This window comes from Podarcis vaucheri (genome assembly GCF_965113315.1).
Source record: "Podarcis vaucheri genome assembly, chromosome: 12".
Classification (NCBI taxonomy): Eukaryota; Metazoa; Chordata; class Lepidosauria; order Squamata; family Lacertidae; genus Podarcis; species Podarcis vaucheri.
In genome coordinates, this window is record NC_138750.1 from 31,646,375 (window position 1) to 31,789,122 (window position 142,748).

The window sequence follows — 142,748 nt, forward strand, 5'->3', positions numbered from 1 at the left end:
CCAACAGCAATGTGAATGATTGCCAGTTGTATTTGTGTGACTGGTGTCCGTTCCTGACTGCAGAAGAACAAGCAAACTGCCTGGTCTGCTTATTTTCATTTTTGGTCACGTGGGGATGCCTTATTTGTTTATGAACTTCAGTTAATGTTAGCCATAGCTTACAGGTATGAACCTGGACCTTCTCTATTACCATCACCATTCAAAAGCCATGAGTGAAGAGCAGCTCTTCCAGGCTTTAATGCAGGGAGAGGGGGACACACATAATAAACCGAGCTTTGTCTGCCATACGCCTCAGCTGGTGATTATGAATTCATGCGGGTTTCTGTCTCTTAATACTAGTCAGTGGTGGTGGTGCCCTCTGGTGGACAGGTGAGGGTGCTGCCATCTCTATGCTGCGGGTGGAGAAAGAGAAATCATGGGAAGCAAACAGCAGAAAACTTTGAAGGTCAATATTTGATTTGGTGTGTTAGTGAGGATCCTATAGTGATTTGGTGTGTTAGTGAGGATCCTATAGTTAGTGAGGGTGTGTCAGTTACATCCTTATAGGTCTCAGCATAGCTGGTGCAAAAAAGGGGGGGGCACAAAGGTTTGGCTCAGTTTTGAAACAATACCAGGCTCTGGAGATCACAGTTAGCATCCCTCAACTCTAATGGAGAGTGGCTCCCCAGCTGTGTTTTCTAGGCCCACACCTCTCTTGCCACGTAGAACTCTATACACAGGAACACAGGTAGTTGCCTTTTACTAAGTCAGCTCACTGGTTCACTTTGCTCAGTTATCATCTATGCCAAGGTTTAAGACAGGGGTCTTTCCTGCCCCTACCTGGATTCAAAATTCAAAATTATTGTTGAAACATCCAAAGGGAAGCTGACTAAATGTTGGATTTGCAGTGAGCCAAACTTATCTCCCCTCCTCAGCAAGGGTTAGAGATACAGAGAACCTGTTAATTGATTCCATTTGGAAATGAATAAATGTGCAAAATCTTTCCTAGCATTAATTCAGTGGAAAATTATACAGCTTTTGCAATACCTGAGAAATGAATTATATTTAAGGAAACCTGATGGAGAAACTTTCAATGGCATCTCACTATTTTCTGTCATTTGTGAAATTTCTCTCCCTGTGTGTTTTCCTTTTCTAACGCTTTATCAAGCCAATATTTGGGTTTTTTGTTTTGTTTTTTTAAAAAAGAGTCAACAAGACCATTGCCCACCACATAAAAATGCTGGCCTCAAGATGCAAATATTGAAAACGGATATTCCTTTTCCCCAAAACTCTGATGATTTGCTAAAGGGTTTTTGCAGTGAGTCAAGGGCTCAGATGAGAGACACAAAAACAGCCCACACCCCATTCTTCAGTGATTCCTTCCGGCACATTAAAGTAGGACCAGGGAACCTACAGACCTCTGCATGTTGTTGGACTACAACTCCCATCACTCCTGACTATTGGCCATGCCGGCTGGGGCTGATGGGAACTAGTGTCCAACTGCATTTGGAGAATCACAATTTCCCCATCCCTGCACTAAAGTAAATATGGGTCCTTGAATAACAGAGGCCTATCAATTGAAGGCAACTGCGGTTGTCTATTGGACCAATAAAGACCAAGAGCCCATGGTTTCATTCTGGCTCAAGCCATTCCTGCCAAGTATGTTCCCATTCCATCAGGAACATATAAACTACTCCTGCTGAATGGAGGAAAACCAGTCAAATAACTAAGTGAGTTGAAAGAGGGCTTCTCACAAGTCAATGTGCCAGAAAAGTCTCCATTACCTCACAGGCAGTCTTAATTTACATAAAACTGTTGAATAGTTAATGTTTGATTAGCTGGCTCGTTATGTCACACATTCTACATCGGAGCGTGTAAATAAATAACTTGTAACCAAAGTCTGGTCACCTAATAAATACCAGCATTTCAATATTCATGCTGTACATAGCCTGACCAGGATCACAAAAGGCAGACAGAGCAACCAAACATCGCCATCCATCCCACAGCTGAATCTTCATACTCTGCTTGCTCCTGCCCATTCCAAAACACACACAAATGCCTGAATCTTACTTCAACACACCAGCAAAGGGACAGCATCCTTCACTGTACCTCAGCCTAACAGGCTAGCATTATCATCAGCGCTTTCTTTCAGCCGGACCTTGCCAGAACTGAATTCCGGCAACTCTCAGGTGGGCACCACTGCCATTCTAAGAGAATGAGGGGGGTGTTCAAGGTGAGTTCTGGCACCTCTTTTTCTGGAAAAAGAACACATCATCATTATTAAAATGTTTGTACCACCCTTCACCTGAGGAGCACTGGGCAGTTTACAGCATAAAAGCACACAAATACATAACATAGAAAAAACAAAAAAATACACCTCCCCCCTCATACACAAAGTTGTTTAATTAACCAAAGGCCTGGGCAAAGATGAATGACTTTGCCTGGTGACTACAAATATGTAACGAAGGTGCCAGGCGAGCCTCCCTGGGGAGAGCATTCCACAAATGGGAGCCACTGCAGAAAATGTATTAATAATAATAATTTCTTATTTCTACCCCACCCATCTGGCTGGGTTTCCCCAGCCACTCTGGGCGGCTTTCAACAGAACATTAAAAACAGAATAAAACTTCAAACATTAAAAACTTCCCTAAACAGGGCTGTTTTCAGATGTCTTCTAAAAGTCAGATAGTTGTTTATTTCCCTGACATCTGATGGGAGGGCCTTCCACAGGGCGGGCGCCACTACCAAGAAGGCCCTCTGCCTGGTTCCCTGTAACCTCATTTCTCGCAGTGAGGGAACTGCCAGATGGCCCTTGGCTGCTGAACGATGGGGGTGGAGACACTCCTTCAGGTAGGCTGGGTCCAAAGATGTTTTTTTTTAAGCAGCAGTTTAATGACCGCCTCTTTCAGCGAGGCTGGGAAGACTCCCTCACAGAGTGAAGCATTCACCACCCTGCAGAGCCCATCGCCCAGCCCTTCCCGGCTCGCTTTTATCAGCCAGGATGAGCAAGGATTAAGGAGACATATGGTTGGTTTCACTTGTCCAAGCAGCCTGTTCACATCCTCGGAGGAAACCGATTGGAATTGATCCCATGTAACTTGACTAGACAAGACTTTAGCACTCTCCCGCCCCAGCCCTGCTCCCACGGTGGAGTCCACCTCTTTCCGAATCTGAGCGACTTTGCAAAATCATTGCAGGAGATCTTGGGGGCCTTGTCAGGCTCTGATGGCGCAGGTGGTTCCGTTAAATTATGAACCACCTGAAAGTGTCTCCTGCTTACATGTTGCCACCCTCTTTGTGTAGGGGGCACAGGAAGAAGGGTGTCAGATGGTGATGGCAGGATCCAGAGCCGGTCCTTGAGGCACTGTAGTCCTGAGCCCGCGTAAGGCTTTAAAGGTCAAAAGCAGCACTTTGAATTGGGGCTGGAAACTAATGGGCAGCCACTGTGGTAGGGCCAGGACTGGCGTAATATGCTCAACCTTTCCTGCCCCAAGTGAGCAACCTGACCACTGAATTCTGCACCCGCTGAAGTTTCTGGACCATCTTCAGAGGCAGCCCCACGTATAATACGCTGCAGTAATCTAACCTAGAGGTTACCAGTACGTAGACAACTGATGTTAGGCTATTCCTGTCCAGATGGTCCACCAGCTGAAGCCGATGGAAGGCACTCTGCACCACCAAGGCCATCTGAGCCTCAAGCATCAGCAATGGGTCCAGAAGAAGCCCCCAAGCTGCATGCCCACTCCTTCAGAGGATTTGTCTAAGCTACTTTGAAAGCTGTTCACATTGGCGGCCATCATGGCATCTTCTGCTAGCTTGTGCCAGAGTTTTAAGTGCATGCTTCCATTAAGGCTTTCCACAGTCTGTTCCTTGCAATAAGTTTACCCAGCTGGTCCAGCTTTGCAATTTGTTATTTTCTTGCATCTCGTTTTTGTTCTGGGATTTTGTAAAGCTCCCTACCCCTGAAATAATTCACCCAGATCTTTTACTATTAAAAAAAAGCACAATGCCTAACTTCAATGTGTTTTGTGTGTGTGTGTGTGTGTGTGTGTGTGTGTGTTTTTAAGCGATCCACGCACGTCATTTTAGAATGACAGCTTTGACTAGGAAGCACAGTGCTTTCCAGCCCAGCCCTTCATTGGGAGCTCTCAACTACAGTGCATGACACTTGACTCTACCTGTTTGTTTGTTTGTTTTTAACATACTTCCAAAAAAAGTTTTATTTTTTTTATCCATGTGCTACAAAGATACATATTTGTAATGTTCTAATTCACATTTACGATCAAATATTTTAAATACCGAGTGCGGTAAAAGTATTTTAAATAGCAATGACTGAGCATAATTATTTAAAGACCAACAGCAGTATCACAATTAACTTACTACACCGATTAAATTTATATGAGAACTCTAGGCATCAAGACTAGTTTTTCTTAGTGTGACAAGCTAACTAAACATTATTCTCTCTTTTAGCCACTTTAAACTACACACAGGTCATTCAAATGCAAGTTATTGGGTAATACAATGAAGTTTCATTTCTCCGTTTATCATCACTTGTTGCATGTTGAAGATAAGCTTTATATCAAGGGTAAACAAGCTGCTGCCCTCCTGATGTTGTCAGATTCCACCTTCTACCAGCCCAAGGGCCAATGGCCAGGGTTGAGAGATGTAATCCAGTACATCTGAAGCGCACTACATTGGCTACCCTTGTGCCACACTCTAAAGTCAATGGAGAATCTATTATGAATTTTAACCATTCTGAATGGCAAGGAGCCATTGCAATCCAGTGTGTTCATGTGTGTGTATACAGAGTTGCAGTGAATTAAGAAGCTCACATACAATCCATTAATGCAGTGAAATGACAAAACAGGGCTCTGGAATGGAATCACTACGTTTCCATGGCAATTCTGAAATAGACGGAAAACACTAACTAATGTACACAGGTTTTCACATTGCCTATGAAAACAAGGAGAGAAGCAGAACACAGGGTGGGAAATGATTTTCTACATCCCGTGACGTCTACGTTATTGGGTGGTGGTTGTGGGGTTTTTTTTAACACCCCATAATACCAAAGTTGGAAACAACAGCATCATAATTTACATCAGGTTTCATAACACAGCTTTGGGCATTCAAAACTGATCTTTCAGAAGGAATTTCTGGCAGACGAAACAGATCAGAAATCTCTTTTCTCCTCTTTGCCCACCGAAGGCAATAGCAAGCAATTGTCAAAGACCAGAATGCAGGGTTGGGCAGTGTAACATTAGACGAGCTCCTACAGAACTCCCCCCCACATTCCTAAAGTATCCAGATTCTGATTAGGGGCACAGGTGACATTCCAAGCCAGTTAATCCAAGGGCAATACAAGAAAAACCAAGATGAGAAGCAGCTGTAGGCAGGCCATCTTATCTCAAGTGCACAAGGCCGAGGCTGATGTCGAAAGCAGCCAATTGGTAGAGAATTCATGGTTAAAAACACAGGAAAAGAAATTTTCAGTCCCCCGAGAAAGTTTCCAGGTCAAAGAAATGCACTAGGGTTTGCCCGAGGATCCTTCTGGTTCCTGTATCTGTAGGTGAGCCACACACCCAAGATCTGAAGAAAAGGAGGGGCGGGAGAGAAGAGAAGAGAGGAAATAAATCATTTGTTGGGGATCGTAAACTTCTCAAGTTCCATATCCTACCACCACCACATTTTACCTAAGTAGCCAAAACATAGTAAACATAGCTGTCCTGGGGGGCCAGGTAGGGGCCAGACCGCCATCTGGTTGTGTTGAAACAGTGAGCAAGGGAGGCAAATCCCTGAGGTGGGCCTGCCTGCGTACTTGGCTGCTGTGTGAAGGGAGCTCCATCTGACTGGGCTACACTCCTCTTGCATGAAAGAGCTCTATGCACATCTACGGTATAAGTATTCACATAGAGCAGATAATGGTAGACATCAAGCTTGATGGACCTACTTTGTTTTGTTGTGGTGGTTTGTATTTTGTTTCCACATAATGGTTTGGGAGTCAAATTGCAGATGGAAGCAACGAATGAACAATGCCTCAGAAACAGTTCAGATTTTTTAAAAAATGCATACCCTTATTATTTCCCAAGTGGTAACTTACTTGAGAAACCAATAATCAGTTGAATGATCAACTACCGTATTTTTTGCTCTATACGATGCACTTTTTCCCCTCCAAAAATTGAGGGGAAATGTGTGTGCGTCCTATGGAGCGAATGCAAGCTCCTTGGCTTCAGCGATACCAACGCTAAGCCTCCCAAAAGCTCCAAAGGCTTCGCGATGCTTTCGCTGAAGCCTGGAGAGCGAGAGGCGTCGGTGCACACCGACCCCTCTCACTCTTCAGGCTTCAGGGATAGCCCCGCGCAGCTCCTCCGGCAGGGAGAGGCTGCACGTGGCTATGGCTTCTTTAGCCCCGCGCAGCCTCTCCCAGCAGGGAGAGGTTGCGTGGGGCTATAGAGGAAGCCGAAACAGCCAGTGGGATCCAACCCGCTGTCTGCCTTGGCTTGTGACACAGCCGCGCGCAACCCCTCCAGCAGGGAGAAGCTGCACGGGGCTATGGCTGCTTTAGCCTATACGCTGCTCTTTGGGGCTGAGGGGAAATAAGATTTTTTTTCTTGATTTCCCCGCCCCCTAAAAACTAGGTGCGCCCTCTGGTCCAGTGCACCCTATGGAGCAAAAAATACGGGAAATGACAATTTTGCCACCACAGAAACCCGCAGCAATGATTTGAGTGCTTGCAATTATTTTACGTCAGACATTTAGCACTGAAGGCTTCTCCCCAAAAACCTTGTTGCTTTTTACAAAGCAAAAGCCGTGTTTTTCTTACCTCCGTGAAACTAAAGAAGAGTCCAATGCCTCCTACGAATCTCAACACCATCCCAGAGTATTCTTTGATTATTGGTGCACATGGGTGACATGACTGTAGCTTAACACAGCTCTGTAATGAAGCAAAGATTAAATACACTTAAGATGTCATATATCCTTACGCATCAAGATCATTTTCCTTATACAAGGGATACTTCTAATTTATGTCCTTCCCCTCAAAAAAAAAAAAAAAACCCTCGTGGTGCTGCTAATTTAATGGCCAAAATTCGCAACTAGTGTCTCAAGGTTATGAAAGTTATAAAAACCCTCTAGGTGTGATTAAACTCCAATAAAATGCAGGTACCTCACATGCAAGGTAAGCAAATTATTTCTTTCAAAGACAGGCAACTGTGGATACTTGATAAGAGTTAGCTGCCCAGTACTTCTAAAAACAGGCTTTGGAGTGGAAAATGGAACAGAGTTGTTTACTCACAGCCAAGCATGTGTCCGCTTCACTGACATTATTGAATCCGCAACAGTTTAGATTCCTCTCGATATCCTGCTTGGCATTGTTTGTGTTGTTCCACCCAACTTCTAGAAGCTTGCTCTAGAATACATAAAGAAGTTATTTAGAAGGGGGGGGGGTACCCTTTCTTTGTCAACCATTTGACATGACAGTTCTTATTCCCCAGCATGGTTGTATAGTGAGATGTGTTGGCACTATCACCATTGTTCCAGATTGGACATTTTATCTGAACTAACCACACAGAAGAAATTCATGTTTCCCTGTAGCTTTATGAAGCGCACAGCCATTCACTCCTATCTTCACTCCTATCTTTATATGCCTTTGACCACCTGGGACTTAGGGTTGTATCCACCGTAGTGATAAGTTAAAGTCCCTTTGTGGTATACACGTTGCACTGGTGGAACACTGTCGTGCAAAGCAAATTGCAAGCACACTACCAAAGGTTGTCACACAACAGATTGCACAAAAGAGCTGTTGTGCAACAAGCTTCCACTAGTGCAACTGTTGCACTGGGATTCCTCTGTTACACAACCTTTAAACTTCTGCCATGTGCTAGTAAATGGGCTGTTTTCGATTATCTGGCAGTTCTTTGCATTACTACTTTCCTGGCTACAGCACACTCATGTTGGTCTTTTCAATGAGCTTTCTATGACAATTGCAAAATCACTTTCCTGAGTCGTTGTGGCAAAAACCAGTAGAATAAACAGCGCTACGTGCAGAAGCCACTTCCAACTCTCTATGCAAAAATCCTTAAAGATATTAGGTTAACAGAGCAGATATTTAGATCTCTCAAGTTGTACACATCCCAATCTCTGTTTGGGGCAGTTAATCTGCAAGTAGAGGAACCCATAATTTAGATGTGAAGGAAGACAAAATCAGATCCTTCTTCTTGAAGGAGGGTCAGATTGACATGGAAGCGTCAGACTGGTTAACTTGATGGCTGGTATGATGGGTGTGAGGCTTGGGCCATACCTAAGTGTGTGGCAGCTATTGAAAATTCCTGGACCCTCTGTAGCTTCCAAGTGGCACACAGAGCATTCAGCCATCAGTGGTAATGGGTGGAGGAATAAGTGTCAGCTGTGACAGTTCATATATGTGTGTGAGAGAGGGCGATATATGACAGTGGCTGTGGAGCTCCATGTATCTGCCTGCTGGGAAAGGGGACCATTCTTTTCTTCAGGGACAGATGCAGATGGCCCGTCTCAGGAAGATGGAGGAGGGTTAATGGGCAAGCTTTAAAGCTGGCCTCATGATGTCCACAACACAAGCACAGGAGGAAGGAAAGACATACAGAGCAAGAGAGCAAAGTAGTTAGCTGACCAACCATCATCCCATAACAGCTGTAAGAAACCCAACTACTAGCTCCTGTCTTGGCCCTTGCATGGGGCTGGTAACTGGTTATACTGTTGGTTAATCTGTACTATACTATACTAGAGGGGCACGGGTGGCGCTGTGGTCTAAGCCACTGAGCCTTGGGCTTGCTGATCAGTAGGTCGGCGGTTCGAATCCCCGCAACGGGATGAGCTCCTGTTGCTCAGTCCCAGCTCCTGCCAACCTCAAAGTTTGAAAGCACACCAAAGTGCAAGTAGATAAATAGGTACCACTGTGGCAGGAAGGTAAATGGCATTTCTGTGCGCTGCTCTGGTTTTGCTAGAAGCAGTTTAGTTGTGCTGGCCACATGACCCAGAAAAACTGTCTATAGACAAACGCCGGGTCCCTCGGCCAGTAAAACGAGATAAGCGCCACAACCCCAGAGTTGTTTATGACTGGACTTAACCATCAGTGGTCATTTACCTTTTTATGCTATACTAAACTATAGTATAAAGGGCATTGGTAAAGGACCCCTGGACGGTTAAGTTAAGTCAAAGGTAACTATGGGGTTGCGGCACTCATCTCGCTTGCAGGCTGAGGAACCTGGCTTTTGTCCACAGACAGCTTTCCGGGTCATGTGGCCAGCATGACTAAACCACTTCTGGTGCAATGGAACACCGTGATGGAAGCCAGAGCACATGGAAACGCCATTTACCTTCCCATCACAGTGGGACCTATTTATCTACTTGCACTGATGTGCTTTCGAACTGCTAGGTTGGCAGGAGCTGGGACAGAGCAACGGGAGCACACCCCGTCACAGGGATTCGAACCGCCGACCTTCTAATCGGCAAGCCCAAGAGGCTCAGTGGTTTAGACCACAGCGAGCGCCACCCACTGCCCAGTATCTCAGGCTTATATAACTGAAGCTTGATCTTATCAGTGGACAATAAGTTTTAATGACTGCACTTGCCTACTCTGTAACAAATTTTAAATGCTACTAGAGAAAAACTGTTTTGATTGCTCTGTTTGTTTTGAATTGAATAGTTACAAGATTATTTCTAGCAATGACACATATTCCTGTTCTTGCCCTGTTGCAAGAAACTCTAGGCGCTTCTATATGGAAAAGCAGCACACAGATTTAGCCACGGCTATGAGCAGTTTTAGGCAAAGAAGTCACAAGCCATCTCTTACCTGCTGTTCCTTGTTCAATGTCAAACAAGCACAGGAGACCGAAAACTGTATAATAAACACTAGCAAGAGAATAATCATATACTGAAGTTATGTAGTTAAGGTCAACAAGATCATGTGTATCGTTCATGAAAATGCAATGTTAACTGTATGCACAAAATGGGGTTCTTTAGCCAAGAAACTAGGCTCTCTTGGCTTGGAAGAGATGGAGTCCAATCAAGAAGTAAAGTAAGGTAATCATCACAGACAAGAGGATTTTTTTCTGGTGCCATTAAGGGTGAGAATCAGAAACAAACTACTCTAGACTATTCTCTGTTTTGGTTGATTGACCAGCCTGCCAGTCTGCCTGCCTTGGATCAAGTTGCTCTTTAATCAATCTTGGTTCAATCATTTCTTCATATTACCTCTACTGACAAGTGGCATTCCTAAGCCTCATTACTGGAAGTGCCTTTGCTAAGCCCCCACATGACACAAATGCAATGGAGGGCGGGGTTTATTACCCATCAATCATTTTAAAGCAGAAAAAAGGTCTTTTGTTTCTCATCAAAGAAAGGGTGGGATGGTGTATGGGGGAAACTCTCCACTGACATTCTCTCCAAAAGGCTGGCAGCAGTCAGATGAGCCATTCTGTGCATGTCTACTCAGAAGTAAGCCCCACTGAGTGCAAGTTCAATGGGACTTACCCCCAAGTAAGTGAATCTGGGATTGTAACCTGAAGGATTTTAGTGAGTAACCACTTTTCTTCCCAACTACAGAATCATCTGCAGGAGGATCACTGGCTGTTACCCAGATTGGTGGAAGCTCATTTCCCGATGACAAAGAAAGAGAGTTCTTCATGTCTCAGACCTGATACAGTGGTACCTTGGGTTAAGTACTTAATTCGTTCCGGAGGTCTGATCTTAACCTGAAACTCTTCTTAACCTGAAGCACTTTAGCTAATGGGGCCTCCTGCTGATGCCATGCCACCGGAGCACGATTTCTGTTCTCATCCTGAAGCAAAGTTCTTAACCCGAGGTAATATTTCTGGGTTAGCAGAGTCTGTAACCTGAAGTGTATGTAACCCGAGGTACCACTGTATTGGGGAATACTGTGCTAACAGAGATTCATCAGGTGCCTTCTGTTTCAACTTTTAAACATTTGCTGAAAACTCTTATTAATAAAAATATATAATTAATATTAACATTTATCATCATATTTCTCATGTGATTTTTAAAAAAACCCCAGACATCGCAACTTACAAAAGTATAAAACATCCAAAATTTAGAGCAAGGCAATAAAAACAAAAACAATTAATTCGTATTATGCAGACACAAACTACAAACACACCTTGCCCCATGAAGGTTGGCACAATCAATATCAGCACAATACATAATTAATAACCAAAGTCCATTAGAAGCTGGTAGTTAATAATGAACAGCCCATCACATCTAAGCAGAGGAATGTCTTAATTTGGTGCTGAAAAGATAGGAATGTTGGCACCAGGTGGGTTTCACTGGAAAAATTATTCCCCAAGTAGAAGGTCACAACCAAAAAGTCCCTGTCCCTTGTCACTAACTCCGAAACTATCTCAGAGGCGGCTTTAAATGTTAATTTTAGGCATACACTGGACACTTGCAAGTCTAAATGCACTTTCTGTAGGGAGGAAATGCATGGATGAAAAGTCTAACAGTGGACAGATCATGCCATAGCCAGTATATGTACATGATAAATCTATTCCAGCTGGGAAGCAGCTAGGTAAGTAATTCAAGCAGGGCTTTTAGGCAGCTGGGAAAGGGCAAGCAGGTCTCCCATGTTCAAGAATTCTTCTCTCGCTGGGCTTCTAAGTATGCACCCTACAATCTTGTGCATGACATAAGCAGCGCTGCCTTCTAGAAGAAAACAGGATTGCTGCAGGAAGCATAAGGTATAAAATTGCTTCAGAAAGCCCAGAAAACAAGCTGGCATTCCTTATCGGTGATCTGTAACTATTTCAAGGAAACCAGTTGTACCACCACCGTCTTGTGACCCATTTATAGATGGAGAACTGTTTGCTTTACGAAACAGCTTTTTTTTTGGGGGGGGGAATAAAAATGTCAAAACTGGGTCAAGGGCCAACCATGTGATCAATGTTCCTTGTGCTTTAGGCGACTCTGCGCATTTAGACTGAGCTGCAATGCAAGGAGTCGCCGAGGCAGATAAAGGGGGGAAATAGGGTTACAAATAGCTCCGTGGAAAATGGGTCGTGTGTTAGAAAAACTGCCCAGGTCGAAGGATACGAAGAAGAGCAACACCTGGTGGTGTTTGATGGCGCCGATCAACCCCACCAGAGCAATCAGGAAGAGAAATATCCCCACAGCAATGACTACTCCAACCACCCGAAAGCTGGAGATGAGGCCAAAACCAATGCCCCATGCTGCAATTCCAATCAGCAGCAGGCTCACCAACTGGAAGGAAAGCGAGAGAGAGAGAAAAAGGATTACTAGGATTTCCTAAAAAGCAAAAAAGAGAGAAAGATATAAAGATATAAAGATGAAATCCATGCATATTGCAATTAGTCCCATGGAGCTCGCTGAAACTTACTACTGAGTTCAAAGTCTTACCTTTAATATAATTTGGGACCTTAATATTTTGGGATCAGTTTCCCTGCAAGATCACATCACCCCATATATACCCACTCGACTGCTCCACACTGCAGAACAGTGGCATGTAATACTCACTCCGCATCTGTACAAAATTGACCTCTGGAACTCCCTGCCTATTGACAGCAGGCAGGCGCCTTCACAGCACTTCTTTGTAGTGCCTGCAAAAAACTTCTCTTTTTTTGCAAGCCTATCCAGATACGTAGAATGATAACAGGTGCTTTAATCTGGATTTTAGCTTACTGTGGAGTTTGCTTGTTTTTAAAGTGTTTTAAATAGCTGTTTTTAACTGGGCTTGTGTTTTTTTACTGATAATGTCATTGTTTTGTCCTGCTCTGAGGTTTTTTGTTTTTTAAAACAATCAACTGGTATATAAATTTTATGAAATAAAGAAAGAAATAGAATAAAATTATCAAGCCAAGGATTGGCTTGCTTAGCTCATGTTGAAAACTTTAAGTGAAAGTTTTGGTGTGTGTGTTTTTAAAGAGAGGAAGAATGGGGGGGCACATGGAGGAGCGGTGGATGGAAGGAAAATAGCTTTCATGTCCATTTTCCTTTTATACAAGTTTTACTTCCATGGAGCTTCCATTATGAATTTCCTTCTACTAGTCCCAAACAACCAGGAAAAGATTGTTACTCCAAGCAAAACAGACTTTTTGCCAGCTGGGATGAGTTCTTTCAAGTCACCAGCGCCTACAAATAGGGAGTTTTTTTCTCATGGGCAGGTATCAGTCCTATAACATTCTTGGAAATATTCTACTAGGAGGTCAGACCAGGCCGTTGTGTAATGACCCAGAAGGATGAATAATATGTTGTTGATTTGTTAGGTGCATTGTTTCAACACCCATGAGCAAGTGAAGAGAAGTGCTTTAAATTCACAACAATTAAGTCGCACAGGAAATTAATTGCGATCCTCGGCTGTTCAAACGGCTTGAGAAATCTCACACCACAGAAGCGTAACTGCAGACTGAGCTGCCAACGTGTTATCTTCAGCATTCTCTATATTGCTGACACAGGAGGCTGTGAGATGAAGACTTGACCCAAGAGACGTCATTTGCTGGGAAGAGTGCATCCAATATTGTTAATAGGAAGACAGCTTTTTACTCTCACCAAGCCCTTCTTGTCTGAATTTGATCAAAGCAAGTTTGAAAACCTTGGGGATACAGCTGTTTTTCCTGTTCTGGATGACATTTTGAAGTGGAAGATTAGGGTCAGCTAGGTCAGCTTGCAAGGTCATGTTTTATATGCAGGAAGCTCCTGCCTTTCCTGTGTTTCCGTAAACCACAGTAAGTTTGAGCCACCTAAGTCTCTGCTATAATGTGGGAGAAGTGAAGGCAACATTAGATAGCAGTGAACTGAGAAGGCCAAGAATTTATCTTGCAGAAGTATCTGAAGTTTGAAGGTTTACCTAGCAAATGAAAGAGACTGGACTGCAACATAAGTTGCAAGGTTTCGATTTTCAAAGAAGGTTCTTCCCAAACCAGTCATGATTTCCTCCAGTACTCTAAACAAGAAAGTCTGCTAATGCAATTCACAAAAACAGGAACCATCAACTTTCGAAAGAAGCCAGAATCCAATAGTTCCCATTGTATTTTTCCATTGATCATCAGGGCCATCTTGTGAAGCAGGCTTGAGTCATCCATGCACCTTCTAAGTTATAGGAGTTATTGCAAGGGCCTTTGGTGTAGCTCACATATCTTCTACGAGATATGCCAAGCAGGTTGAGATGTTGGTTGATTGCACAAATATTGCTAACTACTTATTGTCTGGCATATCAAAACATCCCATGAAGTCAAAAATCATTTATGAAGGGAGGGGCCTACATTTATCATGGTGTTACCAAAGAAAGGAACGAGGGCTTCTTGCTGTATACTCCATTAGGAGCGTAAATATACAAACGTGAACAGCAGTCACATTTTTTGCATTCACCTATCACATCGCCTTTGAAAGCTCCCAGTGATTTCTGTGCAAGAATTAATTCTTTTAAAGCAAAATTGGTAAAACGGTCCCCAAGCTTCCAAAATAAAAGCCAAGAAGAACCATTCAGTCTCTTGAGTAACATGCTCACCACTTGATAACAAAATTGGAGATTTGGTGATTCTTACAGGGCAATCCTATGCATACTGATGCTGCAGGAAACCCTACTGAATTCAAGGGTGGCTTACTCTCAAGTAAATGGGTACTGTCTTCAACAACACACTCCCAAGCATAGGACCACAGCCTAAATAAGCAACAAACACTTATTGGAAACATCTTTCTTGCAACATAAGCTAGCAAAATATGAAATCTGCAACCGTCTGAAGCAGTGGCAGGGAACGGCAAGAGCTGGAGGCTGAATGGGACCCTCAGAAGTCTCCTCAGGCCACAAATCCCCCCTGCTCTGCTTCACACCCTGTGTTTTCCCCTCTGACTGAAATGTGTACCAAAACACTAATGATTTCTTGCTTTCCTGGACAGAGAGGGATGTGAGAATGTGCATAGAAACTAGTCTACCGTATAAAGGTAATATTTACATTGGTTTCTCGGCACATTTTTGCCTCTGGCACTCACTGACATGTGGTCCTTGAAAGGTTGCCAAGAAGGAAATGTGGCCTTCTGGCTGAAAACCATTCTCCGTCCCCGCTCTAAAAATTTGCCTAAACCACTTATCCAGTTGTGCAAGGCAGTCACGAATGTGCCCCTACCCGCTTTGCCTAAAGGAAGGAATGGTTTAGTTCAGTGGTGTCCAATTTTTTTTCAAAGAGGGCCAGATTTGATGAAGTAAAGGGGCGTGGAAGCAGGATTAGGGCCCCGAAACAGACTTTAGACATGCCTGGTTTAGCTCAATCCATTATTGATACCAAATGTTCCACCTGTCCGTGGGCAGAGTGGCTATTATGTTACATCACAACAGAAGCTTCCTCAAGGAAACTAGCAGGTCTATGCCATGTTCCAATCAAATTGAGGCTGCGGGTGCAGCAACTACATCAGAAAGGCTTGACCCTGACCCTTATGGAAAAACTTACTTGCCAGCTGAGGGGAAGAATGCAAGCAGAGGAAAAAATGTTTGTGTGTGTTCATGTACAATGGTTAGTTTAATTTATTGTTTTGGAGAAAGAGCATGATTAGGACTTCCTTCATCAACTCGTGTGGGGCTTATGCAGTGATATTATAGGAGGACTGAGTTAATTTTCTTCTTTTTACGTTTGGCTGGTAGAGTACTTCTATGATAGTTCCCCAATTGTTTCACTTAGTGTCTGTTTTTGTGTGTGTTGCGGCCTGTACATTTGTGAAACATTTTCTGTCAGCTACATGTTTTTCTCTTACATTTGCAGTAACCAAATAGGTGTATATAAGCTCTGAGTTTTGTTTCTTCATTTGTTTTTCTTTGATATGTAAAGTCATAATAAATGGTTCTTTTTTAAAGGGCTTGACTCTCAGCAGTAAAGCCAACAAAAGTCGGGTGTTAAGTAACCAGAACTAGAAATTAGGTACAAGCACCCAAAGCAGCTGTGCAGAGCATCCATGTTCCAAAGGGCACCAATGAAGCAGGGACCTCTCCATGAGGTGCATTCTGGGGTGCCTTGAAAAGGATACAACTCATACTCAGCCAATTCAGATACAAAGCTCACAATATTACCACAGAAATTAGAGAGGTCCCTATTTCAGGTCAGGCTCTTTATCCATGTAGCCCTGTATTACAGACTCCAAGACTCTGGAGAACATCTGCTAGTGCAGGCACCCCCAAACTCGGCCCTCCAGATGTTTTGGGACTACAACTCCCATCATCCCTAGCCAGTGTGGTGTAGTGGTTAAGAGCAGTAGTCTCGTAATCTGGGGAACCAGGTTCGCGTCTCCGCTCCTCCACATGCAGCTGCTTGGTGACCTTGGGCTAGTCACACTTCTCTGAAGTCTCTCAGCCCCACTCACCTCACAGAGTGTTTGTTGTGGGGGAGGAAGGGAAAGGAGAATGTTAGCCACTTTGAGACTCCTTTGGGTAGTGATAAAGAGGGATATCAAATCCAAACTCCTCTTCTAACAGGACCAGTGGTCAGGGATGATGGGAACTGTAGTCCCAAAACATCTGGAAGGCCAAGTTTGGGGGTGCCTGTGCTAGTGATTCCTTCCCATCACCTATTACCTGATTCCCCCATCCCACTCCAGCCATTTTCAGCATGCAAAGCATGGTCCTCTACCCACTGAATGATGGCTCCTCACATACAGTCCGTATATATGAGCCTAACCTAGTGTTGTGAAGGTAAAACACTACTTATATATGATTATTCTGCCATACAAGCCTGTTTACTCTGTAAGAGCTGTTGAGCAGACTAGTGTTTTTGTTGTTGTTTTTTTGAAGCACAACTGCAGGGAGGGGACTGACATTTTTAGGTCAGAGGGTCACAATCCCCCATGAAAACCTTCTGGGGGAGTTGGAGCGGGGGGTGGGGGACCTGCCAGTGTGGCAGGCAGGGCCAGAAGCAAAAGTAGGCTGGGTGAAAAGTAAACAGGGGCAGAGCAAAGGATGTGACTCACCCTTGGACGGAAAGCTACATTCCGCCCATGCAAAAGTCAGGAGCTTCTAGATACACTTCGCAGTTCAAGGACACATTCCAGCCAGGCAAAAGCACTTGAGGGTTTATGAGGAGCGTGGCCTGGGAGGACGCAAGGCCTAGAGAGTCCCATGGGCCAGTTCCAAAGGCCTGGAGGGGTCCTTCAGTCAAAGATTCCCCACCCTTGCACAACTGGACACAGCAGAGGGCTTTCTCTGTGCCCCCGCCAAGATAGTGGGACTCCCTCAGGAGTGTATTCCTGCAGACATTTAACACACCCTGTTAAGATCTTTTCAAGGGATCGATACCACCCACCCACCCACCCCATCCTGTTTTTAGGCAGACAGGTACAGCAGATAACAAAGTTATTGCTCTTCCGTTGTTTAATTGTAGTGTTGTTTTATTTTCCTCCCAGCATTTCATCATAGAATCCTAGAGTTGGAAGGGACCCTGTGGATCATCTAGTAGTCCAACCCCCTGCAATGCAGGAATATGCAGCTGTCCCACACGGGGATCGAACCTGCAACCTTGGCGTTACCAGCACCATGCTCTAACCAACAGAGCTGCTCCAGCACAACCTGATATTATCATTTACATTATTGCAGGCCACCCTGAGTGCTATAAAGAATGCCGCGATTCTTCTAGTTAATTAATTTCAAAAACTACTCAAGCGTCCGGATTTTTAACCAGTATCAAATTTTAACCTCAAATGGCTGCAGTAATCCCTTGGAAATCCTTAAATAGCTCTCCGGAGTCCAGCATTATTCAAACACCTTGTTTACCAGTCTCCTTGATCTTGTTCCCCTGCCTACTCCAGTTCCCTGCTCCAAGTGGTACATAAAGGCAGATAATCAAACTGAGCTGACAGGTGAAACTTATACGTCCCGTAATTAAATGCGCAGCAGATGACGAACGGCCAGACCCAGAGATGTTCCACACATTACATGGCAAGTTATGCACCTTTGCCATGGTTACATCCTTGCCCACAGTGTCCAAATCACACACATGTATCCGTGATGTTCTCACATGTTTGTGTCAGGATGTAGTATACGGTGTAGCTTTTGACATATTACGAAGAATGTCCTTGGAAGGGATACACCCCTGGCTGACATAGCATAATCAGCTTTTTCTTTTTCTAATAGCACAGGTGAGATCCTGCTCCATTGTATCCACCCCAGGCTTTCCTCTACTCCTCCAGTCAGTCAGCATCTCATACCACTTAACACTCTAAGGCAGCCTTTCTCAACCTTGGGTCCCCAGATATTGTTTGCCTTCATCCCTGACCACTGGGTCCTGCTAGCTAGGGGACACCTGGGGACTCAAGGTTGAGAAAGACTGCTCTAAAGTCTCACTGGCATATTTTTAGGTGACTGTCTCCTCTGTTCTATTTTGGCTTCCCCCCACCCTGAGGGGGAAGAAGTCTACCAGTTACATCAAAATCTTGGATATGTCCATCAATGTCTATGGTGAACTCTGCTCTGTCCCTGGGGACATTTTTCAGTGTGGACCAAGGAAAGACCTATGCAAACAATGTGATGATTCTTTCTACATATCTTTTTTGCCTCCTTTCTTTCCCGCCACTTCATTCTATTCCCCCTCCAACTCAGTTGTCAGTATGCTTCCTCTCAGACTCTCAGGATTATGCACTGCCTTAACTTTTCCATTTCCTTTCAGCTTTCCCTTTTTAGTTTGGTTCCTTTTGGATTTTCCTTTTAGTTCTTTTCCTTTAAAGTTTTTCTTTTTTTTCTTTTTAAAGCTACAAACATTGGCATTGCTCCAGGTCTAGGGGTACCTCTCTCTTGACCATGACTGATGCTGGTAAGTGTAAACATGGGAAGACTTGAAGCAGTATTATTCTCTAGGGTAACAATGCTTGAGCTTGTTTTTTTAGGATGCAATTCAGAAAGTGATGTTACTGCATTGCAGGACTAATATCGTTTCCCAAAGGTAACCATCATATTTTACAGGGCCGTCTTTACTTAGGGGTGCAAAGGGTGCAGGGCACCCAGGTGTCGAATTCTGGGGGGCGCCGAATGTATACCTACTGTATACCGGTCCCTCTTGATTGGCAGCAGTGAAAAGCAATGAAACAAAAGTCCCGTCCCCCCCGTTACTCCATAGCATCAAATATTCCCGACGAATCAGGAAACAAAAACATTTTTTTCAGCGCCATTTTAAAGTCATTTAAGCTACATATGACCCAGTGTCACATTTTGCAACAGCAATTTCTGTAGGTTAACTGTTTAAACATGTTTCACTTCCAGGTGGATATCATGTTGTACAGTATTTTATCCTGTTCTATTTTGATATGGTCTGTGCCCTAATTCCAGTGCTTTTGGGTGGGAGTGGGGGGGGCATACTCAGAGGTAAGTAGTACCAGCACCTTTTCCTTCAAATGTTAAAAGTATGGCACTTGCTGTAAGTACCAGCACCATTTTTTCCTAGAAAATAATAATGACTGATTAATTCTGTTCAGTCCTAAATTACTGTTGTGCTATAGCAGTCCTCAGTCTTTTGGGGGCTGGATACATATTTAGAAGCTTAAGGAACTTCCACTGGCAGCTCAAAATACCCATTTTACAGAAGAAACAGTGTCTGAGGTGGCTGTTGTGCCCATGGGCACCATCTTGGAGACCCCGGCACTATATGAAGTAACAGCAAAGACTGTAAAGCATTTTGTAAAGTAAAGTAATTCTGGCCCACTTAAGTGCCATAGGTTCCTACTTCTGGCTCAGTTAGCCAGATGTAGCTTCCACTGATTTCAGTGGAGCTCACTTTCAAATAATTGTGCTTGGGGATACATACCAGCAGTTTTGGTTTTTTTTTAAACGAACAAAAGTTTTGTCCAACCTACAATCCTAGTCAAAACACAGAGATACAGGGCATCTTAAACAGATTAAAGAGTTCATTGCTGCCACATCAGGGAAACAAAGAATAAAAGCTGTGATCACATGGCTTATAGGCAAGCTTCCTAAACAAAAGCACAACACCTAAACTGAGGAGGAAATTACTTCTCTTTATGTGTTTTAAAGTGAAAGGGATTGAATACGAAAAATAGGTTCAAGAGATTAATAAAGCCTGTGGCATTCAAAAAAATATATCAACGTAATCAGAAATGTAAGAGACCATTTTCCGTAGTATTGATACGTTACTATTTTGCAACAACAAAACAAAAGGGGAAAAGCAAGGCAGGCAGCACAATGTCTACTCAGTTCCATCCAGTTCAGTGAAATTTACTCCCAGGTAAGTGCTAGAAAGGATTGCAGCTAACATCCTGCAGCACCTTGGAAACTAGGGAGTTTATAAGCTTCACGGGCAGAATTGACTTCCTCACCTGGCAGGTGTAGTAAACATGGCATGTAAAGGGTAAGATCTAAGGGGGAAAGGTAGATTTAGAGTTTACCTGCTGCCTGGCCCAGTTCTTTTTTTTAATATAAGGCTACGTCATGGAAGATTTTCCAGCTCAATATGACCCACCGCACCCCTTTTGCCATTTTCTCCTGGCAGGTGTCTGCTTGTTCCTGGAAACCGATGACTAGCAGGCAGAAGCTCAACAAGTGAAGCTTCCCCCACTCTTGGGAGGGGGAGAGACCACGCTGAATTATTACTGCCTGCTCTGCAGTCGTGTTAACTGCATAGGGGCAAGGTGGGCAACCTCGATGGGGGAAATGTCAGCGCCACCCAAAAAAAACCAAGCGAGGAGTTCGCTTCCGGAAAAGGGAACCCCACCCCACCCCCCAAAAAACAGGCTTGTGGCCACGCAGCCCTTTACACCGGCGTCAAGACGGAGAAAGGGAGGCGCTTCCCGGAGCGGATTGCAAGCTGCCCCCTTCCTCCGCCTCACCCCAACAGGTGCAGCCGGCGCGCCTAAGGGGCCGGGCGGCTTTTCAGGGGCCGTTGGCTACCGGGTTTCCCAGGCCAACTCGGAAGGCTCCGCTTGGCGACCGCCCAGGCCTCAAAGGTGGCCCTTGCCCGACCCACCGGAGAAAGGGAGAGGTGGGGCCGATTGCCTCCGGGCGGCGAGGGAAAAGAGGCGCGCCAGGCTCCCCGCGTGGGCCAGGGAGGCGCGCCCCGCCCGGCTCCCCCCGACGTGCGCCTCCACTCACCGTATAGAGCAGGTTGAGGGCGCACAGGCAGTTCTTGGAGCAGGAGAAGCCGCCGCAAACCATCGCGCCTCTGCGCTTGTGGCCGCCGCTACTGCGGCGATCGCCTGCCGATCGAGTAGATTTCAATAGCTGGGGGTGTGGGGTGTGGATCTACTCTACCCCAGCCCCCTCTTTGGCTATCTGAGGAGCGGTCCTCAGCTGCCGGAGGATCGCACGCTCCTGGCAGAAAGGATCAGACGCGGCGAGGGCGGCGGAGAAGCCCCTGTTTCCCAGCGAGCTGGAAGAAGCGGCGGCTGCACCAGCTATGGGAAGCTCGAGGGGGCCGGGCCAGGAGCAGCAGCCGCGCGCGCCCATTGGCTGGCCGGAGGAGACAAAGGTAAAAATATGCAAATAGGCGCCCGGCCCGCTGACCCGGCGGGGGCCGAGATCCGGGAAGGGAGGGGGGGCCTCGATCGTGGCTGCGCGCGAGGAAATGGGAGAGCCAGAGGCGCCCCGTAAGCCAAACAGGCGCACGCCCATTTTTGGTTGTTCCAGGAGAGGAGGGAGCAGCTAAGAGCACCGGCGTCAAAAAGAGCTTTGCGCCATTTTCTGCTGGTTCGTGGGTTTCCAGTGATCCACCACGGTGGAAGGCCAACGTGGTGGGCTCCAGGTGGTGGTGGGCTCCAGGTCCAATAGTCAGTGGGGATGGGATGGAATCCAATAACATCTGGAGGCCACCAGGTTAGCTACTCCAATCAGTTGCCTACCAGCTGTTCTAATCAATCACCTTTGGTTGTGTGCAATCTAATCAATCAGTCAGTCAATCAGCCTTCAGGAAATCGTATGGGTCTCTGTGTTCTTTCATAAGGAATAAGTGCATCCCAATAGCTATCTGGACCATTGTTTGAAGTATGTTGGAGGATGCATCGTTGTACTGTATTTTGAAACTGTTCTTATTTTTTTATATGCCAGATTCATTGCCACCCTGAGACTGAAGGCAGCATCGAAATCATCAAAATAAAATTTTGGTTATGGTGGAATGCTATGGGTTTTTTCGGGTGGGGGTGGTAAACCTCTTCAACTTAGAAGTTTGATTACAATCAGGCAGCTTATAAATGTAGGGGAAATATGTGTGTTTACTCAGAAGTAAGCCCCACTGTGCTCAATGCAGTCTACACTCCAGTAATGGTGTTTAGGATTTCAATCTTTGTAGCAACCTGTCTCGGGCTATCTTAGCTACGACAGCACCCTTAACAAAGTTCAGCTCCCAGAATTCTTTGAGGGAAGCCATAACTGTTTGGTGTCATAGTGCTATAAATGTATATTATGCATATGGCCAAAATGATTACTACTGGACTTTCCGTCTCTATATTAACCAACTCCCAGAGTTCCACTTCTGCCATGTATTTGACAACCTTTATGAACTCTGTACTCCATTATGCAGTTGGTCAATATACCATGAACGGTCATGAGTATCTGCACACTCGAGGCGTTTTATTTCAGTGAATCGCCCAGCTAGCTAGGGTGAAAAGATAAAGGCCTGTGTCAATATTTGGAGTGGCAAGTCCACAGTTTAAAGAGCAAGCTGGCACAGATGCTACGTCATGCACAAGTCACATTTCATGCAGCAAAGTCAAAAGGAGGGAAAATGCAATAGGTAGAAAGATGCAAGTAGGCTGCCCAGCTGCAAAGGATAGAACATATTTGAACTGGTTTGAGAAGCATTATGGATGAAACATGTATGTGGGTGAAAGGACAAAAGCCAGGGATACCTGGCTGACTAATATAGTACAGTGGTACCTCTGGTTACATACTTAATTCGTTCCGGAGGTCTGTTTTTAACTTGAAACTGTTCGTAACCTAAATCACCACTTTAGCTAATGGGGCCTCCCACTGCTGCCACGCTGCCAGGGCACAATTTCTGTTCTCATCCTGAAGCTTAACCCAAGGTACTATTTCTGGGTTAGTGGAGTCTGTAACCTGAAGCGTATGTAACCCAAGGTACCACTGTACATGTGAAAAGGATCTAGGGGTCTTGGTGGACCACAAGCTTCACATGAGTCAACAGTGTGATGCAGCAGCAGCAAAAAAAGGAAGAAAAAGCTCATGCAATTCTAGGCTGCATCAACAAAAGTATAGTGTCCAGATCAAGGGAAGTCATAGTACCACTCTATTCTGCCTTGGTCAGACCACATCTGGAATACTGTTTCCAGTTCTGAGTATGACAATTTAAGAAGGATGTTGACAAGCTGGAGTGTGTGCAGAGCAGGGCAACCAAGATGATCGAGGGTCTGGAAACCAAGCCTGATGAGGAACAGTTGAAGGAGCTGGGTGTGTTTAGTTTGGAAAAGAAGAGACTGAAGGGAGATATGGTAGCTGCAGTGGACCCACCACTTATTACCACCAATTAATAATGTGGCAGATCCACTCCCACTAACTTCCCCCAATTAAATATAGTGCACACACCTTACGGTACACCAACTAAACACATTTCTACAATTTACCACAGATTATCTAGTGGGGGACTTGTGTGAGGGAAAACTTAATGATTTAGACTCTAAAGAAAAGCTTTATTAAACAAAAAGAAGTTTATGAAATGAAGTGAGTCAAGAAATGCATTCTTTCAGGTAGAAGTTAACTTATTTAACCATATTTCTTAACCTGAACCTTTGCCCCTTCTCAAAACTAAACCCCTGTCTAAACTTCTCCCTCAGAAACTGCTCCTTTTATTCTCTCCCCCCCCCCCCAAAGTGACTCTGTAGCCAGTCCGTGAGAGGCTCCAGCACACTGGTGGAGTTTCAGAGGAACTGCATCACCAGACTCTGCTGTCCATCACAAAGCCATCTTCAAATATCTAAAAGGCTGTTACGTGGGAAGATGAAGCAAGCTTGTTTTCTCCTGCTCTGGAGGGTAGGACTCATACCAAGTTACCAGAGAGCAGATTCTGACTAAACATTGGGAAGAACTTTTCTGACAGTGACAGCTGTTGTGACAAGAGCTGGTGGACTCTCCTTCCTTGGAGGTTTCTAAGCAGAGGTTAGATCATATATGACCTAGTGGAGATCATTGCATTGCAGAGGGTTGGACTAGATGATCCACAGCGTCCATTTCAACTCTACAATTATATTATTCTATTAGTCCTCTTGTTGAGAGCCAGAGTAGGTAGAAGTTGTGCACCTGATCCACACTGGGCTCCTGGCGTGCTTCTTTGATGTGACATTCTGCACTGGTTTACGATGTGAGATGCTCTCTTTTTTTTTAACTGGTCCATTATTCTGAGTGCAATAAAACAATGTAGGAATGCATGCAAGGAACTGCCATCCTGTAAGCATGAAGCTGTTCACTGGGATCCGTGCATTTTCTGAAATGGGACTGCAGTGCTAAATCTTTTATCCGTAAGGACGTGCAAATTTGAGTTTTAAGGTAGTTTACAAAAAAAGATCTGCTGTCTAGACATATTGACACAACTTCATAGCCTTTCCTGCAACTCCAATACTTTACACAAGCAGATGATTTGGTGGAGCCAGCAGAAAAGCAGAGATCAAATAACCAGAGTCATGTTCCCTTTGTCATAGCTCTGAATTTTTCAGCATCGCCTTCCACTGTCCTGGTCCCTTTCCATCATGCATTATTAAGAGGGGATCCCCTCCCCCAACTGACTGGCAGTCTTCTTCTCACCTGGGGGTGGCGGGAGCAAGCAAGAATTGGGGAGAATTGGGAGCAAGCAACTGAATATAACGTTTGCAACATCACATTTTCACAGGCACAAATAACTTTTTTGTGTGTGAGGACAGTTTCACTCTGCAGACTGCAAAGTTTAGGAAGCGAAGTAATGACAGCTGGGGGTTAACTTTGTACTATGAGTCCAAATATATTTTACCCACTTTGTTTAATCTGATAGAGAGAAGTCACATTTCCCCCCAAGACACAAACAAGTTGCTGGGGAAATGCTACCCCTTCCTTCGTGAAACCCAGCCTTACACACTTATTTACCTGGAAGTAATTCCCATTGAGCTCAGCAGAGCTTAATTCTGAGCAGAGATAGTTAGGATTGCAGTGCAAAATTAGTGATTGTTATCAGAAACCACATGTGTGTATGTGTGCAAGATTCAGCTTTTGGCACGCAACTTCACATGTTGATGGACAGCAAGCAACAGACAAATGGACAAGATAAACCTGGTTCACCCAACCCCACTGAATATACTTGTAGCTGCACATAATATTTTTGCACACCCACAAAAGTGATGCAAAGCCTATGGTGCAAATACTCTAAGACAGGTGGTGCTATGTGTCAGATGCAGCGCATGTGTCTTCTTCCCAAGGCTGATATTTTATGCATAGCACAGTTCTTTTGCACTCGCGTAATATTGCTGCTGCAAGCAGACTTGCAGTGTCTGTATTCTTCTTGCTTGCTTTGTTTTGAGTCTCCTTTATCCCTGCTCCGTCTCACGCACAGTCCTTGTTTCTTTCAGACCCCTTTGTTGTCTTTCAATGGCATCGCTGGCAAGTGGACAATATATCTAAGCAGCGGGAATCATCGCTTCCATGGGAAAGGGCAGCAACTTTCCCCTGGTGACTCCCATGGCTTCTCTGGCTATCCGTGAGTGAATTGAGCAGACGAGTGAAGCTGTTAGGGTATTGGGGTTCAGGACTCAATAACCCGTGGGTTCTGCCTGGACAGCACAAGAGATCCAGTTGTCAGTCAAACAGGACATTTTTGCATACCCTCCAACATTTTCCCAATAGTAATAGGGACATTCTAAATAATAATAATAATAGTAGTAGTAGTAGTAATAGTAATAATAATAATAATTAATACCCCACCCATCTGACTGGGTTGCCCCAGGGATTCTGGACAACAAACATATATAAAAACATAATAAAACATTTTTAAAAAAACCTCCCAATACAGGGCTGCTTTCAGATGTCTTTTAAAGATTGTATAGTTACTTCTTGGTTTGGGGTTCACATAACTTATTCTTTTCCTCTACGCAGTAACAGCGACCAGAATAATTTATGCCCAAAGGTGGAAGGACGAAAATAGTCCCACAAAAGGAGACTGGCAGAATAAGCTAATAGAATGTGCTGAGCTAGCAATGTTGACTGCAAAGATAAGAAATCAGGATGAGTTGGATATAAAGAAGAGTGGGAATACTTTGGCAAATATTTAAAGAAACATAACAATCAGATAAGCTTCCAAGTGGGGTTAGATATATGAGCAGCAGTTAAAAATAAGCAGAAGAGGGCTGGTAATTGAGGCGATGCAGCTCAACAAGGACTAAATAAGACCCCCACAGAGGGATGTGTGGGGGAGCCAAAGAGTGTAAGATAAACAATGACAATTGTATAATTGATGTACTAAGATATGTTAAATGCATAAATAAAAGTGTGTGTGTAAATAGGGACATACTAAGGAATTTGGGTGGGACGCGGGTGGCGCTGTGGGTAAAACCTCAGCGCCTAGGACTTGCCAATCGCATGGTCGGCGGTTCGAATCCCCGCAGCGGGGTGCGCTCCCGTCGTTCGGTCCCAGCGCCTGCCAACCTAGCAGTTCGAAAGCACCTCCAGGTGCAAGTAGATAAATAGGGACTGCTTACCAGCAGGAAGGTAAACGGCATTCCGTGTGCTGCGCTGGCTCGCCAGATGCAGCTTGTCACGCTGGCCACGTGACCCGGAAGTGTCTGCGGACAGCGCTGGCTCTGCGTTATTTGGCGGGAGAATGGCATCACAACATTCTGAGAAGTGCAAATTTTGAAGCACAATTGCGCTTCAGTCAAGTATCAGTTGCAAACAAAATCAGATTTCAACCCCATCCCTGGCGAGTCTCATTTTCTTATTTTTGTACCTATTATTTTTAACACTAGGCTAAACTCCTGTCAGCTTGTCAATACCAGGGAGCCTATTCAGCTGGAAGCAAACTGTCGCAGCTCGCCTTGCAGGTGACAAATCCCCCAGCACAGCACCAGATAAGGCAGATTGCGACCTGACTTCCCAATCTGAGCCTCTCTGGTTGGTGACAGGCTGACATCACCCAGCAATATGGCAGCAGCTGATGGGGAAGCGGAAAAAACGAGACCCGCTCACTGTTAAATAAAACATCACCAGTTGAAAAGGAAGGTCTGCTTAATGAGCTCGAAGGAGCTGGAGAAGCATTTAGCAGCCCAGAAGGCCTCCTGCTGTTCTGCCATATGGTTTCAAAAGGCACATATCCTCTCATATCTCCGCGCCTGCTCCAAGAAACGTGGCTGTCTAAAAGAACCAGAAGAGTGTGAAATAATCCTATTTTAACCCATCAAGCAGCTTGCCGTGGCCTACAAAGTTCTCCGCTCCTGCTTGCTTTTATCTTCACAACGACCCTGTGAGGTAGCGCAGGCTGAGAGAGAATTAACTGGCCCAAAGCCACCCAGTGGGCTTCGTGGCTAAACAAAAGCTTTGAACTCTGCTCTCTTCACTTCCACCTCCCCCCCCCCATTCTCATCTGTTTCAGCAGTGGTTCCCAGACTTTTTGGGGGGCACAGTAACCCACAAGTCTGAATTTACTTGGGATGGAGACCTGTTAATTTATTGTCACATTAATTTTGGAAGCGCACATAGAATTGTAGCTGGAACCAAGTACCGTTTTGGCTTTACTCCTCTCAGAACGCCCTTACTGTACGTCCTGGTTGTTGTGTACCATCGTTATTGAACAGAATTAAAGGATATTCAGGATTATCGGAGTTGCTTTATATTTCACTCCCCTCTCCCATTTTCTTTTTTGTCTGACGGTGCTTAAAGAGCAACCCTAGGCACAAGTGTAAAGCAAGCAAGTGAAATTAAGCCATGGTAAAGTTATGCCGGGACGCGGGTGGCGCTGTGGGCTAAAGCCTCAACGCCTAGGGCTTGCCGATCGAAAGGTCGGCAGTTCGAATCCCCGCGGCGGGGTGCGCTCCCGCTGCTCGGTCCCAGCGCCTGCCCACCTAGCAGTTCGAAAGCACCCCCGGGGGCAAGTAGATAAATAGGTACCGCTTACCAGCGGGAAGGTAAACGGCGTTCCGTGTGCGGCTCTGGCTCGCCAGAGCAGCGTTGTCACGCTGGCCACGTGACCCGGAAGTGTCCCCGGACAGCGCTGGCCCCCGGCCAATAGATGTGAGATGGGCGCACAAACCCCAGAGTCTGTCAAGACTGGCCCGTTCGGGCAGGGGTACCTTTACCTTTACCTTTACTTTAAAGTTATGCCAGATCAAATCTCCATTTGGCAGCTTGGCTGCAATGGCGTAGCAAGGTCAGGTGGTACCCGGTGTGGAAAATTTCTTTTCACACACCTCCTACCACACACATTGAAATCTAGTTGGACTCCCAAGAGACTGTGATCTACTTAGAGTATAAAAATACTGGCTGTGATCTACCCATTGTCATTACCAGGAGTTGTTGAACTTCTTTTAGGGAAGGATTGACCAAAGTTCTTGAGCTTTTTATAGGGGAGGGCCAAAGTTTGTATCGTATTGTAAAACCTTTATTGTTATCACATACAACATCCAAAAAAAATCAATACAGAATTACCGCTTCCCCAGTGGCACAAAATATTTGCAAAAGAAAGGAGGCAGAACAGTCTATCATCATATCTCTTGGTCTCCAGGGAGATCAGACGTCTGCAGTGTATTTCGATGACAAAAAACCAAATAGAGATATTTAGCCACTAACCTGGTGAGCTCCTGATCATTCCCCAGTAATAGAAAATGTTGGCCAAAGTTGTTGAGCTATTTTTAGGGGGTGACAGGGTTTGGGTCCTGACTTGAGGAAGCTTCTGCTTCTCCCCTGACGGAAGTCCAGCCGTCATTAAATGGTGCTGTATAGCATTTGAAAAAAGGACACCGTGAGACAGCAGTATTTTCTGGATGGAGGGCAGCTCCTTTCGAACTTCTCTCCTCTCCGGTCTCTTTTATTATCCTTTGTTCTCTCCTGTTGCATGGCCGTTTGCCAATGTCTCACGTTATCTACATCCGGTCATGGCTTTAACCCACCCATTCCCATATAAGGTTATTACTGCCCAGAGGGGGGACATAACTCCATATAAGGTTATGCACTTAATACACTGCAAGGCACGGACATGCAGGTCACCGAGGTCAGCGAGGCACCAGGTGACGCTACAAGCCTTTGCCATGACTTCATGGCTCCCACACTCCCCTCCCCTCCACCCTCTGCTTGTTTGCTCGCCAGCCTCCTTCCCTTCATTTCCCTGTCTGCCTGCATGCCCACTGCAGCAGCCCATGAGAGTGGGACTGTCAAGATGAAGGGGGAAGACCACTACCCCTTCCCCTGATGGCTCTGGGTAGGTGGGAGTCATGGGCTGGTGGTGCACTGAATGTCACCCCCCTCCATTATGACACCTGGTATGGTCCGCTCTTACCCTGCTCTGCCCCTGATTGGCTGTTGCTGCTGCTCCGCCTAACCCTGGCGGGGTTGTGGGGAGCCTTTACAGGAGTGTTCTGTTCTGGATTGCTGTGTCATGTATCCAAACTAAATGGGTTTAAGAGCCCACCCTAGGACTGTCCCTTCTGAGGGATTTACACTGGGTGTCCTGTTTGTGGGTTTTCCACAAGCATCTCAAAGGCTTGTTTTCTTTACGTCCTTATTCTAAACTTCTCATCCTAGCAGGTCTTGCCATAGGATTACCCCCGCAGATTGTTAAGAGCAGGGCTTTTTTCTCAGGGGGACTCATTTCTGGCACCTCTCAGGTGGGTGCCATTGCCATTCCAAGAGAAAGAGGGAGGTGTTCATGGTGAGTTCCAGCACCTCTTTTTCCAGAGAAATAGCACTGGTTAAGAGGAAAGTATTTTAATGAAACACCGACCAAATTGAATGCCTTGGATGAAAAGCAGCATATAAATGTGGTAGATAATTAAGAGGAGAATAAATAAATATCTGACTTCATTTTAGCTTGATAGTAAGAGCCCAAACACTGAATGGCAACTGTGATGTGTTTAGGTTCAGATGACTCGAAATATAAATGGAATCTGCATGCAACACCCAGTAAGTCACACTAGAGGGCACAGAGAGTCTACTGTGTGTCTAGAATACTGCCTGACTAGCTTCCAGCAAGGGAAAGACTTTCCCATGCAATAAATAAACGAGTAGGTTTCACAAAGTTGCTGTTTCCAAGTGCAGGGTTTAGATAATATGCAGGATCAGTTGCTTTGCAATTAATGAGACTTCAAACTAAATAGAACCCAAACTTTTTTTTTATTTCACCAAAGGCTTCAGTGCAATTTTTATTCTGGCTGGTTTGTATTAGATTAGGAGCAAAGCAAGTCCAAAGAAACCACAAACTTCATTTATCGGCAGATCAGAATCAAGCTGCAGCTAAAAGATCTGGGCTAAGGCTTATGCTTGTGAAGATGTTCATCCAATGCTCATCTACCCTATTTAAATAAATAGTCCATGCTTCCTCCTCAAGGTAGATAGCTAAGAAACAGCAAAACTCTAGCGGAGATTATTATGTTAAAATGCAATGCAGCTTAACACACCATGGCATCTTAGTAATCATAGGAGTTGTGTGACTGCCTCTTCCATTTTCCTCATCCATTATTTTTGTGTGTTGACTGGGGCTGATGAGTCCAACAACATTTAGAAGACCACAGGTTCCCCGCCCCCACTGTAAGGGAAGCCAGTATTCTTATCCTCATTTTGTAGATAGGGGTCAGAGGCTGAGAAACAGGCTCACCTCAGGCAACTCACTCTGTTCATGGCGAAGACGAATATTTCATACATACAGAGTGTACACTCTGCTACCCCAGGTCTGTGTATAGGAGCTGCATAAGGGCTGATCTTGTGTGGCTCAGTTAAGTTTGCACAGATAGTTTGTGCCCAGTAGGTCAGAACTATTGCCAGTCTCCATGATACCCAAATTCTGCCACCTGAAGCAGCTATCTTATCATGTCTCATGGTAGGGCCAGCTATAAGAGCCCTTTAGATATCTGGTTCAGGCAACCCATGTATCATTCCTAACCATGGTTCAGTGATGGTATCAGCGTAGCTAATTTGTAACCAAACATGATGAATGAAAGCTCCTTTAGTCTATCTTACACTTTATAAAACCCCATGGCTGTCAGTGTTTTGTGGGAGGGATTTTAGCACATACTGGGAAATTTAGGTTAAAGTGCCCTAGCACAACAAATTCACTTTAAAAGGGAAGTGGACTCTTTGCAGTTAGGAAAGTGATGGGGAAATACATTGAAAAGTGTGAAATAAACAAATGATTAATAGGAAGATATATAATCACCCTACAAGTAAATCAGGATGAATGCTCATTGTCATATAACTTCCCTACAAACAACTCAGAACAAACGCTCAATGAAAACCGGATAGAATCTAACCATTTCACAAGCATTTTGTAAACAGATTTTGACAATTATTCAAGGAGCAGGTTGCCTGGTCTGGAGGAGTGGTCTAGTCTCCCATCTTCCAACAAGGAAGCAAATACAGTTCACAAATTGAGACTTTTGTTGAGGAAATGTTAGAAATTTGAGGAAGAAAGCCAACTATTTGAAGTCATGTCGATTTTGCAAAAAACTTGCATCCGCTTCCTTCCGCAACACCAGCATCCTAAGTCAAGATCTGTGTTTAAGTTAGTACTTTTCATCAAATATAGGCATCAGAACCCAGTTCAAATGAGGGGATATGAATAAGAACAAGTTGAAGAACAAAGCACCAGATGCTGACACTTTAGGGATTTCCTCTTGGCCCTTAGTAACTTCTCAGGAAATTGCTACAGAAGCAGACATTTAATAACATCCATCCAGCAAAGCAACCCTTCTGCAGGATAATTTTCTATTCCTTCCTTTTTCTTACAGACTGCGCCATGAGTCAACAAAGGAGGCTTTAACAGCCTTTGAGTGGAGTCGAACATGCAAGTATCCTTTTATGACTATTAGGAAGATCGGTTTCAACCAATTCAAAAAAGAAAGACCCTTTGTTTCCATATAAACATATTTGTTTGAATAACGCTATTGCATGTCTTGGCACCAAGTGTTTGTGCATAAAAGGCTATTTGTCCTTGTCAGGGATGTAAGGATCCTCTGGACCCACTGATTCCTCAAGAGAAACACCAGGCGAGTTCTCTTTTCTACACTCTTCTGATGATGATGCTTCTTCCCTGTTTAAGTGCAGAGCAGCCATTGATATTTCACAGTCTGGGAAACAAACGTGAACACGCAGAGCAGGGTCTTTTGGGGAGGGCTACAATTCAGTGGTAACACCTTGCATGTTTTTACATGCGGCCCACTTCTTGTTGCTCCAATTAAAAGGATTGGCTAGCACTGAGACTATCCCCAGACCTGAGACTCTATACAAGACTGATCTAAATCACAGGTGAGCGACTTACACCCCACAGGGCCATGTTGAGGCCCTTGGTGCCACCGGAGTTCCTCTCTTTCTGCTCATTTCCTCATTGTTTTTCTGTTTATGTAGTTTAAGACTACATAAGGGGCATTTTAACACCCACCCACTCCCGTTTTATGGATTGGAGAAAAGAAGCTGCCTGAGAACAAATTGCAATGTAAAAGGTTGTGTATAAATGTGAGTAGCACACTAAAGTCAGGAAGAAATTACTTTCCCTGACTTTCTAGAACAGTAGCTGCATTGGTCTGTTGTATCTACATTATTTTAAATCTGCTGCATACTTTTTAAAAAGAATAACCCCACCAAACCCAGCAGGGTTTACTTCTGAAGACAGCCATACAGGATTGGATATTCTAATATGTGGTAGACATGACAAAAATGGAAACAGGTAAATCTTTTTTTTCTGGATCAGTTAATCTAGAACACTTGTCTCTGGCTTCACCCATTGCCGTCAGACTACAAAAGGTTGCCCCCTCCTGGTCTAGCTGGACAATTATTCTGACATAGTATAAAGCAGATTCCTATGCACTACTCTGTGTTTCACAATTGATTGTTTATATTTTGACATTTCAACGATGACTTTAAAGGAGTGGGGGAAATGGCTTAAGCAGCAAGGCGGATGTTTTGGTTTTTCAAAAATGGGTTTACAGAAGATGCCAGCAGGTCAGTTCTATCCAAAGCAAAAGCCAAATTATCTAGCCCATAGTTCTTCCCCCACTGCAGATGCCTGATGCTGTTTAGACTGCTCTGGCTAAAGGTAGAAAACAGGTACCGTATTTTTCGCCCCATAAGACGCACTTTCCCCCCTCCAAAAATGAAGGGGAAATCTGGGTGCGTCTTATGGGGCGAATGCAGGCTTTCGCTGAAGCTTGGAGAGCGAGAGGCATCGGTGCGCACCGACCCCTCTCGCTCTCCAGGCTTCAGGAAGCTATCCGCAAGCCTTGCAAGCCCGGTGGGAGTTCCCGCGGGCTCACAAGGCTTGCGGGCAGCAGCCTGCAGCCCCCGCGAGTGTCCGCAAGCCTTGCGCGCCCGGCAGGAGGTCCCACCGGGTGCGCGAGGCTTGGGGCAGCAGCCTGTCGCCCGAAGCACGGGGAGCCCTCCGGAGGGCTTCCCCTGCTTCGGGCAGGTGAGCGCAAGGCTTGGGGTGGCAGCCAGGGCTGGGGGGGGGGAATAATTTTTTAAAATTCATTTTCCCCAAAAAATGAGGTGCGTCCTATGGGCCGGTGCGCCTTATAGGACGAAAAATACGGTACTCTTCAAGGTCCGCTAACATGCTCAAGATGTAATATATTGTGTGTGTGTGTGGATACATGCATACATATAATATATATGAACATACATCATCTAGTATATAAACATTGTGTGTGTGTGTGTGTACACACACACACATACATATTTTATGTATTTTATATATACATATAAATATATATACATATATATTTTATATATACATATAAATATTGTATATGTACTCTCCCCCCCCCCCAACATGCACCCAACACACACACAAACTTCCGGACCGGATTACGTTCAACAACCAAGGTACGGATGTACCTTGAATCAGAAGCAGGGGGCTTTAATGGTTAAAGCCTTCCTCCAACCTGGTGCTTTTAGACTACAACTCCCATCAGCCTCAAGGGATGGTGGGAATTGTAGTCCAAAACATATGGAGGGCACCAGTTTGGGGAAGGCTGATTTCTATCCCACCATCGCACCCCCTTTTCAAGGCATATGCTGGCCTACTATCCACCGGGATCAGCTCAGCCGGCCGGGCCCTGGCTGAGCCAGGATTGAAGCGTTACGCTGAGGTCTCTCTCCAGATGAGGTGAAGATGACAGAGCTAAGCCGGCATAGCCTGGCTGCATTGGGAACCTCCTGGCTCAGCTGGAGATCTGCTGGATCCAGCCCAGCAGATCTCGCTGTAGGATCACTCCCTAACCATAAGTTGTATAACCAATCAATTACATTCGTATTAATTTTCACATGGGTAAATGCAAGTTGGTTTTCAAATAATGCTCCTGTGTTGTAGCAAGCATTGTCTTAACAAAAGGCTTTCCCCCCCCACCCCTTGTGAGAAGCGAATTGCCTCTTGAGATGATGCTCGCTACCAATTTACAAGTCCTTGTATTAAAAAATACAGTCATGCCTCATGTTATGCCTGCTTCATGTTACGTTCTTTCAGGTCACATCCCACGGCAACCAGGAAGTACTGGAAAGGGTTACTTCCGGGTTATGCCGCTCACGCATGCACAGACGCGCCAAAGGACGTCACACGCATGCGCAGAAGTGGTGAATCACAACCTGCGCAGATGCTCCGCTGTGGGTTGCGTTCTTTTCATGTTGCGAATGGGCCACTGGAACGGATCCCGTTCGCAACCAGAGGTACCACTGTATTGTAGTTCTTTTTTAAAAAAATAAATAAATCCTGCCAATTAATCAGTCAGTGTTTTAAAATTTATTTATTTAACATATACAGAAGTCTCTTAAAAGTTGTTTTAATCGATTATTATAACCAATGACAGGTTCAGATGAATAGAAATGGCTTTTAAGCTATATAGAATAGAATGAAGAACAGCAATGGATGACTTGTATGAGACAGGGCAGGGAATTCACAAAGTTGTTATTACTTATTTAAAAACAAAGCAACCCAAACTCAACTCTAATATAGGTGTTTTAGGGTTGGTAAACATGCTATTAATGTTTCCATGTGGAAAGTTGTTTTTCCCTTTGCTGTAACACAGGACTAGGGGAATCTGTGTTCCATCAGCCCCAACCGACATGGCCAGTGGATACAGATTATGAAGGTTGTAGTCCAGAAACATTTGGAAGGCCACAGGGTTCTCATCTCTCCTGGAATAGATAACCGCCACACATTTTTCATGGAAACCCTGCAAGGACCCAAAGAGTTTCGAACCCAGCACCACATGTTCCTAGAGCAGTCTGTCACGGGTGTAAATATGATGATGCAGAGAGAGTCACACCAAGGAAGAAGCTTGCCATATTCACCAGGCAGAGCAGCCTTTGCCTATCCGGTTTCCTACAGATACTTCGGACTACAACTCCCATCATTCTCAGCCAGTTGGTCATGCTTGCTAGGGCTGATGGGAGTTGTAGTCCAAAATACCCAGAGAGCACAAGGTTGGCAAAGCCTGAGGTAAAGTGTAGACTGGACCTTCCAAAACATCTGCCCAGAGTGGCTGGGTGCAAATAGCAAAATTATTATTAAATCCTTCTGCAGAAGGTTAGCAGTAGTTAGTCACATGCCAGCCCACTTCTGAAGCAAAAGAAAAATGCGCAGAAACATGAAAGTAAGATTTTTAAAAGCCATTTAATTTCCCCAAAATGTGATTATGCCAAATCACACACAAGCAAATATTGAGCTACACGCACAGAACATCCCTATGGAGAAACACTGAAGTGTTCATATGTAGTACCTGAAGACTGTTAATAAAAAAGGAGTCCTTAAAGGATATTACTTCAGTTTTCCTATATGTTGTTTCCTTGCTGAATGCCTCTGCCTACAATAGTGTACAGGGCGCCAGAGGAAGAGTCTCAGCATTTAATGTCTCAGGGCTCCAACATTTTATTCTTCTAAACAAAAGGAAAGCCTAGCCTAGAATTTTCGGTATGACACTGGAGTAAGAGTCTTTCTCTTTGAACGGTACAAAATTCCGCAAGAAGCAGCCGGCCACAGCGAATACGTTTTGTGCTTTGTTCAGCCATCTTGGTTTTCTTCCCCTTCAGATTCGGATTCTGAGAGGTGAGAGAGGGAGGGAGGGAGAGAGAGCAGAGGAAAAGTGAAGATTTTTCTCCAACTATTAAAACAATTCATGTGGCAACATTTATACAGTTATTCCTTTAACAAGCCCCAAATGTTATTTTAAGGCTGGATCTACTACACACAGGGGGAAAACAACTATAAGTAAGTCATAAATTAAAGCATTATAACAAAAGAAAAAAACACTCTATTAAAGTCGCGCAAAGTTTTGTGCTCTACAGCGCCATCTGGTGCCGCATGTTTATAATGCAGTTATAGTGTTGTAACATGGCTAATGTAGCTGAGTCCTCAATCAATGAATCAAATGCACTATATTGTACTGCAGCAGAGGTAGGAGATCTGTAGACTTCCAGGTGTTATTGGGCTCCATCTTCCATCAACCAGCAAGTCAGGGATCATGGGAGTTGTAGTCCCGCAGCAATCCTGCACTAAGGAGACGAGACCCCTCCCGTAGCCCTTGGGACGAAAGGCTGTCTCCCCACTCTCATGCCCACTGTCTCTCAGTGGCTCCTCAGCATCCCACATGGAGGCTTGACCCCCAATGGCAGCAGCTTCTCTGGCACAAGAGATGGGACAAGTTGGTCTTACGCCACAAAGGGATAGAGCAGGCATAGGCAAACTCGGCCCTCCAGATGTTTTGGGACTACAACTCCCATCATCCCTAGCTAACAGGACCAGTGGTCAGGGATGATGGGAATTGTAGTCCCAAAACAGCTGGAGGACCGAGTTTGCCTATGCCTGGGATAGAGCCAAGATTCCCAATGCATTGGGGTGGATCAGGATCTGCTAGTAGATCTCTGGGCAATTTGAAGCAAGGATCAACAAGGATCTCCCACTTCCCAGCTGTGTAACAATGGCAACAACCAAATGATTCCTCCCCTAGACTGTATGGCTGCTGAACTGAAGGAAGCTGGGTGTGTGGTAGTTGGGGGTGAGGGAGGGAGAGAGACAGATCAGATCAGTTCTGTTCAGTTCTGGTATTCACGGTAAAACCCTGGGTCAGATTTTTAAAATTCTAAGCATATGTCTTTTGTACCTGGCTTTGGCTGGTGGCTCTCAGGGTAATAATAAATCAACAACAACAACAACCACAACAACCTGCAAGCCTTCTCAGCAATATACTGAATCTGATTCACAGCAACACAAGCACATCTCAAAATGTGTATTAAACCAATCATCTCTTTCTTTCTCTTATATGTATGTATGTATGTGTGCATTTGACACATTCATTCTGATTTTTCAGAGCCTTCTCTTTATTCTGATTTCAGCTACACTTTCTGAATTTGCTAGAGGCAGATTAAAGACAGAATTCTCTGCAGAGGAAAGGGGGGAAAGCAGCGTGCCTGCTGTTTGCCAAAATACAAAAAAAGAAAGAAAGCCCCAAGATATTTTTAACTAAAAATAATGTTTCAGGGCTCTTTGACATTTCGGGACAGATTGTTTTTTTTGCTAACATTTCTATCATTACAAGATCTTGACACAGTTTGTTACTCTCCACATCAATTCTAACAAGTATTGCCGTAAAAAATAAAATAAAAGGAGGGAACCAGCAACCTTTGATTGTTGATAGAAACGGACTAAAAGCAAATAATAAGCTTGGATTTTGCAGGGGAAGCAGGCAAGTCCTAATAATTATAACCTGCCAATCTCATGTGCAGCTAATATGGGATTAGTCTTCAAGGGGAGCTGCTTAAAGACTTTCTGCAGAAAGCAAAAATAACTCTCCATGGGTGGTCATCAGAAGAAAGGTGGGGGAGAAAGCAGCTCTTGGAACCAGAAAAACGACTCTGTATTACACAGTCCAACTCAGCTTCTACAGTTGAGTTGGCGCCTTAAAATTACCTTTTCCCATTAGAGTTTTTCCCTCCCAGTCACTCCCCTCCCTTTCTAACAGGACTCGTATGACAAAGCAAGAGGAGTTTTGCCAATGGGTTTGAATCCATATCTAACCTTCAGTCCAGTGATTCTGGCAAATGTTCACAGATTTGTATTCATGACACCTGTGTGTAGGTGTGTTGCACAAACACTCCCTGTGCTCCTCCTGGGGCTGGGGGAAGGTTAGTTTAACCTCTGGTTTGCTAGTAAATGGGACGTGGGTGGCGCTGTGGGTTAAACCACGGAGCCTAGGACTTGCCGATCGGAAGGTCGGCGGTTCGAATCCCCACAACGGGGTGAGCTCCCGTTGCTCAGTCCCTGCTCCTGCCAACCTAGCAGTTTGAAAGCACGTCAGAGTGCAAGTAGATAAATAGGTACCGCGCCGGTGGGAAGGTAAACGGCATTTCCGTGCACTGCTCTGGTTCACCAGAAGCGGCTTAGTCCATGCTGGCTCCCTCGGCCAATAAAGCGAGATGAGCACATCAACCCCAGAGTCGGCCACAACTGGACCTAATGGTCAGGGGTCTCTTTACCTTTACCTTGCTAGTAAAACTGAACTACTGTGTTGCAAAATGATGCATGCCCAAAATGTGTGTCGCCAACATAAAAAGTGTGGAAAGCTCTGGGACAGTTTTTCCTTTAAGTGTTTGCAAAGGCCTGGCCAGTAGGATTCACACTCACACACCTTAGCTAGGCAATTGGGCCACATCCGTTTCACAGGTGATTTGCCATAACGCACAAGGAGGTGCTGATTAAGACAAATCAAGAGTCTGGATCAAATCAAGAGACAAATCGAGAGTGGAACGGCTCATGCTGGTGAAGAACTCTGCACATATTGGAGCCACACTGATCGTTTGGTTCAGGAACAGAGTAAAGTTAATGTTCCCATAGTTATCGCTGAGAAGCATGCTTCGTATCGCAGCTGAAATCATGCCCAATAAATGAGCTCCTGGTCGAAGCCCCTTCACCCCAAATACATATTTGTGGCATGAAACCCACAAATGGTTTTGAATCACATATCATTACTGTATCCTGTTTTATATATAAGCTATGCTATAGTGGGCACACTTGACTGACATCGTGTTTGTCATCTGAACTCCTTTCAGAGGCTGCTGCAAAAGAAGCAACTGCTTATTTATAAACAACCATTCCTTCAGAATTCCTTCCAGACTAGAATGAGGACAAGCTAAAATCCCCAATTGGGGGCGGGGCGGGATTCAAGCCATTTAACCAACATAAAGTGTATTTGGGTGGGTGGGTGTGGCCACATTCACACACATTGGGGAAGGTTCAGTTTTGCACTACTGTGCAAAAATGGCCCAGACACATGAAGAACCCACAAGCTGGAGATAACCAGTGCAATCTGAGGGTTGGGGAAATCAGGCCTGGAGGCCAGATTGTCAGTTTGCATTTCTTTATGCAGAAAGTATTGATCTGATGTGCAGAGATCTCTCCTATTCTAATTAATTCAAGAGGGTTCTGGAAGCTTCTTTGTGTGAAAGAAACAAGCAGAAGGTTCATGATGTTTGGGTTATTCCTTCAGAGAAGTTGAGTACAGCTGGCTTAAACTGGTTCCGTTATCTCTTCTGATAAGGTCATGCTGACTATAATAAGGCAAGAAGGTATGTAGTGTTAAGGTTTAGTCTTACTATAAGTTATTGTAAGTTTAAGTTAAGTCTGTTGCAACTGGATTTCTTATGGAGAGTGCCAATCCTGAATGTATATCGGATTTGTGACCATTATGTTCATTTGCCTTCAGTAGCAGTAAAGCTCTGCTGGATGAAATGTTAATTGCCTCTGGCCTGTTTTTTGGGAATCCTGCAACGTGTTTAAGTTTTTACTCTGCTAACTATACGCTGGAATCTGCTCTGGAGCAATATTGAGTAGAATTCCATGACACAGATGTGGCCCTCCAGACCTCAGGACTCTTCCTAACCCTTCCTCCTCTGGCTGAAGCCCTCACTGGTTCTCCTACACACCCTCTCCAGGTCTTTTGTCTGGCTGGAACATATCCTGAGCTCTCAATAATGCCTCTTGCTTTCCTGGATAGAAAGTTGCAGGCATAAAATATCTCTGATGTGCGTGGCTGGAATACAAAAATAAGAATCGCATCTGTTGCACCTGCCCACCCCTTGCATGTGGCCCCCAGAAAGTTGTCCATGAGGGAATGTGGCCCTTGGACTGAAAAAAAGTTCCTCACCCCTGATGTAAATCTTGGTCCCATTGCGGAACCTTAATATCCCAGATATACCAAGAAAAAAGGAGGAGGAGAACCTTACCTTCTTCAGCATTTTGTAGCCACTCAACAAACTTCTTCATCTGGTCAAGGAAGACACTTTTGCCTTTGGCAACATGTGCCTCTTTGTACCACTTCAGGATGGCTTCTTCACTTAGGACATCAGCTGCAATTTAAAACCAGGGAGTATACAGTTAGGAAGTGTTTCTGGGCTGAGAATTAGCACACACAAACCCCAAAACTGCTGCTAGTTTTTTTGTCTGTTTTTTTAAAAAAGGGCTTTAATGTGACTACACCACTTCAATCATCAGCAAAGCCTGACAGGAGGGGCTGCAGCTGGAAACGGAGAAACAAGGGAGACTTAACTGCCCCGCTAGTATTCAGTGATCAAGCACTTAAAATAATTTCACGTTACATAAAATTGCTTCCTCCATTTCTGTTAATGATCTGCAACACGTCAGCCATGCCGCCAAGAGGAAGGCCAGTTGCCCACCTGTTGTTGCCTATTCATTCTACATCAAGGGCAAAGATGGCCATCTCTGTGGGAGCCATCTGGTGTCTATAATCTAAACATGGATTCTTCGTTTCAGGTTGCCATGGAAAGTAAGCCCCAACAGAGCATCAGAAAAGCCCTGCTGGGTCTGACCAAGGTTATATCTAGCCCAGCATTTCTATTCTCACACAAGCAGAACAGAAGCACAGCAACACTCTCCCATTCAGGAGAATTCAGAGGCAGGCTGCTCCAAAACGAGAGGAAATCATGGAATCGTAGAGTTGGGTGGGACCATGAACATCATCTAACCCAGCCCCCTGCAATGCAGGAATCTTTTGCCAAACGTGGGGCTCAAACTCATGACCTTCAGACGAAGAGTCTCACGCTCTACTGACTGAACTATCTCTCATACTAAATATAATATTCAATGTAGGGAATTGTCTAATACCAAGCCACCCTATTGGCTCCATCTAGATCAGTATCGTCTACAACTACTGGCAGCAGTTCTCCACAGTTTCAGACAGGAAGTCTGCTCTAGCCCTAACTGGAAATGCCAGGGATTGAACCCAGAACCTTTTGCATGCAAGGCTGAAGCTCTACATCTGAGCTACAGGGACTGTTCATCTCCATTGGTTGACCTGGGTCCTAGCATTAGGAGAGAGAGAAAAACTTCTCTCTACCTACTTTGTTTAGACCATGCATAATTTTATATACCTCTATTGTATCACCCCTTAATTTTCTTTCTATTTTAAAAAAATTAAAAATCCTGCAGTGTTGTAACATACCCTCAAAGGGGAGCTGCCCCAGTCTCTTTACTGTTTTGGTTGCCCTTTCCATGCTCTAAGTAGCAAGGATCTATCTTCCATAGATTCCCACAACCATTTTAGAAAGCCGGACACATTTGCACTGACTGTGGCAAGGAACTCTATAGGTCCAGGGCTGCTTTGGTACACTCTGCCAGAATTCTGTCACAGAAGCAGCCTCCACATGAGGGTTTTCATGAATCTCACACGAAAACTTACACATGTGTCGTTTATTGTTTGCAGAGGCCAATCACTGATGCTTGCAGAGAAAATCCAATGACGATCATGTACATCACCAACCTTATATGGGATTTACCAACTTTGACACAGCACAGACTTCTATATAACTGAAGTAACTTGAAGACTGGGCCCACCAGATGCTACTGGACTTCAACTCCCATCATCCTTTGCCATTGGCAGTGCTGGTTGGAATGATGGGAGTTGGAGTCCAACAGCATCAGGAAGGCCACAAGTTCCCCAGCCCTGCTGTAAGCTAACAACCTCTGTTCCCAGAACAAACTAATTGAACAGCTGTTTCTTGATTTTATGTTCCTTTTAAGGCTTGCTGCACTTATTTTGTGAATAGCTTCGTCACATTTGTTTTAAGTTGTGCTGTAATAATCCTATGCATTGGCTTTAAACGGGAATCAACAGTAATCCCAGTTCTTTGCACTGCAGACCCCCACAGCAAAGGCAGCCTCTTCTGCACTCCCAGGTCATATGAGACCCTGTGAGAGTTCCCACTGTCTCCTGAGAGCTCTGGAGTGGGTGGAATAGCAGTGCATTGAAAAGCATTGGCCACCCAGAGAGCTCCCTGAAACAGGAAGTCCCTGAAACAGGGACAGAAACTCTTCAGTGTTGCAGGTGCTGAAGAATGGATTCAGCTTCAGTTAATAAGGACCATTTTATACACATTTTCCTGACTTGGCTAGGAAGCCTCTCAGCTAATCTCACATGCCCACCAGGACATTGTAATTAACTGCAAGACAAATGTCAACAAGTATTCTGTGTTGGGTTCTGTTCAGATCGCTTAGCGCTTATTTTATGTACTGCTTGAAGTCCTACTGACTGCAAAAATTTGCAGGCAGGTGCTAAAACTGACTTGGATCACTCATCTGGTCGCTGCCGGGGACTGGAATCCATTTAGGTAGCTAGAGCTTTCTGAAGGAGACAATAGAACTTGTAAAAGGAAAAAATAGGGATCACATGGAAGTGGGAAAGAACTGTCTTCCTTATGCACAACCTGCTTAAGAGTCAAAAGAGAATGAAGGGGCCTTGAACGGGCCTTGAACAAGCACAGAAAAATAGACTGAACGAGTCACCAGTGCGAATTAAAAGGTCAACTGAATTTTCCTTTAATCTCGAGAAAGACAACTTGTAATTTATTCATGCCTTCAGTAGTTCCCAAAAAATATAATATTCTCTTGTCAGAGAGTTGCTCAATTAAGCAATCATGCAGGACAGGGTGCACTTAATCATATCCCTAGGTTGTTTTCTGAAGTACAAGGAACACCAGAGGGGGGGATTTATAGTTAGCTATTTATGATTAAAAATGATTAAGATGACATTTTAAATGCTGCCGCAATTTTAGCTGAGCAGTTGTGGGAAGTGTAGCTCCCCCGTTGCTGCCCCAAGTGATGTCAGTCTGAGCAAAGCCCATGAAGCAATTTGTGGCGACATTCCCGGTGGCTGGAACCAATTCCAGCCACCCACTCCTTTCGGCCCTAGGGGACTGCTATAGACACGAGGAGCAAAGGCCCGCACACATGCCTTTGGGGGAACCTGCAAGGCAACAGATAGCTCCTGTTTTGCAAATCTGGGATGTAATCAATTTTTTAAAAATGAACTTAAAATTAATTCATATCATATGTCTGGTGGACAAGAGTCAGGGGCACTGGGTTAGTTGGCAAGATATCTCCAGTTGAATCAAACACATGGCGGTTGACCATGTGATGCAAGGACATCTTTGGGATAGTCGTATTTCTGCAGGAGTGGCTTCAAGGATCAGGGTTTGGTGCTGATGATATGCATCAGCCTTTGCCAACTTGGTGACTTCCAGGTGTTTTGGACTACCGCTCCCATCAGTCCCATCCAGCACAGTCACAACAGTAGCATTTGTAGTCCAAAACGTCCAAGGGACATCAAGTTGGCAAAGGCTTGAGGGACATTCATTATATTTACAATATGAGAACAGCCTGCTGGATCGGACCAATGGCCCATCTAGTCTAGCTTCCTACTCTCATAATGGCCAACCAGATGCCTTTGAGAAGACCATAAGCAAGGCCCGAGCACAAGACCACTCCAGCAACTGGTATTCAGAAGAATTTGCAAGCTGCGACCATGTCTGGCCCAGTGTCTGTCCTCACTAGAGTCGTCATTCCCCCTCCATTTTGTCAAGGGCTTGAGTGCTGTCTTTTTAAGCTATATCAGTGAGTGAGAAGGCGGCTCAACACCTTCCAGCTGTCAGACCCAAATGCCTCAGTCTACTGTTTTCATTATGGCACTACAATCTATGCAAACAAGGAGCATTATGAAACTTCCCTGCTGAAGACTTTTCCACCTCCTTCCACTATTTATAGCAACAATGTCATACTATACTCCTAAAACCTTGCAAAAGAAAGACAGGTAGTCTCTATGACAACAAGCCATGGACCCATTCCCTTATATAAAAGGAAAATGGAGGGGTGGGGTGGGGATTTGGCAGCTTAGCTAAAGAACTGAAAGTGCCTTCCTGGATCTTTCTGAACAAAGAGATAGAATAAGAGATGTGCTGTTAATTGAAATTTCCAAGGGAAGCTATTTAGAGTCTGTTAAGGTGTAGGATCTCTGTTTAGCTTTCAAGCACTTTCAGTAGACACCCCATTCAAGAGATGCTCAGCCACCAGTTAAGAGTCAACAGCCCCAAGATACCGATTACAAACCCTCCCAAAAGCCTGCTTCTGGCCTTCTGCAGCCCTCAAGGCAACTCATGGGATGGCTCTCCTGATCTCCAGGAAGCTTATCATGTCAATGGAGCATAGATCATCGAATGGAAATTGCTTCTCACATCCTGCACTGCTCCTTAAACTGAGCAATAAGGGGGGGGGGGAGCTAACAAGGAAATGCAAAAGAAGGGGGCAAATTAGGGCACACAAATCTCCTCTACTGGAAAGTGGGAATACGTGAAGTTGAAGAGGACGCAGCAAGAAACAGCAGGCTCCTTCTGGATGAGGCAAGGCTGTGGGTCAGACGAAGAGCAACCACCTTGCACGCAGAAGGTCCCATGTTTGATTCCTGACATCTCCGGCTAAGGCTGGGTGAGAACACTCTCTGAAACCCTAGAGATGCGCTGCCGGTCCAGCCCAGTATAAGGCAGCTTCTTGTGTTCCTATGTAACAATTCCAGCGGACAAGTTCCAGGTTTAAATGCGCCTGTATTTCATTGCACTGCAAGCTCAAGCAGTATCACCAGACATCTCTTAAATGGGAAGTATTACAGCACAATAACACTGGAGCTGCAGCAATTCACAGGGCAGGAAGATGCAGGCCAGCCTGCAACTTAGCAGCACAATCCTGGCACATTCAGCTTTATAGAACATAAAGAGAAAAACAGGCAGCGGACACACCCTTTCATGTACCTCAAGCTAAACCTATTGGATGAACTATTGTATTCCTGATGTTTTAACTCTGAACCCTCTTTAAACATTTTATGTAAATTGAATAATGGAAAAAGGAAGGGAGGGAGGGAGGAAAGAGGTATGGTCAAATACCTTTATAAAAGAGCACCACAATCTTCTGAAAGGCTTTCATAAAGTGGATGTTATCATAACAGTACTCCTGAACCTTCTGGAGAAGGATCAGCTCTGATTGGCCCTGGGTGCTGAATACAGCCAGTAAAGGTGCATATTGCTAAAACAACCAGAGAAGAAATTAAGTTATTCTTTCATAGGCTAATACAGAAGAGAGTCTTATGTTTCGCTGCAAAACAACCACCACCACCACCCAGGATATTCTTTTAAGGGTGTGGGCATGCAGAGTATTGTCGCCTGCCACATCTGCAAAACACACCACACCAGTGGGATATTCACTCTGGATAACCTGTCCGTTGCATGCCTGCAGTTATCCAGGAAACTGATTTACAATGAGCTGCTCTCAAAGAGCCTTGAGTGAATGAACCTGGGAGCTCTCCATGCTCCTCCTGTATTGAACATGCCTGCAGGCTTTGAGAGGATGAGATCTATCACTGTGACCAGTGCATAATGCTAGCCTTCCTTGCCAATGCAAAACAAGCTTTCTATTGGATGCGTATTTCTTGTCTTTGACAGCCATGCACACACATGTGCTGGGACTGCTGCACAAAAAGGGATCCAACCCTCCGTTCTTACTGTACAAGCCAGCCGTCACTTGCACACCTTCAGATGTTTCAGTGCTTGCTCCGCAACCAGCTCTTCTTTCTTGTTCCATTCAACAGCGTTCATTATGCAGGTCCACAGGAGTCCAATCACAGCCGGTTCTGGCAGGTCATTCCTCTTCATTTCTTCTTTTACATAAAGCACCATCTGCAGTGGAAGATTTTATTTTATTTTTTTTTTAAAAAAAGAAGAATAAACAGAAGCCGTTCTCTTAAGTCACACCTCCTGTCTGCTGCAAAACTCCCTCCCAACGATTTTATTTGCAGGGCTGGATGAGTAGTAAAAGAAAACATGTCTTATATTTAATATGAGTTGCTGATTTGGTTCAAATGCCAATGTTTAGAGAGAACACTCAGGCCAGGGATTCATTCAAGAGTATAAATTTTAAAGAGGGTTCACTGCATTTCACACCACGCCGCATGTGAGCATTTGTACTAGGATACTGTCAACACACCATATGGGGAGTAAACACAATTCTCCTGGCAGCCACTAGAGGACAGCCATCACACTGGAAAAATAACAACAAGAAGCACTTCTCCTGAAAAACTGTTCCATTTGGCAAGGCCGAGGCAGCTGCACTGCTTTCTGCTCAACCAGTGCCAGCCTACAAGGTGGCCTATAATAAAATGTTGCTATTGTTCTTATCATGAAATTCCACTGAATACTGTTCCAGAGCAGAACTCCCGATGTTTAGTTAGCAGAGCAAAGACCTTTTCCCCAAAATAGACCAGAGGCAATTGTATTTCATCCAGCAGAGCTTTACTACTACTGAAGGCAAATGAGCATAATGGTCACAAATCCAGTACATTCAGGATTGGCACTGTCCATAAGAAATCCAGTTGCAGCAGACTTAACTTAAACTTGCAATAACTTAAGACTAAACCAGGCATAGGCAAACTCCGGCCCTCCAGATGTTTGCGATTATAATTCCCATCATCCCTAGTTAACAGGACCAATGGTCAGGGATGATGGGAATTGTAGGCCCAAACATCTGGAGGGCCAGAGTTTGCCTATGCCTGGACTAAACCTTAACACTAAGCATACTATGTACAAAACACCACACCAGAAGGGAAGAGAGACAGAAAGAGAAAGTGTGAAATCCAGGCTCCTTCTGGCCTTACTTTTATAGTCAATATGACCTTGACAGAAAGAGATAAAAGAACCAGTTTAAACCAGCTGTACTCGGCTTCTCTCAAGGAATAACCCAAATGTCATGAACCTTCTGCTTGGTTTTTTTTTCCACACAAAGAAGTTTCCAGTACCCTGTCTACACATCAGATCAATACTTTCTGCACTAAGAAATGTAAACTGTCTCATGCCACAGTAAGCAATGATGCTCTCTTGGCAACAGCTCAGCATCAACAGCTGCTTCTATATGTGACAACACACCTTCCCACAGAGTCAAGCAGCGAAAAGAAGCACCTAAAATGTTTCTAGCCACTTCCAAAATCTGCATTCTGAATTCAGAAAGTGTTTCTCTCTTGCATACACGAAGTATACCACAGTCTTTGCCAAACTAGTGACCTCCAATTTTTTGAATCACAACTCCCATCAGCCCCTATCTGATGCATGCACTTACAGAATATATTTTTAATAGGCACACCAGGTAGCTATCCCTTTCTTAATAACTCTGTGTTGTATCCTCTTTTGCAATCAGCATTCTTTTAATTTCCCCCCTTTGTTTGTTCTAGTTTGAAAAGCTTTCCCCACCTCTTTAATTGGGCATTCCTGAGAAAGGCGCTCCTGAAGCTCTTTCTGTAGTTCTTTCCGAGTCCCCAGCGACTGCTGGACCCGGAGGAAATCTGACAACTCCTTAAGGCCAGCATCAGTGAAATACTTGGCAAAATGTTCCACATTCTGCCGGTTGGCTGGAAACAGTTCCTGGAAGGAGAAGGAAATTCACTTACTTTTTGCAAAACCACATAAAATAGATGTAGACGTAAGGCAAGGATATTTATACAAAAGAGAAACGCAGAACCTCTTCTTAGTAACTTGCAAAAAAGCAGAAGCAGTGCAAGGAGGCCATTTGCTACAGTCACACCTCGGGTTACGAACAGTGTGGGTTGCACATTTTCGGGTTGCGGACCACGCCGAACCTAGAAGTACCAGAACAGGTTACTTCCAGGTTTTGGTGCTCATGCATGCACAGAAGCACAAAATGACATCATGTGCAGACGTGCCAAATCATGTCGCGCGTGCAGATGTGGCGCTTCAGGCTGAGAATGCTGCGGGTTGTGAACATACCCGAGGTATGACTGTACCTAGTCGGCAAATGGATCTGCACATGTAAGTGGCAAAGCATTGCTGGTAGCTCCTTGTGAGGCTCCAGAGATTGCACATTTCCTTAAAATCGCCCAAAGGACTGAGGTTGGTTTAAAAAGAAGAGACTTGGCTAAATACACAGTCGGAGGTGGCAGTGAGCAGTTCTGGCTAGGAGCCCTTTGGACCTGTTGCACTTCCCATCCTCATGATGAAAAGGCATTCAAAATGACACCATGGTTGCACAAAGGCAAGGTGGCATCTCCTGTGGTTCTCTCCATGCCTTCTTGCATCAGAAAGCAGAATCTGCACCAAGCACGGATGCTTCCCATAGTTCTTTTCCTAACCGCGGTCAAAAGGCAATAACTGAATATAGGAAGGTGGGGGTTTTCTTTGTTTTTGTTTTAAAAAGAGTAGTCGTTGCAAAGGCAGTTTACAATTTTGAGATATTCCCTTAGTATTAAGAAGTTGGTTATTTGAGTATTTGCCCTAAGGTCACATGGCCTAGGCAGTTCCAAAGGCCTAGTTGTCATTGCAGTGGCTTGCATTAAAGGCTCTGGAGAATAAAGCTGTTTTCAAGTCGGTCTTCAACCCTCTTGTCTGTTTGTAGCAGGGATGCCAACTTGGGCCCCAAGTTATGGATGCTCAATGGCACCCGTGATGTAACATGATGTTGTGATGTCACGATGTGACGTTACATCAACGTGCTGCAGCAGTGCCTCTGAGGCCTGGCAGGGCCTCGGACGTGATCTCTGAGGCCCTCTGTAGCCTTGGAGATCACGTACGAGGCTTCGCGAGACCTCTGACATGACTTCAGACTTGTACTTGGCCTAGGGGGCCTGACGCGACTTTCGGTAGAAACCAGAAGTTGCATTGCGGAGCCCACATTGTGGGTGCTGAGCACCCCCAAAAAACTTTGCAGGTGTCCAGGACCCCCTATAGCTGGCACCTATGGTTTGTAGGTTCTGAATCATTACAGTATTGAAGTCATCAATTGTATTTCCTAAGGCAGGGTCCAACCTGAATACACAGTTGGAGATCTTACATCCATTTCACAATGCCCCAGGCAAACATTAGGAAAGGAAATACTTACTAGCAACCTCTTGTCTAAGTTAGCTTTCCTTAAAGCGGAGGTGACTGAATTGGCATCCTTCTCGAGCATCCATGCTTTAAACAATTTGACAGCGAAAGAGGCTGCAATACCTGGAAGAGAAGCGGGGGTACTCAAAAGTACATCTTACTAATACAGTCATATTTAGAAGGATCTTGCAAGAATCATTGAATCTGAAGCAATAACATTAATGATGGGACTGACACAGATTGCAGGCAGAAGTTATACCAATGAGAGGCTGCTTCACAGATTCATGGAACTCTATTACAGCTACCTGTTGCGTGTACCTACTAAAACCATAATGTGGGGAATGTAGGCAACACAGGGCTGGAAGGCAAGGCCAGCTGGGCCTCTGCTGTGTTTCCATGGAGATTTTGATGCCTCTCTTGCTGCCTATGTTTAGGAGTGCGGCTAAAACTTTTTAATCAGGTTTCTGAGCCCTCTTAGATATATCTGTCCATATTGTAATTCAAGAGATATGTCTACATCTTACACCGTCTACAGCAGCAGTAGGGAACCTTTCCAGCTCAAAAGCCGCATTTCAAAGTGCTCCTTTACCCTGTGCTTTTGAGGATCTGACAGTCAGCCAATGGCTGGGACTTTTGCCCTGTTCAAAGCAAAGGGAAAGAGAGCACTCTGAGAGGTGTTTCTGAAGGCATCTTGGAGGTTTAAAGAGTGGTGTAAGGAGGGAGAAGTGGTCTCCATATTTTTTTAAAGGAATTCTTGCCAGAGTTGCATTTCAGAGGAGGGAAACTGAGCAATAAAGATAAGAAAAGCTAGAAAGTAGGTGTAAAATGGGCTAATTGGGGCACATAAACCTCTTTTACTGGGAAGCGGGAGTAGACAAAATCTAAAAGAGGATGGGCAAGAAACAGCAGGCTCCTTCCAGATGGGGAAAGAGTGTAGCTCAGGAGAAAGCATCTGGGAGAGACCCATCTGAAAGTCATTGCCAGTCATTGTAGCTAATACTGAGCTAAGTGGAACAAATGTTCTAACTCAGTTGAAAAGCTGGATGATTCAGGACAAATGGGGAGGCCTGCCAGGCCTAATTGGGCCTGCAGCCTAGGGTTCCATATCTCTGTAGTTACACAGGACTACATTACATATGACAAGAATGTAGGCGCACCTTTGTGGGGATGGGGTTCCACAGCTTGGGGGTGTCATGAAGAATGCCCTCTCCCAGGCCGCCACCACTCCAACTTCTGGGAGCGGTGTGGTCTTTCAGGTATTAGGGCTTTAGATACCAAGGCGAGCACCTTGAATTAGGCCAGGAAGTGAACAGGCAAACCAAGCAGGTGTGTTGAACTAGAGGTTATATGAGATCTAAATGCAACCCCAGCCAGCAATCTTGGCTGCTGCAGCTTGGACCAAGGTTAGACTAAGTCAGGCCTTTATTGAACATTTATTTTTATTCTTTGCAGGGAGGTTATACGACGATGAGCATTCACCACAAATTCATCCTGATTTGCTTGTGTGGTGTGTAATGGGAATTGGGGGTTGCTCGTGTGTAAGTTGCCGCCACTCTCGGTGAGGTTGCCTGGATAAACCTTTCCCGGGCTGGACATTCCTGATTCCGCGTCTGTCTCAGTCACTGGCAGAATCCGTCAGTGGGCGTTTCCTGAACTTCTTCCAACATAAAAGTTCCTTGACGGATAGTCTCCGCCTAGCCTCCCTGCGTGGAAGTCTTCTGCGCAGGGTGGGTGTGGGCAGTGGAGGACCAATGCTCTCCCTGCTGGTCTCTGGTGAAGAGTCCTGGAGCCATCCCGCCGAAACCCGCCTCTGCCCACCTTTTTCCCTGGTGTAACACTGATTTCCTTCCCCGGTCACTGAGTCCCCTCTTTCCCTGCTTGGACCTTCTCCGGCATCACTCGGGAGCCCTTCCACCACTCCTGACTGCGATGGCAGTTCCCTGACATGGTGTTTATATATGTTCCTATTAATCATTTATTCATCTCTCACTTTGCATTCCCCACTCACGTTCCTAAGCTCTCTTGGAAAAAGAAAATGCCTGTTTCTTTTTCAAAAGTGTTTCCCCCTTCCTCTAGGGCAACAGAGCGCTTTAATTGCACAAACCTACATTTCTGGTCTTCGCTTGAATCTCTCCCACAGAATACAGACAGTCTGGAGGCATCCCTAAATATTTGGGTGGCCAAATGTCTCTTATTCCAGAACACAACGGGGAAAAGGAAAGAGAACGGCTTGTCTTATTTGGGCAAATGTCGCTACAAGCAGTTGAGTTACCATGGATATCATCTGTTGAGAATGACTAAAATGAACTTCGCTATTATGCCGTACTTTGAATCTTTTCTATATACAAAAGTGGCATGAAGCACAACAAAAAGCTATACTGAGATTGCAATGCTTTATTTTGGTTCTTTAAACTGGAAGTGGCTTTTCATTTAGCTGAATATCTCACACTGCAATCAAGCCTGCACATGGTATTAAGTCTAAGGTCCTATGCGCACATGCAGAAATCAATTTCCAAGTCAACCTGCTTAGAAACAGGGTGCAAGACTAATGATACCAGAAGTTTTTAGTTGTAGCCCCATTCCCTCCCACATCCACAATGAAATGAACGCACTCAACCCCAAACACTGGGGAGCAGGAAGGAGGTATAAACAGCTCACAGCAGTCAGTGGAACATATGCAAACCAGTCTCTTTTGCACATGCCCAAGTGATTTTTAGTCTACCGTCAGCTTTGAAATCATAAACACACCCAGCAGAAACTTGTGTCCAAACAGTCATGCTAGGTTTCTATTTTGTGCACCACGAAGCTTCGATTCAGATCAATCCTGTCTTCAAAGCGAGTGGGGACAAATCAGTATGCCAGCAGGTTATTTGGGTAGCTCAGTTGTGGCTCCAGTGAGAAAAGGACAGGCCAAAGATCAGAGCTTTCTAGCAATATCCAACTGATCCCTGCAGGATCATGGCCCTCTGCAGATAATATCTCATCAGGAGGTCTGAGTCATTAGTGTGGCTGCAACTACCCTTTCAAACTCCCTCCCATTACATATCAGAGGGGCACTTTGGCACATAGGCAGCAGAATTCCACCCTGCATCAATGCTGTTTTTCTGCTCAAAGTCACCCCTTTCAAAGATGCTATTTGCCCCTAAAAGTCTTCAGGGAGAAGCATGAATTCTTATTGGACAATCAACAAGCAGGAAAAGGTTAAACCAGGCAGGTCCAAAGTCCGTTTTGGGGGCCTAATCTGGCCCGCCAGTCAGTTAGTCAGTTTAATCCGGCCCCTGTGGCAGTTTACTTCCTGGGGTAAAATCCTTAAAAAACCTCAACAACTCCTACCCTAAAAAAAGCTCAACAACTGAGCTGGACGGATCAACAATTTGACTCTGCATAAGACAGTTCCCTATATTCCTAAATCCTAAAGCTCCAAGAATCAGAATGGACTGAACATCCATTACTTTTTAGGTGGGGTATGGCAGAAATCTCACCCACGGTTTTCCTTCTTTTTTCTTAAAAAATGTGATAAGCATGCATGTGTTTCTGCATACAAATAACCAGGGAAAGAATGAGCACTACAAAAATGTTCATCATTCTCTTTCTATTTCAGATTTTGAAATATCTTCATAATCCCTTTATTTCATAATTTCAAAGAATGTTTCATTAATCTGGGATTCATTAATTTGGGTTTTGGGTATCATTATTTCTTGCAACTAGTGTCCTTCCTTCTATTCTGCTATTGATGTCTTTGAAATTTTGAATTGAAATAAAATGAAGTTGGCAGGGCAGGGGGGGGGGAGCTCAACAACTTCACAACTTCAATCCTAAAAAAAATGTCAACAACTTTGGTTGGCCCTTCACTTCATCAAATCTGGCCCTCTTTGAAAAACGTTTGGGCACCACTGGGGGGGGGGTTTAAACACTCTCTTCCCCTGTAGCCCTGATCTATGTTGTCCCTGTGTCCCCACCCACCTCTGTTTTTTAATAAGAAAGGTGGTAATGGGCCAGTTCTAAGCATGCTATTAAAATACACAGATACTGTAATATAGTTTGGGCCTTAGGCTAAGGCATTATAAAGGCTGCTCCTTTGAAATATCCATTTCCTTACTTTTCCTCTACGGATGAGACATCTCTTTTTGCAAATACAAAAAGTGCAAAAATGCCATTTGTTTGTTGTGAACAAGGTGAGAGTTTGGATACCGAAAAAAACATCCCATGAAGGCAATATTTACCAATTGCAAAAAATTAGTACAATGAATATCAAAACCATCTTAATTTCTAAATGCATGACAGAATAAGGTGCTCATATCTCAAGGCATTTCGAAAATTAGGCCACGGAGGAAGAGCTTTTCGAGCGAGAGCATTCTATAGCCTCAGGTCCCTGGTGTTGGGAAACGATGAATCCAACCTAATCCAAGAGAAGGTAAGGAAAAAAGAAAATTACCTTCTTTGACAATGTTGTCAGTGAAAAGGCTTGTTAAAATGGTCGCAGGAAGTGTCCCGTTGGCTAGCAAGATTCCAGTGAGCATTGCCAGCTTGGTCTGCTCTGTTTCAGAAAAGGCTTTAAGGAACAACAGGAGCTGTAAAACAAGAAAGAGACGGAGTTTTTGAGGCAATGAAACTATTATGCCACCCCACATCAACACACACCAGCATGGAGTGCCTTTTTCTGCACAGATCTATTGATGTGACTGGCAATCCTATAAATATCATTTATCAAAACTTTGCCTAAGGTTCTGAAATGCTTACCACTGGGTCAGAGCCAGGAGCCTAAAAACAGGCCTGATTTATGATTGATGTCAGTAAAAAGTAAACAACCCTTTTGCTATCTGTATGTGCCTTTCTCTCAAGTACCCACAAGCAGCCTCTGCATAGCTAGGAATTGGGGCTTCCATGAAGGGTTGCATTTTCATTGGAGAAATGTTGGAAGGTATGGGACGTCCCATTCCATAATGATAATTTTACTGTTTATACCCCACACACCTCACCCGGTTGCCTCAGCGACTCTGGGCAGCTTCCAACATATATAAAAGCATAATAAAACATTAAACATTTTTTAAAAAAACTTATCTGTACTGTACAGTGGTACCTCAGGTTACAGACGCTTCGGATTACAGACTCTGCTAACCCAGAAATAGTACCTCGGGTTAAGAACTTTACCTCAGGATGAGAACAGAAATCACATGCCAGCAGCGTGGCAGCAACAAAAGGCCCCATTAGCCAAAGTGGTACCTCAGTTTAAGAACAGTTTCAGGTTAAGAACGGACCTCTGGAACGAATTAAGTTCTTAACCCAAGGTACCACTGTACAGGATTGCCTTTAGGCTGCTCGGGGGTCAGATAACTCCATACCTTCCAACATTTCTCCGATGAAAATAAGGACATCCTAAGGAAAAGCGGGACATTCCGGGATCAAATCAGAAACTGGGATGGCTTCTCTAAATCAGGGATGTCCCTGGAACATAGAGACACCTTGAGGGTCTGCAAGTTTGAATTTGCAAGTTCTGCTCCCTTTAAATGGTGTTAGTTGTAATTTGTGGTGGTATTATTATTATTATTATTATTATTATTATTATTATTATTAATTGAATTTATATCACCCTATACCTGGAGGTCTCAGAACAGTTCACAGCTTTATGCTTTACAGCTGCTGTTTTATGGTTTTGTTCATTGACATTCATGATTCTGTGATTGCACTTTTAGTTTACGTAACCCACTTTGGAACCTGAGGGTGAATAGCTCGTAAGAGATACCAGAAATAAATAAATAAACAAAATCTAACCCTGAATAGCTTGGACTGAAAGGAAAATCACTAACGAGCTGCTTTCCCTCCCCCCCCCTCTTTTTTGCCAATTGCCTGGAAACCTGAATGTTCAGTTTAAAAAGAAAAATTGAAAGCAAACATCTCGAGTGTCAGCATAGTCTTTGAACAAAATAGGTTTGAAAATAAGATGATTGTGGACAAGAAAAAAACAAGCTTCTCTGTGAATAAGGGCTTGAAATACACAGTATTGATGGGCGCCATTTAGCCTAGGAAAGGGAATGTTGTGAGAAGGACAAAGGGAAAAAGAAAAGGGCCTGGAACCCCCCAGCGATGAACCAAATATTAGCATCTTTGAGTGTATGGAAAGCACCCAGAGCGAGAAACCCCTTCTCCATACAGAATGAGATGCAGGTAACTTTTAAAAGGTTCCCACTAAATATGAAGGTGCTTTCCCCCCTCTAGCAGACAACCTTCTTATAGATCAGGAATGGGGAACGTGCAGCCCTCCAGATGTTGTTGAATTTCAACTTCCACCATCACCAGCCAGTGTGGCCAATGATGATGGCCATGGGTCAGTGGATGCAGGCACATCTGGGGACGGGCTGTTTCATCACGAGGGCTCTGCTGCACAGTCTCTTTCTTCCCCCTTCCTCCCATTCTGAAACCTCGTCCTCCAGTGCTTCCCATACTTGGTCAGAATCCAAGTGGCTCAGAGGGAATCAACACAATGAACGAAAATGATTTGGGACGGCATTGCAAAGTGCATGTGGCAGATTTATCAAACTGTTTAGTGTGCCTTTCCATAATTGCTTACGGGTTGCAAAATAAATAAATAAATAAATGCAGAAGCTGGAAAAACACACACGCACTTGACAAAGAGGCGAGGTAGCATGCCATTCTGTTTGCCACAAAGATGAGCGGCACGGCAGAAACAAGGCCTGTTGTTTCTGGCTTCAGACCACCCTGGAGCACATTTGTAATTTCATGGGATATCATTTTCCTTTGTTCAAAAGGTGTTATTTGTCCCTTACTCAACTGTTAAGCATTGCCTGAATTAGCTTATGGGGAAAATTTCCAATTCTAATTAACCCACTTAGAAACCATCAATGTTCAGCTTCAAGTTGTTATTACCGCCAGCAACTTGAGGCACTGATTGCATTCAGAACTCTTCCCTGCCTATCACTATTACACTTTTGGTTTCCGGCGCTGTAGGGGAGGTCAGAGAACACTGGAGAGTTTCAGAATAACACTGACCTGCCACCCACAGGACTCCAATTTGTGAGCCGGTAGAAAATCACTGGTATAACTACGTGTACTACATGAAGGGAGTATGGTTTTAGGGGAAATCAGCATGCCTGATGTGCCCCAGTGCGGCACATAAACTCCTCCTTTTTTGCAGCAGGAGTATTGAGCACCTGATTAATCAAAGCACTCTTTCTATTGCTAGGATCTCACAGGGTATGATCTGAAGGTTAATGAGGCTGCCACCTTGCTAGAGCTAAAGCACGTCTGGGTCTAGCCATCAACAGTGTCTCCGAAAAAAATTATGCATCACTTGGAAAGACAGGCAAACTAATGTCAGTGTACTGGAGGAAGCAAAGATCACCAATGACATTGTCAAAGCAATGATTCTTCAACATCAACTTTGTTGGACCAGTCATGTTGTGCGGATGCCTGATTATCGTCTTCCAACGCAACTACTCTATTCTGAACTTAAGAATGGAAAGCATAATGTTGGTGGTCAACAAAAGAGGCTTAAAGACTCCCTCAAGGCAAATCTAAAAAAAAAAAAAAGTAGTATAAACACCAACAATTGGGAAACACTGGCCTGCAAGCGCTCCAGTTGGAGAACAGCCTTTACCAAAGGTGTTGTGGACTTTGAAGAAGCACAAACTCAGGGGGATAAGGAGAAACAAGCTAAGAGGAAGGCGTGTTTAGCAAACCCTCACCGTGATCAACTCCCTCCCAGAAACCTATGTCTCCACTGTGGAAAGACATGTGGATCCAGAATTGGTCTACACAGTTACTTATGACTTACTGTTAAAACAGTTTTAATAGAAGATAATCTTATTCAGCTATGAGGGATCACCAAAGAAGAAGAAGAAGAAAAGAAGAAGAGTAGTGAGTGCCTAGATGGGATGCAGCCTTGGAACCACATGTACACCACCTTAAGTTCCATGGAAGAAGAATGAACTAGAATGCCTGAGTGGAATCTCATTTGTCTTTTGGAGAAAGGCTGCAGCTGTAGCTTAGGGGTAGGGCATGTGTTTTCCATGTAAAATATCTAAAGTTAAATCCCCAACATCTCCAGGTACAGCTGGGAGTATCTCCTGCTTCAGATCCTGAAGAGCCGGTCACTGTAGACAATACCAGAAAAGATGGACCAACATAACTTCCTATGTTACTGCAATTTCTTTGCCTAGAATAGATTTAATGGGTGCATGGAGGAAAGGGGGAGACAGTTCCTCTGAGTAAGAAGAAATCCTTGCACTGATGGAACAATCAATGAACTCTACACACTGCCTACAGTGACTGGCAGTGGCTCTCCAGGGTTTCAGGAAGAAGATGAAAATGCCAGTGATTAAAACCTTTTGCACACAAAGGATGTGCTCCCCTAGCAAGCTACAGCCCTTTGAAACAAACTGAAAGAAGTCCAACACCCACTAAAGGCGTTACATGTACACCTTCCAGAGCATGGCTTAACTAAGTTATTATGTTGTGAGCTTCCAGAGGCAATAACCTACTTTGTTGAATGTAAATGGAGAGATGTGGAAGTCCAGTATACCTGAAGGAGTGTCTCCACCTCCATCGTTCTACCCGGACACTAAGGTCCGGCACCGAGGGCCTTCTGGCGGTTCCCTCACTGCAAGAAGCCAAGTTACAGGGAACCAGGCAGAGGGCCTTCTCGGTAGTGGCGCCCTCCCTGTGGAACGCCCTCCCACCAGATGTCAAAGAGAACAACAACTACCAGACTTTTAGAAGACATCTGAAGGCAGCCCTGTTTAGGGAAGCTTTTAATGTTTGATGTATCACAGTATTTTAATATTCTTTAGGAAGCCGCCCAGAGTGGCTGGGGAAACCCAGCCAGATGGGCGGAGTATAAATAATAAATTATTATTATTATTATTATTATTATTATTATTATTATTATTATTATTATTATCATACCACAGAGTGAGCTACAGTGAAATAACAGAAGGAGGAGCAAGACATAAATACATGATCAAAAGGACCACTGTGATTTGCTGAATGTCATTTGATTAATGTTGGGATAGCCCATATTTCCCTTCCTTCTGTGGATCATATTATGCCATGATCTTGGTTGCCTAGCGCTGGATCTATACATACTCTTTAAACGTTCTTAGAATGATATTTTTGTTATCGTCTAAAATGTAATGGTACCTGGTTTCTCCTTTGCTTCCTTTTCTACGTGGTCCACCCATTATGTTCCATCAGCCATAAGGGTTTTTAATGCAAAATCTGTCTCCCAACTTCTCTATGCTTCAAATGTCTGGTACAACAGCGTATTTCCTAAGTTGGATGGGTCCCAGGCAAAGTTTCTCCGGTCCTTACTACAGGTCCCAAATTGTGTCCCAAATCCAATCTTATTTCTGGAAACAGGTGTATGCCCACTTTCCACCAAAGCTTGGTGGGCTGCCTTGAAATACTGGCTTAAGATCTCAGTGTTTGGCCTGCGGAAGGGATAACTTGTACACCTAACCAACAAGGAGTTTATCAGTGCATGGCTGAAAACTATGGCCAGAAAAGCCACCTCAACTGGACTGTTACCATCCCTTTTGTATCAACTGAGCTATGATACCGCCCTTGCATCCCTGAGGCAAAGGCTTTGGGACAAATAGCTTTGGGACAAATAGCAACCTGTGATCCAGATCCAATGTAATCTGTGGCCCAATTGCAGATGGAAACCAATATGGGCACGACTTTCAGTTAGCCTCATATCTTAGGAATTTGTCCGTACCCACCTATCGGCATTTATTTACCAAAGCTAGATTAAATGTATTTCCATCGGAAGTGCTAAATGGTAGACTGAGAGGCATCCCCTACCAGAATAGGCTTTGTTTATGTTCTCAGGACGTTGATTGCATGAGCAAGCAAGGGATCATCTGATCAAACCATTACTAGCAAATTTGCTGTGAAAATCTGAAGTCTCCCATATTAAATACCTTCTGGAAGATAGGTCAAATGATATTACACCAACCGTGGCAAGAAACAAAGACCATCGTGCTCTAGGCATAGCAAAATGACTACCTCGGACTCTTTCATCTGTTGTTTGGTGGTTTTAACGGTATCTTATTCTGAAACTGTTTTGTGGGTCTATGGACTGCAATAAAGATATTTGATTTCTACATGGTCCACCCACTTATTTGACGGGGGGAGCTTTGCAGCACCCTCTGGTATCACATTTAAAAGAACATCCTATGGCTATATGATTATCATAACCCCCTTTAAACTCATTTTTAGCACTAAAAACCATGAGTGTAGATGAGTCCTAGGTGTGGTATGCAGTGGGCACCATATCTGCACACCCTTTAATGCAGAACCTTACTTATTACTGCAGTACACAAAGCCTCAAATAAGCTCCCAGCCTGATATGTTAAAATAAACAGAGCACAGATTGTCACAACTGTGCTAAAACACCATTAACAATCAAGAGTCCCCAGAGGATGGAGGTGGAAAGGAAAAATAGCTGCTTGAACGAGCATAAAGTGCTTTCTGTGCCTGAGAGTGTATGAGTCAGTATTACTCATCACAATATTAACAGTAAAGTTAAGGTTAGGAAAGGAGAGCTGCATAACTTAAAAAGAAAATACCTTAAATATACAATTCTCATCCTATCGTGTACTAGTTTAAGGGCCCACACCACCTAATTCTGCATGAGTGCTGCTTAGAGATTTCCTCAACGCATACACAACCCCAAAACACACACAGGCTTTCCATCTTGTCTTACCTAGAAAAAGTGTGTAAATACAAACCCTACCATTAAATATGAAGTCACCACCTCACAACTTAGCATCTAGTGATGCCCAAAAACAGCTACTGACTCTGAACATAATAACGGAAGACTTTAACCACCACCACGCCAAGTTAGCAATATTACCTTTTTAATTTCATCTTCAAATGCCTTTTCCAAATATTTATATCTCCTGATGAGTTTGTTGAAGACCTAAAATACAAAGAAAAGCAGCCATCTTTAACATGAGAAGTAGAACCTAACTGTTCCTACAGCGTTCATAATTAATCTGTGATAAAACGGAAACAACATATAAAAATATACTTCCTATATTTAGCAAGACAAGAAAGCGTTGTTGAAAGTATGGTACAGGATACTTCCCAATCACACATAACTTTACTCCAGAACAACAAAATGGGTTTAGGTAAATACTTTCATAATTATGCAATCCTACTGCCTCAAGCAATTTGCTACTCCAATAAAAACCATAATCTGTAGAGATGTTCAATTTTGGCAAAATGCACCAGTGGCAAATACTGCCAGAAGCAACTAATGATGCAGCCATTTGATATTCTGGGTCTGGTAGGGAACGATAGAAACAGCTGGTGTATTATAGTACAAAGTCAACATGAGAGCTTCATCATCAAATCCAATTGGTCAAACCTGAGCATAATGTCGGAGGGCATCATGGTCTTCTTCTGCAGAAAACACACAGTGATTGGTCATCTTGGTCTTGTCATTGTCATCGATTCTTGTCCCTCCAGGAGCTGAAGAGATAGAAGGAATGTAAACTTATATCTTGGAAGTTAGAAATAAAGAGCCAGCTTTCATTCTTCATAATGTACATGCTCCACACATGGAGGCACCTAAAAAGTGAAATAAGAGTCAGCATAAAAATTTCTCAAACCTCCAGTGATGGGAATGGCTTGAACATCACATACCGTGAGGTGTCAATCCTGCTGCCTGACCCTCTCTGCCCCACCCATTGACAGTGGCACTGTGCAACAATACAGATGGGGAACCTTTTTGGCTCTCAGGAGCCAAATTTGACTGTTGAGCTGAGCCATCCACTTGTCTGGCGCCTGAAAGCACAAATGATGTTAAAGTTAGGAGTCCTAACTTTGGGACTTCAAAGTGCAGCCAAACTGAAGGGGGTGGTATAAAAGCCTGCTCAGTTTGACCATATTCAGTGCAAGCTCCTTCCTGATTCAGAAAGGCATTTGCATTGAAACCACTGCTAAAGCAAAGGGGGAAAGGATAGCAGTGGTCTGGGTTTGGGTGTGCTAGAGAGTTCCCTGCAGTGAGCTCTCTTGAGCACCTGAACCCAGCAGGATTGGCCTCCCTTTCTATTGACAGATGTGAGGGGAAGTCAATTCTGCTTTGTGCAATGCTTCAATGCACCTAAGTTTTCTGCAAGCAAATCAGGATGAATGCTCAATAAACAGGTCCTCTGGAGGAGTCCAGTGTAGACTTTACAATCCCATATATTGACCAGCTTTCTTTAGTTATTAGGGTCCAACCTGCTGCCATTTTGTTTCAGGTAAAAGAGAACAGCACTGCTATTCTAGATACGCTCTACAGCTAACTTTAACAACACTATTTCAACCATTTTTAGGGTTGCATCTAATGCTAGTTATACTCGGAGTAGACCCATTGAATTGAATGGACTCCATGTAGCCATTAATTTCAATGGGTGTACTCTGAATAAAACTAAGTTGAAGACCATCCTTTGAAATGAAGGCACATGGATAACTTTGGTCCATTAATTTCAGTGGGTCTACTTGAGTTGAACTTAGTTGGGCACAGCCCACAAAGTTTGCCGAATTGTACCAAAAAGGTAAGAGAAACATGAAAACAAAACACAGATAACTGAAAATGAGGAAGAGGAGGATCCAGACCAAGGGGAGAGCCACAGTTGTTGAACATTAGCTGCCAGACAGATAAAACCAAGAGGGCATGTTTCCAGGATCAGCTTTGAAAGCGTTGAAAGTTTTCAGTGTGACATACATACCTAGCATGCTGCCAGCTATCAAGATGTCAAACAGAGTGTCGGCATAGCGGCGATAATCTAGCCTTGAGCCTGTAGCATCCAGAAACTTGGCTACAGCTTCCAGGTCATCACCAGCTTCATTGAGACCTTGGACAATTGTATCCCGGAAGACGGTCGGTTCAAATTTCTCTTTTTCATCTAAAACAGATAGCCAGCACCAAATCATTTTATGAAACCTGAATGCCAGTTTCCATTTCTCAGTCATATTCAGACATTCTGTTCTACAGGTGCTCAAACAAGCTTTGCTGAATTGTTCTCTTCCCACTTTGGATATGCATTGTAATATGCTACTCACTAGGTTACAGAATTTATGCAATATAAAGTTGCACATGAAATATTTTATTTTCTTGTTGATTTTTCTTCTTCCCACTCACCTTTTCTTAATTGCATTTAAAGTCATCCTCTCAAGAGGAAGCTGAGGAATGGGACAGTGTATTGCAAACTGAGGTATTGCTATGAATGATCTTGGCATGTTACAGTGTTGGTCCCAGAGAGCAACATACAAAATAGTTAAGCTGGTTATATTTCACTGGATTGGCCTTTTGTGGTAGAAGGGTATAACAGAATCATGTTTCTTCTGCGTGATGGGAGAGTCCTTCATATATAAATAAAGTTATACATCACAATGGTTATGTACACAAACCACAAGCTGGGTTTCTCCACTGATATGTCTATGAAGATGAGATCAGAAGGACTTCCATTTTCAACTAACCATGGCTTGCTGTTATCTCCAAATCTGCAACTGTGGCTAGCATTAAAGCTGGTTTATTAAAACAAGCCAGGGTTATTAGTCATGGTTTGATGTTGATTTCTTAAAAAAACAAAGCTTTCTATTAAGACAATATAGGTGACATGAAGACTGCTAGAGAAAAGTCTTCCAGTACGGTGAATAAGTATTATACTTTTGTTCACAGGGAGCTCAATGTATACCAACAAGTCAACTGATTCAGTCCATCTACTCTTTAATGTTAAATACTGATTTGCTAAGCAGGGGAAACAAAACACGGCAGGCAACAGTGTGCAAAATCTTCAATAAACTGCATATAACGTTCACAAAATGAAATGATCAAACCTACCCCTCTTCCTAGTTTTGAACCGTTGGCCTGTTAGCACTGGCTTCTGATGCTTATTCATAAAATTTCTGGAATACAAGTGTAGAATGTTACAGGTGTACAGTTTTAATGGAGATATTTTAAATCAAAAGGATATGAAAACCTTAGCATAATATGAACTATACAGGATAGGAACCCCCAGATGTTGCCGAACTCTCACTCCCATCAGTCCCAGCCAGAATGGCCATGGTCAGGGATGATTGGAGTTGTAGTCCAGCAACACCTGAATGGCTGCAGGTTCCCCATCCTAGAGACAAGTGAAGGACAAATTACTGGTGACATTGATAGGTCCTGATTCGGGAAGCCATAAAAGCCACACTTGATGCAACTTGCATGCCAAGCGATTACCACTTGATGCTATTAATTTTTGAAGGTGGCCATGTAAACTCCATACATTCCATTCAGTGTGGCATAATCTTTTCTGCTGTACCACCCCAAATCCCTGTAAGCTCCAGTTTCCCACTCTCTCAATCAACTCCCTGGTTACCGCTTAACTTCCCCCTTCTCTTGTGACTCTTACATCCTGACCTTGCATCCAAACAACTTCTCCTTATCTTCCTAAAGATTTTGCCTCTTATTTACTCATTCCGGTTATTGAATCTATCACATTCCTTGTGTTTCCTGAAGATCAGAACACCCCCTTCTCAATCCTGAACTCTGCTACCAGGAATCCACCTCTATGTTCCAACATCACCATGTTTCCAAGGTGAATTTTCCAGAACTAGCCACTAGCTCCCAGGATGCTTCAGAGGAGGTCATGACCATTTATGATACTGGAATGATACTGCTTAAAATGTATACTGCAGATAGGGCCTCAGAAGAAAGAGTCCCAAGCCAGAGATTAGACTTTCCAGACGTGTTTAAGCCCTCAGTTCAGCAATAGTTCTCCAGAAGAAAACTTAGTGTGGGGAATAAACAGACCAGAACACATTAGCAAGCGTTGGAGTCCCTCTGGCTCTCTCCTGCTTCAATCTGATTCTTAGGATAAACTCCCTGGCTGCTATATTTTATGGTGTTAATGGTTTTGGTGGTTAGCAAACAACAAGAGCAGTTCCACACAAGGTGAAACGGCTGCATCAAAAACAACAACACACTGAATCACACCCATCTGAGCAAGGGTCAAGTTTTTATTTTCCTGCCCTCTGAAACCATCTCTTCTCTTTCTTGGAAACAGCACGTTATTGACACAGCAAACCTTAAAGGGTTCAGACTTTACAAAACAGGCTAATAGATAGCTCAGCTGGTGGAGCATGAGACTCTTAACCCCAGGGCAGTGAGTCTGAGCCTCACATTGGCCGAAAGAGTGCAGGGGATGAACTAGATCAGGGGTCAGCAACCTTTGTCAGCCGTGGGCCGGTCCACTGTCCCTCAGACCATGTGGTGAGCCAGACTATATTTTGAAAATAAAAATGAAAATGAAAGAATTCCTATGCCCCAGAAATAACCCAGAGATGCATTTTAAGTAAAAGGACACATTCGACTCATGTAAAAACACGCTGACTATCCGTGGGCCGGATTGATAAGGCGATTGGGCTGCATCCGGCCCCTGGGTCTTAGGTTGTCCTGTCCGACTCCACGAGTCTATGAAATAAATAAATAAATAATACCCTCGTGCATTAACGATGGTAGGCACCTCTCAAAATAAACACAAGAAGCTGGCACCAAGAGCAGCCACTGAATAAACACAACAGACACCCGACTCTGCAGCAACAGAGATCTAAAAATATGCAAGGTGGATCTCCCTTCCCCACTGGGACCAAGGGAAGTCGTTTTCAGAATGAGGCAACAAGGCTAATGAAGTCCGCTAGCCTTTTTCCAGAGAGCTCAGAGCCTTCTAACTGTTGTGCAGACTTCTGGTCAGCATCCTGCTTCTATTAATGCATTTTCTTTCTTTCTGAGTGGATATGGGTGGAACAGAAGCAACTCTCCTCCCCACCACTCCAGAACCCAGCCTCCAATGCACAAATAAGCCCTTTAAAAACACTGAGGGAATGGGGGAGGGGCGAGTGCCAAATCTAAGCAAAAACCAAGAGGAGAAAAGCAAACTCACCACTTGTAGCGGATTTGACAAATTGCGTACAGGAGTGTCACTCCAGAGGTTATTAGTACCAGAACAGGATCTTGTTTCTATATTTAGCTTTAAAATGCATCACGCTCTAATCTGCTTTGGCCGGGGCTTTATAAGGTAGCTGTTAAAGGACGGGGTCAAGGAATAGGCACGAGAGAGAGAAAGAGCAAAGGAAAGGGCAAAAGGCAGCAACTGCTAGTCAGACACATTTCAGGCGCGTCAGGTCAGACTCTGCAGGTCTGCATGTAAAGAGAGGAATGCAATCCCCTAAGCCAGAATGTGGCAAACAATAAAAACAACAGCCAAAATAACAGAACAGAGAAACCCATGGCACTAATTGTGGCAGGATGGAATGAGAAAACCTCTCATTTCTGGTTAGAGTAGTCTACCCAGTCAATATTTTGGAGTGTAAAGGAGGAAAAAAGAGCTCCCCTAGGGTAAGGGCGGGAAACCTTCTCAGCCTGAGGGCCACTTTCTGGGGGCCACACATCAGTAGGGCCGAAGACAAAACTGGGTAGAGCAATAGATGCAATTATTACCTTTGCAGAGTAGGCTGGTTTCTGCACAAACCAATTTATATTCTTTGTCTAAGGAAGCAAGGAGCATTATCAGTGTCTAATGACACATTCCAGCCAAGCATAAACACTCAGGAATGGTGCAAAGCAGGAGCCAGGAGTGGGTGTGACCTGGGAAAAGTCCTGAGGGCCATATAGAGAGGTGTGGAGGGCCACATTCACCCCCAGTTCCCTACCCCTGCCCTAGGGAAGTACATTTGTTTATTTCCTTACATTTATACCCCACCTTTCTTCCACTATGGACCTCAAGGTGGTATAGAAGTGGTTCCTTCCCAGGCAGTTACCCATCCGGGAGATGACCAGGCCTACTTAGCAGCAACTAGATGGTGGCCCTGTGTCTCTTTACAGGCCACATCCTGAGCCCAAACACAACTAGACCTCACACAGCCACAGTTACAGGTGAATTTGTGTGTCATGGACTTAAAACTGGGCAGATCCAGATTTACCGTATTTTTCGCTCTATAACACGCACCTGACCATAACACGCACATCGTTTTTAGAGGAGGAAAACAAGGGAAAAAATATTCTGAACGAAACAGTGGATGTATCATTTTTGTGCTTCATGCTGTGGCCACAGACATGTGATCTGATGGTGAATTTGGGCTGACCCAATGCAAAGATCCTGAGGATCCATGTGGATCCATGCTTTGTAACCACGTTTTTGCACCATTGCAGCCCCAGACAACAGTGGGTGCGTGATTTGGGGGGGGGCAGGCTGTAGCCATGGACATGCTATGTTCTCTGGTGGTGAATTTGGGGGTGACCCAATGCAAAGATCCTGAGGATCCATGCTTTTTAACCACATTTTTGCACCGTTGCAGCCCCAGGCAACAGTGGGTGCATGATTTGGGGGGGCAGGCTGCAGCCATGGACATGCTATGTTCTCTGGTGGTGAATTTGGGGGTGACCCAATGCAAAGATCCATGTGGATCCATGCTTTTTAACCACATTTTTGCACCATTGCAGCCCCAGGCAACAGTGGGTGCATGATTTTTGGGGGGCAGGCTGTAGCCATGGACATGCTATGTGCTCTGATGGTGAATTTGGGGTGACCCAGTGCAAAAATCCTTAGGATCCATGTGGATCCATGCTTTTTAACCACATTTTAAGTGGGGAGGGAAGGAAAAACACAGAAGGGCTAAGAATGCAGGAGTGGGGTATAACGGGAGGGAGGAAAGGAAGGCAAAAGTTTCCCCCACGCACCCACCCAAGCCAGCCAGCTAGCTCGCTCTCTCTCTCTCTCTCTCTCTCTCTCTCTCTCCCACCTGCATGTTTTCAGCAGCACCGGAGCACAGAGAGGAAGGAGCGGAGCACAGAGAGGAAGGAGCGACAGTCTGCTTTTCCCCTCTGCTTGCCTGGAGGGGAGGGGCTTTCCCTGCTCTTTGTTCCGTTTGAGCAAACACAGTAACGAAACAGAGGAGGGTGGGCAGCAAGACCCGGAGGCAGAATGCAGGAAAGCACCCGCTTCCTCTTTTCAAGGCTTCCCTTCTCCCTGAAGCGCGGTTTGATTTTTGCCTAATTTTTTGGCTCCAGGGACCACACATTCGCTGCATAACACGCACAGACATTTCCCCTTCCTTTTTAGGAGAAAAAATCTGCGTGTTATAGAGCGAAAAATACGGTAAATCCTCACTCAGCCATGAAACTTGCTGCGTGACCTTGGGTTTGGAACAATAATCCCTGTCAGATTTTGTGGGGATTAAGGGAAGGGGACTGGGGAGATACAACAAACCTCAACCTAGCCCAAGCTGCTAGGAGGAAAGGCAGGTTAAAAGCAGGTGTAAATACACCCTTAAGGAGGAGTATTTAGCCCAGTCTTAATAAATCTAAAGGGACGCGGGTGGCGCTGTGGTCTAAACCATTGAGCCTAGGGCTTGCTGATCAAAAGGTCGGCGGTTCGAATCCCCGTGACGGGGTGAGCTCCCATTGCGCGGTCCCTGCTCCTGCCAACCTAGCAGTTCGAAAGCACGTCAAAGTGCAAGTAGATAAATAGGTACCGCTCCGGCGGGAAGGTAAACGGCGTTTCTGTGCACTGCTCTGGTTTGCCAGAAGCGGCTTAGTCATGGTGGCCACACGACCTGGAAAAACTGTCTGAGGACAAACATCGGCTCCCTCGGCCAGTAAAGCAAGATGAGCGCCACTACCCCAGAATTGTTCGCGACTGGACCTAACGGTCAGGGGTCCCTTTACCATTATAAATCTAAGTGGTTGTGAGGCTTGGAGGAGGATGGCAGTGAAATCAACAGCATTACCTTAAGGCTTTGCATACTTCTGATCACCCAACACATGGCTGACAAGGAATCACAATGGCTACTGGCCTAGGTGAAAGGGCAGGGGAATGATGCAAAACTATGATTTTCCAACCTTTTACTTTAAGGAGTATTTCCCACATTCACTTGTCTGCCATGGAGCTCTTCGGCATCTCCTGGGCCCCCTCTGCATGTTGCAAACAATTGCAATACATGCTCCAGGTGTTTAATCAGTTATGGATGGTGCGCACTGATATCATCCCATTGCAGGGGAATGTTGCCCACCACTAAGCTGTTCTTCAGGCAGCTTGTCCACATTTAATAATCTGCTTGGTGAGAAACTCTGATAAGCATACAGTAAATCCCTGAGTTCTCTGAAACACAGCTAGAAAGTCATCTATGTAGGATAATACCTTGGGAGGCAGGAGGTATGTGAGAGTCTCAAAATATGGTTGAATTAGGCTTCAAACCCTAATCCAACTCATCTTGAAGAAAGCCCAATTAAACACAGAAAGACTTCCCTCTGAGGAAACACGAACAGCAAATTCCTATTGCTCTGCGATTTTATATCTACACTGCATCATACATTGAACTTCCTTCAGACGATGATTTGAGTTTCTGAAAGCCAAAACTGCAATTATGGTAACCCTTATCTGCTTTTTTTCAGAAAGCATACACCTTCCAAAATGTCAGACCATGCAAGCCCAAACAGGTTGTTTTTGTGCAAGAGGCAACATTTTTTGAATGTCAAACAGAAGCACGGTGGCAGTCGTTCAAAAACAAAACAAAACAAGGCATGGACAGAGGGGTAGAGAGAAGGGTAATTCTATTTACATGCTGGAGTATGACTTAATCAAAGCATAGATGAAGAAGAAAAGTGGATGATTAAAAGAGAGAGGGGGGGAGGGGGAAGCAGAAGGCACTGAATCAAAACTGCCTCCAACAAAAGCAGAGTCCAGAAGACTCTTAACTGCCTCATAGAGTTGTGTAACAGAACTGGAGGCTAATAAGAATGGTACTTTGATATCTTGGCTATTTTATTTCATTGCAGCTGGCATGCAGTTAACGTTGTCACAGTTCCTTCAAAACAAAATGGCAAAGCTAACCTCCAGCTGTATCCCACTGCCCTCCAATAATGTTGATTTCCTATTTATATAAGCTTACGTTTGACAATTTTCAATGAGTTAGCCTCATCTAAAATTCCCATGCAAAGAGGTGTTAATATACCATATGAACACAATATATGGTAAGGACATGCAGTGAAAAGAGTTGAAAGCCTAACCATCTCAAACGATCAGGTTGCTCATAGTAGCTGCTCCATGAGCAGCAGAAGTAGTAAAGCAGAAATGGCAGCAGGATAACAGAGGGCTGTGCAGGGATGACTGACATCTCAGCCTGGACTAGGGATGTAAGATTTCCATTCTGACATACGGTATATTCGTCACAGTCTGTGCCATTTCCGTTCTGCCACAGTTTGGCTTTCAACCAATACTACATTAATCATTCTACTGGCCACTATTTAATATAAGTTCCAACACCAATTTAAATAACTTATGTTCATTTCAATGTAAAGGAAATTTCAGGACAATGTGAAAAGTGTCCATTCACTGTCATTTCTCAACTTAAGAAAAACAGCAATGATGTAAACAAATACCAATCACATTTGGTTGACTGATTTCCATTCCCATCATCATCATCGTCATCGTCATTGTCGTTATTATTATTATCATCATCATCATCATCCACTCATCTAACTGGGTTGCCCCAGCCACTCTGGGCAGCTCCCAACAAAATCTTAAAAACATAATGAAACACCAACCATTAAAAACTTCCCTGAGCATGCAGACTGCAGCAAATTCCCACTTGTTTTTCCATTTTTGTCAGAAATCTCTGATATCCCTAGCCTGGACCACATGATGGCAGAGCAGTGGGAAATTATCCTCTCTGCTTTCTGCTGCCATAGAGCCAGCAGTGCCAAAAGGCATGGCATTGATCAATGCTATCTTCACTCTCATTGTACACTGATTGATTTGATGCCATCAAAATGCAGGGCCGGCAGTGCTAGAGCCAGTAGCACACGTAAACTTGCTGTCCGCATGCCAGCCGATGGAGTGGAGGATCACCCTGGAGAAGCATCTTCAGAGCATCTTCAGAGCAGGGCACAGAAACAAACGTTTTGCCATCATGCTTCCTCTTTGAGAGAGAAATGCTCTTACATTATAAAGCAAAAGCGCAAGTCCTTGATTAGTCATTATTCGGCACCCAGCCGAACAAAAGGATTATGTGGAACAAAAGGATTATGTGCATACTGTTATGTGCTGTAAAACCTACATGTGAACAGAGATGAATGTGTGAAGCTCATCCCACATCACCATCACCACCAACTCATGGAAAGCAAAGTTCTGAAGCAGGGAGCCTTCTCTACAAAGTGTGACTCACCCTATAATATAGAATCCTAATTATTAAGCTCTCTGATTCAGAACTTTGCTGACTACAGGTTACTGGAGATGGAAATTGGGCAGCGATCAGCGTAGCACACTCATTCCAGCTCAGATGCAGGTTTTACAACACAAGAGAAAGCCCGCAGAGTCCAACAATATTGCAACAAATTGGCTTCTTAAGAGCTTATTCCATGGCCCACTGGGGAGCGACTACAAAAAGTGGGGGCTGTGTACACACCATGCATTTAAAGAACATTTTTTTACCCCAAAGTATCTTGGGAACTATAGATTATTATTATTTTATAATCCTTTTTATTAATTTTAATTATAATTCAATGATAGCCTCATTATAACAATACCAATTTAAAATAAAATTATTATTATCAATCATTCAAATACCAAATTATATAATTTAGTGGGGGCTCACATGCTATTATTGATGCTTTTCTTTATTTCTGCATTCCAAAATCTTACTGATTTCAATTACATTCCAGTCATAATAATAATCCCTTATACAACAGCTGCAATATTCAAAACGTCAATTCATGTTGACACATTAAATGATTTATAGAACTACAAGCGAGGATCTCAAAGTATATCCTTGTTCTTCCTGCGTGTGACATTTATTCTGTCTGTGCTGTTTCTTCCCATCCTTGTAAAGTGTTATGTCTATCTTTTCCCATTTGTTGCTGTTATCCATCATGCCTTGAGCGGAGATGATATCCCATTGTTTTTCTAGAAATTTCTCTCTCACTCAGTCCCACGCTTCATTGTTTTTTTCCAACTATGACAACAGCTGCAAAAGTCACTCTACCCCAGTAAATAACCAGTTTTTGCCATTTTTCTTCTTAGCCAAGGAAGAAGAGTGGTCTGTCAAACTGTAGATTGTTAAGCATTCTGGGAATTGCAGCTCTGCTGAGCAAAAACTACAATTCCCAAGATTCTTGGGGTGTGTGTGTGTGCTTTAGGCGTATGGTTTGTATGCAGTCAGAGATAGAGAGATGCTTTGCAGGATGCAGACCCAGCCAGGTCTGAAAAGCTGTTACTTCATTGTGCAACAAAGCAAAAGAACATCCAGAGTTAGACATGAACTAAATTTGTAAGTGGGAAAACAAGCGTACGTGCATCACTCAAGTTTGGAAAAAGGAAAGTGCTGTAAAGTGTTGACAGGATGAAAGGATGCATCTGGAATGAGACGGAAGAGCAGCAGCTTCTTGTGAAATCCCCATCAAATGCTGCCAGGGCATATATGGAATTTGTCTCTCATCCTTGCTGCAGATGGCTAGAGAAATAAGTCGCCACAGTACAAGAACAGAAGAGAACAGAGGAAGTCACCTATGCTGCCCAAGTATGACTGACAGCTAGCAACACCTGGAAGGTCCACCCATGAATGCACACACAGACCGAAATATCTAAAACTGGTGCATAGGGCAGCTCTTCCCATTCAGAAAAAAACACACCATGTGGTAATATCCTTCAATGACAGTATCACTTCAGAATGTAGGAGGTGTTAAGGATTGGACATTTCTTATGGACTTTTTGCATGAAAGAGAAAATGATCTTGTAATATCTGGATTTGAAGATTGAAAAAAATACTGGTTTATAGACGATAGAATGGTTGGATCTTGAGGAATGAATAGCATATACAGCTGCAGTGTAGAGAACCAGAAGTTATTTTATTTCCTTCATCTTTAGTTTTTTCCCTTTTTCCTCGCTTTCTCTTTTTTTAGGCTTCTCCTTTCCGTGGCTTTTCTTCCTTCTGGCTTTGTTCTCTTATACACTAAGTAGCTGTTTTATCTCAGTATATTGTGAAAAGATACTTTGCGTGTTTTTGTATCTCTTTGAATTAGTATCAAGAACTATTACTTTTTTAAACAGAATATAGGAGGAGCTGTATGACTGAAGCCTGCAGAAAGCCATTATGCCAGACAGTGATGAATTGTAGCCCTGAGGTGAGTAACTCAGGGGCCGAATACATCCCTCCAGGCCTTGCTACTTGGCCCCTGAGACTCTTCTCAGGTTCCAGTGTTTGTGGACTCTCCTTCACAACCCCAAGTGCCTCTGCCTTACTGGAACGCATCCTTGAACAGTGATAAAGTCTCTTTATTTGCCTCAATGGGGAGGGGAATCTGTGTATAGAGTGTTCTGACCAAAATGTAGCCTATGTGCAAAAGTAAGCTGCAGATCTACTGCCTGCTATTGCCTATGCCCCACCTGTTAGCAGAATGTGGCCCCCAGAATGCTGTCTGTGGTGGAATGTGGCTCTGTGGTTGGAAAAGGTTCCCCAACCCTGCTCTAACCTGTCCTTCCTCTGAATGTGCCAGTTCTTTAAAACAACAACACCCAAAATAAAGCTCACCCCTAGCTCTCCTTTCAAACAACGAAGCCTGAATCTATAGGCTATATTTCTCCACTCGGTGTTTATCATTCTGCCATAACTTTCTGAACATGTCATACTCCTGACTCCAACCACAAAATTAAACACACGAGAAAACATGAACGCCTGCCGTTGCGACCACCTTTGGCTTTTGGGTGGACAAGTTGCTGCCCAGTCACACCTACAGTAAAATCCCGTATTTCCCAATTATTTTCTCTGGGAAACCATCACTGGTCAGGAAAGATGAAAACACAGCTTCAAAATGAAGCCAGATGGTCCCTTCCCCATTCTCCATGTCTAGAGAGAAAATTCTAGGGTGACAAATGAACCAAGGAAGTCCCCAAAACAGCTTGAAAATAAACTAAAAAGTCCCTTCTTCATTGTTTGGGGAAGGGACTTTGGAGCTATTCTGAAGCTGGTCTTGGATCTTCTCACAATGTACCGTATTTTTTGCTCTATAAGACTCACTTTTTCCCTCCTAAAAAGTAAGGGGAAATGTGTGTGTGTCTTATGGAGCGAATGCAGGCTGCCCAGCTATCCCAGAAGCCAAAACAGCAAGAGGGATCACTGCTTTCACTGTGCAGCGATCCCTTTTGTTGTTCTGGCTTCTGAGATTCAGAATATTTTTTTTCTTGTTTTCCTCCTCCAAAAACTAGGTGCGTCTTATAGTCTGGTACGTCTTATAGAGCAAAAAATACGGTAATTGCTTTGAATGGTGCCAGCATTTTGTTTCATAATGTTGAAAGAAAGAAAGAAAGAAAGAAAGAAAGAAAGAAAGAAAGAAAGCTCAGAGTCTGGGCCCTTCTCTCATGAAGCTTGTCAGTTACCTGGTTTTGGACTCAGAAGAAGCAGCAGCCAACCCCACAATTTTCTCATGTGTGCAATTTATTTATGTTTCACGGGGCCTGCTCAAGAGAAGTTCCCAGCAGATTGTTGCCTAGAGAGCACAAAAAAGCTCTCACTCATTACTGAAGCATCTTACTCCCCCATATAGCTATAACCTCATTTTTTCATTGTAAAGAAAGGGTAGACATGTCACAAATGGAGTATCTGTGAAGTGAGGCATGTTGAGAGCACTCAGTAATTTCATTGACATGGTTACCCCTAAAACACATAGTCAAAAAATAGTGGATAATTAAAGGCCCGGAGAAACCCATCTTTTGCGGATATGTCAGCCTGCTGTTCTTCAGGCAGTTATTGATGCCACTCCAACTTAATACACTTTGCTAATAAGCAAGCTATTTTGTGAGCGTTGCTGACAAACTGATGCTCAATCTTCCAGGAACTCCAAAGAAACAGATAAGACAGGGAGCGAGGGGAAATAATGGAAGAATTCAGCTGGCTCAGGAACTTGACAACCTGAAATTTTGCAAGTGGATTAGCAAACGTTAAGTGTGTGTGTGTGTGTGTGTGCGCGCGCGTGTGTGTGCACTGTGGGGTAGTAGAAAGCATTAAGGGAAAGGCCATAGCTCAGTGATACAGCACATGATTTAATGCAAAAGATTGTGGGTTCAGTTCCCAGCATCTCCAGGGAAGAATAGGAAACATTTTTCTCTGAAACCCTGAGAGCCGGTTAGTGTAGCCTCGGAGTAGGGCATGCTTCTCAACCTGAGGCCACATGCTGGAGCGAAAGTGAGCTTGGCCAGTGGCATAAGTGGAGGAAAAGGACACAGGTGGCACTGTGGTCTAAACCCCTGAGCCTCTTGGGCTTGCTGATCAGAAGGTTGGAGGTTTGAATCCCTGCGACGGGGTGAGTTCCCGTTGCTCTGTCCCAGCTCTTGCCAACCTTGCAATTTGAAAGCACGTCAGTGCAAGCAGATAAATAGGCAGTGGCGTAGCGTGGGTTGTCAGCACCCGGGGCAAGGCAAGTAATTTGCGCCCCCTAACCCGTGGATTTGCGCCCCCTAACCCTAACCCCCAGATGTTGCGCCCGGTGCGGCCGGCCCCCCCTGCACCCCCCACACTACGCCACTGTAAATAGGTACTGTTGTGGTGGGAAAGTAAACGGCATTTCCATGCACTCTGGTTTCCGTCAGTGTTCCATTGCACTAGAAGCGGAGCCAAAAGCACATAAGAAGTTCGTGGTGAGGGGTGCGGCCTGGGAGGAAGAAATGACACCAACTGAAAGAAGTTTACAATTCTGCAAACAATACGGATATATTTATTGTTTTCTTTTGCCATGCCTTTGGCTTCTTGAGGCTATTTTATCATGCTCAACCTTGGATTTTTTAAAAATGAAAGTATTTCAAGAAACCTATTCATGGGCTAAGTTGACAGCATAATGCTCTTATTAGGACATGTTTAACTTCTGGCTAAAAAGAAAATTTTGAATTCATTCTGTGTTCATGCTGTTTAAAGCTTCTGGGTTGGGTTGGGTTTTGTTTTGGGTTGTTTTCTGAGATTTAAGGTTTGCTGAAATGTAGTAAAACATATCCAGCCCTGCACATAAGCACCAGGCTTCAAAAACTGTAGATTGATGGCTTTTTAAAAAAAAATAATGCAGCTCCTTTGCACCTCTTGAATTAGGGATCCTTTGACGTGTTCTCCCTGCTCCTCTCCAAAATGTCACATTTCATGTGCTTCCCCACCATGTCTACCATTCCTCAGCAATATCTTATCATTATGCTCTATGTTGCACAATTCTGGACAGGAAAATGTGTCCCAAGTTGGTTAGCAGAAGAGCAATTAAAGGCAGACTGAACCAGCTGACAAATCTTAGGACCTAAGTAAGAAGAGACCAGTTAGATCAGGCCAAAGGTGTGTCTAATTCAGAATTTTGTCCTCATAACAAAATTTCCATGGGAAGCCAACAAGCAGAAGTCAAGGGCAACAGTAATTTTCCTACATATGTTTCCAACAACTGGTATTTAGAGGAATGTAAAACATAAATCATCATGGCTAGTAGCCACTGACAGATTTATTATCCATGAATTTAACTAACCCCCTTTTAAAGCTATCTAAGCTGATGGCCATATTGTGATAGAGAATGTCATAGTTTCCACCTTTGCTCTATCCGCTTAAAGTTAAGGTAACAAAGAAATGGAAGTCCAAGAAGTGTAAAGCATTGCAGTCACTTTACAATTGACATTTTTCCTACATGGGGGTGTTTATATGTGCATTAGTTACCTAAAGTGTATGTGCAATTTTGAAAGGAATCTGGGGGTGGACGGAAGACTTTCTATACCAATGGACTCCTTTTTTTGATGGGGGTGACCTTTGCCTAAAGAATTACAATACCCTGGCACAAGATAGCTCAGTCAATAGAGCATGAGGCTCTTAATCTCATGGCCTCTTCCAACTCTACAATTCTGCGATTCTATAGAAGACTGATGAAATGCCTTAGGCTAGGAATACCTGGGAATATACTTCAATTGCCATGGTTTGGATGTTCCATTAAAAACATTTTTAACATCATGACAAAATAAAGAAGAGACTAAAAACACTAGGTTCTATCCAGTCCCAGTTACACTCTGAGTAGACCCATTGAAATTAATAGGCATGACTAACTTGGGTCCATGAATTTCATTGGATCTGCTCTTGAGTAAATTTAGTTGCATACAGCCTAGTCACTTTGCGGGAGATGAGAGTGATTTTGGAAAAGAAACAAGGTTCAGACTAGAACACCTCTTCAGTGACCAATTAGCTTTCCTTGGGCTGCACACAAATCGCTCTACCTGTACAGTGTTTATTCTTTCAAACACATCTAATAAACATGGAATCAAGTGTTCCTATTTTTCTAAAAATGTGATCAAAGATATAAATAGTTTCCCCATCTCTCTTTAGAGGCACATAACAGAAGAATAAATGTGGTAGGCACTAATGCACATATTTTTCTTCTTACAGACTGAATTAACATCCTACACAGGTCATGTTGATATTGCCGAAAAAAGACAGCTTAATGTAAATAGAAACCTACAATTTTATCCTTAAATATTCGGTGGCACTTGCTTGTTTTTGCGTTTTCAGAAGAAACCACAGGAAGAATTGAAGCTATGTCAAATCAGAGAGTCACACAACAGGAAAAAGGCTGCAACCATAGACATTGATTTATTTATTTTTCTGCAATGGGGGGGGGAGTACATTCCATTTAGTTATATATATAAAACACAAGGGGAGGAGGTAGGGTGATGGAAAACATTCTCAGGATACAGTGGGGTGAGGGGGAGCTATTGCTTTATAACTTAAGTTGCTTGTTCTAAATCAAACACTTTAGACCAGTCCATAGACTAGCAATCTGCCCTGCACTGCTTAACATACACTGTAATTACTTGTTCATTAACAAATTGAGACAAAAACCATAAAGCACCGAAAACTGTCAGAAGAAAAATAAGTGATTCAGAAATGCTACATGCACCCAAAAATGGAAGGATGAAGGAATCCCAATGAAAGAAGAATGGATACAAAACTTATGGACTATGCAGAAATGGCAAAACTTACCGGAAGAATAAGAAATGAGGATAACAATTTTTTTTTATAAAAGGAATGGAAATGGTATATTGAATATTTACAAACAAATTGCAAACAGATAAAAACATCAGCAGGACTATTGTAATAACCTGCAGTTTTTAAAATATAGATACATGAAAATAGATGAATAAAATAATGATTTAATATAACTTGGAATATGCATGGAATGAGGATAAAATAATTAATGAACCGCAGAAAGAGGAAAGAAGTTGTGTTGAAATGTTTGATTTACTGTTAAACTACTAGCAAAATGTATATAAATGAAAATCATAAAATTATTTTAATTCTTTTTAAGAAAAAGAATTGCTACATGCATGTAATAACTACAAAATCTATTACTTTGCCAGCCTAAAGATTTTGCTACTTTAAACCACAGCAAACAATATGCACAAGCAAGAGATGCCCACAGCTTTGAATGGCTTTTAATATCCATTACTGGCTGCATTCACATATCCCAGTCAAGCTAATAGTTTTCCATAGATGTGCAGATCACTCCTACCTGCTAGGGGCAGAAGTTACAGGCCACAATCTGTGGCTTAGTGTTCTATTCAAACCAGGAATCATGGTTTGCTTCACGCCAAACAAGCCATTATCTGAAGCCACTGTTTATCCTTAGCTTACCAATTGTGGTTTGGCTAGAGTGAGGCAAACCAGGATCCTTGTGCAGACATAAACATAAGGCCAAGGTGTGTGAATTGTTGCTTTCACTCATTAGTGGGGATTCATAGTGAACCATTAACCATGGCATGTGATGACTGGGTTGATGATCAAATGTCAACATGAAGGAGCACATCTAATTACAAGTATTGCCAGTGTGTGCCATAGGCATAATGGAATCAAGAGATATAAAGCGCATTTAGCAACCATCTGCAAGTGGGAGAGGAGACCTATCTCTTAAAGGTCGAGCAATAATCACAACAAAAGTTCTAATTACCGTATTTTTTGCTCTATAAGACTCACTTTTCCCCTCCTAAGAAGTAAGGGGAAATGTGTGTGCGTCTTATGGAGCGAATGCAGGCTGCGCAGCTATCCTAGAAGCCAGAACAGCAAGAGGGATTGCGGCTTTTGCTGCGCAGCGATCCCTCTTGCTGTTCTGGCTTCTGAGATTCAGAATATTGTTTTCCTTGTTTTCCTCCTCCAAAAACTAGGTGCGTCTTGTGGTCTGGTGCGTCTTATAGAGAGAAAAATACGGTAGTTATAATACACCTGACCTACTGTTTCAATTATTTTCCAGTCAAACTACAGTTAGGTTTTATTGTGAACATAGTGATGACATTTTGCTTTTTATAAAGCATCCCAGAAGGAAATAATATTTGTAAATTGTGGGTGAATTCGCAGAAACCAAAAAGCCATAAAGAGGGGTTTTTCCATTTTGCCTCAACAATGTAAATAATTCAGAGTTGTCATCCAGGTACAAGCTATGCTAATTAATTGCGCCATGGAATCTGAAATTATTTTTTTTAACCGACTTTGGCACTGAGTTACTACAAAATGTCAAGCTGCAGTAACTTTACTATATTATTTTTCCTCTTAAAAAAGTCCTTTATAAATCTTATATAATAAATTAACATTCTGTCTTGTTCATACATAGAAGGAAGACATGCAAACTTCAACAGCTGCATCATTTCCAGTTAAAGGACTGAAAACTATACATTTTGCACAAAGTTTGCATGACATACTACATCAAAGAGTCTTTAAAGCACAGCAGGGATGCGAGTGGTGCTGTGGTCTAAACCCCGTTGCTCTGTCCCAGCTCCTGCCAACCTCACAGTTCGAAAGCACGCCAGTGCAAGTAGATAAATAGGTACCACTGTGACAGGAAGGTAAATGGCGTTTCCGTGCACTCTGGTTTCCATTGTGCCAGAAGCAGTTTAGTCCTGCTGGCCACATGACCCGGAAAGCTGTCTGTGGACAAACACCGGCTCCCTTCGCCTGAAAGTGAGATGAGCGCTGGAACCCCAAAGTTGCCTTTGACTGGACTTAACCATCCAGGGGTCCTTTACCTTTACCTTTTACCTTAAAGCACAGCATATCTAAGGGAGTGGGAAATAAAAATATATGGCCCTGAGTATCTGAAAGTATGATGACAGAATGGGTTGTACTATTTTACAACTCACATTTTCAATAATACTATACACAAAATTCCCGGCTAGTGGAAATTTTACAGAGTAGGAAGGGGGCTGAATTAAAACCTTCCACTCTGCTACATTATTGGGTTTTTTTAAGAGGGGTGTGTGTGTTTTACTGCCAGTGAGGTTTTACACTGGAATCATTCAAAAAGAGCACCTCCTGCATTCACTCCTATGGCCTGCTGCATCCTATTCTGCTGCATGTGTACTGTAGACTAACCACACTTTCTGGTTCCATGCTCAGAAATCACAAACACTCCCTGATATCACACCCTACCTTTAAGCATTGAAAGAAGAGGGGAAACACCATTGTTCATCCCATTCTGGCCTCTGAGAAAGTACACATGATTATTCCAAAACAAAATAAAAAAATTCCTTCCAGTAGGTATCTGAAGAAGTGTGCATGCACACGAAAGCTCATACCAATAACAAACTTAGTTGGTCTCTAAGGTGCTACTGGGTGGAATTTTTTTTATTTTGTTTTGACTACGGCAGACCAACATGGCTACCTACCTGTAACTATGATTATTCCAATTGAAGAACTCTTAGCAGGGGCTAAATCCCCATGGAACACAACTGGACTTCTTGCTCAGTAAGCATGTTTAGGATCAGACTGCATTCAACACAAGTTTTTCTCTAGTTCAAGATCTAAACGTTATTTAAATCAATTTGCCTACCAAAAATAGTATTATGCAGGAGGTGTATTAATTTACAACTCAAGCATGCCAAGCAGAAATTCCCTTAATCCTCAACTGAAAAAAGAGCAGCAAAAGGCTTATAAATTCAATGTACTGTAATTCATTTAGGCTGCAGGCTGCAAAACTACCCAATCCTAAAAACTAATCTCCAAGAAATCCACGGGGCTAAGCAATACTAGTGACTTGTATCCAGCGGATAAAACAAGTATTTAAAATGATATTTCCTGCTTTTACGCTACTCCCTCCCCCCCTTTTTTAAAGTGGAAGAAGAAAATCTGAACTCCCTCAAAGAACTCAGATCTCCAATTTAATGCGTAAGCAAAAAGTAAACAGCTGAGCGATGTCTAGACTTTTCCTTCCTCCAAGAGGCTTACAAAACACCTGTAACCACTAGGATGACTAAATAATGAATCTCAGCCAACTTTTGAAGCACACCTTCGTTTTAAAAGCCTGAAAATTAAGACATCGCTGTCCAGATTTCATAAGAGTCTCTCTCTCTCTCTTTTTAAGGGAAACGTTTCCAGCGCCATCCTATGCACCAAAAGCAAGTCCCGTTCAGTTTCATGGAGCTTACTCCCCGGAGAATGGGTATGGGATTGCAGCCTCAACCTGACACTGGGATGGCTCCCCACATGCAGCCAGGCGGGCTGGTGGCACCACGCAGGTTAAGGTCTCTGGAGTGCCAATGGCGCCTCGGTAATAAAACTGCGCACAAGGCAGCACCGTCCCCTCCTCCTCCTCGCACAAACAGATTTGTTGCACGGCTCCGGAGCGAAGCAACCACCGCGTCCTCCCCACCGCAGCCAGCGCCCAGTGGGTCTGTTGCAGCCCCACCACCTCACCAAACCCAGAAAGGCTCTATAAGGGACCAAAGGCAACTCCTTCCTTCTGCCGCCTGTTTGCACCCAGGCAGAACGGACTCCCGCCAAGGATGCAGGCAAGGAGAAGGCGATACGTCTGAACCCTCCCATACACAACACGTTTCTTCGCATGCAGCAGCCACTGCCGAGCACCGGCCGAAGCAACCAGGAAGCAATTCGCCGCCAGAATGATAGAATCACAGGGACCACGAGGGTCATCCAGCCCAACCGCGGCACCCCCAACTGCAATGCAGGAATCTTTTGCCCAGCGTGGGATTCGAACCCACAAGCCTGAGCTGAAGGGTCTCGTGCTCCACGGACTGAGCTATCCCTCCAGCATCCCCCTCTCCTAGAGGCGCTCGATCCATCCCGGCTTGTTGTTTTTCTCCCCCTACCCCATATAAATGACAGCTTCCCCCACCCGCAACACCGACCCCCGAGTTGTCTCGTGTCACCTTGCGAAAGGAAGACACGCAGCCTCGAAGTTCACCGCGGAAAGAGGAAAGCGGACCCTCCCAGCCTGCTGAACGGCGGCGGCGTCAGCAGGCAATTGAGGAGCAGCGCCCCTCTCTCCCCCCGCCTTTTGCAGGAGAGGGTCTTGCAGGCGCGCTTCTGCCTCTTTTGTGCATTTCGCGGACACTCCCCAGCTATTGTCTCCCTTCCTCCTGGACCCGCACCCTCTTTCCCACCCCCTCGACCTCGGCGCCTGCCCCTCTCCCCGCACTGCCAAGCTTTTACCTCTCTGGGGGAAGTGGCTCTTGTCTAAGGAGAAGAAGCAAAGAGACAACAGCGGCAGCGCCTCCGCCACAAGCAGCAGCCACAGACAATGGAGAAGTGAAGGACGGACACATTAACACACACACACGCAGAGCGCCGGCTCAGGCCCCGCCTCCTTCCCCGCCCGGCCGCACCATTTTACCAGTGGGGGGGGTGGAAATAAAAGTAAAGGAAATTGTGCATGTCCAGTTGGGCATTCTCCTGTCCACACGCGTTCCTCTTTAGGCACCGTCCAAGCCGACTCCTTGGCCCCCCCTCCCAGGCTGAGATGTTAACTGGGAGCGAGCGTCGCTTTGTTTACTTATTCTATACACCCCCCCCGTCTTTTGAGCGAGTGGTTTAACCCGCCCTCCCCTTGTTTCTCACGACAGCTCCGGGAGAGGAAGTTACAATGTCGCGAGCGGCGGGGATTCTGGCGCGGGCGTAGAGGGGGGATATCCGCTGGCCGAAGCGCGACGCGGGGGGGGGGGCGCGCGCCGAGGTTGCTTCTGCTCTGGCGGAGCAGCGGGGGCTGCCCTCAGTTTTCTCCTCAGTTGAAGGAGGGCGGCGGCGGGGAAGGTGCACGCGCGTGGCTGAGAGAGGAAGAAATAAGGCAGCCAGCGAGCTATGGCGTCTCTGAAGAGAGGGGACTTGAGCGAGGAGGAAAAGGAGTTGCTGGGAGTGATTGGGAAAGGTAAGGCGGGCAAGGGAAGTCTGGCTCCAGGCCGAGCCGAGAGGCGGAGTGACGCGTGTCGGCTGCCTTTTGAGTCTATGCGACCGGGCCTTGCGCGTCAGGCCCGCGCTAACGCGCAAGGAGGTTGCTTCTGGAGGGGGGCTTTTTCCCTAGGTTTTTGCTTCCTCGCCTTCTCTCGTGTGCTTTGACTGGCCGCTGCTCCCCGTGACTGTTGCACGCCGGCTGCTTTTTTATCAGATCGTGCATATTTTCATGCAAAAAAAGCAATAATAATCATAAATGTCTTCTGAAGACTTGTAATGAGAAATTTTCTATCTTTCTATCTTTATTTAAATTTTGAGTCATTCTGTAATGAGTGTCATTAGAATTGGAAAACGTATAAATGGCAATGATATAAAGGTTAATTTTGAAAGCTATGAGGCGGGAGGGAAGCAAGTCAATAGGCTCTAAGAGCCAGGGCAGGATAGTGGATAAAGATGATGTGAATGTTGTATAATATTAAATTACATTGTGTGTGTGTGTGTACATATACATATATATATATATATATATATATATATATATATATATATATATGCTTTCGTAGATTTTCACGGGTACAGGAATGCAGGTTTTGGTGTCTTCGGGTGTCTTCCCGTGTAAGAGTCGGGGTGTCTGTGCGACGTTTCGACGAGGTCTCACTCGTCATCTTCAGGCTGGTGCTTTCGGCTTCTTGTTACTGGAACAGAGCTCTGTTCCAGTAACAAGAAGCCGAAAGCACCAGCCTGAAGATGACGAGTGAGACCTCGTCGAAACGTCGCACAGACACCCCGACTCTTACACGGGAAGACACCCGAAGACACCAAAACCTATATATATATATATATATATATATATATATATATATAAATTTATCTGTACCCCGCCCATCTGGCTGGGTTTCTCCAGCCACTCTGGGTGGCTTCCAAAAGAACACTGAAAACATGATAAATGATCAAACATTTAAAAACTTCCCCAAACAGGGCTGCAGTAATGAGACAAGGGACTCTATCCCATTAACTTCCAAGGAGTTCATATGATTCATCATGTTTCTTTCTTCTGATCTCACCCTCCCCACCCCGTTTTATTTTCACAACCAACCTGCAAGGTAGGGCTAGGGAGACGGACTGGGCCGAGGTGCCAACTTGAGTAAAATATTGGAGGGTCCAGGTAAGCTCCACATGATCAATCACAAGACATGGCATGCACACAATATTTGAATGGCAATGCCCATTTGTGGGAGGGCAGCCCCCTCAAATATTTTATTGGGGGGGGGGCAAAGAGACTTAGGCCCTTAAGAGTTGGCTCCTATGGACTTGGTCAAGGTCATCTGGTGAGTCTCATGTCTGAGTAAATATTTGAATGAGCTCTACCTACATACCACACATTTCTAGCACCCACCCACCCAAGAATCTTGTGACCTGGAGTTTATGGGTGTTGGGAATTATAAGTTAGGGGGGGTACTTTAAATTCACAGTGTGTACTCAATAGTTGCATTCAAGGAAAGTCTTGCTGTGGAGTGCAGACAGGAGTAAGGCAGACTGCAGTGACCGGTGTAAAAATCAACACTTTGCTAGCTGTCATACTATTCCAGAGGTATGGCAGACCTTGTCAGCAGCTGCTCCTAAGCAGCACTTTTGTTGCAGCAGCAGCAGGACATGGAAAGTTATTTCCCTTCCTTTGCTGGAGTACATGCTTCTTCTATAAAAGAGTGTTAACTGGCGGATGGAGGAAATATGCCTTTCAGTTTACCCCCTTATTTTGGAGGTGGTTGTTTTGTTTACTAATGGGTGAGGTGTTGGCGCCAAAACTTCCAAGTTGTTGGCAGGTTGTTGTTTCCTTTGGATGTGATCTTTGTATTGTAAAGGTCACGTGACTTCAGAGTCCGTTATCATAACTAACTGAGTGTGAGAGCCACCACTCATGCCACCTGCAAGTTGCTGGTATTGGGGATGGAGGCAGCCACATGATGCACACAAAACTGCATGTGATAGATTTAGTTGAATGCTACTTTATTCGGTCATACTGCTTTATCTATTCATGGAAATAATGCCTTGCCTTTTTGCAATGCTTCTTGAATGTCAACTGCTGGGAATCACTAGCAGGGGAACAATGTAATGTGTTCTTTTCTACGTACGGAAGTTAGCTACTCAGATTCTTTACACACAGCGCTAGTCAAACTGTGGCTTAGCGTGGAAAAGAGGGTTCCCAGAGCAGAGATTTCAGCCATTGCACTTTGCAAGCTGCAACCACGTTTTGTTTTTGGGTTCACAACTCATGGTTTGTCTGGAGTGGGACAAACCACAAACCCATGGTTGGATGGCATGCTAAACTAAATCATGGCTTAGCTCATGGCAGCAGGGCAGCAGCAGGACCAGAGGACAAGCAAAGTAGCATCGTCATCATCATCATTATAAATTTCCATTCTACCCTTCATCTGAGGCTCACAGGATGGTTTACTATAAACACATAAATACCTAACATAGTAAACAAACAAAAACATTACACCCTAATAACCTCTCCAAGAACCCACACATTTACACTAAGCCATGCATAGGCAAACTCTTCTCCAGATGTTTTGGGACTACAATTCCCATCATCACTGACCACTGGTCCTGTTAGCTAGGGATCATGAGAGTTGTAGTCCCAAAACATCTGGAGGGCAGAATTTGCCTATGCCCGCACTAAGTCATACTTTAGCTTAGCATTGCATGTGAATAGAATAAATGTTTGTTTTTGTTTGTTATGTATTCAAATTTATTTATTTATTTTCAAATTTATTCATTATTATTAAATCTTCATACTACACTTCATTTGAGGATCACAGGGCAGTTTACAATATAAAAACACAAAAAAATCATAACGTAGTAACAAACAAAAACAATAACTCCTGTTCTGAAAATAATTTTACAAAAGTGTCATGCAACGTTGTTACAACATGTGTGGTAGGGCAAATGTTTGACAGGTGCCTCATACTTTTTCACGGCAGAATTTTATGATTCCATGATTCGGAGTGAGGAGTTCAGGCTGAAATCCTCATTCAGCCCTGAGATTTATTGGATGGGCTTGGGTCAGTCATGATTTCTCAGCCTAGCCCGTCTCACAAGGCAATAAGGGGAGGAAGAGATAAGAGCTACATACGTTACCATGGTCTCATTGGAGGAATCATGCGATACAAATGTAACGAATTATTAGATTCACTGTATTGATTTTCTGTTTAACAGTAGACTTCACAAACTCTTCCTCTCCCTTAGGAAGCCCTGAAGAAGCTGCACGACTGCTTGGCAGCAAGAATGTTCATGTGAATTGTTTGGATGAGGTAAAAGACTTGACTCAAAATATGTGTCTAGATTGGGGAGAGTCAAATTAAAGAAACCTTGGGAATTTAAAGGCTGGCAGATTTCTATAAGCAAAATAATACTTATCAAGGAAACCTGTTTAACATACTGGAATCGGAAAGTATCCCTTGAGTATACTAGAAAATGAATATGGTCAAGCAAGTATTCAGTATTCCCTGCTAAAAATGAACTAGTGTAACATGCCTGAACAGAGGTATAATATGCAGATTTTTTTTTGGACCTGAAATATCCTCTTTGATTTTTCAAAGTAAGCTAATGCTTTTTTAAAAAAATAAGAAATCCTCTATTTCTGATAGAAAAGCGACCTGAACTTTTGTTAATGTCAGATTTATTTATCATCTTCTGAGATTACATATTTGAAACCTCAACTTTCCCAAGGCCTTATGATGGATTGAGGAGTGAAAGCAACATATTACGTAACTGAATATTTCACAAACATAGTGAGCTGTTTTAAAAATGTAGTTGCAAATGGCTGTTTCTGTTTGACTTATTTTTGCAGGCGAGGGTGGGTCAGAGGTGAGTCTATCAAAAGTGTTACTGTGGGGGAAAGCGTACAGTGTATTTTTACATCAACTTCCTCATGGGAATATGTACCATAACACATTTTGTGCTTTTGCAACTAACTTCTCGCAAACTGGCCAGAATCCAGTGCAGAGTCAATGGGTTAAGTCTGCCTCATATCATGTTGGATTTTGACTGTTGTCCCTGTAGGTTTTTTATTTGATTTGATTTTTTAGTGAAATAGTTCATCTTGGCAGGAGCTGTTCAGCTGTAGAATTGTCCTAGGAAAGTGTTTCCCATATCATCCAGAAAACCTGCTTTATCACCACTTAATGCAGTACAGTGGTACCTCGGGTTACATAAGCTTCAAGTTACATATGCTTCAGGTTACAGACTCCGCTAACCCAGAAATAGTACCTCAGGTTAAGAACTTTGCTTCAGGATGAGAACAGAAATCGTGTGGCAGCGGTGCGACAGCAGTGGGAGGCCCCATTAGCTAAAGTGGTGCTTCAGGTTAAGAACAGTTTCAAGTTAAGAACAGACCTCCGGAACGAATTAAGTATATAACCAGAGGTACCACTGTGCCTGGAAAAAAAGTATTCAAATTCATAACCAGACAGGTTCCACAGTGAGCCCCTTGTGGAATATCCTTTCTCTAGTTTAGAGGGAAATACAGTGGTACCTAATGGTCAGGGGTCCCTTTACCTTTATAGAGTTGAAAGGGACCCCAAGGGTCATCTAGTCCAATCCCTAGCAATGCAGGAATCTCAACTAAAGCATCCATGACAAATAGCCATCCAACCTCTGCTTTAAAACCTCAGAGGAAGGAGAGTCCACAACTCAGGGAGCCTGTTCCACTGTCAAACATCTCTTATGGTCAGAAAGTTTTTTTCCTGATCTTTACTTGGAATCCCCTTTCTTATAACTTGAAGCCCTTGGTTCGAATTCTACCCTCTGTAGCAGGAGAAAACAAGCTTGTTCCCTCTTCCATGTGACTTTTGATTGCACGTCTGCCGGCAGGGATGGTTTTTTTCCTATTTATCTGAATCTAGCCCACTATATTTACATAACATGATGAGCCACTCACTTTGTGGTTTCTTCATATTGGTTGTCTGCATGTTGTTTGTATAGCATCATGTTCCGTCTTCCAGTTACTTGGCTTTTTCCTCCACTTCTGAGATTATTTTTGAAATGTTTTCCAGAAGTGCTGTATAATGTGTGAGTTGGCTCTCCTATATAGCTCTGAGACCAGGTGGTTATCTTTTTTTTTTAATCCTCATTATCAATTCGTAGGGAGCAGATTAAGGCAGGGAAAGGGGCACCACTCTAGAGTTGGCTTCCTGTCCAGGTGGCCTGTACAAATACCTCATTGCTCCTTAATGCGCAAAATTTCATCCCACCACTTGGAATATATTTTCAGCATGCGGAAGACTCGTGTGTATAATTTGAACAAGTCTCCCTGAATTTAAGCATTTTAATCTCTTTAGAAAAGAACACAAAGCAAAGGGAGCTGCTGGAAATGAGAAACAATGGAAGCAGAGGTCCTAAATGCCATTGTTCATTTCTGGCTTAACAAATGTATGATTCATAACAGAGAGTGTGTGTGAACTGCTGCTTAAAATGACAGGTTTTTCACCAGTGCCTGCAGCTAAAGAAACTACCCAGAACTGGTAATGATCCATCTCTCCCACATGGCTCCCCAAATATAAAACTTGCCTATTATATAAATTGCCATACTGCAAACTCAAATATAAAGAGGTCCTTTGCAGGGTCTCCCTGCTTGCAGCTGTTACTCTTCTCGGAGAATTGTGTGGTTTCCCACCAAATTAGACATGTTGTTAATTGTGTGAAGGCAACTGATGTGCACATTAAAAAAATAAATCTTACTAATACTTTTATTAATACTTCAGATTATTATTAGAATAGTTGCCTAGGAATTAAAAGCTTAAAAAATTCTAACCCCCCACCCTTTTAAAAATCTAAAGAAATATTTATTATCGATGCTTTGCTCCTATCTCCAGTACAAGTAAGGGGGCTCTATTATTTGCTGATACACCAAGTCATACTAGCTACTCCAAAAGCAAAACTGAAAAGCTTTTCATAAATATAGTCATTAGTATAAAAGTATTGATGGGTGTGCGGGGTGGGGAAGAATTGCAGTTGCCCACATAGAAAGGCATGCAATGGTAGCTGAAGTTTCCTTCTCATTAGCAGCTTACATTGAAGCTGAATGTGTACAAAGGTATCCTCTGCTAAATTGGAGACATAGTTGGTTTTCTAAAAACTGGATTTTGTTGAAAGAATATATAGTTAAAGAGTATTCAGTTGTAGCAAAGTGAACATCAAAAAGGCTATACCATGGGTAGACAAACTAAGTCCTGTGGGCCGGATCCGGCCCAATCGCCTTCTAAATCCGGCCCACAGACAGTCCAGGAATCAGCGTATTTTTACATGAGTAGAATGTGTCCTTTTATTTAAAATGCATCTCTGGGTTATTTGTGGAGCATAGGAATTTGTCCCCCCCCTTCAAAATATAGTCTGCCCCCCCCCACAAAGTCTGAGGGACAGTGGACTGCCGAAAAAGTTTTCTGACCCCTGGGCTATACTGTATTTGGAGTGCTATCTTTTCATTTTAGAAGTGTAGCTTGCTTGTGTTTAAATACTACTGGAGAAGAACGAACAGATATATTTGAAGGTCCTGTATTTATTTCTTCTTTCCATAGCATGGCATGACTCCTCTGATGCATGCGGCATACAAAGGGAAAGTTGAGGTGTGCAAACTGTTGTTGCGGCATGGGGCTGATGTTAACTGCAATGAACATGAACACGGATATACAGCTCTGATGTTTGCTGGGCTCTCAGGTATCTATGAGGTTTTCCCCGTTGTTAATTACATCTGCTTCTTGGTGCAGATAAAGGAATCCTTCGTGTCTTTGTGTAGGCAGAAGGATGATGTGTTAGAGGTAAGGTCTACCTCTACTTTATAGATTGCTATTCTTTTCTTAACCAAATACAGTGGTGCCCCACAAGACGAATGCCTCGCAAGACGGAAAACCTGCTAGACGAAAGGGTTTTCCGTTTTGGAGGTGCTTCGCAAAACAAATTTCCTATGGGCTTGCTTCGCAAGACGACAATGTCTTGCGAGTTCCTGCTGGTTTTCCCCCCCTTTCCCCCTCCTTTTTCTAAGCCGCTAAGCCGCTTATCAGCTGATCCGATCAGCAGATAAGCCGCTAAAAGCCGCTAATAGCGCTAATCCTTCAATGGGCTTGCTTCGCAAGATGAAAAAACCGCTAGACGAAGAGAATCACAGAACGGATTCTTTTCGTCTTGCGAGGCACCACTGTACTATTTTTATTGTAAGCCACTGATAGTCTTTTACTGGAAAACTGGGATAGAATTAATAGCTAATCAGACAACTCTGAGGACCCAGCTTTGCTCTTGGATATCTGTTTCACCCTCTGGACCTCTCATGGAGGAGGCACTTGAAGAAGGGCCTCAGATGATGATTGCAGGGTCCGGGTCAGTTCATATGGGGAGAGGCAGTCCTTGAGCCATTTAAGGTGTTACAGGTATAGCAGAGTACAGTATTTATATTGTGTGTGCATATTAATTGCCAGGGTTTTTCTTTGTTCTTTAAACCAATAAAATTAAACATCAGCCATCCAGGTGTTGTTCTTGGGCTTAGCTGGAATACACCTGTAAGGGCATCAGGGGGTTGCTCAAGAGCAATCAGACAAATGCCTCCCTGGTCTGTTGTAAAGCCTTGTTATTGGTGCCAAAAAAACACACGCTTCACCATGCAGAGCGCCACTACTTCGTGGCTCGCTCATTTACTGGCAGAATCTGAGAGTGGGCGGTCCTTAAACCTTCCCCAGCAGAGTAGTTTCTTGACGCCCAGTCTGCGCCTCCCCTCTCTGCACGGAAGCCTACTGCGCAAGGAGGGCGTGGGTAACAGAGGACCTCCCAGCTTTGCTCAGGCAAGGTGTCCTGGCATCGCCTCACCTCCTCTGAGCCCTGCAGCTCCTCTCCACTGGAGGCGTGGTTGCTCTCCACTGAGGAGGTGCTACTTCCCACAATCTTTGGGGGCTCTCTGTAATCCATCCGGCTTTTCCCCTCTCGCCCCTGAGCCGATGGCAGTTCCCTGACAACGCCCTTAAAGGGTAACATTTTTATTTTTAAAAATATGGTTTAGATTTCAGGGTCTATTAAATCTCTCTCTCTCTCTCTCTCTCTAGCAAAAGGTAGAAGCATGAATAGCAAACAATATTTGTGAATGCATATATCAGATTGTGGGAGTAAGAAGGCCTCTCTCCTCTGAGGGGAAAGAGCCGGTGAAAGTGTTGAAGGAATAAGAACGTGAAAGGAAATGCCAGTAGGAATTATTAAAATAACATGAGGGAAAGGAAGGAAGGAGATAAGAGAGGAAAGTCGTTATGGGAGGAAGAAGTGAATGTGAAAGGACCATGGAGGAGAGGAGGAAAGAAACTGGTGGTTTTCTCTTGGGGTGCGGAATACAGTAAAAGAAATTACAGGATATGTGCAAAAAGTAGTTTGAGAGGCATCAGTGGGTGGAAAGGGGAAATATAAAATAATGTGCTCTTCACCTAGAGCCTCTGGGTTAGAAAATTCTGCCTAAAATCAGGAGGCTGAGTCATAATACTTCCAGAGCACATATATGAACTTAGCTCATGGAAAGCTAAGCTATGGAACTCCCTACTGCAAAATAAATAAATAAATAAATTAGCAATTTCCAAAGATGGATTAGATGACAGCAGAAAGTGATGCCACTGGGGAAGACTAGTGCAGCCATCAGGCCTTGGTGCAGAATCTGTTGATACTGGCAAGACAGGGGGTTGGGTGAAACCTTGAGAAAGCAAATGGCATCTTCATTTTCAGCTACTGGGGATGAATAAGGACTGTAGCTCTGTGGAAAAGCACCTTCTTCACTTGCAGAAAGACCCAGACTCCATCTGTGGTGTCTCCAGATAGGGCTGAGAAAGACCTGTGTCTGGAAACTTGGAAGAGCTGCTGCCAGTCTGTGTAGACAGTATTCATCTCAGCCAGATGAAGCACTTGTCTGACTCTGTATAAAGCAGCTCCCCATTTTCTAAATGCCTTAAACTGCAGATTTACAAGGGATTAAATGTTTTAATGTCTTGTAGGGGGACGACCCACCCAAAAAAACCTTATATGGCTGAAACTTTTCTACAGACTCTAAAATCTAAATGAAAGCTGTTCTCTTCTGTGTTTAGGCAACAAGGAAATTACGTGGATGATGTTGGAGGCTGGAGCAGACATAGATGTCGTGAACTCAGTGGGAAGGACAGCAGCACAGATGGCTGCCTTTGTGGGTAAATGGAGCAGCCATTTTGAATTACCCTTCATGAAGTCCAGGGCGGGAAACCTGTGACCTTCCAACTGTTGCTGGACTTTGACTCCATCATCCCTGACTATCGGCCGTGCTGCCTGGGGCAGATGGAAGATACAGCCCAACAACAAGTGGACTGCTGCAGGTTCCCCTCCCCTCCATTAAGGCTCTGAGAAGATGGAGATTTATTTGACTTAATGTTTATTGGCAACGGGGTGTTCAATACCAGGTTCTTAACTAACTCAAGGGGAAGACATTTTAAAAATATTCATTGGGTGATTGCTGCTTTTCTCAAATTGCTCTCTAACATTAGTTGGCCGCAGGAGGGGGGAATACTGAATTTGTAATTAATACCAGGTTCTTAACTAACTCAAGGGGAAGACATTTTAAAAATATTCATTGGGTGATTGCTGCTTTTCTCAAATTGCTCTCTAACATTAGTTGGCCGCAGGAGGGGGGAATATTGAATTTGTAATTAAGGAAGAAATCTGCTCTATTTCGAACTCAACCATCTGATTTTCGGTAGAAATCTAAGTCCAGCTCAAAAATGGGTTTAGCTCCATTTGTGGCCAGCCTTCCCTGTCATTCCCCTTGCTGACTTCCCCCTTTCTTTGAGAAGGAAGATTTTAACTAGCAGCAGGGAGGAGCTTGCTAGATAGGAGTAGCCTCCGTGAGCTGATAACTGTATGTAAATCTATATTTAAATAAATAAATGGTGGTGCTCTTTGAGCTGTATTTCCTTTTAAGGATAGACTATGAAGAAGAAGAAAATATTTTTGTTTGTTTTTCCTGGCAAAGGGGTTGGAAGGATTGGTGAGGAGAGACCTTTCACCCAATTTTTTTTTAAAAAAAGTGTTCTAAAGTCAAGTCTTTTGATGATTACATTAAAAAAAAGCAGACACAAAGAGGATTGTGAGACAAGGAGACTAGTGGATCCAGTCAAAAGCCCCAGCACTTTATTGCAGGAATCTGCTTACAACTTGGGGAAAATTACACCCACATATCACATCCACTACATCTGAACAGTCAGTCCTTAGTCAGAGATTCAGTCACTGTAATTGCCAGTCTGCATTGGAAGCTTTGCAATCATTGTTTCTAAAAAAAACAAACAAACAAACAAACTATTAACGAGGCGTAATCACTAAGCATTCTACCGCTGGCTGAAAGGTGAGCCAGCATCAATCATGCAATCTTATATGAGCTGCTTTGAAATGTCATGTAATGTCATAACTTCCAGAAGAATTAAATTTTTGACTGGTTAGCAGCACCATTTTTAGATTTAGTTTGTGCAGTGAATTAAAACAAACTTATAAAAGTTAGAACTGTTTCATAATGTGTCTTAAAAGCTGCTTTGCCCATCAGATCCTAAGTTCTCTGAATAGGTGAGTTAGTTTAGTTCTGTAAACTTCATATTACATATAGGCCTTGAGCCTTGAAATATTGCCTCTGTGTGAAGCTATTTCCATTTAGTTCCACAGTGGTTTATTAGTATAGTACTTCCTCTAAATGGTGAACAACCTCTCTGATTTGTGCTTCATGTGTGAAATAATTGTTCTTCATCTTCATAAAAGATGCACCGTTCTCTTTTTAGGTCAACATGACTGTGTCACTGTTATCAACAACTTCTTTCCTCGAGAAAGGTTGGATTACTATACAAAACCACAAGGACTTGACAAAGAACCCAAACTGCCAGTCAAGTTAGCTGGACCTCTGCATAAGATCATTACAACTACCAATTTGCATCCTGTTAAGGTAGAGTGTTCATATTTTGGCTTATCCTTCAGGCATACTTGTCAAATAACTTACAACCTTGTTTAGGTCAGTCCTCTAAGAAAAAATATTTGGCCTATGGAGTTGGGTGGAAAAATTTGGCCAGCAGCTAATTTATGATTCTGAGCTTGTTCTTGATACTCCATAGTCCTGGCCTGCTCATAGGGGCTTTAGTACCTCATTCTCAAATGGAGAAATATTTATTGTAAAATAGTCCCCAACATGAAACACTCAAAGGTTAGCACACTGAAGATCATTGTACTCAAGCATATACACCTTAAGACTAGCATAGTAGTCTTCAACTTTTTGAGATCCAGGACCTACTTTTAACCCAAAGAGACATTTGGGAGCCCATTTCTTAATCATATATTTGTACAATGGTAATGTTGCTGTTATGACCCACCTTAGATTAGGTCACAACATTAGTGTGACCTAATCTAAGGTGATTAGATTAGTGTGTCCCAACATACTAGTTAAAGACCAGTGATTTAGCAGAAGCACAACAGCATCTCATAAGGACTTGCATTCAAAAGAAGAGCTGAAATCTACATGTGTAACACTCATCTCTGTTATCAGTTTCTGTGAAACCCTATAGTTTCAGAAAGGGCCTGATGCTTGTAGCTGGAAGCTACAAGTGAGACTTGCAACAAAAAATAGCTGTGTGAGTTGCTACAGTTCAGAATTCAAACAACTCCATTCCATTCCCTGTCTGTAACACTTGTCAGCATTCCAAGGCCCACTTGGCTTGTTTGGTCTTTGTTGGGCTGTTTTGTGGGTTCCTGTGGGTTTTGTGACTTAGTGGATTTTTTGGTACTTCTCCAAAACTATGGCCTGGCAAGTTTCTTAGGTAATACAGCTTATTTAAGAAGATAAAAGAGCAAGAAGTCCTGTTAATATGAGCACTTAAAAATTACCTATTGATTCTGTTTTAAATCATCTATCCAGGAAAGATAACTCTTGTTAATCTTTTCCTATAGATTGTGTTACTAGTGAAAGAAAACCCTCTCCTAGCAGAAGTTGAAGCAATGCAGAAATGCTACAGAGTGCTGGATCTGATTTGCGAGAAGTGTATGAAGCAGAGAGAGATGAATGAAGTACTGGCAATAAAAATGCACTACATTAGCTGTATTTTCCAGAAATGCATCCTCTTCCTTAAGGAGCGAGAGGATAAATTGGATGGATTAATCAAAAGGTATGATCCCCATCATGAATGACGTTTAATGCCTGCAGAAAAGCATTTGTGTTCATTTCTATCCAAGTAAAGACAGACTGCTTACCTTGAAAGCTAAAATGAATGGTTTGCTGCTCAGTTTCCTTCAAATCCCCATGCTATCTACAGCTAGATGAATATTCTCCATCGTTATCTACAGGTTAAGCCATTAGTTTGAGGAAAGGGACAAAAAAAATGCATCTTTTGAGATACACACACAACCGCCTTCTGATATATATATTAATCCTACCCATGAGGAAGGGATTCTGCTCATCTCTCCTTCATCCTATCTTCTTGATCCTCCTTCCCTGGGCTGCTCTTCTGTGTCTCTTTTATGCTAGACCAAGATTATTTTTAAATCTTTGCTGAGGCCTTTTAATCTGCTATCGTGTTTAAAGATCTGAGGATGCTGCTGATACTTTTTAGGCTGTTCTGCTGTAACAGCAGTAATTCTTTTTTATTATTATTGCAGTAATTCACACTGATGGACAAGATAATTAAGTAAAAGGCGCTACGACCTGGTTCACGTGGCACAACAAGCCAAGCAAGCTTTGGCTATAGCTTGTGGTTAGTGAGGACACAGTGTAACTATGAGCTCAGGTTTGGACAATATGCTAAGCCAAAGCTTGGTTTAGTTCCATGCAATGTTGTGGGAGCGAAAAGGACTTGAGAGGAGTAAAGTAGCTACAATGTCCTCTCAAGGTACCCACATGTCTGTTGGGAATCTTAGGTGAGATACCCTGCAGTGGAAGTTGCTCTCAGTACCAGTCATTACATGGAAGGAGCGTAAGATCCAGTTGGTTTATTGTTGCAGAAGATAAGGCCTAGTTAAACAGTTCTGGGGATAGATATATACAGCAGTAGGCTTTTGCAGACACTGATACAAACAATGAAAAAGTATATCCTTTGCTCCAAATAAACCAGCAATTCAAGACATGACACTGGATAAGTTACACCAACATACTGAGTAAATGACCGAGACCCTGCTAAGCTGACTTGCATTAATCACAGATATGGTCAGGGCACTGGGGAATTACCATAGCAGCTGGCTTGGCTGCCTTACACCTGCAATTATCTCATCCATGGGGTGATTTACGGTCATGCCCAGTTACTCCAACCATGTTCCTGTGTTCCCAATAGCCCATAGTTTAGCTTACCATGTCGCATGAATCAGGTCTATGTTTCAGTTGCCCTCAACTTTCATTGTGGGGCAAGAGTATCTTTAGCTGCAGAAACGTTATTGTGAAATCTCAGAGCTGAAAGATATAGATACGTATTTTAAGTGTTGCACACAGAAAGTTCATGCATTAGCATCTTTCTCTGTTATGCTGTGGGTATGTAGTTCGAATATTAAAATCTTGGCCTATGTGCTGCGCCGTAAATAACAATAAAACAATGAACAGGGTGGTGGTACAATGACCACTGCAACCAACACAATCGACACCAGTGGTTTGAGCACTGAACCACTGTTATATCACAAGTGGACTCTTTATTACTGCATTTGCAATTGTTCAAGATAAAATCTATTTTGGAAAAAGAAGAAATGAGCACTGAACCACTGATATATTACAAGCGAGCTCTTTATTTACTGTGTTTGCTATTGTTTAAGATAAAACATATTTGGAAAAGAAACTACTTTTGCCATTTTTATGTATGTTTATTGTTTGTTTACAGAGAGTTGCCTTGGTGATATTATCTTGTGTTGATTGCACCGTAAGGCAGGCATGGCAACTACAAATAAAGCAAAGTGATTGCCCAATAGGATTGGCATGAGTTTTTTCATTCATTTTTTGCTTTAATCTTTCCAGCCTATTAAAAGGCAGAGATGCAGATGGTTTCCCAGTATTTCAAGAGAAGTTCATCCGAGAATGCATTCGAAAATTTCCTTACTGTGAAGCAACCTTGCTCCAGCAGCTTGTGAGAAGCATTGCCCCAGTTGAAATTGTGAGTGTCTCTAGTTTAATAGCTTCTCTTTCTTTGGCAGAACATTTGAAATCCCCAAGATACAGCTTAATGTGTACACTTGATATTTGCAGTTATTCTGAAGAACTGTATTTCATTCGGAGGATGGAAGATCTTTTTTTAATGAGTTTCCTTTATATTCTGATAGTGTCTATGAATTCCCCAATCCAGGAGCTAGAGTTCCTTCTTAGCTTTATAGGCGAGGAGAGGAGGGGGTATCATGTGCTGCTGAGGATATAGGAAGAAACATAATCTTTCCTTTTCCAAAACCCTGACCGGGGTGTGGGGGAATTTACCTCTTCTGCCACACTGAGCTTCAGAGGAGGCAGAAGCAGCATAAGAGACAATGTGCCTTTGTCCACTCTAAAGTCTAGTGTAATAGGAATCCCCTCTTCCTTCTTCTCTTCTCAAAACGCATGCCAGGAAACTCAGACATAAGTGGCAACGAGCCAAAGCTTATGCACCCCTGAATTGATTTTCATTCCCATTTTGCAAATAATCTCAACGATGTCACCACCAGTATACCTTACATTGGAATGGTCAGCAAAGTTAAATCTCTGGAGAGTGGAAGAATAATTTCCCTGCTTCCCTCCATATGCCAGGCTAAGATCTTGCATTTAAGAGCAGTGCAAAAGTACTAAAGTGTATATTGAAAATATGCAGGTTTTTTTTTCTATATCTGCATTAGTGTTGTAGCTGCAGGCTTCTCATTGGCTGGGGAGTGTGTTTATGTTTGCAATGACTTAACTGTCTTTATCTTTTCCCCCAGGGCTCTGATCCTACAGCTTTCTCTGTACTGACACAAGCAGTCACTGGCCAAGTGGGCTTTGTGGATGCTGAGTTTTGTACGACATGTGGGGGGAAAGGTGCAGCCAAAAGATGTTCCGTATGCAAAATGGTAAGAATCTGCAGGTAAATACCACTGACTGAGATTCCAGCGAGAGATTTCAACTGTTCCTGTATCTGGAGACTGTTCCTTTATAGGAGCAGCATAGATGTTTCAGGTGCTAGATCTTGGATCTCCTAAAGGGAAAGTGAGCAAATAGCTGTTCCTGGTTGCACAAGTCAACAGAAACAAACTATTTGTTGTTCTTAAAATAAGCCAGCTATTGCAAGGTTTAGATTTCCAGTTTTCCATATAGAAATGAATGGGTGCCTTATACAACCTGGAGGATTCAAATGCAAGCCCATCCTTTTTGTGCATTGAGGCATGGCTTGTTTCATTCGCAGGTGATCTACTGTGATCAAGACTGCCAGAAAATGCACTGGTTTACACACAAGAAAGTATGCAAGACATTAAAGGAAGCCCACGAGAAGCAGGAGTTGGAAGCTGCCAAAGCAAAGAAACAGCAAGAAGCAAAGCAAAAGAGAGGTTGGCACACATCATTGTCATTGCAACAGCTTTCATGTTTGTGGCCAGATTAGAGCAGAGAGCTTTTCAAAGCAATGCTAATACTCATGCAACACCTAACTACTCCGTGTTTCCTTAAACCACAGGTGGGGGAACAGTGGCAATCCAGATGTTGGGCTTGCAACACTTATCAGGTTATTTTGTTTGTCAAGCAGGTTATGAATTTTCTAAACAAAAACAAAGCATTGGCCATGCTGGCTTTGGTTAAGGATAAATGAGGTTCATTCCTCTTCCCCCAGATCTGTTAGGATTGCACTGTCAATAAGGAACCCCTAACAACATCTGTATAGAAGGACAATCCTACAGAGTTAAGTGGGGATTTCTCCCTGCTAAATGCAAGTTAGGATTGCAGCCATAGAAATGCACATCACATGCACTCCCTATTCTCATGGATTAGCAGCAACCTGCCCCCTAAACTCAACGTACTGTTTCAGAACAGCTGAGCTTTCCTGTGCTCTGTAACAAGCAGCTGCTTTCTGAAACTGCCCATGGAATCATAGTTTGGTTTATTTTGTTCTCTGAGCCATTTTAACTTCTATTCCTGGTTTGATTAGTTATTACAAAATAGCTTCTAATACTAGCGTTAGTTTCTGGGATGAAGGAGCCAGTGCTGCTTGTGGGAGTATTTATTTATTTGGTGTTTTTTTTGCTGCAGATTGCAATGTATGTATTTCTCACACCCTGTGTTTCTCCTCTAGAGGCAACACGTGCAGCAGAATCTGCTTTAACAAGTGAAGAGCAGTCGGCCTCTGAACCAGGAGACAGTAAAGAAGAGGACCTCAAATGCGTGGGAGACAGAACTGAGGAGATGGTTCCTAAGAAGGAGGCGCCTGCACTGTCCCCTCAGGATGACCAGGCCCTTGAAGGAGAGACTAGTCTAGCAGACATCACGGTTGAAAAAGCTCATGAGTCTGAGGAGTAACAAAAGCTGGAGAGCCCAAGGCTTTATGGAGGATTTCCTCTAGACCACAACATCGGGATATGCAGGTCAATGGAATGCAGTTATAATGCTCACTCTTGACATATGCTGTGATCTAGCATATGTCAACTTATTTGTCCTGTGTAACTACACCACATCATCCTAGACTGTGATGACAAGAGCTGAACCATCTGATCAAAACTGTGTAAGAGCATACCCATCTGCCTTCATACCTGCACAAAGCGTAGAAGACTTAAAAGGTGTCTGAGAAGAAGGCCACTTGCTAGCAAAATCTTAAAAAATATCTTAGACTTCAGTGCAATAAAGCGCTTGGTCATGATACTGTTAGATCATAAGGGGTGGAACCATCTAAAAGTTAAGTTTTTCTGGCTACAGGTTTTGAAAGCCAGTACTGCTACCAGTCTGTTTTCATTAAACAAAATCCTGCTCATCTACGTTGGCTTTACTTCCTTGAACTTTCTCTTTCCACTTAAGTGGCTCAATGATTAAAAACACATCATAGCATAAAAAGATTAGTGTTCCCCAGGAAAATAGGCTCACGGTGGCATTTTGCTACACTTTTATAAGATGCATCATGATTTTGTTTGTACTTAGCATCACTAATCTTTAAGTACTAATAGTTAGAGCATGAAAGGTCCGCTCCAGTTGGATTGGGAGTGTGTGCAAATGTAAGGAGGAAGGGTTGTTGACCTGGGTCCAGTTATTCCAAATACTTGCAAGCTTTGGGGGAGAGTAGCGGAAACACTGAATCACATACTGAGGTGTTGCAGCCAAGTGTCCATTTCCTACTAGAGAAGCAGGATAAAATTACACAGAATGAGTTGTGTAAAGGATTAGACTTTAGAATAAGAATAAGAATGTATTATTTATACCCCACCCATCTAACTGGGTTGCCCCAGCCACTCTAGGCGGCTTACAACCAAATATAAAACCACAGTAAAACATCAAACATTAAAAAAAACCCTATACAGAGCTGCTGTATATCTGATCTTCTAAAAGTCAGATACTTGATTGTGCCCTTTACATCTGATGGATGTCAAGGAAATCTTAGGCAGTGTATAGAATTTGTATATTCATAACTGTCAGTAAAGTTGGCGTATTCAATGGCTCTGATCTTAAGACTAGGGCTCAACTAATTGGCAAACCTACAGATGAACTGCAACATTTGAACCTGCAAATGGAAGTGCATATGGCTGAATTCTCTTCCATACTCCCCTCTAGCTAGAAAACTAGCAAGTTCTATCTTCGTCTCCACCCACCCATCCATTACATGCCACTTTCTTCTTGGAGGAAGGAGCATTCAATCTGTCAGCCCAAATGCACAGCAGCATGCCTTTGGGCTCATGATAGTATTTGGAGATAAAGCTGTGCCATATTATCCTCTGAATTTACAGGGAAAGGATGAATAAAGTCTCCCCCAAAAGGCATTAAGAGATATCTCTTCTGGTCTGTTAACTTATATACTTGGTAAAAATTCTCCTATATGCAGATGTTAATCACCAGCAGTGGTCAGTTCACTTACTGCCCCCGGAGTCATAATCAAGCTCCCTAAACAGCTACTCTGTTTCCTAGCTTTTCAACCCCCAGAGATTGTGAGCTTAGGAAATTAAAGCCTCTCTAAACTTGGCAGGTAGACATTAAAAAAAAAAAGGGGTTCATGCTGCCAAGTTTATTTTTCATTTGAAAGCATCTCAACCTAAACCTATATGCAGATCAGGAATCTGGCTTACAGCAAACCATGGTCAACTGCTCAATAACCCAACTTCAAACCATAGGCTTGTTTAACTAACAGATGATTTTTATAGCTTTAAATATCACCCCTTCATAGTATGCATTAAGTGCTAAAATGGTAACGTAACTGGATTTTTCCCCCCTGCTTGAAATGATTTTAATTGATGTTTAAAACGCAACAATACCAAGAGCAGCAAAAGAAATGTGTGGGGTTTTTTGTTTTTTAAGAGACAACTGTCGGAGAAAAGCCACATTTATCGAAACTTAATTGTCAGTCTCTCTGGCCTTTTTTCTGGATTGCTGCCAAGGCGTTTCTCTTCGCAGGTGGGCATCTTCTCCCAGTCAACAGTGGCAAACTCCATGACAGATCGCCTCATGGCCCTCACAAGTACAGCATGTTCTGGGTTTTCATACGGAATCCTTCCAAAGAACCAAACAAAAAGCGGGGGGGGGGGGGGAATGAGAAAACTAAAGTTTAAACGTGAATGGATTTGATACTAATATGGCACCCAATGCATAGTAAATATTTTTTATGGTTTACCGTATTTTTCACTCCATAAGATGCACCTGACCATAAGACACACCTAGTTTTTAGAGGGGATATGCAAGAGGGGAAAAAATTATTTAAAGTGAGTGCCGAGAAGAGCCTGTATGCATCCCAGGCTCTGCTCAGCGCTCCCTTTCATTAGCCGCGTGGAGCGTGTCTGTGTGGCGCTTGCAGGCTTTTCCCCAAGGAGGGAGAAGGGACTGACGGGCTGCCCTTCTCCCTCCTCAGGGAAAAGCCCCCAAGAGCCACACACACTCTCCACGCAGCTCTTTAAAGGGAGCGGTGAGCAGAGCCTCCCGCCTGCATTCGCTCCATAAGACGCAGACACATTTCCCCTTACTTTTTAGGAGGGAAAAAGTGTGTCTTATGGAGCGAAAAATACGGTGCAAAAATTTTGTACCTCTTAGTCAAGAAGTAAAGCAAAGTCAGGGGAAACAGAATGGGGGTGATTTCACTACCAATATTTATCTGCAGTCCACCCCCACTTCACAGCTGAGCAACAAGACTCTGCTTCTGTGCCCCACACTTTCCGCACAACTCCGCTGTTTCCTTACTGCTCATCTGTGTGGGTGGAGGAATGGCTTACAGGTGGGGCTGAGATACATGAGAATCCATTCCTCAAGGGCATGTACTCTCAAAATGAATGGATGTGGGGTTTTACGGGGGTGGGGGAGATAACCACCCACATCTACCTCTTCACACACACAGAAACGTTTATGGATGGAAGGAGTCTTGTGTGGAGCCCCATAGTGAATGAGGAGCAAACATGTATCTATAGCCCCCCAACCTCTGCTTAGCCCATGACAAGTGGGGAGGGGAGGGAGATGAGACTACAGCAATGCTCCCTTTCCCCTGCTTCTCAGCAAGAGGGGATTTCACAATTTGCATAAAATTAGAAAGCGGGCTGCAAGCAACCATTTGTCCGCTTCTTATCTAGAGACAGAAATAAAACAGCATTTTCTTGGAGAGTGTTGCATATTGACCAGATAATGTTAAAAAAAAAATAATGCATTTGAGATGTGCTTATTCTACAAGGCCTGTTGGGAAAGGGGTGTTTTTAGTACTGACCACAATTCCCTTTTTCATTAGCAGATTATGTTCACCTCCATGCACAGTAGGCGGTTATTACACACATGGGGGCAATGTGAATGGAGTGGCTGGCTAACCTGTATCTGCCAGCCGGGGATAACACTTCAAGCATCTGATGAAGTGGGCATGATGTATTAGGGCAAAAAAAATCTTTTGTTTTTAAGTTGTTGTTAGACTGGGAGCTTCGTATCTAAATATTAATGGATTAGAAATAAAGGAAAGGCAGATTCTGCTTACTTAACCAGGTGATTTCCAAACTCACAACCTAAAACAAAGATTGGAAAAAGTTACTCAAGTCTGCATAGCCCTTGACATGCAGAATACTGAACAGCTTCAGTCAATTCTAAATTCCACTAGATTCAAATGGCAAGATTTGGCCTAAATGGTTCACTGAGTGAGATAGTTCTTTCTAGTTACTTGCTTACCCTTATATACAGTTAACTTGTGATTGATTTCTCCCTGTGGACAAAATCATTTGCTTCCCATTTGTCACCTGCTTCAACTACACATAACTAAGAAAAAGGCAGCAGCAGGTAGAGGTTTCTAAAGATTTTTGTGCACCGATTAGGAATCTTCAATGGCTGTGGCAGTAGTCACTGGAATACAACTGAAAAGACTAGCCATAAAACTGGAAATCTATGACTTGTGGGCCAAGTTTCGCCTGCCTGCTTGACACCTGACAACACATGTCCATCAAGCTGGGGCTTGGGGAGTTCAGTTCTGCTTGGTTTGGGATGTGCAGGAGAGGTTGCTCACCCACCTAATCCCTGCAGGAAGCAGGATTGAACCTGCCCTCCAGCTGATATATGTAGAATTCAATTCTGCTTGCTCATTTGCTCTTAATATGCCAAACATTGACTGCCAAAGGGGTGGGGTGGGGGGAGTATCTGACCCACCAGGTGAAAAAGCTATAAATGAGAAGGAAAACAACTATATGTATGCAGCACATGCCAAGCCCTTCTTATTTTCAAGCTTTAAAATCTTAAAGACCAATATTAGATATCTGGAAAAGGGAAGTATAGCTGAATTATACAGTAAATACCCTGAGTAATTTAACGATGATTTTCTTCTTCTAAAAGATAACAGCTTTTACTGAGAAGCCTAGAATGACAATGAGTGTAAATCACAGCAAGCCCTCAAAGAATCCCAAGTAGACTGCTAAAAAGCAAGGCAATTATATAATTATGAAAGTCATTTAATGTAAGGAGGCAATGGTTGTTCATCTGATGATGATGATGATGATGATTTTCTTAATCACTGTTAAATACCTGGAGGCAATCTTATCACTTTGGTTGGTGTTAGGCAAAATGATTGCTTGGGCAAAAACGGTTCATCAATTTTCTTCCCAAATCCTATAGAATGAAGCACGAGGGACCGTTCATGGTCATATATATGAACAGCTGATACTCTTTCTTTTGAAGTTACTTCTGTAACATAGGAATAGATGGCATTATCTGGAGCTCAACCAGCTGCTGACATACTACAGTATATTTCTTTATTCTTTAGGTGGGTGACAGCCTAGCACTAAGGGATGTTGCGACTTGTGTGATTTACAGACAGTAGTAGCTTAATGTTTCTAGAGAGGCAGGCTTCTGGTCAGTCAAGAGAGCTCTTTTAGGTGCACCCATGTGTTACCTCTGCTCCCTGTGGAGCTTTTTGACACACCCCCCAAGCTACAGTCTCCCCTGATATATTCCAAACTGCTTTTGAAACTGCCCTATGTCGCTTACAATTGATTTGGTTATGGGAATTGAGAGGACTTCCTATTGCTAGTGTGTGAAAGGTGTTAAATAGGCTCCATAGTCCACCTTGAATAGGCCAGTTTTAGTAAGCATTACATAGGGCTTGTTCCATGAAATTAATGAATTAACTTTGCAAATTAATTTAGCAATGCTGGCTGCTTGTGTTTTCAGCACTGCTTTGTGAATGGCCGCTATGCCTACTTTACAAACATTTAAGTACTTCTGTGATGCTTGGTCTGTACCTTTTGCATTTCGCTGCCTTCTGACCTCACTGTTTATGTTCACACACAACTGCATCCATCAGCAGAGGATAAGAAATCTTTCATGCAACAGATACATGCAATAATAATAATAATTGTACCCTACTCATCTGACTGGGTTGCCCTGCCACTCTTGGTGGCTTCCAAATATATAAAAACAAAATAAAACATTAAACATTAAAAATCTTCCCAATACAGGGCTATCTTCAGATGTCTTCTAAAGTTTGTATAGTTACACATCTCCTTGACATCTGATGGGAGAGCAAATAATAATCATGATAAATCTATGTGTCTTTAAGGAGCAATAAAATGTTGCTTGTGTGGTAATACACGAACAAAGACAACTCCCCTGGAAACTGAAATAAATAAGCTGTTACAATTTCACAATTGCACGTTCATTTCCATGAAGGTTTCTTAAAAGTAGGGCCAGATAATTCTATTAAAGATGAATGATATCCACCCAATTGCAATGTATCCACCCAATACTAAAAAGTATATCTTACAAAATTGATGGCTGCTGAGTAAGGGCACCCACAAATATATTGCTTCTTGTTCAGATATAAAAGCATTAAGTGATTATCCTTCATGTCTATTAAGAAAAGAAAGTGGGGGAGAAACAGTTTCTACCTTTTCTGTCAAACAATGTTACTGAAGGAATGTGGTATATTACGTACAGATGGTATCTGCGATCATGAGACATGGGGTTATTAAACAGGTCTGCAGGAGTTGAAACAAAGAGAACAATGGTCAAAATGACTGAGCAAAGACTTGGCAACCTCCTCCATATTTCAGTAGATACTATACAGACATAATCAACCAGTTTGTATTCACAAAGCACCTCCTTCCTGAACGTTGTGGCCCATTGTGAGGTACATGAAAAAAGATCTGTAACAAATGCCTTTTTGCCACTTGTTATGAGTCTTGGAAGTTCTTGTTTGTTCTTTATGATTAACCAGAAAGATTCTGATACTCTGATCCTGGCCAAAGGGGCAAATCACATCTTATTATGCAGATTGCTGGTTATCATTCCATTAGAAAAAGTGACTAGCAGGAATTAGGTGTCTGGGATTTTATCAAAATCATTGGTCTTGTGACTGAAATGCTTCAGAATTCAATGCAGGTAAGTCATCTGCGTGGGACGCGGGTGGCACTGTGGGTTAAACCGATCAGAAGGTCAGTGGTTCGAATCCCCACAAAATGGAGTGAGCTCCCTTTGCTTGGTCCCTGCTCCTGCCAACCTAGCAGTTCGAAAGCACATCAAAGTGCAAGTAGATAAATAGGTACCACTCCAGCGGAAAGGTAAATGGTGTTTCCATGCACTGCTCTGGTTTGCCGGAAGCGGCTTAGTCATGCTGGCCACATGACCCAGAAGCTGTACGCCAGCTCCCTCGGCGAGATGAGTGTCACAACCCCAGAGTTGTCCACGACTGGACCTAATGGTCAGGGGTCCCTTTACCTTTAAGTCATCTGCAGTCTCCTCCATACCCTAAACTCATCACATAACTATCTTATGTGATTCTCTATTGCTGCATTGCACAGTATAAAAGAAATGCTGATAAGTGTGTAATACCGGCAGAATACTGCAGGCCATGACATTTCCCTGGTAGAGCACATGAAGTGGCCGCCATCTCTCTCTAAGCACACAATGGTCTTTGCTTTCAGCCTACTCAGATTAAAGAGCTTTCCATCTGTTCACTATATGATTTCTACTCCAGTGGGGAGTTTCCCTTCGACAAAGTGTAGGATCATTGCAATGAAACTAATAAATAGAGTTGGGTAGATAACACAACCCTGTTTAACACATGATCCCACACTGAATGGTGCACTTTGAGAGCCACTGTGATCTGCAATTGTTGCTGTCATGTTTTCATGGAGGAGACAAAGGATGTTCACAAATTTATCTGGGCAGCCGATTTTCAAAAGGGCAGTCCATGGGGCATTATGATTTACATTGTTGAAGGCCTTAGTTAGGTCAATAAAGGCCATATACAGGGTTTGGTTTTGTTCTCTGCAATTTTCTTGAAGCTGTCAAGCAGTGAAAAATCATGTCCACTGTCCCCCTAGAAGGTCGAAAACCATTTTCGGATTCAGAAAGGGTAGCCTCTGTTATTGTTAGGAGATAGTTTGCTAAGATGCTTGCAAGAGTTTTGCCGTCCGCAGCTAATAAAGAGATGCCTTCATAGTTTCGACAATCCGTTCTATCACCTTTTAAAAAATATATACAGGTGTATATTTATATATATATACCTGTACTCATTCATAATCTCACAGATCTATTTTGGGCCAGCTGGACTTTCCAGGCTATTTTCAAAGGCAGCATCACATATAACACAGTACAGTTATCTAAGCAGGAGATTATCGAAGCTTAGATAACTGCTGCAAGCTTATCTCTACCCAGATAGGGTCGTAATTGGTATATCCAATGAAACAGAAATAACACTCTCTCTCCCTATGAGGCTAACCTGTGTTGGATCACGGAGCATCCTCAAACTGCAAACTTTCTTCCTTAGAAGAAGTGCAACCCCGTTCAAAACAGGCTGAAGATTATTTAATTACGCAGATAAATCACCCACAAAGTAAATGATAGCAAAGTCCTTCTCCTGGCCACATGGGGAGGACGAGAGGGAAGGAGGAAGGGTGAAAGCACAAGATTTTGCTGAAGCTTGTTTCTACTCACACACATAGTGCTAAACCATGTTTTAATATTAATTGTGAACCACCTCATTATGCTACTCCATTAGTCTCATGGCAGAGGGGGGAAAGCTTTAAAACACTGCCAGAGAAGCAACTCAGTAGTGAGGCACATTAGTGACTTGTGCTTTGGGAAGACACTTTCAATATATCAGTGATTTCTTTTAATAATGACAATATCGGGATAAAAAACGTAATCTATCTTTTTTTCTGGCCATATCCTGAAAAATCTCGTTCATCTATTTTTGTGACTTCTTTCCTCGCTCAAAAATAAATCATGGTAATCGATTGCATGCAAAGAACCACTAGATGGCAGTAGTAGAAAGAACACTACTTTTATGGCTATGAAGTAGAGATTTAATCATCTCTGTAGAAATAATCTCATCACTTTGAATAGTGTACAGAGCCTAAAACTTCCGTATACAAGAATATCAGAAGGCCTTTATACAAATCTATGGAGTAACTGCAGTCGAAATGCTGTCTAAAGTGTTGGTTGCCGCACCTCGAAAAAGGAGGTTATAGAGCTGGAAAAGGGGGACAGTCAAAATGATCAATGGGGCAAGTCCTCTTTAAGGAAGGTTTACAACATTGGAGGCTTTTTCATTCAGTAAAAAAGCAAGCAAGAAAGGGACATGGTAGAGGTGTGCATAATTTGGAGAAATTATACAACCTTCCCCCCTCTCATAATACCAGACAAGAGGAAATACTTCACTCAGCATATTGTTGAAGCATGGATTTTTTACCGGCGCGCTGGCTGCCATCTTGGATGCCTTAAAACATGGGGCCAGATCCAGCCCAATCGCCTTCCAAATCCGGCCCATGGATGGTCTGGGAATCAGTGTGTTTTTACATGAGTAGAATGTGTCCTTTTATTTAAAATGCATCTCTGGGTTATTTGTGGGGCCTGCCTGGTGTTTCTACACGAGCAGAATGTGTGCTTTTGTTAAAAATGCATCTCTGGGTTATTTGTGGGGCAAAGGAATTCGTTCATTTCTTTTCTTCCAAAATATAGTCCGGCCCCCCACAAGGTCTGAGGGACAGTGGACCGGCCCCCTGCTGAAAAAGTTTGCTGACCCCCTGCTTTAAAAAGTATCACAGGCCTCTGAATGCCATTTGCCAAGGACAATGAGAAGGGGGCGCTGTTGTGCTCCTCTCCTGCTAGTGAGCCTCTCAAAGGCATCAAGCTGGCCACTGTGAGAATGGAAAGCTGGAATGGAAAGGTCTTTGACAAAGGAGCCAACACTGAAGGGCCAAAGTTCCTTTGCCACACACCCCCAATAAAATATTTGAGGCCCCCTCCCCCCAAAAGTTGATATTGTTGCCATTAAGAACACAAGGAGAAATGTGACTGGGCCATTAAAGAACAATTGACCATGCAGATGCTGTTCTTTCCCCCAGATGTGTGTTAGTTAGCAGAAGACAAAAGCAGAGATGAGAGGGGGAGGTTGCCAGGGTAAATGTGGGGCGCGATGTCATCACAGGAAGAGAGGGTGTCCTTTTGCAACAGGTTTTTGGAGCAGGGGTTTCTGGGAAGAAGGAGAAGGACATGGACAGAACGCCATGTGGGACTGAAGGGCAGCGTCCCGTCCCCCCCTTGGGATATAATTGCTGTGAGCTCTCCCTCCATAAAACTCAGGTGTAAACATGTGTCAATAAACTGTATGTCTAAGATACTACAGCATCATTTCCCCCAAGGAAACACAAACCCTGGTTAAGTGCCAAGACCCCTGGAATCCCTTGCTACCACTCGGCAGACTTGGGGTGGCCTATAACAATATTAAATACCTCTATTAATTACTTTACTGAGGCATTAAATTAGTTCCTGCTTCTTAAAAGTTCTGAAAGCCCTGGTATGATCTATGAGCACATTCCTTTAGGGAGGGAAAAGAACCTGAGAAAGATTGCTTACACTTTCACTTTCAACAGGTTAACAGTGTATAATCCTACTTCCCTGAAGGCGATTTGAATGCAGCAACGCTTAGTGGCGCCAGCACCGTCTTGTTTATCTTAATATGAAATTTCAGAGTCTCAAGCATTTTCATCTACCCCTTGCTCTGTCAGTAACGTAAAATAAAACAAATGCAGACACTAGTTAAAACTGATACTGGTATGTTCAATTAGAGAATCTTATTTGCTCAGCAAAAAGCATTTCCAAAAAAAAAGGCTAATATATCTTATTCAATCCTTCTCCTCAAAATGATCTGTTTTCTACTAAATATATGTGTGGGTCCTATCAATGCTGTGCTGCATGGGGAGGAAAAAGAGAGAGAGAGAGAGAGAGAGAGAAAGGTGGATGATTACTTAAGGTCTGCAGATGTTGCATTCCTTGAAGCTCTTTCACAGTTTTCTCCAGGGTTTTCAGGTGATTGTTGTGAAGCATCAGGATTCGCAACACATGAATATGTTTCAGAGCACCTAAAATGACACCAACAATTAATAAAATAATGCCTTACTTATTTTGTTTCTTCAGTTTGTTACATCTCCTTATCTTACCCAGTGACTTACAACCAAAAGCCAAATGAACAAAAAAACCACAACCCCATATGGATACATTCGAACCAAAACACATTAAACATTAAAAAAACATCCAACCCACTTCTAAAAGGTCACAGGTAGTTAAAAGGCTGAAAGCCTGGTTAGAAAGTAAAGTTTTTGAAGGGAGCCTAAAGATATCTAAGGCAAACCTCCCTTTGTAGAGCACGCCACAAACAGGGAGCCACCACAGAAAAGGCCCATTCTCATGTTCCCTGTCTGGACCTGTCATGGAGGCGGCACATGAAGATGGGATGAATTCATACGGAGTAAATTCATATGGGGACAGGCAATCCTTGAGGTATTGTGGTCCTGAGCTCTTTTAAAACTTTATAGGTCAAAACCAACAATTTGAATTGGGCCTGGAAGCTAATTGGCAGCCAGTGCAGTCAAGCCAGAATTGGTGTTATGTTTTCAAACCATCTTGTCCCAGTGAGAAACATGGTCACTGGATTCTGCCCTAGCTGAAGTTTCTGAACCATCTTCAGAGACAGTCCCACATATAACACATTGCGGTAATCTAACCCAGAGGCTATCAGAGCATAAACAACAGAAGTTCGGCTATCACTGTCCAGATAAAGGCGCAGCCGGCCCATCAATTGAATCTGAAGGAAGGCACTCCACACCAGAAAAATGCCCGGGCTCTGTACACACTCCTTCAGTGAGAGTGTAACCCCATCAACCTCCCAGCCATCAGAGCTAGGGAGCCACCAACTAATAGGACCTCAATTTATCTGAACTGAGCTTCAGTTTATTGACTATCATCTAATTCTTTACTGAGGCAAGACAACCGTTTAGCACATCCACTGTCTCACCTGCAGATGTAAAGGAGAAGTAGAGCTGTGTGTCATCAGCATATTGCCAACAACATGCTCCAAAACTCTGGATGACCTCACTCAGTGATTAAGCAGCATGAGGGATAAAATTGAGCCCTGAGAAACCCCACACTGAAGGCTCCACGGGGCCAAAGAACATTCCCCAAGCATCACCCTCTGGAAGCACCCTTTGCAAAGTGTGGCTACCCACCTCCAACTCAGGCAACTGCTCCAGAAGGACACCATGGTCAATGGTATCAAAAGCTGCTGAGAGGTCAAGGAGAATTAAACAGGGACACATTTCCTCTCTCTCCTGACAAAGGTCATCATACAGGCTGACCAAAGCGGTTTCTGTGCCAAAACCACGGCTAAACCCTGATTGAAATTGATCTGGAAAATCAGTTTCCTCCAAGAGCACCTGGATCTGTTCCACAGCCACTCACCCAAGAACCGTATCCAAGAAGGGGAGGTTGGCAACTGGCTGGGAATTATTTAGGTTTTCTGAATTCCAAAAACTAGAAAATAAGAGAGAAGCAGGGAAAGTGCACTTAAGGGGAAATAACTCGCTTATCAATCACAGCTTTGATTTCATTGATTGCTTGATTGGCTAAAAAGACTGACAGTCAAGAGCAGCCAGGCTGGGCCATTTCACAGAAATTGCTTAGAAGGATACTTGCACATTTTGCTTCATAACTTTCATACACTCATAGAATCATAGAGTTGGAAGGGACCCCAAGCCCTCTTTCTAGAGGCATTTTTCTGTTTTCATGAAGACCACTCGTCTTATTTCCAGGACTTCTTGCAGTCTATTTCAACCAAATTTAACACATATACGCTCACAGGAATCGCTCCTGGTTCAAAAGAGATTATGTTGACGCCATACCTGATATATCTCGGATTTCATTATTGTTGAGGTACAGTTCTGTCAAGCAGCAGTTATGCTTCAACATAGTTAGATTCTGAATCTGAATTATGAGAATTAGAAAAATAGGTTCATGTGATTTTATTGGTGAAGAACTATACCTTATATGCTATCTTTGTGGGTTTAAATAGGCCTGTGAAATATCCCATATAACAGACTAAAAGCATAATAGGCCCCAAAATGCACAGTATAGAAATGTTCTTTTCCTCTATATTAAGCATCTACCTATAACATGTTTTTGCATGTCATATGATTGCCATACTGTTGAAATTAGTAAACATAACTAAGTTAGGTCCATTAATTTCAGCAGGTCTGCTCTTAGTAAAACTTCACTGAATGCCACCCAGTGTGCTGAAACGTCAGCCATTTTACCCTCTTCATCCTTTGTCCTGAAGTGGCACAAACTACATACAGCTGGAAAAGGAGAGCTTCAGCAAAGGATACATAGTCTGCTAATACTTAATCTGCTACATATTATAAGTACTAATATTAGTATTAATTAAATTTATATTCTGACCTTCATCAAAAAACTACAGGGTAGTTTACATCACAGAATACAAATGTCAATACATAACCTAATATTTATACAATGTATAATTTATGCAATCAAACATCAAAACAGTTATGTAAACATCAAAACAGTTATGTAAACACAGTAATAGTAGAATACATATTCTCAGAAAATACAGAGCGTTAGAGCATTAAACAAGGATCAGGTAGAATGCATATTTTATTTACTAAATTTCTATCATGCCATTCCTCCCAAAGAAATCTGAGGCACCTTTAACAATGACGCAGTTCTCACAAACTGTGGAAGTGAGAAGCTGGTCCCAGCACATGGGCTGAAGGGAAAGATGCAGCAAGCTTGCTGAACTTAGCCATGCTCAGTGGCCTGTAAACCACCTTGAACTGCATCATGGAAATGGTAGATGTAATAAAATGTTTGCGTGTGTGAGTGAGAGCGCTCATAGATTTTCTGTATCCAATAAATGTGGTGTTCTTACTTTTCTCCCATCCAACAGTCTCACTCTTTTGCTTTAAAAATATATATAATATCCATCTCTTATGCTCTTTATCCACCTCACAAGTCTTTCTGCATCCTATATTTCATGTTTAGGTTATCTTTCCCCTCCCCTTCCGCACTCCCTGGTACGTTATGTCTATTCCTCCACCAGCAACAGCTCACAAGACTTCCACACTCTCAGCCTTTCAACTTTCCACAGGTATGGGAAACAAGCAACAGGTATTTGGAATCAATCCAAGGGGTGCACAAGCAAGCAAGCAAGCAAGCAAGCAAGCAAGCATAGAGGTGGCCCTACATTGTAAAGGCCTGAGCTGTACAAAGAAGCTGTCTGCTTGCTAGCATACTGAAAGATGCAAAACATTGTAATAACGGCAGCCTTTCAACATGGTTGACATTATATGGCATGCGATTACTCTTAGCCCAAGGCAATAAAACCTGTATGTTCTCCCAAATTATATGGAATTTTACAGTATCTTTTCCTAGCCTTAGAAATGTATGTATGTATTTACAGTCATACGTGAGTAGCCAGTGACAGAAGCTGTGGCTATTGTGTGACTTTCAAAAAGCCGTCCGTCTGCCTATTTATTCTTCTTGATTCATTGTTATAACATGTATTCATGTTTCTGCTTTTAAACTTGAATATATTCTGCCCTGAGAGTCCAAGGAGTGCACCTGCCTCACTCAATGTTCAGTCTCAAATGGGGGCACCAAATAGCTCTGAACTGCAAAGGATGGTGTTTGTGGCTCACCAGGGGTTGGGAGCAAATGGCTCTGGGAAAATACCCAAGGGCAAATTGTCCCTGCCTCAGCAATACAGAAGCAGAGGAAGCTGCTGAAAGTATCTGACAAATGTCAAATCATTTGTCCCCAGAGTTCAGGATTGTTTGCACTGACCAGCAATTTCACATGGGAGTTTTTCCATCCCTTAGAGCCCTTTCTCCCAACCATATGGTGATACTTGTACAGTGGTGCCTTGGTTCTCAAACACCTTGGTACTCAAACAACTTGGAATTCAAACACTGCAAACCGAGAAGTAAGTGTTCCGGTTTGCGAACTTTTTTCAGAAGCCAAACGTGCTCTGTTTTTAGCGTTATGCTTCCGATTTGAGTGCCACGCTTCCGTTTTGAGTGTTATGCTGAGGTCTGTCTGTTTTTGCTATTTCTTCTGCATTTTTGTTTTTGCAGCTCTTTTTGTTTTGTTTTTATGACTGTGTGGAACCCAGTTCAGCTACTGACTGATTGATTGATTGTGTGACTTCAGTACCGGTACATTGTTTATTGCTTTCATTTTATGGATCAGTGGTCTCGTTAGATAGTAAAATTCATGTTAAATTGCTGTTTTAGGGGTTGTTTTTAAAAGTCTGGAACGGATTCATCCAGTTTGAATTACTTTCTATGGGAAAGCATGCCTTGGTTTTGGAACACTTTGGTTTTGGAATGGACTTCTGGAACGGATTAAGTTTGAGGATCAAGGTACCACTGTACTAGTACTAAACACACAGCCAAAATTTGATTCCATTCTGGCAGTTAGGCATATGTTTAAATCTCTTTTCTTGAAATGAATGGGGCTGCATTTTAGCTTGGGACCCAGTCTATAAATTCAACAAATTCTAAGCTTTTTTTTAAAAAAAAATTGCTACAAAATCCCCCATTACTTTTTACTTCCAAAAATAAAGTCAAAAGTGTAAAAAATAATGTAAACTTTATATTTATTACCTTATTATTATTTAGCCACAAATGGCTTAATATCCGGAACTGTGATAAATCAGGGATTTCTTTTAATCCTCTGAAACAAAAGTTATATAACTTCAGTTGTTAATACCCACTTTAATATACTATTATGCATCAGAAATAAGCACTGAAGCAGTTATGTAATTCCATCAGTAACAGCTGCTTTTTGATTCAATGTGCTCACGTACTGTTGGCAGTAAGCAATCCTCTTTTGTCAGAAAAGCATATACAGTGGTACCTCGCAAGACGAATGCCTCGCAAGACAAAAAACTCGCTAGACGAAAGGGTTTTTTGTTTTTTGAGCTGCTTCGCAAGACGATTTTCCCTATGGGCTTGCTTCGCAAGACGGAAACGTCTTGCAAGTTTGTTTCCTTTTTCTTAACACCGTTAATACAGTTGCAACTTGACTTCGAGGAGCAACTCATAGAACGCGGTGTGGTAGCCTTTTTTGAGGTTTTTAAAGACTTTGGTGATTTTTGAAGCTTTTCCAAAACTTTCCTGACACCGGGCTTCACAAGATGAAAAAAATCACAAGACGACAAAACTCGCGGAACGAATTAATTTCGTCTTGTGAGGCACCACTGTATAGTACTGCTTATGAAGTAATACAGTGGTACCTCTAGTTACGAACTTAATTCGTTCCGGAGGTCTGTTCTTAACCTGAAACTGTTCTTAATTAGAGGCGTGCTTTCGCTAATGGGGCCTCTTGCTGCGGCTGCACCGCCAACACATGATTTCCGTTCTCATTCTGGGGCAAAGTTCTCAACTCGAGGTAACTCTTCCAGGTTAGCGGAATTTGTGACCTGAAGCGTCTGAAACCTGAGGCATTTGTAACTTGAGGTACCACTGTATATGGAAATTCATTCGCACCCAGTGGTTGCTGAGCATCTAAAGTAGTAAATAAATGACTTTTGTTAAGTACCAACAGTTCTCAGTCTCCACAATTTTACCTCGTATTTGGTGAGGAACACAAGTATCAGTGGTTGACTTCAGATGATCATGTATCAGCTTGGTTAGCAGCTTTGGAACAAGCCAGGATATAATATAATGGTTTAATATTCTGGCTTCTTCTGAAGCTGATAATCTGGGTTGTTTTGCTTGTTGTGGATGAAACAAAAACCGTAGTTAATTAGAGACTTAATGGTCTGAGTGATCACACTGCAAAGCAACTGAGTGCATGGGGAAAATGTCCATTCATATATTAACATTAGCACTCTTCAGGTGTGAGACGAGCAGCAAGGGTCCTTCTCTTATATGTTGGCATCACAATTACCATCACAGTAAGTTAGAGGGGCCTCTTTTGAAGCGGGGAGCTTCCTGTACTCATAAAAGCCCAGCCTCCTCCACCCATGACTGCTGTTGGTGAAAACAAAAGAAGTTGAGATCTTCCATGTACCTCAGATCTTCCATGACACATTTGGCCCTAAGTGGTTATCGAAAAAGAAAAATATATCCATATATTGCAGCTATTTCTCAACGTTCTTTCCATTTGTCATGATCAATGTATATTAAAGATGGGGAGGGGAAAGCTATTAACCATTTGGGGTGAGGAAATAGCTGGAGATGTATTGCTTCCCACCTAACAGGAACTAGATGATGTGGTGAATGAACACTTGTCTTCTATTTGGTCTGCTGCCAAGCCTAAAGAGCCTGTCAAACAATGGCAAAGGAAGTCTAGTGTGATTGGTTTGATCTCTCTAGAGAAAAAGAAAAACCCGGAACAGATACTCTGCAATACTGCATTCTGTTACGGCACAGATTCTTGGCAATGTTGCCATGGCTTAAAGGACTCTTCACAAAACTTGACATACCTGGGCAAAATTCTCAATCCCATGAAGTTTTTATTTATAAAATGCTGGAGCTCTGCACAATGCACACACAACAATCACTTTTCCTTATTGACTTCTATCCACATGCAAGTTATCTCCTATTTCTCTCTCCTAAACTTTAAACTTATTTTTAATTGGCTTCATCCCCCCCCCGCCCCATATCTCCAGGCCTACCCTTTTGATGAACAGACTGCAGCCCTTAAACCCTAGAGTTTTAGACTGCAGCCCTTAAACTCTAGAGACATTCTACTGAAATAAATAGAACATATATGGAGAAACTCATCTGAGAATTGCACCCAAAGGCATTACATTTCTTCCAAGGAGAGTTTAATTCCAGTAATTTTTTTAACCTGCCTCTTTATGCAGGTCTTTCTAGTCTTTGCATGCCCTTTGGGCCTCCAGCATTCTTTTCCAATTTACAACTAAACTAATCAATTTCCTCAAGATGACAGCTTTCTCAGAAGCAGAATTTCCTGTGCTTCATTAACAGTACTGGAGGATTTTAATGCACAGACTTAAATATTTATTAGCTTTTTATAGCAGCTCCGCTCCAATCAACACAACACAACACAGTTTAGAAGTAATGTTGCAAGCTATGGTTTGGGAGGTGTGGAAACAGCCATGCTCTGGTTATTTGGTCCTTTCTTCCCCTTGTATGGGCAGATACAATGAACTGCTTCCTGCTTAGCATATGCCTGAACTGCAAAGCAGAAGCAAATCATGGTGAGCAATTATGATTTGGAGGGAAACTACAAATCAGTTTGCTGGTTTGGATGTGCAAACTCTGGCCTAGATTCAACATTCTCTGACTGCTAGTCCAACCCCTACTGTGTTATGGTAAGGACGATAATAATGCCTGCGCAATATGCCAGCTTCCTGCGCCTTCTCTTGTGCAAACCATTCTGCTAGCACAATTTGTAATCACTAAGGGAATTCTGACATTTAGCCTTTTCTAAGATGAGACCTATGGGATGTGGGTGGCGTTGTGGTCTAAACCACTGAAACTCTTGGGCTTGCCAATCGGAAGGTCGGCAGTTTGAATCCCCGCAATGGGGGTGATGTCCCGTTGCTCGGTCCCAGCTCCTGCCCACCTAGCAGTTTGAAAGCATGTCAACGTGCAAGTAGATAAATAGGTACCACTCCGGCAGGAAGGTAAACGGTGTTTCCATGTGCTTTTCTGGCTTTCCCAGAAGCGGCTTAGTCATGCTGGCCACATGACCTGGAAAAACTGTCTGCGGACAAATGTCAGCTCCCTCGGCCAGTAAAGCGAGATGAGTGCTGCAACCCCAGAGTCATTCGCGACTGGACTTTACCTTTACCTTTTTTAAGATGGTCAGGGGTCCTTTACCTTTTATAAGATGAGCGCTAGAGAATGTGCTGGCCTCACAAAATAAAGATTAAAGAATGAAATGGCAACTTACTGGTCCTGGAAACAAACTATTTTATTTTCACAGAACCAAAAAGAAATTCTGTTTTCTATTGCTTAAAGATTAATCAGTCTAAAAATTGATTCTTTTCAGCTGAGCCTAACAGAACAGTGCCTTAAATCAGCAAAAAAGAAGAAGAAGAATATATGGTACTTACTTTTCACCAAGATACAAATCGGTAACTTCATTATTTTTCTTATAGCCGCATATTTTCAACTGTTTTCCTAAAGCCTGGAAACAAATTGTGTGTCAGAAACAATGCACATAATTAAACAAAATATATTCTTATATATAAAAAGAGAAATTGAAATCACAGGATCTCTTTCTCGCCTATGCTTAAATAAAAGAAAGAAAAAATACCTACAGCTATTACATTCCAATTTTTATCCTCCTTACTTCATTTCGCTTCAGTACGTGCCTTACCACATATTTGTGGGGAAGACAGCACTGAATGCCTTGGGGCAACACTGGCTCCTGGAAGATAGAGGAAGAAACATAGATATGAGGATTGCTATATAGCTCTCAGCTATTAATTCTTTGTTTTTCGTGATTAGTCAGTCTAGAGTCATGGGAATTTGGAAGGGAAAAAAAGATTCACTCCTACAAATCATATATTCAAAGCATAGCTATAAGAGTATGGGGGTGGGGAGCCTTGTTAATAAACTCATGGCTGAACATGAGTTTAGGGCCAGTTCATATGATATCATTCTTAATTGGCTGGACGTTTTCTGCCAAAGTTTCTTATCAGACCAGACTGATGCAAGCATGATACTGTTTAAACCAGCTTTAGGATTTCTTGATGTGCTGAACTGCAGCTGGCAGGCAATCTTGCATCGACAGATCAAAACAAAACAAAACCAAGCAACAGAGACATTTAAGACACAGATGTAATCTGCAGTGCTGGCCCACCCATGAGGCAAGGTGCGGTGGCTCCCTTGGGCGGCAGGATCCACAGGGACAGCAGATCTGGCCTCTAAGGAAGGCATTGCCTGCTGCTGCTACAGGGGCAGCGATGGCTGTGGCACGCTCCTCAGAGGCCTCAATTGCAGCCTTTTCAGAAGCCCCCACCCCATGCTGCTTCTACAACACAGGAGGCACTGCTGGTCTCTTCCTCACCCCTGCCATGTCATGAAATTCAAGAAGAAGAAGAAGAAGAAGAAGAAGAAGAAGAAGAAGAAGAAGAAGAAGAAGAAGAGGAGGAGGAGGAGGAAGAGGAGGAGGATGGATTTGCTATCCCACTTTATCACTACCATAAGGAGTCTCTTTTTTTAATTTTAAAAGATTTATTGAAATAATTCAACATTAATACATTTATACATACATATTACAGATACACAAACAAACATACATTTCATACAATCCTTAAAAATATTTATACATACCCACACACAATCCTGCACATAATTCCTTTTCCCACCACTGTCCCTCACCCCTCACCCCACCCTTTGTTAGACTTCCAATCTACTCAATTGCAATTTCTTTCTATTTCTATTACTTTCTTTCACACACTATTAAATCAACTTTCTACTTCTTTTTCTGTTACACATTGTTATCCATATTCTTTGGTATTTCAGTATTTATAACAGAACTAGTTTATTCTAATAGGAGTTCTACTACCCGAAGGAGTCTCAAAGAGGCTAACATTCTCCTTTTCCCTTCCTCCCCCACAACAAACACTCTGTGAGGTGAGTGGGGCTGAGAGACTTCAAAGAAGTGTGACTAGCCCAAGGTCACCCAGCAGCTGCATGTGGAGGAGCATGGACGCGAACCTGGTTCACCAGATTACGAGTCTACCACTCTTAACCAATACACCACACTGGCTCAAGGAAGAAGCTGCTTTACCCTCAGTTGGACCATCCATCTGCCTACCTCAGCAGCCTCTGCACTGATGCACCGTGGCTCCCCAGGCTTTCTCAAAGACCTCTCTCTCCGGCTTGACGGAGGGTGCATAATCTCCCCCTCTGCCAGCCAACCAACCTTCCCCTGGATGCTTCATTCACAAAGGAGGAGAAGCAGAATCCAGCTTGGCTGCCTCTAACTGACATTCTAACTCAACCTTCCTTAAAGACATGGCGGCAGCCTTCCACACTGGCCTCATTCAAACTGTCACACCTGGAACTCGCTTCCGCCTCTTTTCCTTTCACTTTCCTCTGGCATGTTTGCATCAGGCCAGCAGGCGGATATGCTCTCCTACCTTGCAACCACACCTGCCAGCTGGCCTTATAGTTGCTCACTCGGGGGCCAGCCTCTCCACCTGGTTACCCCAGACTGGTGGAGATGAGGACCAGCCTGGCATTTATGGTGAACTCACAAAGCCTTGCCCATGGACATTGCGGTCAGTAGTGGATGAAGGAAAGGAGATACATGCGGAATTAGAAAAAAGGCGCATTTGCAACTGGGGTTATCTTTTCAAGGGGTCTATTGGTGGCATCCCTTTCTACACACCATATGAACACAAAGCTTCTCTGCACGGGGACAGACAAGTGCTGGGAGTCACTCACCTGCTCCCACTCTAGGCTCTTGTTGCAGCTTGAAACAGCCACCATTTTGGAACTGCACTTCCCAGCCAACTATCACAGCAAGGCCAGCCACTGAGAGGCAGGGAAAAGGGAGCAGCAATCATGGAGTGCTTGTGATGAGCTGAGGGAGGGAAGGGTGTTGTTGTTTTGTGGCTGGTATATCAATAGCTCCAACTGTCTTTCCTTCAGGGTGCTGAGCCAACCGTTGAAAAGCAAGTTCTAGTTGTCATATTCTTGGTCATATGTGTTTTGTTGTGTCCTCTGCATCAGATTTATTATTCACTGAATTTATATCTTGCCTTTCCCCACCAGAGGAGTCCAGGGCAGCAAACAGATGCACAATTAACGAAAACTAAAACAAAGAAAAACACTCTAGAATAGTTAAACAGTTCTAAGAACAGTTACAAAGAAAAACAATTGCATTCCTACACAACTGCCTCAGTTCTCCATCCAGGCAAGCCAGAAGTATTACCAGAGTTCAAGGGCACATTTCAGCCAGGCAAAAACACTCGAACAGGGTATGAGGAAGGGCTGATGAAAAATGTGGCCTGGGGAGAATCCCAAGGGACAAATAAATCTGAGGAAAGTGTAATGGAATGAATTACTTATGTGCCTGTATCTCCTTGACCACATTCACACCATATATTTAAAGCACTATGATGCCACTATAAACAATTATGGCTTTCCCCAAAGAATTCTGGGAGCTGTAGTTTGTTGAGGGTGCTGAGAGTTGTTACTCACCTCAGAGAGTTACAATTCCCAGCATTCCCTGTGAAGAAGAGGGATTGCTTATTAGACCACTCTGGGAGTAATAGCTCTGGGAGTGGAATGGGGTCTCCTTACAACTCTCAGCACCCTTAACAAACTACAGCTCCCAGAATCCTTTGGGGGAAGCCATGGTTGCCTAAAGTGGTATCATGGTACTTTAAATGTATGGTATGAATGCAGCCCTTGTCTGTACCTCTGTAAAATAAATGATAAATGGATGGAGCTAAAAATAGTGTCATAGAAATTTAGTTTTCATGGGGATTTAGTATCCATGGTGCCTGTTTTATCAGCAGTTTTCTTTTAAGTATATAAACCATAGCACGTATATCAGTGTATCATGTTTCTTTTCCTTTTTTTAGTTACTAAAGCTACATTAGGTAATTGGAGTGACACGGTCGTCCCATACACCAAGGAAGAACATATGTGACTTTGAAGCACAACTACACATAAAAACGGGGTATTTATTATAGGTCTCACACATGAAAAAAAATATGTTTAGACTAAAATGTGCCAAAACTCTCACTTTAAAACTCTATGGGGACAGATCAAATGATAAAAGAAAAGAATAGAAATAAAGTTTTCATTTCTTATAGGAAAATTACATCACCACTAACATTTCCAACAGCAGGATTAATCACTGAACAGCAGACTTCTAAATGGAGAAGATGCAGCTTTAGGCCTCTGGGAGCAGATGCCTCAGGCTTTGACTTTGAAGTCTTTTTTGACGACATTAAGATGCTTGCTGAAACTTGGGTGCGTAGTGAATGTGTTTCTATTTTCAGCATGGATCACTGCTTAGGTAGTCACACTAAAGACTAGCTCACCTTATAGCTCATCAAAACTAATTTTGGCTCTTCATCTTCAGTGTTTGGAGTATTGGCTCTTTGTCACCACTTGTACACATTATAGGGATAGGGCCTACTTTATTTTGTATAGTAGCTAACTCGCTCAGATTCACATATTACATTCATATATGAAATTGTAGATGAAACAATATTCAGAACAGAAGCATAGCATGGGTTGCCAGTGCCCGGAGCAGGGCAAGTGTTACCCTACCCTGGTGGATTGGGAAGCTGAGGTGGAGCCGTGTGCTGGGGGTCACATGCGGAGCCCGTGAGGCACATGACTGCTGCCACTGCTGCTCCTGGTGGCGGTGGTCACATGCCTTCTTGGCCTGGCTACTCTGCCAACTCAGGGGTGGGGTGTGCCCCTCTGCTTACCACGCTATGCCACTGATTCAGAAACTAGACTTGCACAATTAGTTTCCAGATTCATTGATGGACCAGGGAGCACATATTAGCAACTTCTGAAGGAGCCATCAATGGCCTGAGAGAAATTTTAAGGCAGCCCATCCCTAACCTTCCCTATGGCTACTTAAGAAAACTCTATGTGTCTTGAGGAAATGCAGAAGGAAGGGAGCTCAGGCAAGGGAGGGCATCATGTCACCTCCTGAAGCAACATCAGTGAAGTACCCTCAGGACTGAGACTGACTCTGTTCACTCTGGCTAGTCATGGAATCTTCTGGATAGGAAGGAGTAAGAGCAGGGCTTTCTGTTCCTACTGAGCCTTGCAACAAGGTTTTCCTGAGCTCTGGGATGTTCCTGTATCCTCCAGTCCTGATGATTGGTTTGTCTTTTGGTCCTGATTTGCTTATCAGTCCTGATTTCTGGCTTGTCTCTCAGACCTATATCTTGTTTTGTTCTCAGGCCACTGGGCCTGAGTACTTGCTTGACCCACAACTTCTGGTTCCTGACTCACCTTCTGAGATCCTGCTGAATGTGTGTTCTTGATGTTTTGCCACTTTCATATCACTTATGACTCTCAGTACCTCAAGGCAATATAATAATTTAACTTCCCTTCCTGCTCCCAGCAGAAAAATAATGCCACCCATTTTCATCAAACTTGAAAACTGGCATAAAGCACCCCTTCTCTGTCAACAGCTCGACATAAGTGGTTATTACATATTCTTTGCATTTGAGACCTTATTCTCACTAACCCTTGTTGGGAAACAGAAAATGCCAGGTTAAGCACATTCTTCTTTAGCATTTCACTGTGAATCTGTTTCATGAGCTGGTTGAAAAAAAATATCTAGTCCTTAAGCAGAGCTAAGTTAATAAGCAAGACTGCTGGCCCTAGAGATTTTGTGGCATGAAGCGATTTTAGCCAATTGGTCTGGCAGTTGAGCTTTACTTCAGCGCTGTCAACAAGACAGCATTTCTGAGGGAAGCAAGTTTGCTTAGGAGGTGCAGGGCAGGCTGTGGGGCACACATAGCTTTGTTCTCCAACACGTTGCTGATGCTCCCTGGTGCCCCCTCTCCAGATCTGATGCCTGAGGCAGGTACCTCACTCTACCCAGTGATAGGGCTGGGCCGGTTTATGGTTCTGTATTTCTGAGGAAACAAAAATTCCATAAGAAAATTCATATTTGAATGTCTGATCAAGTAAATTACTGTGATGCACTGTGTGCGAAGCTTCAGCCAGTACAGAAAATGAAGGCCATCTTTTCAAGGAACCTAGGCTTATAGGATCATGGAAGAGTGGCTGCCAGTATGCAGCTAGGTGAAATTCAAGGTGCAGAAGATGACCTATAAAGTCCGGTGCAGCACTTGGGACTTAAATATTGAGGAGCATTTCCCCTGAATTAACCCATACATGTGTTAAGATTGCCAGGAGAGGCCCTTCTTGTTACCCCGTTGCCCATTTTTGGTTGACCATTCACTTTTTCCATTAGTGCTTTTCAAGGATATCACTTCCACTGGGGAACGCCACCATGGTATCTTCTGCTCCAACAGGTTTTTATATTTTTCCCATACACCATAAATTGCTTTTCTTACCAAGTGATTCAAAAAGCCTTTATGCACTTTGGTCTTCTCATACCATAAATATGCCAACCAAATCTATTATCATAACCCTCAAGGTCTAAGATATCTGTATTTTTTAAGGTTATCCACTCCTGTAGCCAGCAGAGACATGACGCCTCATAATATAATTTCAAATCTGGCAGAGAGAAGCCACCTCTTTCTGCGGTATCTGTTAATAGTTTATACTTATTCCTTGGTTTCTTCCCCTGCCAGATAAATTTGGAAACATCTTTTTCCTATTGATATCTTATATGGGGGGGATGGGAGAGAACCTTCTTTGTGGTAGCATCCTGTATGTGGAATGCCCTCCCTTTTGAAATACAGCTGCCACCATCTCTTTTTGGTTTGTGTCACCAGCTGAAGACTCACTTATGCAGGCGAGTCATTTGTAAGCTATTTGTTGTTACAATCAGGCATTTGTAAGGTATTTGTTCTAGGCCAAGGCTGAAAACACAGTATTTACGTATTGTCTGCTGTTTACTAATTTCTAACTGGACATTCCTTCATTTATTCATTCATGTCAGTTATATAATCCTATCTTTCAGGATACAAATCCTCGCAAGACATATTATAAGTAATATCAGTCTTAAACATCTTTCCCGCTGGGCAGCTGTTGATTTTATGTTATTATTGGCTGGATATAATTGTTGATTTTAAATTGGTTTACTGTACCACACCTGGGATTGCTAGCAATAAGGGAGGATTAGAAATATTTTAAATGAATACATAAGGAAATGCTTATGTTTGTGTGCATATTTATCTATACCTGTGTGTGCTGTGTGTCATTAATAGGATTTAAAAGTATATGGCAGGCCATAAATAGTAGTAGTCTCGCAAGCATATAGTACAGTATCTAGCAGATGAAACAAAAAAAATGTATTTGTTCTTACATTGCTTGTAGCCACTAGATGGCATTCTTCAAGCATCTCTCCTTTGAACTGATTGAGAAGGATTTTGGTATAAATCTCAATCTGAGTTTGAAATGTATTTCTGGCTATATCCAAAATGGGCGATACTTACCAGCACCCGCCCCCCTTTAAAATATAGCAGAACTAATAATGAAGTGGAGGATAAAAATCCTCAACCTGTGCAGTATTGACCAGAAAGGAAGTGGCGAAGTAAGGCCATTAGGCCTCTCCTCAAAAGCCTCTCCTCAGTCATCTTTGTCAGAAGATACAGGTGACGGAGTGGTACCTATTTATCTACTTGCACTTTGATATGCTTTCGAACTGCTAGGTTGGCAGGAGCAGGGACCGAGCAATGGGAACTCGCCCCGTCGCAGGGATTCGATCTGTCGACCTTCTGATCAGCAAGTCCTAGGCTCTGTGGTGCCACCTGCGTCCCATTTATATGGAAGTAGGGGGCCTTGCTATTGTGCAATATTTAGGCGTAAGCAACAGAGTCTTTAAGGGGAGGCAAGGTTGGGACTGACATAGGTGAGGTAAGATGATATTTTCAGAAGGAGACCAGCAGCATCTGTATGATTGTGGCCTGCGCAGTTAAGAGAGTCAGTGGTCTCCTCTTGGTCCAAACACAGCCTCAGACCAAGATGGCTGCGCAGTGGCTTCAACCTTGTCACATGTGTTGAATGTTTGACAGTCACCCCACGGCTTTCACTACAATTTCAACATTTGTAGGGCCCGGGGGTTCATACTGTTGTGGTGCAGCGACAGAGAGTGCGCCACAATTCAGGGTAGGAGAAGGGTAGGGAAACTGCTGCCCACTTTCCTCCTGCCCTCCGCTGCCAATCAGGCCTGACATGACAGCAAAGGTGGAGCTGCTACGGCCAGGCACTCCTCGCCGCAGCCAAGGTGGTTGGGTTGCAGCGCTGCCTAGCTTAATTAGCTTTTAATACTTGCTGATTGCAGGGAATCAATAGCGTCTAGCACACAGCTCAGTACACACGAGTATGGCTTAAGAAACACTGACTTCAAACACACTCAGTCTTAATACTGGCACCCACTCTTAATATTCCAAGCATTGATTAATAACTATTGGACCCAGGGATTTAGGGTTTCTAGCACCCACATACTCATACCAATACCGAAACCAAGGTCCCTCATTCCATGAAAGGCCAGATTGGTGAGACAGACTCCACATAAAAATGACATGTAAAGACTTCTTTATTAGAAAATTGTGTCCCAGGACCACACAGTGCTTCCATTCGGGCTGTGGTTGAGGATATTCCTTGTAATATTTGTTGAAGCATCCTTTAAGAGCTTGCATGTGTGACTCAGCCATTTTCATCATCTTGTTTGTACTTTGACCAACGTCCTCATATGTGCATCTTCATGTTCCTCTTAACATGCCAAATTCATGGTCAGAGTAATCTGAAATTTCCATGCTGTTCTCTCCCCCCCCCCGCCCCTTTCTTTTTACAGCCATCAGAATTTCCTGTTTACAAAATATGAGTCTTTCTAGTTATTCAACATGTGTGGCTTGTTTTTGGCAAGTGTTTGGGACGGTGGATTGAACGCAGTTGCTTTCAGCCAATGCAGTTGTTTGGGAGCCAAAGGAGATGTATCAGCAGCACCTCTGCCTTGTTTAAGAACGGAACTGCCACAATCAGGTGGAAAGTGGAGGTGGGGGTCTGAGATGAGAAGCAGACGAGTGGATTTTCCCTGTCTCACACAAACAACGTACATCCCTACAGCTTCTCTCATCTGCCTAACTCTGATACCAGCTGTTGCTTGGGCAGGGTTAAAAGAACCACAGAGAGACAAAAGTTAGGTCTTTTTTGCTTTCAGAATGAGACTCCACCAGTACAGAGTCGTTGCTGTTGCATCTAGCTTGGCCATAGTAATGTATGCCATACATTAAAACACATGGCTTTCCCCAAAGAATCCCGAGAACTGTAATTTACATCCGAGAGTGCTACAATTCCCAGCACCCTGAACAATGTGTAAAGGTAAAGGTAAAGGTAAAGGTACCCCTGCCCGAACGGGCCAGTCTTGACAGACTCTGGGGTTTGTGCGCCCATCTCACATCTAGAGGCCGGGGGCCAGCGCTGTCCGGAGACACTTCCGGGTCACGTGGCCAGCGTGACAAAGCTGCATCTGGCGAGCCAGAGCCGCACACGGAACGCCGTTTACCTTCCCGCTGGTAAGCGGTACCTATTTATCTACTTGCCCCCGGGGGTGCTTTCGAACTGCTAGGTTGGCAGGCGCTGGGACCGAGCAGCGGGAGCGCACCCCGCCGCGGGGATTCGAACCGCCGACCTTTCGATCGGCAAGCCCTAGGCGCTGAGGCTTTAGCCCACAGCGCCACCCGCGTCCCTCTGAACAATGTGTACCAAGCCATAAACACTGCATGTGTTCTTTGGGGAGAAAGATAATGGTTCAAGGCTGTCAGTAAGAAGAATTCAAATGCATACATGGAAATTTAGGTTTGCACTATTAAAGTGAATTCAAGTACTCTGTCACTCTAGTACTGTACAACAAACCCACTTTTTAAAAAAAGCCTTTTGCAGTTAAAAAAGTGTTGGGGAAGTACCGTATTTTTTGCACCATAACACTCACTTTTTTCCTCCTAGAAAGTAAGGAGAAATGTCTGTGCGTGTTATGGAGGAAATGCTACGGGTGGCATGCCTACGGATTTTCCTCCTCTAAAAACTACGTGCGTGTTATGGTCGGGTGCGTGTTATAGAGCGAAAAACATTGAAAAGTGTGGAATGGGTGCATGATTAATAGAAAGACAAAAAACACCTTGCAAGCAAAAGAGGATCAAGGCTCATTGTCACATTTCTCTCCCTGCAAACAAATCGGAACAAATGCTCAGTAAATATATAATCTAACCTCCACGTACGCTTTGTGCAAGCAAACCAGGAAGGAAGCTCAATAAATAGGTCAGGAGAAGTCACACACCTTTGTGATTCTAAAGAAAAGACGCTGAAAATATTGTCTTTAAACCAAAATATGGGAAGTTTTATGTTGCAAAACTTTAACTTGGAAGAAATGCCAGAATTTGAAGAAGCTACAAGCAGGCACATATGATATTGAATTGTATGTGCAGCCAGATCTTTCTTTGCTGTTTTTGACAAAGTAGCTTCCACGACTGAAGAGACAAGCCATGGTTCAGTTGCAAAGCAGCAGCCTGACTCGTCAGCACCAGTGCATTTCTTTGATGTCTTTTCTTCATAATAATAGTTTGTAAACCCTTGGAGATATTTTGGAATGAACTTTGTACACAAAGCATATTATATTATTACAGCTGCCTTCATGGGAAAGGCTGGGCGAATAATGCATGTTTGGGAAACCATCTAGAGAAATTTATTGACTATAACTGTTGTTCCCAACCCACAGTCAGGGGGGGATTAACGTGATTTATCTTCAGCCAAACTGGAAATTTGGAGAAAGGGAGAAGGCTTGCATTAAATTATATTTTTTGTTGCTGTAAATCAGCACCAAACATCATGAACACATGCACCAAAAAAAGAACAGTCCCTCCTCATCCATTTAGGATGGGGGGGGCGATCTAAGTAGAGACTAGAAAAGAAACAACAGGTTCAGGGGACAATGCAGGCAAAGAAAGCAAAAAGCAAAGAGCAGATGAGTTAAGTTTTCCATTTTAATTTGTTTTCCTTTTAAATTAATCTGTGAAGAAACACCCTGTTGCAGAATACCCAGGGGCATCCCTGCTTCTGCCAAGTGTCTTCAAGAGGAACCTCTGACGAAATGTGAGAAATGTGGGATGCAGCCCTTCAAGTCAGGGAAGAAAAATCCAACGTGGGCCTTTCCAGGACTTAACTGGGATTGTCAATGGGTTATCCATCAGCTTTAACGAGCCTAGTGTCCTCCAGATATTTTGAAGTACAAACCCCAGCCAGCACTGAAGGGCATCCAAACTGTATTATATGGCCCCTCCACCACCGTCCATGCTAAGGTCCTGAAAGACCTACATTGGCTCCCAGCACAATTCAAAGTGTTGGTGCTGACCTTTAAAGCCCTAAATGGCCTCAGCCCAGTATACCTGAAGGAGCGTCTCCACCCCCATTGTTCAGTCCAGACAATGAGGTCCAGCGCCGAGGGCCTTCTGGTGGTTCCCTCATTGCGAGAAGCCAGGTTACAGGGAACCAGGCAGAGGGCCTTCTCGGTAGTGGCACCCACCCTGTGGAACACCTTCCCATCAGATGTCAAGGAGATAAATAACTATCTGACTTTTAGAAGACACCTGAAGGCAGCCCTGTTTCGGGAAGTTTTTAATGTTTGGTGTTTTATCGTGTGTTTTTTTATATTCTGTTGGGAGCCGCCCAGAGTAGCTAGGGAAACCCAGCTAGATTGCTGAGGTATAAATAAATTAGTAGTAGTAGTAGTAGTAGTAGTAGTAGTGTTAGTGTTAGTGTTTGCTCCAAGAGGAGTTCAGACTTCCTGGGTACAGTGGTACCTCGGGTTAAGTACTTAATTCGTTCTGGAGGTCTGTTCTTAACCTGAAACTGTTCTTAACCTGAAGCACCACTTTAGCTAATGGGGCCTCCTGCTGTCACCACGCTGCTGGAGCATGATTTCTGTTCTCATCCTGAAACAAAGTTCTTAACCCGAGGTACTATTTCTGGGTTAGCGGAGTCTGTAACCTGAAGCATATGTAACCCAAGGTACCACTGTACTTGCCACAATTGCTGGCTCACCATCTTCTCAATGAAAGGTGATAGGATCCACTTTTAAAGGAGGTAAAATTCCTTACACCTTCCAGCAGCACTGGATTTAGGGTTGTGCAGGTGGAGAAGATCTAGCTGGGGGTGCCAAATGTTGGCCTTGCACGGGATGCCATATTACGAAGGCCACCCCTGTTCCCAGGCCTCTCTAATGATAGCCTGGGAGAACTATTATTTTACTTCCAGGGCTCTTAGAGGATAACAGGCTGCTTTGCAGCTAACAGTAATAAGGCATGATCTCATCCGGACTTTGGACTGAGTAACGTGGCCAGGATGATGTTGGCTTATTAGACACACCCTATATTTTCAGGATTGATTTTATTTCGAAGAACATGAGTGGTCAGAACACGGTCTCTTAGTTAAAAGGATATTGTTTATTTTCTTCAGATACCTGAGTACCCCTTTTTCCTTCCTTCAGACAGGGGTTTCTCCCAGCCTTACCTGGAGATACCAGGGATTGAACCTGGCTGGTAGTTTCTGCAAATTAACCATTTTCCTACAGAACCACAGCCCTCCTCCATCCAGCTTGGGAAGAGAAATCTCATGATTCTCAATTAAAGATTCCATTTGTACAACTTTTCCCACGGAGGCAGCTGCAATAATATAATGCGGATCATTATTATAGCTCCTTAAGTTCTGAACTATCTCAAAGGGTTCACAGAACATTGTTATGAAGAGCGGACACCAAAGAAATGCGCTGGTGGGTCTGCTGATGAGGAGACCTGTGGTTGGGAGCTGCTTTCTGTAAAACAACAATGGCGTATGAAGTGGCTGCACATGCAGCTTGTAGTTTGATTACTAATATATAGAAACGGAAGCATGAAACGATCCATATGAGACAATACAGAATAGCTGGCCAAAATGGCTGGCATTAGTCTGTCACAAGAGGCAATGGAAGAGGATGCCTTCAGGGGTAAAGTCAAACCCTTGGAAAGTTACAGTGCCTTGGCCATCCTGGAAGAATGGCAGATGAAGGTGATGGACTATATGGAATTGGCGGAAATGACTGGCAGAATCCGAGACCAGGGAGAAGAGTCGGTGGAAGAAGATTGGAAAAAGTTTAAAGACTATTTACAGAAATATTGTAAAATTAATGAATGTTAGAATGATGTTGGATAGAAATTCAGTGGTTTTTAGCTGTAATACTATAAGGGAATATGAAAAATGGATTACTAATAGGTAAAAATTTAATGTTACAATATTTTAAGATTAAAGACTAGGATAAATAAAGAGGGGAAGGATTTGCTGAACTAACAAATTGAATTGGAATACAAAAAAAGGGAGGCGTGAGGAGGTCCGGGAAACAAGCTAATGAAAAATAAGTAATGGAAAGATTGAGTTGTTTTTAACTGTTTTTTATTTTGTATTTTTCTTTCTTTTTTCTTTTTGTAATATCTTGAAAATTTTAATAAATATCTTCTAAAAAGGGGGGGGGGGAAAGTTACAGTGCCTGGGGTGGCTGTAGAGACCAATGCAGGAGAGATCATGTTTCATTGCAACTGGGCCCATGAAGGCATCTGCTTCCACTGTTCCAGATGCACCACGGCGTCTCTTCTTTGAGCTCCTCCCAGCGGTCATTTCTCCTCCTGTGGATCCCTGACTGTCTGCCTCCAGCCTTAACAATAAAGGAGCACTGCACCTCCCTCTTCCAGTGGCCTATTCAAGAAGGGCCCTGTCTGATGTTTAAGTAAAGGATTTGAATTATTGCTAAGCCGTGGAATGGTGATCAGGATCGCAGTGGCTGGTTTGGGTTCATCTTACCATCAAGTTTTAACTTTTAATGAGTAGGTTTTGGACTTCAGTTGCAGTCAGTTTTGAGTCCAAGGTGGAATCTACACACATATAAAAATTGTTCTGATTTTAAGGTGAAAATGACTGTTTTGGGGCAAAGATATGTTCTAGAGCATTATACTGGGATCAGTATATGCAAGAAGAGAAATGTATAACTGAAATGTATAATTGTATTGGTTTGGGGTTTTTTTGGTAACATTTAAATCAAGTTTCTGCACGCTTTAAAATCAATCAATCAATCTGAAAATGCTTTTTAAAAAAGCATTTTTAAAAACACGTTGAATTTTCCATAAGGCTCACCATCGCCATCTAGTGTCACATTGTGCCGTGCACTTAGAACACACTTTAAACCTTTTATTTGCAACTGTATAGCTGAGTCCAAGGCATTCTGACTGCATATGGTTTGCATCTGTCTGGATATGCAGATCTTCCCACTCCACTGGAATAATTAGGGCAGCTTTTGTGCACGCAAGACCTGCATTCATGTCCAAGGTCACAGAGCTCTCTAGATCAAGGCGATTGCTTGAAACATGCTTGCGGGTAGCTTGCAGAAGCTCGCTCTTGATATAGCTGTAAAATGATAAAACATAATGCATGTCTGAGATTTTAGATGATAGGAATGAGCTCCTGGGAGATACTCCTACCACACACAAAGCATATCCACCATGCTGAGAGGCAGAGCGCAAAAGGAGTAGCAGAAAATCATCCACAATTTGGAGTATTTCAACCGGGTTGATAAGAGATCCCTATTATTATTATTTTTAAAAGCAACTACTTAAGTGTGTTTGACTCTTTCTAATGCATAACCTCGATGCCAGCAAAAGCAATTGAAAAGTTAATGAAACCTCATTTCAGATGCAGGCATATGAACAGTGGCTGCCATTCTTCTTGCTGTAACTGGCAAAAATAGTTTTATCTTCTTAATGGTTAAATGCCACTCCTTCATTTACGTTTTTCATGATTTTCATCTTACATCCTACCCTCCAGATTTCCCCCATCTCCTATCCTGATTCATATTGTAACATGCATGCTAGGAATAAGAGAGGAAGCAAAAATGTTTCCACCTGGGGGGCACTCTTCGACAGCATTTTTTACTTTGCAGGGGAAAAAATATCCAGATCCAAGACCCTTGAAGTCAACGGAAATACCTCCGTTGATGTCAGTGGGCTTAAGTTCAGACCCTCAGGTACCAAAGCAAGAGGTGCCTTAATGAAACCACAGACAACTCTTGTATCTTTTCCATTATGAAGCCAATTGACTGTCTTAAATGTTTCAACACCAAATTGTCAAAAATGCTCATAAGAATTTTGCTATGAGGATTTGCTGACATATGGAAAGACAAATGTGTTCTCGTTGACGCACACACCTTCACTTCTGGCATCTTAGTGGCATGTTCATGCCCTGTTGTTTATACCTTTCGTACTTGCCAAAAAGTGAAAATCGTTGCCATTATCTTCTTCTTTTTAATTGCATCACAGGAAAGTATGTACAGTGCAGTAGGGGAGCAGCTGGAACTGCGAGAAAGTTGAATAGCCAGGGATGGAGGAAGGGAGGGATGTAAATTCAGTTGCATGCCCAGACTCCACACTCCCCACCTCCTCGACTGGGTAGGAATGAAGGACACAACACAGCTTATATGGAGTCAAATCAGGCCACAACTTTATTGACTGCAGATGTAAAAGGTTGGGCATAGGCACTGGGCACCCATTTGCTTCTGCGCCGCCTGCCGGAAGTGACACCAAGTGTCGACCCGGCAGTGGAGGATTCCTATGATTGACATCAAATAGGGGGACCCCTACGGGGATCGCCATCTTGAGGAGTGCTGAGGCCCAAGCCCCTGCCTGGGCATATGGACAGAAGCTACTCCTCCCTGATCCGTTTAACATCTGGAGTGGGAGGCAGAGAGCACAACCTCCCCTCCACCCAAGACTAAGGTTTAAAGGTAAAGGGACCCCTGACCATTAGGTCCAGTCGTGACCGACTCTGGGGTTGCGGCGCTCATCTCGCTTTATTGGCCAAGGGAGCCGGCGTACAGCTTCCGGGTCATGTGGCCAGCATGACTAAGCCACTTCTGGTGAACCAGAGCAGCGCACAGAAACATCGTTTACCTTCCTGCCAAAGCAGTACCTATTGATCTACTTGCACTTTGAGGTGCTTTCGAACTGCTAGGTTGGCAGGAGCTGGGACTGAAGAATGGGAGCTCACCCTGTCACGGGGATTTGAACCGCCGACCTTCTGATCAGCAAGTCCTAGGCTCTGTGGTTTAACCCACAGCACCACCCGCGTCCCCAGACTAAGGTTTACCCAATGCCTAAACCACAGGTGTCAAACACAAGGCCCGTGGGCCGAATCTGGCCCGCCAGACCTCGTCATGTGGCCCGTGTAGCTGCCGCCGGCCGCCAGCCTTCACCTTTTATTCTCGCTTTTTGGGGGGGGCACAAGAAAGCCGCCTCTTCAGCGCATGCGCGGCAGCCTACAAGCCAGAGAACGTCTGCCCTCTAGCGGCGCCAGCCGTTCTACACAGGAAACCTCCACTTGTTACAGATACAACTGGCCCTTTGAGGGTGACCAAACTGCTGATGCGGCCCCTGGTGAATTTGAGTTTGACACCCCTGGCCTAAACTTTCAAAGTTGTAATGATTGCTATGAGGTAGGCAAAACCATGACCCAGTGGTCTTACTCCATGAAAATCCATTGCCGAGACTGAAAGTACCCATGTCCTCACAGCCGTCTAAGCCCCCTCCTCTCCAGGGTATTTCCCCAAGCAATCAGAGACTGCGTCTTCACACCACCAATCTCTCCTCCATCCTTTTCATGCCTCTCCTGGTTCTGGGAGAAGCAGGGAAGGGAAGAGAAACTCATGACTCTTCATCTCTGCTTCTTGGCCTCCCACATCCCACTCTCCTGCTTCTGCCACTGATTCTGGACATCTCTCTGTCACAGACTCTCCCAACTCATGAAGCCCTGTTATCCCTTCCAACACCTCCTCTTCCCAGCCTTCTCCCTCTTCTCCCTCTGACCACCCATCAATGTCCTACCACCGCTACCCCACCTCTGAGCCTTCTGCCCTTGGAGGTTCCCCAGTTGGTTCCTCCCACCATTCCTCTGTGTCCAACCAGTCATGGCACCAATCCAGCTCATTAATCTGAGCAATCATAGTTGGAAGAGGCCGTGACGGTCCTCTAGTCCAGCCCCCTGCAATGAAGGAATCTCAGCTAAAGCATCGTAGCAGATGGCCGTGTAGCCTCTGCTGAAAAATCTCAAGTGAAGAAGAGCCCACAGCTTCCTGAGGGAAACCGTCCCATGGTTGAACAGCTTTTTCCATCAGAAAGTTCTTCCTGATGTTTTGTCACAATCTCCTTCCTTGCAATTTGTATCCCTTAGTTTAAGTCCTACCCTCCAGAGCAGGAGAAAACAAGCTTGCTCCATCAAGGTTTCAGACCAGAATCCTTCTCCAGCCTACCCAGAGACACCATCGACTTCTGCATGGAAAGGATGTACTTTGTCCCTGGGCGAAATCCCTTTCCCTTAACGAGCTGTGCATTAAGTTAATGAGTTGTGCATTAACTGTGAGTGCAAATAACAGGCACTCTTTCCTTTTTAAATTAAAAGCATGTTAGTGGAACAAAGGGATTTTGCCTCTGACCTTGCTGCCTCCGATACTACTTACAGCAAGGGCAATTGTGTGAATAGCTTTTTAAAAATAAATTGTAGGCAGGGTTGGGGGGGCAGGGATCTGGACTCTGAGGCAAGGGTTCTTTAACTTTTTATCTCCACTACAGTCACAATTCAGATCTCCCCCCCCACACCATGTACCTGCTGTTTGCATTGGAAGAAATTCTTCCATTAGTGCAAATGGTAATTTTTCTTCCAAAGTCAACAACATAGATGAAGTCCAGTCCATATATGGACTGTAGTAGGGATAAAATGTTGATGCCTGACTAGTCCATCCTGCTGTCAGAGTTCCAGCCCAGATCTTCCTCAGATCTTCCTCTCCAGAATTTCACTGAAAAATAAATAAATTTCTTTTTGCCAAAGGGGAAACCTTCAGAAGCAAGATTGATATTAAGCGGATAAGGTCACTCTGATAAGCCCTCATAAGTGGAGGAACTTTACCCAGAACACAGATTGAAAACCATTGTTTGAATGTATTTTTCCTGACTTTTGTACAACCTTGACACATGGTATGGAAACATTTGGGGCTGAAAATATTTCCATCCTATATCATCATCTTATTTAAACATCTGGTGTAAGTAAGCCCATTATATGAAAGATGAGTTCTGATGAAAGCTATCTGTTTTATATTTATGTAAGGATAATATAATCTCCCTAGCACATAGACTGAGAAAATTGGAATAAATTATCATGGCATCCTTTGTTGTTGTGAATGTTGCAGTCATAAAGCTTCCTAAGTGGAAACATGTTGGAGCCAACGCTCTTCTTCGATGTCCAACAGCTTTTGGCAAATTTCAGGGTTTGTCTCAAGCTCAGAGAAGATCCATTGAAATTAATGGACCCAAGTTAGTCATTTTCATTATTTTAAGGAATCTGTTCTGAGTAGGATTAGAACTGGATACAGCCTTTATTATACGGTTGACTGAGAGCTGAAACCCATCACAGATGCAGAGCTCACCCATACAGGTGATCGTATCCTGGTTTAGGTAATATTCCATCTGCTATGATAGAGGAGCTGGGGTGGCTCAAGACAATATGGTGCCTAAAAGAGAAAATGGCTACCCCCTCCTTGCAATTTCAGATATAGAAGCTGACTGCAGTTGAAACTTATTTCAATACTAGCATCCCTGCAGGAAATCTGAGGGAAGGAGGCTAATTTAGGGGGTGTAGGACACTTTGGTCTTATCAGGATTCAACTTCAATCTGTTAGTCGCCATCCATCCTCCAACCGCCTCCAGGCACCCACACAGGACCTTCACCACCTTCACTGGTTCTGATTTAAAGGAGAGGTAGAGCTGGGTATCATCTGCATACTGATGAACACCCAGTCCAAACCCCCTGATGATCTCTCCCAACAGCTTCATGTAGATGTTAAAAAGCATGGGGGATAGGAGGGAACCCTGAGAGCCCACAAGTGAGAGCCCAGGGGTCTGAACACTCATCCCCCAACACCACTTTCTGGACACAGCCCAGGAGAAAGGAGAGGAACCACTGTATAACAGTGCTCGCAGCTCCTCTAGACGGTCCAGAAGGATGTCATGATTGATGGTATCAAATAGGCTCATTGCCCAGTAAATATCTGAACTGCGTCATTGCTTTCTCAATGCTAGTTAAATATACTGTGCTTTGAACCAATGCACAGATGTCATTTTGAAAGTTAGGAGTATGCGGCTTTCATGTGGAGAAGTTGCACATTATATTATGATCTCTGCCACCTTATTTTCAGATGAAGTTAAGCATTAGATTTTTACTTTACTGTCTTGATGGCTTCACTTGAGCTCTTATTTACGGAGATCACAGCTTTCAAGACATGTCTGCTGTTGGGCTTTCCAAATAGCCTAACTTGTAATGTGAAGAACTGGGAACCGTATGGTTTTCATTAGGAGTTGAGAAATGCCCTCGTGCTTCAAGACAATTCGCTTCTTTAAGCTCTTCTGGAACAAAAAGATAGACAGATAAGATGTGTTATGTTCCTTGGATGGCCTCTAGTGAACTATGCATATACGGCCACACACACACACACTCACCCTCATTTACTGAACTGCTTTGTGGAACATCAGACACTCTGAGATTGTTAGATGCTTACCAAAAAAGGGGAGCATTATTTCCATGAGTTATCTTGATATGGAGTTAGACAGAAAACACAACTGGCTTTGGATGACTCCCAAAATGGGAAAGTTGATATTTAAACAATACTAGTAGGTGCTATAGTGTAATGAAATGAAGTAAGGTCTAGATTGTGCGTCATCAGCAAGGTTTGTGACTGCCAAAATATGATTACCGATGATAATGTTTGGCTTTATAGATGAGCCAGGAAAAGCATAATGACTTTCATATCCATAATTGAGTTGTTGACCTTGCAGTTAAAGAGAAACAAATACGTATATGCAAAAAGTATCATAGCAAACAATTATTTGGAAACCATTTATGAGAGACAGTCTAGTCTTAATGATGTGTACTTAAAAGTAAGTCCCGCAGGTTTCAGTGGGAGTTATTTACAGGAGTAATGCAATGTTACTTACTGAAAACTTGTTTGATGTTAATCCTATAGGTATCATGATCACCTCCAGAGAAACATTCAGAAACATTGTGCACTTCAGAAACTGAAGTGGTAGTTGATACTTTCAGTCTAGATCTATGCACTGCTCTGCACAGAAATATGTGATTAACTATAAATCCTGCTGCAGTGCAAAGGTGAAGGAGGAAGACTAAGGGAATGAATGAGGGAACTAATCAAACAGAGGCTGCATACATCTTTCCTTTTCTTTAGAGGGGGTCCCACTCCATGCTAGCATTTTAAAGAGCAACACTTATTTGCAAGATGGAATTTGCGATGGAAAGCTAACGGTTGCAATTCAGCTGGTTCAATATCTTTTGTCAATGCACCATGTGTTTCAGAAGCTGAGCCTATGCAGTCAGAAGTAAGCAATACTGAGTTTAACTGAGCTTACTCCTAGGAAACTATGCATAGCTTTTCAGTTACACCAGTCCTTTCCGTTATGCCAGTCCTATTATGCTGTGTACCACTGCTCCTTGGTGGGTCTTTTTAGTCCTTTTTGGCGTACCTTTGCAGGCTGCCATGATGAGTTCTTGCACTTCTGAATTTGTCGCTACACTATGCCGCTCAAGTGTTCAGTGAGTCCAGATCGTACAGCTCATTCTGTTCATGATTAAAATGCTTTGGGATTGAGAGCAAGCATCCTGGCAGACGAGTTCGTGTGGAAAATATTTCCTTGAGATAGAAAGTTTGATAAAATTATCAAATTTGAATAATGTTAAACACAGGCTGTTTCCTCTGGTCAATCCTTTTTGTTTCCTTTTTAAAAGCGACGTTTACCATAATTTGTAACTATTTTCTGACCATTTAAATGAAAACTAGGCATCTTATCCTACCTTTGACTCTGCATGGCAGAATCTGCAAATATGCATCTGGTTAAAGAATGCAGTTCCCAAAAGGTGTTGCATTCCACACAAGGCACAATGTGTGTGTATGTGTCGTCCCCCCCCCCCAACAGACCCATTTATTTCCATTCAGCTTGTGTGGGAGCTGCGCTTTGTAGATTACAACCTGAGCAAGGTGAAGTGGTCCCCTTGGGGAAAAGAGGAAGGAGAGAGGAATGAAATCCCTCCCTGATTCCTTGAAGGCCTCTAGGCCTTGTTTTAAATTATGACTGTTTTGCTGGATCAAAGAACAGGTTTGGCAGGCACTTATTTACAAGAAGAAGAAGAAGAAACACCATACAACTGTGCCAGATTTCCCCGGACGGATTTGCTCTTGAGTACATATTTTTCTAAGGCGCTCTTGCAGTGATTTCAAAACACTTAAATAATTGGAAACAAAGTAGCAAATTTAAACACAATTAGCGCGGTATATTAAAAGTTTAATCCGCAATTTAGGAAGATACACTCTTCAATCATCTTGCTCCAGCTTTAATTAACTCAGAATTAAGATGCACCCTTTGGACTTGATGTTCCAGGACTTTCATGCTTTCTTGTAATCTGCCACTTAGAGGGACATTTAAGAGCGTCTAGGCCTGCAGTCACTGGCAGCTGGTGCCCATGAGCCCTGGTAGCACAGAAGGGAGGAAACACAACAATGCGTGTACCATTCGGTAGTGGTGCCTGCCCTGTGGAATGCCCTCCCATCAGATGTCAAAGATGTTTCCTGCTTGGCAGGGGGTTGGACTCGATGGCCCTTGTGGTCTCTTCCAACTCTATGATTCTATGATTCTATGAAATAAACAACTACCTGACTTTTAGAAGACATTTGAAGGCAGCCCTGTTTAGGGAAGTTTTTTAATATTTGATAAATTATTGTATTTTAATCTTTTGTTGGAAGTCACACAGAGTGGGCGGGGTATAAATAAATAAATTTATTATTATTATTATTATTATTATTATTATTATTATTATTATTATTTCTTCTTTAATATCTTGAATCAAAAGGCAAGCTGGTTGTTGAACATCCACTGCTGTTGCATCCTGCATGTAGTGAACTGAAACCACAGATGCCCCTGGGAAGAAAGGAAGGTTTCAGTTTTGCAGCTTATTATGCATGGCAATAGATAAAGGCAAATAATAATAATAATAATAATAATAATAATAATAATAATAATAATAATTTATTATTTGTACCCCGCCCATCTGGCTGGGTTTCCCCAGCCACTCTGGGAGGCTTCCACAGAGACCAAAAATGCACTAAAATGTCACACATTAAAAACTTCCCTGAACAGGGCTGCCTTAAGATATCTTCTGAATGTCAAGGACCCCTGGAAAAGTTAAGTCCAGCCAAAGGAGATTATGCCATGCTGTGCTCATCTCGCTTTCAGGCCGAGGGTGCTAGCATTTGTCCACAGACAGCTTTCAAGGTCATGTGGCCAGCATGACTAAACCGCTTCTAGTGCAATGGGACACCATGATGAATGCCAGAGCGCACAGAAATGTCATTTACCTTCCCGCCACAGTGGTACCTATTTGTCTATTTGCATTGGTATGCTTTCAAACTGCTAGGTTGGGAGAGCTGGGACAGAGCAATGGGAGCTCACCCCATTGCATGGAATTGAACTGCTGACCTTCCGATCGGCAAGCCCAAGAGGCTCTGTGGTTTAGACCACACCACCAATACCAGTGGTAGCGGCAGCTCAGAGGCCTTTGCTTAAGCAATGTGCTGAGGGGCATCACAAGTGCTTATCATCCCCATTCCACACACAGCAGCCATTGACAGCCCAAGGGTACAGCCCCAAAGTTTTGGGGCTGCATTCATAGCTATTCACTAAGGATGCCTGTAGCTCATGGCCTTGCGGTTGAACTGGGATCTGAATCATTACTGGCGAAACAGTTGACTTTAGTATGCCAAACATTATCACTGTCACCAAATACAGATAGGTAGCCGTGTTGGTCTGCCATAGTCAAAATAAAAAAATTCCTTCCAGTAGCACCTTAAAGACCAACTAAGTTAGTTCTTGGTATGAGCTTGGTATGAGACTGTCACCAAAGTTATTACATTATTTCACAGAAAATTATCTATTATCTATCATCTATCTATCTATCTATCTATCTATCTATCTATCTATCATCTATCTATCTATCATCTATCTATCTATATCTATCTATCATCTATCTATCTATCTATCTATCTATCTATCTATCTATCTATCTATCTATCTATCTATCTATCTATCTTCTATCTATCTATCTCTATCTATCTATCTATCTATCTATCTATCTATCTATCTATCTATCTATCTATCATCTATCTATCTATATCATCTAGCTATCTATCTGTTATGGGATTTACGGAACGCACAATTTAATCAATGTTCCATTAAAACTGTACTGAATGCATAAAAGTGTGGGTCATTAACAGGGGACAAAGGCTGGATGGCTCATCAAAGAAAAATCCTTTGATCTCTCAGCGGCCTTTGATACAATCGACCATAACATCCTTCTGGACCGTCTAGAGGGGTTGGGAGCTGGGGGCACTGTTATACAGTGGTTTCGCTCCTTCCTCCTGGGCCGTGTTCAGAAAGTGGTGGGGGGGGATGAGTGTTCAGACCCTTGGGCCCTCACTTGTGGGGTGCCTCAGGGTTCTGTCCTCTCCCCCATGCTTTTTAGTATCTATATGAAGCCGCTGGGAGAGATCATCAGGGGGTTTGGACTGGGTGTCCATCAATATGCAGATGATACCCAGCTCTACCTTTCTTTCAAATCAGAACCAGTGAAGGCGGTGAAGGTCCTGTGTGAGTGCCTGGAGGCGGTTGGAGGATGGATGGCGGCTAATGGATTGAAGTTGAATCCTGACAAGACAGAAGTACTGTTTTTGGGGGACAGGAGGCGGGCGGGTGTGGGGGATTCCCTGGTCCTGAATAGGGTAACTGTGCCCCTGAAGGACCAGGTGCGTAGCCTGGGAGTCATTTTGGACTCACAGCTGTCCATGGAGGCGCAGGTCAATTCTGTATCCAGGGCAGCTGTCTACCAACTCCACCTGGTACGCAGGCTGAGACCCTACCTGCCCGCGGACTGTCTGGACAGAGTGGTGCATGCTCTAGTTATCTCCCGCTTGGACTACTGCAATGCGCTCTACGTGGGGCTACCTTTGAAGGTGACTCGGAAACTACAACTAATCCAGAATGCGGCAGCTAGACTGGTGACTGGGGGCGGCCGCCGAGACCACATAACACCGGTCTTGAAAGACCTACATTGGCTCCCAGTACGTTTCCGAGCACAATTCAAAGTGCTGGTGTTGACCTTTAAAGCCCTAAACGGCTTCGGCCCAGTATACCTGAAGGAGCGTCTCCACCCCCATCGTTCTGCCCAGACACTGAGGTCCAGCGCCGAGGGCCTTCTGGCGGTTCCCTCATTACGAGAAGCGAAGCTACAGGGAACCAGGCAGAGGGCCTTTTCGGTGGTGGCGCCCGCCCTGTGGAATGCCCTCCCATTGGATGTCAAGAGCTCAGTTGGTTAGAGCCTGGTGCTGATAATCCCAAGGTTGCAGGTTCAATCCCTGTATGGACCAGCTGCATATTCCTGTATTGCAGGGGGTTGGACTAGATGATCCTCAGGGTCCCTTCCAACTCTACAGTTCTGTGATTCTGTGATTCTACCTGACATTCAGAAGACATCTTAAGGCGGCCCTATTCAGGGAAGCTTTTAATGTATGATATTTTACTGTTTTTTGGTTTCTGTGGAAGCCGCCAGAGTGCTGGGGAAACCCAGCCAGATGGGCGGGGTACAAATAATAAATTATTATTATTATTATTATTATATTATTATTTATTATTATTATTACTACAGTGTTGGATTATGTAGACTGTGGGAGAAAGGTGGTCATTTTGCAAAAGGCATAAGAAGTGGGGGAGAAGCAGATCTGGAAATATCCTCTGACTCTGTGAAAGAAGGTTGGCAGGGTTACAGTGAGTGGAAGGGGGAGGCATCATGGGTGGCAAGTTGTTCTGGGAAGCAGGGGGAGGAAGTGGGAGGAGCCATGCGGGGCTGAGAAGAACAAGCCATGACAAATCACAGGCCAGGCAGCATGGCTGATCCCTCTGCTTGTAGATCTGAATTTCCTGCTCTGAGGAGAGCAACAACGGACTCTCTTGTGATGTGGATCTGGGAACTCTTTCCATCTAGGACCAGGCTGTAAATATGCATAAATACAGCGGTACCTTAGGTTACATACGCTTCAGGTTACATACGCTTCAGGTTACATACGCTTCAGGTTACAGACTCCGCTAACCCAGAAATAGTGCTTCAGGTTAAGAACTTTGCTTCAGGATGAGAACAGAAATCGTGCTCCGGTGGCGCGGCGGCAGCAGGAGGCCCCATTAGCTAAAGTGGTGCTTCAGGTTAAGAACAGTTTCAGGTGAAGTACGGACCTCTGGAACGAATTAAGTACTTAACCTGAGGTACCACTGTAAACCATTTTTTGTAAAGACATTACAGTCTCCACAGTGCCTAATGGTCCAAGAGGAAACAAAACCCCTAGGTAAGTGCTTGGAACCCCTCTGAAATCTTGTCACTAATCGGTAGAGATTGGGGGTGGCATGTAACAATATTTGCATTGCGAGTTGTCGATCCCAGC

The 142,748-nt window shown here is 43.5% G+C and overlaps 4 protein-coding genes and 1 long non-coding RNA gene across 13 annotated transcripts; 2 read left to right on the top strand and 3 right to left on the bottom strand.

Moving 5' to 3' along the window:
* Nucleotides 1-4,160: 4,160 nt before the first annotated feature.
* Nucleotides 4,161-21,327, bottom strand: TSPAN13 (tetraspanin 13). The gene is made up of 6 exons (XM_082194022.1): nucleotides 21,056-21,327; nucleotides 12,058-12,225; nucleotides 9,806-9,886; nucleotides 7,271-7,384; nucleotides 6,800-6,910; nucleotides 4,161-5,565 (listed from the first exon to the last, which is right to left on the bottom strand). The coding sequence occupies exons 1-6, from the start codon at nucleotides 21,116-21,118 to the stop codon at nucleotides 5,491-5,493; spliced, it is 612 nt and encodes a 203-aa protein (XP_082050148.1). The 5' UTR covers nucleotides 21,119-21,327; the 3' UTR covers nucleotides 4,161-5,490.
* On the top strand, nucleotides 21,328-38,491 carry LOC309515814. Of its 5 annotated transcripts, none has more exons than XR_014212653.1 (5): nucleotides 21,328-21,431; nucleotides 25,507-25,634; nucleotides 31,864-31,923; nucleotides 36,296-36,332; nucleotides 37,457-38,491. It is a non-coding gene; the product is annotated as an uncharacterized lncRNA (long non-coding RNA). The 5 variants fall into 5 exon arrangements; XR_014212654.1 differs by adding an exon at nucleotides 22,007-22,062 and having other exon boundaries at nucleotides 21,362-21,431; nucleotides 36,296-38,491; XR_014212655.1 differs by lacking the exon at nucleotides 21,328-21,431 and adding an exon at nucleotides 21,440-21,677 and having other exon boundaries at nucleotides 36,296-38,491.
* On the bottom strand, nucleotides 35,720-81,959 carry BZW2 (basic leucine zipper and W2 domains 2). Of its 2 annotated transcripts, none has more exons than XM_082193970.1 (12): nucleotides 81,815-81,959; nucleotides 63,177-63,241; nucleotides 62,062-62,238; nucleotides 60,714-60,817; nucleotides 60,198-60,263; nucleotides 53,760-53,895; nucleotides 49,338-49,447; nucleotides 47,696-47,866; nucleotides 45,986-46,132; nucleotides 45,344-45,482; nucleotides 40,343-40,465; nucleotides 35,720-36,163 (listed from the first exon to the last, which is right to left on the bottom strand). In XM_082193970.1, the coding sequence occupies exons 1-12, from the start codon at nucleotides 81,925-81,927 to the stop codon at nucleotides 36,126-36,128; spliced, it is 1,389 nt and encodes a 462-aa protein (XP_082050096.1). In that variant the 5' UTR covers nucleotides 81,928-81,959; the 3' UTR covers nucleotides 35,720-36,125. The 2 variants fall into 2 exon arrangements, with proteins under 2 accessions (XP_082050096.1, XP_082050097.1); XM_082193971.1 differs by lacking the exon at nucleotides 81,815-81,959 and adding an exon at nucleotides 65,263-65,337.
* Nucleotides 81,960-82,270: 311 nt separating this feature from the next.
* ANKMY2 (ankyrin repeat and MYND domain containing 2) lies at nucleotides 82,271-99,499 on the top strand. Its single transcript, XM_082193977.1, has 10 exons — nucleotides 82,271-82,526; nucleotides 85,799-85,863; nucleotides 89,128-89,266; nucleotides 91,657-91,755; nucleotides 93,364-93,524; nucleotides 94,520-94,734; nucleotides 96,561-96,696; nucleotides 97,484-97,612; nucleotides 97,945-98,086; nucleotides 98,824-99,499. The coding sequence occupies exons 1-10, from the start codon at nucleotides 82,460-82,462 to the stop codon at nucleotides 99,045-99,047; spliced, it is 1,377 nt and encodes a 458-aa protein (XP_082050103.1). The 5' UTR covers nucleotides 82,271-82,459; the 3' UTR covers nucleotides 99,048-99,499.
* Nucleotides 99,500-100,937: 1,438 nt separating this feature from the next.
* Nucleotides 100,938-119,443, bottom strand: LRRC72 (leucine rich repeat containing 72). Of its 4 annotated transcripts, XM_082194005.1 has the most exons (10): nucleotides 119,274-119,431; nucleotides 117,562-117,635; nucleotides 115,564-115,583; nucleotides 114,134-114,223; nucleotides 111,356-111,437; nucleotides 109,427-109,540; nucleotides 105,062-105,151; nucleotides 103,701-103,859; nucleotides 102,670-102,697; nucleotides 100,938-101,216 (listed from the first exon to the last, which is right to left on the bottom strand). In XM_082194005.1, exons 2-10 carry the CDS (start codon nucleotides 117,590-117,592, stop codon nucleotides 101,051-101,053), a joined length of 780 nt encoding a protein of 259 aa, XP_082050131.1. In that variant the 5' UTR covers nucleotides 117,593-117,635; nucleotides 119,274-119,431; the 3' UTR covers nucleotides 100,938-101,050. The 4 variants fall into 4 exon arrangements, with proteins under 4 accessions (XP_082050131.1, XP_082050130.1, XP_082050129.1 ...); XM_082194004.1 differs by lacking the exon at nucleotides 115,564-115,583 and having other exon boundaries at nucleotides 103,701-103,784; nucleotides 114,134-114,203; nucleotides 119,274-119,442; XM_082194003.1 differs by lacking the exon at nucleotides 115,564-115,583 and having other exon boundaries at nucleotides 114,134-114,203; nucleotides 119,274-119,439.
* Between the last annotated feature and the right edge of the window lie 23,305 nt (nucleotides 119,444-142,748).

Coding starts and splice junctions, on each gene's coding strand:
- TSPAN13 (XM_082194022.1), bottom strand. CDS start 21,118: ATGGTTTGCGGCGGCTTCTCCTGCTCCAAGAACTGCCTGTGCGCCCTC. Junction 9,887..12,057: donor ACCAGGTGTTGCTCTTCTTC/GTATCCTTCGAC, acceptor ACATAACTTCAG/TATATGATTATTCTCTTGCT. Junction 5,566..6,799: donor TCTTCTTTAGTTTCACGGAG/GTAAGAAAAACA, acceptor CCTTTTCTTCAG/ATCTTGGGTGTGTGGCTCAC.
- BZW2 (XM_082193970.1), bottom strand. CDS start 81,927: ATGTGTCCGTCCTTCACTTCTCCATTGTCTGTGGCTGCTGCTTGTGGC. Junction 62,239..63,176: donor GTTCAAAACTAGGAAGAGGG/GTAGGTTTGATC, acceptor TATCTGTTTTAG/ATGAAAAAGAGAAATTTGAA. Junction 36,164..40,342: donor GCTACAAAATGCTGAAGAAG/GTAAGGTTCTCC, acceptor CTCACCTCTCAG/AATCCGAATCTGAAGGGGAA.
- ANKMY2 (XM_082193977.1), top strand. CDS start 82,460: ATGGCGTCTCTGAAGAGAGGGGACTTGAGCGAGGAGGAAAAGGAGTTG. Junction 89,267..91,656: donor GATGTTTGCTGGGCTCTCAG/GTATCTATGAGG, acceptor TTCTGTGTTTAG/GCAACAAGGAAATTACGTGG. Junction 97,613..97,944: donor GATGTTCCGTATGCAAAATG/GTAAGAATCTGC, acceptor TTTCATTCGCAG/GTGATCTACTGTGATCAAGA.
- LRRC72 (XM_082194003.1), bottom strand. CDS start 119,354: ATGCACCCTCCGTCAAGCCGGAGAGAGAGGTCTTTGAGAAAGCCTGGG. Junction 117,636..119,273: donor TCAGTGCAGAGGCTGCTGAG/GTAGGCAGATGG, acceptor ATTTGTTTCCAG/GCTTTAGGAAAACAGTTGAA. Junction 109,541..111,355: donor TGAAATCCGAGATATATCAG/GTATGGCGTCAA, acceptor GTGTCATTTTAG/GTGCTCTGAAACATATTCAT.